Genomic DNA, 113,567 nt, shown 5'->3' with positions numbered 1-113,567 from the left:
TCTTAAATAGATCTTTAGGCTAGTTAAATAAGAGGAGAAGTGGGTGGGGGAGGAGAACAGGAATCGATCAGGCGGCGTCATCTCCAGGAACAAGTGGAGGGAAGCCTTGTCAATTTCCACCGCAAACATTCAAGTTTACAAAGTAGCAGATGAGAAGATCTATTTGCCTGTACAAGCAGCCCGGTGGAAGGCCTGCAAGTTCTGCTGGAATGCGGTTAGCTCCCCGAAATGACCCCTCATATTTTGCCTTCCTTCCTCCGTCTGCAACCACATCGGGGTGCAGGAAGAGAACGCTCCGGGAGCCTGGGGGGAGGGGGAGAGGCGATACTTTCATGGCCTCTCACACCCTCATGCCTCCTCCTCCCTCCCCACCCCATCACCAAAATGGAGGAACCGAGAGGATAGATGAAAGAGATTTCCCCAAATATGTGTTTGGAAAGAGTGGAATCATCTAAGTAACTTGAGAACACGGCTCACTCCTGTGCAGAACCGATCTGAATTATACAGTAGAACTCGCCCTCCAAGCATCCAGTTCTGCCCGCCTTTATCCCACAAACTTGAGACCCATCCAGAGGCGCTCATTGGACAGCCTTCCAACCAATGGAAAGTCACATTTCGAAGGAAACTTCAAAGGCGCCTGCGCCAACTCAACTTGGACTGTGACCGTTACCAAGGCTACGCTCTGTAAACAAGAGAGCGGGAAGGACCCAGCTCGGCGGAGGAGTGGAATCGGTGTTCTCTGCTCTTGTTGGGGTCTCGGTCGCTGAGGAAGCAACAAGTTCAGGCAGGAGTGCGGTACTTTTCCTTAGCCAAGATGGTAAGTGGGAGCCGGGGCTCGAAACGTGAAGCGCCCGGGTTTGAAAGCAGCCCCTGGACTCCCTCAGGTCCTCCCTCCTCTCCGCTTCCCCCGCCCCACCCCCGCCCCACCCGACCCTGTGACCCAGGAATCTCGCTTATATCTAACAGCGCCGAGAAAGTCTGGAGATCCGTCCCTCTCCATTCGGTTGGTGTGTAATTTATGCACTCTCAGGCTTCCGGGTCTTTTGCACTCTGGGCGGGAAAGGCTCTCAAAATAGATACAACCTCAGCCCGGGAAGACTGGCTTTGGCGGCACCTGCCCAGGGTGCCAAAGAACTGAGTTCAGGAAGAAAAGGAAAGCCTCATCCTCATTTCCTTGCAGACACTTGTCCCAGTCGGCTCTCCAAGTTCCCATTGATAATCCTTGCAGTGTTTTCCACGCTTTGCTCTTTTTTCTACCCTCCAGCTCGTTCTCTTCCTCCTTTTCTTTCCTCCCACCCTCCCTTGTCGCCCTCTTTTCTTACACTCCATTTAAAATGATGGAAAACGACACGAAAGCGCTTGTAACAGGATTTTAGATAATGATGATAATAATAGCCGACTTAGCACTTTACGATTTGTTGCTTTTTAAATAGACATCTTTGATCTCACAGTTTAGGTTTGATCATTGGACTTTTTTGGAAGAAATAAGGAAGCATAAATGATGTTATTTTTCATTGTAGGCTACCTCAGAAAAACGAAAGCTGGGTGTTGCAGAAAAACATCAAAAAACAGTGAATGAAAGCTCCGTCAAAAAAGTACAAATGGACGAGCAAGTAAAGGAGGGGGAGCAAGTGAGAATTCAGAGGGTCATGATGGCTAATGACGAATGGATCGAACGGAGAAGAATCCTACGACTGCTCCAGGACGAACAATTTGAATTAGATATGGAAGAGGCTATTCAAAAAGTAAGTTCCTCAGATTACTCCTTCCTTTCCTTTTCTACTGAGAGAAGCAATTAATATAACTAATGTGATTGAGTCTACTCAATATGAAACCAGATAATAACAGTAATAATAATTCAGACTTACAGAGGGATTTAAGGGTTACAAAATGCTCTCCTCAAATGATCTTATAAGGTGATTATTTAATGGAATGATTTAATTTTTAACTTAACTTCATTTTCCATAGTATGCCATTTAACTTTTATTTATCTCTATTTATGTTTTTTTTTTTTGTTTGTTTTTATTTTTGTTTTTAAAGATTTGCTTCAAGCGTTAGCATGTTGAAATAAGAAATTGAGTATTGGAAAATCTTAGTACAGAAGTCTGTGATCTCATTTCTGGGGGTCCATTGATTATTAAAGACTGATAGAAAAGCCTCCAGTAGTACTTTGGGGATAAGGCACGGGCAAAAATTGCACTGGATGAAGAGTTAGATTATGGTAGGATATGCCCAAGTTTATGAAATCAAAGATCCATTGAAATATTGAGGGGTGTTTGTGTGTGTGTGAGTGTGTCGGTGTGTGTGAATCTGTGTGTATGTCTGTGAGTGTATCTGTGTGTGTGTATGAGTGTCTGTGAGTGTGTATATGAGCGTATCTGTGTCTGTGTGTGTCTGTGAGTGTGTGTCTGTGTCTATGTGTGAGTGTGTCTGTGTCTATGTGTGAGTGTGTCTGTGTGTGTGAATCTGTGTGTGTGTCTGTATGTGTGTCTGTGGGTGTATCTGTGTGTGTGTATGAGCGTGTCTGTGTGTGTCTGTGAGTGTGTGTGAGTGTATCTGTGTGTGAGTGTGTCTGTGAGTGTGAGTGTGTCTGTGTGTGTCTGTGAGTGTATCTGTATGTGAGAGTGTGTCTGTGAGTGTGTCTGTGTCTATGTGTGAGTGTGTGTGTCTGTGTGTGTGTGTCTGTGAGTGTGTCTGTATGTGTGTCTGTGTCTGTGGGTGTATCTGTGTGTGTGTATGAGTGTGTCTGTGGGTGTATCTGTGTGTGTGTATGAGTGTGTCTGTGTGTGTCTGTGAGTGTGTGTGTGAGCGTATCTGTGTGTGAGTGTGTCTGTGAGTGTGAGTGTGTCTGTGTGTGTCTGTGTCTATGAGTGTAATCTGTGTGTGTGTATGAGTGTGTCTGTGTGTGTCTGAGTGTGTGTGTGAGCGTATCTGTGTAAGAGTGTGTCTGTGAGTGTGAGTGTGTCTGTGTGTGTCTGTGAGTGTATCTGTGTGTGAGTGTGTCTGTGAGTGTGTCTGTGAGTGTGTCTGTGTCTATGTGTGAGTGTGTCTGTGTGTGTCTGTGAGTGTATCTGTGTGTGAGAGTGTGTCTGTGAGTGTGTCTGTGTGTGTCTGTGAGTGTGTCTGTATGTGTGTCTGTGACTGTGAGTGTATCTGTGTGTGTGTATGAGTGTGTCTGTGTGTGTGTGAGCGTATCTGTGTGTGAGAGTGTGTCTGTGAGTGTGTCTGTGTGTGTCTGTGAGTGTATCTGTGTGTGAGTGTGTCTGTGAGTGTGTCTGTGTCTCTGTGTGAGTGTGTCTGTGTGTGTGTCTGTGAGTGTATCTCTGTGTGTGAGTGTCTGTGTGTATGAGAGAGTGTGTCTGTGTGTGTGTGTGTGTGTCTGTATGTGTGTGTAAGGCTCTATGTTAGGCACCTGGCATGTAAAAATGAAAAAAGTTTTATCCTTCTAGGGACAGAATTTATAATCTACTATGGTGATTGCACCGTGTACACAAAAAATAGTGCAAAGTGTAATACAGACAAAGGAGAGATCCAAGCAAAAATGCTCTGAAATTTGAGGAGAAAGAGAACATGTTGAGACCAGAAAAGAGTTTACAGAGAACATAGTAGCTGAGTATGGCTGCAGGAATTCTCTTTGGGAAAGAGACCTACATATTCTCTTCTCATTTCTGTGGTTCAGAGACTGTTGTGCTAACAAGAGTATTTAATTAGTTTACTTTATTAAACATCCACCTTATGCAGAGCATTCCATAATGTAGCCTTTAGGGAACTACCAAAAATAGAAGTTAATGTAGCACTTGCGTTTGAAGAATTTTAGTCTTATTCAATGAAATAAGATTCAAGACACTGTACTACGGTATGAAAAACTAAAAGGAAATACTCTCTGCCCTCAAGGAAAATATTACATTCTACTGAAATTGTAAAAAAAAATTAATAAACTGACTATTAATACAATTTCCTTTTCTTTAGAAATATAGTATTTTATTTTTCCAATTACATGTAAATAGTTTTCAACATTTTTTAAAATAAGATTTTTAGTTTCAAATTTTTCTCCCTCTTTCTCCTCCCAACTCAAGATAGCAAGCAATCTGATATAGGTAATCCATGCTCAATCATGGAAATATATGAAATATAATTTTACATTTATGGAGAAGGAAATTTAAAGATATTTTCTTTGGGCAGACAGAAGAAAACAAAAGGATGAAGGCGATGCAGCTGGAACAAGAACAAAAATTGGCTGCAGAACTGGCAAAACTAAAGAATGAAAGTCTAAAGGATGAAAAAATGAGGCAACAAATAAGAGAAAACAGGTATCTTTGTTTCTTTCATTTGTAAATCATGTATAAAATTTTATTTTGTATATTTCAACACTTAGTATTAATTTGTAACATAACTATTTTTATCAGAATCTTCTATAGAATTATAATTTAAGCCATTACATGTTGCAAATATTTATAAGCATTATAACAATCATTTCAAGGGAAGAGGAAATGTTTTAAACAACTATTTTTAGATGAATTTTATGCTGGTAGAAAACACTTTTTTACATTTAACATGAAATAAGGACATTTCTTCATATTTTTTCCTTAATGAAACTTGAAAATTATAAAATTACACAGAATAGTAGAAATACTTTGATTAAGACAATTCCAAGGGCCTCATGATGAAAAATGTTATCCACCTCCAGAGAAAGAACTGATGAAGTCTGAATATAGCTCAAAATACATTATCTCTTCTGTGTCTATATGTGGAGGTGGGTCTGTGTTTTCTTTCACAATATAATAGGAAAATATGTTTTGCATGAATGCACATGTATAACCTATATCAAATTGCTTACCATTTCAGGGAAGGGAGAATGAGAAAGAATTTGAATTCAAAAATTTAAAAAATGAATGTTTTTCTTTTTAATTAGAAAAAAATTAACTATTATTAAAGCTGGAAGAGAAGAAAAAAGAAATACCTTGATTAGCCCAGGTAATCAGAAAACTCAACTGGGATATTCTTCTCTTGCAATCCTGTAATTAAGCTAACGTCCAGGATATATCACATAATTAAAATGGAATATGTTCTTATCACAGTATTCATCCAGCCCAATCTCTAATACCTTCTTCAGAAACAGAACAAGAAGGCTACAGTGTTTAAACAAGGCAACTTTTCAGAAGTTCACTTGTTGGAACACATTTTGGCGTACATTTTTTCATTGAACTAATATTTACTAAGAGTCTTATACATATAAAACACTGTAAAAAGCTGTGGAGTGAGTATACAAAGATTTACAAAACATAGTTCCTGTATTCCAGGAATTTAGAATCTTATAGGGGAAAAAAAAACCCACAGGAGATTTATTAAACATCCAACTTTGATGCAAAGCAGTATATAAAAAGAACTACAATTGTGGCATACATAATACTGAACAGGCCTAAAAAAGGAACTGATCACTTTATATAAGCAATCAGGGAAGGCTTTGTAGGAAAAAGAGAAATAGAAAGTCCTTTAAGTAATGTTTGTTTCCATGCTAGCCCACAAAAACCTCCTTTATTGTATTTGAAATACTATCTATTGGCAATGTAAAAAATATAGTAGTAGAAAACAATAATGTTGCAGACATGGTACTTCAGCTACATCATGGGTTAAAACGGGCTTTTTAGTAGAAAAAGGCACTCATTTCCCCTCCTTTCCCCCCAACCACGCTCTATATTTTTAACCTCTATTCTCATTACTCTAGCCCCAAGAACATCTTAGAAAGAGAAGGGAACACTTCTATTCTGAGAATATATCTTTTCCTACCATGACTCAAGCACATTCATATTTATGGGATGTTCTGAAGTTCAGAATAATTTTGAAAATATAGTGAAAATTGAGAAGTTGGACTTGATTATTTCTAAGGTTCCTTCCAATTCAAAATAAATTTTAAATAATCTTCTCATAGAACAGATTTGACCATGAGGCCTATTCAAAAAACATGATTCCTATTTTCTCTCTAAGGGAAAATATATAATCCTCAACCTAGCATTTAGGGCCTTTTATAATTTGGCATAAAATTTTACCTTATACTGATCATGAGCTCTTCATCCAGCATCCAGCTGTTCCCCAAACTATACACTGCATCTTCTACCTTTATACACTCCAATATTATCTTCTTTGACTGGGATGTACTTCTTCCTTATCTTGGCTACTTAAAACCCTTAGCTTTCTTAAAAATTAATTTTCTGCCTTCTTCGTGAAGTGAGCCTTCTTGGATCTTCCCCACCTAGTGCTTTCTCTTCTCTTCCAGTTACCTTCTATTATACATGTGCTATATTCCAATAGAAAGTAAACTTCAAGGTGGAGAATATTTTTACTATTGTATCCCTATTACCTAGCATAGTGACTTGAACATAAGTATGTACTTAATATATTGTTATGGTGATATTAATTCTGTAATACTGCAGTTTTTAGAATAATTCAGAAGTGCTGCAGTTTATTTGGTCATTAAAATAAATCTAATCATATTTCATGTGATATTTTAATTGAGGCAGAAAAGTGTTTTCTGATTAACTGCTTAGTCCTCAAGCATTTTGGTTAAGATTTTATTAGTTATATTGTAATGTATTGTTTGTATTTATACATACTTTTTATGTAATTCAATAAATTTATATGAATCATATTTGTATTTAGTCACATTCTTTAGTAAATGCTATTTTAAAAAATTGGTTTTTACAAAAGTCTGTTTTTGAATTTTTAGAAAAGAATAAGGAAAAATTTTAAAATATAATTCAAATTTTGTGTTTAATATGTTATATATACTTAATCAAACAGATTCTTGAATAGTTTTTAAAGGAAATTATCTAATGTTTCTTATTGATTAAATCAAATTTTTAAAAACAGTTTTGAACTTCGAGAATTGGAGAAAAAATTGAAAGCAGCTTACATGAATAAAGAAAGAGCTGCACAAATTGCTGAAAAAAAGGCCATGAACTATGAGAGAATGGTAATACTTTTTTCTTAAGATATGTAATAATTTTGTTATATATGGAAAGATCTGACATAAACTGAACCTAAAGTCTTAATATTTTTTTGCCCTGATACATTTAGTTTTATCCCTTTACAAAATATTTAAACTGTTTAAATGTAATTTATTAAAGTTCCTGAGCCATCAATATAACCATAAAAATAAAACAAAAGAGATAAGAGTTAGGCAAAAACTAATTTGTATATGTGTGTGTGTGCATGTATGAGCACATGTCCACATTATGTTATGTGTACATACACACTCAGGTATTCAAAACTATCTGTGATCTTATTGATGTGGATATTTCTTCCAGTTTTGCAAATTGCAATCCATCAATATCTGCCCAGTACATTAACCAGAGGGAATCAACTGAATGTTCTACCGGGCTTGTTTATTTGCTTTGATGTGAGAATGCTAGGGAAATAAATAAATGGGTTGTCTATTGGTCATTTTTTGTCCTTGTGCTCAATATGTCAGCCCATCATCTTCTTCTTCTTCTTCTTTTTTTTTGGATAAGATATTTCTTTAAATGACCTTCTTTACATTAATTCTTCTTAATTCCTTATTTATGAGGTCTTATAGCCTGGTGCTCATCATATACTTCTGTATTGCCCTTTGAGTGATTTTTTAATTCTTTAGAAACTAGTGTTCCATGACTTAGACATACAACAACATTGGTATATATAGATATTAAAAAGATGGACCCTTCTTTCCAAGAGAAGTTTGGAGTATTTAAAGAGCTTTTTGGGTTTTTAAGGGCATTCCACCTTGTACTCCTTGTCCTGCTAGTCTTTGCCCAACTTATTATCCATTTATATTGTATTCAAAGACTTTATGCTGATGGAGCTCAAGAAATTGTCCATCTAACTGCATGTTATCATCTGAATAGGAGGCATATGTGTGTGAATACATGTAAGTATGTATGTATCTATGACATCTTTCAACTACCCTTATAATTGCTGAAGTTCATTATAATGGGTTTTTAGTCAGTAAATATCTTCTTAAATTCTTGTGACATATTAAAGAAATAATTTATATTTATATTTATATATATACACACACACAAACATTCTAGGTACCAAGGACAGTGCAGAATTTATTAAATAAGATGATCTCATCATTCTACTCTTGACGTCATGATTTTAGGGAGAATGAGGCATCTAAGGGTGAAGTTTAGCATCTTTCCTTGGGTGAAGATAGCATCTTTCCTTGCCCATAGGACGTTCCTATAGAATCCTTCTAAACAGCTAAGCAAATGATGACTGATTCTTTTTTTTTTTAATTTATAATTTTTTTTCACAGTATATATGCATGAGTAATTTTTTTATAATATTATCCCTTGTATTCATTTTTCCAAATTATCCCCTCCCTCCCTCTACTCCCTCCCCTTGATGACAGGCAATCCCATACATTTTACATGTGTTACAATATAACCTAGATACAATATATGTGTGTAAATACCATTTTCTTGTTGCACATTAAGTTTTAGATTCCGAAGGTATAAGTAACCTGGGTAGATAGAGAGTAGTGCTAACAATTTACATTCACTTCCCAGTGTTCCTTCTCTGGGTGTAGTTATTTTTGTCCATCATTGATCAACTGGAAGTGAGTTGGATGATGACTGATTCTTCCAATGTTTCTTTTCTGTTCTTCCCTTCCTGTTCTGTCTTGTCCCATTGTGGTATCATTGGATCAAAGAATATGTACAATTCAATTTTTTATTTGTTTGGGTTTTTTCCAGACATAGCTCCAAATTGCTTTATAAAATGGCTAGATTAATTCACAATTCCACCAAAAGTGCATTAGTCTGTTTGTCCTCCCAAAGCCTCTCCAAAAATAATCATTTTCTGCTTTTTTTAATATCATTATTTTCTTATCTAATGGGTATGAAATAGAATTTCAATATTGTTTAACTTTTCATTTCTCTTAATATTAGTAACTTAGATAATTTTTTCATATGGGTTTTGATATCTTTTATTCTTTTGCTAACTTGCATTTCTTAGTCATTTAACTATCAAAGGAATGACTCTTGTTCTTATAACATTTGATTCATTCCTTATATAGTTTGGATATCAGATCTTTAGTAGAGAAATTTGCTGCAAATATTTTTTCCAAGTTAAACTTTTTTCCTTTTCATTTTAATTGACCTTATTTGTGCATAAACTTTTCAACACCAGGTAATAAAAATTATATATTTTATCTTAAGTGAGCCTCTTTATTTTTTCTTAGGTCATAAACTCTTTACTTATCCAGAGTTGTTTATCGCTTAACTTGTTACTCTCACTTTCTTTATGATGTGATTTTTTTTTATATCTAGATCACATATCCCTTTTTTTCTTATTATTGGTATAAGGTCATCTTGGGTTATCTCAATGAAAGTGAAAAATGATATTCTTTAGGTGTTATTGAGATAGCATCAGTTCTTTCTTTGATGGCAGGTAGAATGTTTCATCATGAGTCATTTGGAATTATTTTAGCTCATTCATTGTACAATATTGATATTACTATATGCTGTATTTTCCTGGTTCTGCTCAGTTTATTTTGTATCAGTTCATGTAAGTCTTTTCAGGTTTTTCTGAAAAAATCTTGTCTGTCATTTCTTATAGCACAATATTATTCCATCAAAACTATATATTACAAGGGGCAGCTAGGTGGCGCAGTGGATAGAGCACCAGCCTTGAATTCAGGAGGACCTGAGTTCAAATGTGGTCTCAGACACTTAACACTTCCTAGCTGTGTGACCCTGGGCAAGTCACTTAACCCCAACCTCAGGGAAAAAAAATATGAGGGAAAAAAAAAAAAACTATATATTACAGCCTGTTCAGCCTTTCCTCAAGTGATGGGCATCCCTTGATTTCCAGTTCTTAGCCATCAGAAAAAGAGATGCTATAAATATTTTTGTATAAATAGATCCTCTCCCCTCCCCCCAACATTTTAAAAAATCTTTTTGAGATAGTGATTTAGCAGTGATATAAATATAGTTTCTAATAATTTCCTTTATTTTTTTTTCATTTGTTGTAATATTCTCCCTTTTCATTCTTGATACTAGAAGTCTAGAGGTCATAGGAAGGGAAAGAGTAAAATTTGAAATTATATAAGGATATGAAAGAGAAGACAAAGATGTGATCAGTGAGGAAGCTCAGAGGTCAAGATCACTGACCTTTTAAATTCTAAATTCACTATTAAAGCAAAACTTTCTCTATAGGAAAATAAACTTTTTGCTTTTACTTTCAAAATTCAAAGTTCACTTTAGAAACAGAGGCTTACTTTCCCTTGAGCTTTTTGAGATTTCTTATAAAAATTGTGAGTAGCCTTTGTATTTCTAGCCTTGGACAAGGTAAAAAAAGATTACTGTTTTACTTTTTTTTTTTTTTTTTAAGAGGGAAGAAAAGAAATTTCATTTCTGAATACTTAGTCTTTAGAGGCCAATTTGCTAGATGTACATATAATTTCATTTTTTGTATTTGCAAAAGTTTATTTATTTTCATTTATTTCTTTATTGCAAGGCTATTGGGGTGAAGTGAAAGTTAATGAGTGTTAAGTGTTAGAGGTTGCTTTGAGAATTTCTCCCCCTAAATCAAATTCAGCTTTTTTTTTAGTGAATCCTATTGGAGCTGAATGCAAACAACCAAAAAGATTCCCATAAAAACAAATCCTTAGTGAGAAAAAAAGAAACTTTTAGTAAGAATGGATTAAATGTAATCTCCCTTTAACACAGATATATAAAAGGAAATTGTAGCAATTACCAAGAAAACATCCTTCCTCTCGATGCAATTTTATCTTAAAGGGACTCCAGGGAAACTCAGACTACTTCTAAAAGTATCATTTAATCTTACGACATTGTTATACTCACCTAAAGGTAAAATGCAATTTAGTTTGCCTATAACTGAGAAAATATGACTTTAGTGTTTACTGAAATGCTGAAAAGCCAATTATTAGCTTAACTTACTTAATTGATTGCTATTCTGTTGGGAGTATGAACTCCCAATCCTTTAGATTTAAAAGAATAAAAATTAAAAGGGCTAAACTTTGCTAAGTTTATATTAAATGTGTTAGAATTTCTTAAAAATTGGGGAGAAGGGCAGCTAGGTGGCGCAGTGGATAGAGTGCCAGCCCTGAAGTCAGGAGGACCCAAGTTCAAATGCAACCTCAGACACTTAACACTTTCTAGCTGTGTGACCCTGAGCAAGTCATTTAACCCCAATTGCCTCACCAAAAAAAAAAGGGGGGGGGAGGAAAAGGGATGATTCTCATTAAATCCTTTATTTCCTGTAGTGTAAGAATCTTGACTTCCTAGTTTTGGAAAGTGGGAAGTATTGTATCTAATTTGTCAGCCATGAACTCCCTTCCATACTGTCATTCTCTGGCTATGAAGATCAGAATATCTTAGAAAAAGCTCTTAGGTATACAGTGGCCAATAGGGCCTGGAGTCATTTATCTTTAGGAAAATTTTGGCAGTGATTTGCTACAAATGATATTACCAATCCATGAATAAACCAGGACCAGTCAATCCTTAGTAAAACATGAGAAAGAGAGAGATTATGCTCATTCGTTTCCCCTCCCAACCAAAAGGGCTCTGTTCCACATCTTAAAGGCCTTAAAGTTGGGACTTTCTCTAATAATTCTTCCTAGTCTCCCTTTGGGGGGGATGTAATTCAGGTGCAGTTTGGACTTAGTTCAGTCATTGGCTCTGTTCTTACATGTGAAGGGTACTAGGGTTCTAACCAGCTCATTCTTCTGGGAAATCCTGGTGAGTCAGAGATTGTAGGGGGTTCTTGGGAGAGATTTAGGAGCATTCATAAAACTGAACTATACTTAATAGCTCCTGGGGAGGTCTTGTAATCTTCCATGCCACAGAGAATTTGTGAAATGTGAAACCCCTTTAGAACCTTCCATGTACATTTGGGTCCAATATAAGATCATACTCAGCAAGACCACGGAGATGGAATTCTTTTTATCTAAGCAAATCAAATCTAATGGAAAAAATCCCATGTGGAAATAAAAGATCAGCAAAAATCTCTTAGAAAAGACAGAGAGGGGAGGAGAAAGGACCTTAGATAACCCTCTCAGGCTCTTCTGCTCTGGTGGTTCCTATCCTCAGCTTAGGCTGGACAATGATATTGACCATCGCAGAGAGAGCCTAGTAGCTCTTAATCCTATTCGTACTGCTCTCTGTCCTCCACCCACGCCCCTGTAACCCCACACTGCAAGTATTTCATATCTTGATCAAATTTAAATGGGTCTTATCTCCATTTTCTTTGGTGCTTAAAATGGAAAACCTGTAATTCCTAAGATGCTCAACTTTCATTCAAAACAACTGTTTACTAAGCACTTACTTACTATGTGCTAAGCACTAGAGATATAAAAAAAAAAGAAAAAGTAAAAATAGTGCTACACTCTGTGTACTAATACTTGCATTCTAATTATTTCCTTGATCTGAGGTTGAGTTTTTTCTCTCTCCTATAATTAAATTCAATTTCTGTTTTAATGGATCATAAAGGAGGTGAATTTGAACACTCCAACCCTACTTATTCCTAGATTAGATGTGGAATCTTTGAAAAGTTCTGCCTCTCCCTATTAATAGAGACAGGCTATATAACCTTGAATGATTCCAGCATGATCCTTACATATGAAGATATTTACAATCCGGTTGAGCCTAGATTATAACCTAAAATCACTAGCTGTAAATAGTTACATTCATACTTTTCTAACTTATAATGTAAAAAAAAAAGACCTATTACACAAAGGTCTTTAATTTTTCTTCTTGAGAAATATGATTCTGGGCTGATAAAAGAAGACACCATGAAAAGAGCTGCTATATTTTTTGTACATCCAGTTCCTTTTCCTTTTTCTTTCATTTTTTTGGGATTACAGACCTAATTGTGACAAAGGTGTAAAGGCATCTTAAAAAAAAAACAAAAACTAAAAAACTAAAAAGCTCTCGTTTATTGATAATAAGAACAATTTTGAATGGTTTTGTTTTTCCCTATGTTGTTTCCCTAGTATTGAATTATTCTTTCATTCTTGGTATATATGCAAATTGATCATAGTGAACCACATTTTCATGATAAAATTATCACAATGTATATTTTCCCTTTATCTGTAAAAAAAAAAAAGTACTTCATTCTAGAGTTAAAATTTTAAAACACGGTACATTTTAAGATGATTATTCCTTTTGTTGGGTTTAAAGTAGAAAGCAACATAAAATAACACATTTTTTTCATGATAGAAACGGGAGTCTGAAATAGCCAAATGTATGAAGGAAGAACAGGAAAGATATACAAAAGAACAGAATGATATAGAAGCTAGACGTAATAAGGAAAAAATCCAGTACCATCGGGACTTAGAGCAACAGCTTGAATATCAAGAGAAGAAGAAGCAAGAAGCTTATGAAGAATTATTACGAGAGAAATTCATGATAGATGAAATTGTTAGAAAAATCTATGAAGAAGACAGAATGTGAGTTTAACTAACCTTGTACAAAATCCTGTATGTTTGTGATTGGCTCAAGATTTATCTGTTTTTATTGTATAATTGAGTTACTTCCTAAATTATCACCACCTTAATTTTGAGTCACTCAGAGAATTTTTTTGACAGCTAACCTTACTCTAGAGTTCAGTCAAGAAGGAATGATGCTTTACATTTTATGAAATGAGTATGACATGTCATGAGTAGATTTTGGAGGACATTTTTTTTTTTTTTTTTTTTTTACCAACGTCAAAATACTGACCTCCTACATTACACATGTGGAGATATTTGAGAAATCAAAGATCTTTTCCATTTCACTATTAAAAGTTAGAGAAACTTTTTAAAAACATTTTATTTAGCAATCATATTTATCACTTGAAATATAAACCTTTTGGGTATGTACTCTAGGGAAAGACAGCAACAATTAGAAAAAATTGCTACAACTCATAAATACAGAGAAGAGTTTAAAAAAGAGCAAGCTCTGTGGAGGATGAAGAAGCGTGAAGAAATGGAGGAAGAGAATAGGAAAATCTTAGAGTTTGCCTGTGCGCAGCAGCAGAGAGAAGAAGAGCGAATGGTGCAAGTGCAAAAGCTTCAAGAAAAGAAGCAGCAGTACAAGAATTTGGTATTTATATACTTGGCTTTAACAATTAGAAAATTTCTTTAAAATGTGTGTTGAGTCTTATAATAATGTTTTAAAATTTTTCTTTCATAGGTTGCCCAGCACTTGGAGAAAATACAACAGCAGCAAGACGATATGGAACAAGTGAGACTAGATTTATATGAGATAGAACAAGCTGAATTAGATAAAAAGAAAGTGAAGGTAAGTGTTAGAAATTGACAAATGAACAATACAGAATATAATGTTTTCTTGAGGTTTTGGTGGTTGTTCAGTCGCATCCAGCTTTTTGTGACCCCCATTTGGAGTTTTCTTGGCAAAGATACTGGAGTGATTCTCCAGGTACTTTTATAGATGAGGGAACTAAGGCAAACATAGTTAAGAGCTTGCCCAAATTCATACAGCTAGATCTGAACTCAGGAAAATGAGTGTCCTTGATTTCTTTCTTTTTTTTTTTTTTTTTTTTTTTTTTAATTTTTAAAAAAAAATTTTTTTTTATTATATATATATATATTTTATAATATTATCCCTTGTATTCATTTTTCCAAATTACCCCCCCTCCCTCTATTCCCTCCCCCCGATGACAGGCAATCCCATACATTTTACATGTGTTACAATATAGTCTAGGTACAATACATGTGTGTGAATATCATTTTCTTGTTACACAATAAACATTAGAATCCGAAGGTACATGAAACCTGGGCAGACAGATATTAGTGCTAACAATTTACATTCACTTCCCAGTGTTTCTTCTCTGGGTGTAGTTACCTCTGTCCATCATTGATCAACTGGAAGTGAGTTGGATCTTCTTTATGTTGAAGATTTCCACTTCCATCAGAATACATCCTCATACAGCATTGAAGTGTACAGCGATCTTCTGGTTCTGCTCATTTCACTCAGCATCAGTTGATTTAAGTCTCTCCAGGCCTCTCTGTATTCCTCCTGCTGGTCATTTCTTACAGAGCAATAATATTCCATAACCTTCATATACCACAATTTACCCAACCATTCTCCAACTGATGGACATCCATTCATCTTCCAGTTTCTAGCTACAACAAAAAGAGCTGCCACAAACATTTTGGCACATATATGACTCTTTCCGCTCTTTAGTATTTCTTTGGGATATAATCCCAGTAGTAGTGCTGCTGGGTCAAAGGGTATGCACAGTTTGATAACTTTTTGGGCATAATTCCAGATTGCTCTCCAGAATGGCTGGATTCTTTCGCAACTCCACCAGCAATGTATTAGTGTCCCAATTTCCCCACATCCCCTCCAACATTTATCATTATTTGTTCCTGTCATCTTAGCCAATCTGACAGGTGTGTAGTGGTATCTCAGAGTGGTCTTAATTTGCATTTCTCTGATCAGTAGTGATTTGGAACACAAAAATGAGTGTCCTTGATTTCAAGCCCAGCACTCCAGAAATAAAAATAGTTAATTTACATCCTTATTAAGCCGTGTTCTTTTATCATCAATCAGGATATACTATATAAATGGCCTATTGAACATTTCACTCACTTGGTCAAATAGCACCCATGAGAGAGATAGAAGTATGGGAAGAATTCTTGGAAACCTATGCCCCGCAAATTGAGAAGGTGCTAGAATTAAGCAAGAATTTGAACCCTTTGGTCAGGTAGATAAATGGAAAGAGAAGCATTATCCATAGTTTTCACATAGTTTTAAGTTAGAGAGTCTGAACCAAAAAAATACAATTAGTTTAAGGAGAGTACCCCAAATGAAGTAATGAATAGCTCACTTAGAACTAGTAGTGAAAACAGGAAAAAACCCAAAACAACTACCTGTCTTTTTCATGTAAGACACAGGCTCTACTTGAAAGAAAAAGAAAACCCAGTACCATGGTTAATGAACTATTTTCTGTTTCAAGAACCTGAAGAAAAACAAGAAAAGATCAGGAAAAAAGCATTTGAGAAGAGTAATGGAGAAAATTAGCATTTATCTAGTACTTACTAGGTGCCAGGCAGGCGCTCAGCACTGTTTATTTGTTTGACTTTCACCCACCTTGAGAGACGATCAGGACTTGACATGTTACCATATTTTTGTGACTTTCTGATCCAAAGGTTTGGTATCTGTAGACAACCTGATAAAGAAAGGACAGAAAGTCACAAAAATATGGTAACATGTCAAGTCCTGATCGTCTCTCAGTTATAATCCTTCTCTGGGAGGAGGTTTCTTTTCTCTGTGAATCTTTTTCTCTGTCCTCTTCACTTGTGAATCCACGGGCCTTCTTCTTGACCCAATCCAGAACTGACTTTCTAGACTCTAACTTCTTCTTTTATCCTCCCAGAGAATGGGCGTGGAATAACTCAGGGGCTTATGGGAGAAATACTTCAACCAATGAACTTGTTCCTCTTAAACATATAAGCTCCTCCCCAGAAGTTCAAAGGGGGTAAAACTCCCCCCAAAGGCCAGAACTAGAGAATTGTTAAGTACCGACTTAGCACTTAGTAAGAAGCTAATATCTCATTATCTCATTAGCACTTAGTAAGAACCTAACAAGAACCCATCCACTTCACTACCTGGCTGCCACGGGAAGAGTCTGAGTCCCTGAGAATAGGAAATCTCCTAGTGGGCTGCTTGACTTATGTTGCCTTCATCTGCCTAGTGGGTAACAGCAGAAAACAGAGACATTTGAAAAGAGAGTCCTTAAAAGAAATTTTGGCAAATTGTATATATTTGATCAATTGGTGATTATGTTGGGGGTGGTAGCCTCTTGATATTCCTTGTTTGATCTCCAACTTCCTTTGGGACTTGGACCTTTGATACAAGATGTGGTCAAACTAGTTTGGGCTATCTGAGCTGGCTGGGGTTTTACAGCCCCCATTCTAATCTGCTCAGATAGACCAAATGCCATCAGGAAATTCCTTTTCGGGAAGAGACTTCTGTCTGTCCCCAAAAGATAACAAGAGAATCCTTATCTTATTTACATCACTCTCCCAGAACCTCCTTACATCACTGCATCTGAATGATTGTGCTCTGGTATGAAACAGAGTCCTCAAAAATCTATTCTTTGCAAAATTGGCCTTGTACCATGCAGCCATTTTGCCCACCGGCTCTCCGGTGTTTCCATTCTAATCAATAAAGACTATGTTTCCATACAGCATTAAGTAGCAAATTCATTTGCTGCCGATCCCGCCCTTGGTTACTTTGGGGAAGGAAGGAGAGAGAGAAAAGGAACTGACCCATCTCGGTTTAGACCTCAGTTTACTCCTCATCAATTCTACAAAGATTTTTTTTTTTTTTTATGATTTAGTATTATTGAGAAGGAACTTTGCATTAGCTTGTCTAGTCATCTCATTTCACAAATGAGGAAATTGTGAATAGTTTGTTCAGTCACAAAATGATTGACTAGCAGAACTGAGGAATAAATGCAGGTCTTTTGATTCCCGTGTTTTTTTCCACTACTGCAGGTTTGTAATGCAATGTAATACTACACTGTTCAGAAATGTTTGATTAGTTGAGAAGCAGCATGCCCCTGGAATATGCTATCCAAGAGTAGGTTGTAATCCGTCACCTCACCCACAGAGCTGTGACTGAGTTCACAGCTAAATTTCTTAAGCAAAGTTGTTTTAAGTAGAATTAAGTAACTGAGAGTTCCATCTTGTGGTAAGAATGGATAAGTGTTCTGATCTCAGTTCAAAACCAGGAAGAAAGAGCTATATAACTTTGATAAGAATTTCACAGTTTGTGACTAGCCAGGAAAATTAGTTAGAACTTCATTGTTAGAACATTAAAAAAAAAAAAAGACTAATGAGAAAGCACAGATAACTTCTTTCCCAATCTGTCTCAACTTTATCCATATAATATTCTCTGTGCCTTTTGCAATTACCATAATCCTGTTCATGAACATACATCTACACAGTGAACAGGGGTGTAGACTTCAATATTGCACCAGTGTTAATCTAATAAGTTAAAAGAAATTGGTGTCCTTGTTCTAGGTTCTGCATTTTGCTTTCTTTTGCTCAATATAGAGTTTGAGAATCCCAATTTTAATAGGAAATTCCTAATCATTTATTTGCAAAGATATGCAGAGAGCTGCATTTTTAGTAACTTCATATTGAAGGAATTGCGCTGTCCCAGGCAGTCCTAAAAAATCATATTAAATCTTTTGCTCTATATGCAATATAATAATAGTAAAAATTTATATTTATATGAAATTTATGGTTACATTAATCCTGTGAAATAGGTAGTTGCTAGTAACATTTTCTTCACTTTACAAATGAGGAAATGGAGACCTAGAGATTGTGAGTTCCCTCTTTATCCAGGAATAATGTCTTTCCTGAGTTCCAGTGTGACATTACCTCCTTCCTGGAAGTGGACATTTTGAACTGGATGTCCCATAGACATCTTGAATTGAGCATGTCCATGCAGCTCATCTGTTGCAGCATCCTGTCAGCAGCAGCTTCTGCCCTCACTGAGTTCTCACTTTCCCTCCCTTCAGGTAGCCACTGGCTGCTCTTCTGTATCTCCCCAACACTTCTTGCCTCAATCTTCCTCCCCTTCTTTCTGGATCCAAAGATCACTTCCTATTGATTCTTCCACCTCCATCCCTCCTCCTTGCAGCTTCTGCCTTCTCCCTCCACTCAGGAGCACCAGTGGCTCCCTTCTATTTCCAGGATCCGATATAAATGATGGTCAGGGACGTAAAGCGCTTCACAATGTAACTTGTTCTTACTCTTCCAGCCTCATTTTACTCTGTGGTCCAGCTGTGCTAGCCTCCTTGTAATGCATGCAAGTTGTCTCCCCCATTAGAATTGCTCTTTGAGAATAATAACTATTTGATTTTTGTTTGTGTTTTAGTTCTTAGTGTAGTTTCTGGCACTATATAAGTCCACAATAAATACTTTTTGATTGATTTTTTTACCCAAAGTCACAGAGAATGAATTGAGGCGCCAGAATTCAAACCTGTAGACTTGTACTTTTCCCCCTCTTAGGGCAGCCATCACACCTCCATGAAACTATATGGAAACTGGGGAAAAAAAAAACAGTTCTCATTTTATCTGAAATCTTGTTATTTTTAATTAAGAGACAGTCTGTTATCAGAACATAAAGTTACACATCTAAGATTAAGTATTGAAGAATGGCACTTTTCAATCCAAAGTGCTAGATTATTTCCACTGTAAATTCCACAAAGATTTATTGAACAACTTTCAAGAAGTTTCCAGTATCTAAAAATTTATATAGACTATGAACACTGGCTATCTATATACAGATTAAATGGACAAAGTAGATAATTATACATGAAATGGTTAAATAACAGAATAAAGCAATACATGCACAAATCCCCAAATCACAGACATAAAAATTATTTCAGAAGACAGGAAGATCATTAATGTGGGCTAGAATTTTAGGAAAAAGAGTCATAGATTGCATTCAAAAGAATTTTGGAAGGATGAGCAGCAGTTGTTAGGTGAAAAGGAGTGGAAAGAACATTACAGGCAACAACTTGTGAGAAGTGTTGAGGAAGGAATTTAGCTTACCATGTTTGGCTATTAACAAGATTCTTTTGGCTAGAGCAAAGTCTGAAGTAGAGCGCTAGCCCTGGAGTTGGAGGATCTGAGTTCAAAACCAGCCTCAGACAATGTATTATCCTCAACAACCTGCTTAGCTTCTCTGTGGCTCATCTGTATAATGGGAAGAATAACACCTGACTCTTGAGGTGATTGTAAGCATGAAAGGACATATTTGTAAAGTGCTTTGTAAACTTTAAAGTGTCATCTAAATGCTAGCTATTATATTATTAGCAAGAGGCTCATGTTCAGGTATAGTGGGGGAAAAAAATTAAATAAAATAGGAGGTTCTTGAAATTTGCATGAAATCAATGTAGTTTATATGTTAGTTGTCTAGAAGTCTGCCCTTCATAGCCTCAGGACAAAGAAATAAAATTAGAACTTTTGAAAAAATACCAAGGAAATTAAAGAAAATATTTGTGTCCCCTCAGATAGGCCTGATATGCTGCAGTAAAAGATAATGTGTAGTGAACAGCCATGTATTTTTCCCCCAGTGTGCTTGATTTCAGCTTACTATTACTTATTGAGCTGAAAACTTCCATTTACAAGTTAAATTTTTTTAAGTTGTAGAATTAAGCTTTTAATGCTATTCTTATTGTGTTCTTTTAGGAAGAAATCGAAAACAAAATCAAAAAGCGTGTAGAGCTCCAAAGAAACTTTGAAGAACAAATGGCTTTCAAAGAATTGGTTCTTCAGGCTACTAGGGAAGAAGAAGAACACTTCAGACAAAACATGTTGGCTAAATTTGCTGAGGATGATCGAATTGAATTAATGAATGCTCAGAAGCAGAGACTAAAGCAGCATGAACACAGGAAGGCTGTAGAAAAACTTATTCAAGAACGTCACGAACAGTTCCTTGCTGACAAAGTAGGCATTCTGTTCTTTCTGATTTCAGTGTTTTGTCATCAATATTGAATAAGGGAAGAGGAGGCCATTTCCATTTCACTTATGATACATTTAAATGATAAAACAGATTAAGAGAAAAAGAAAAAATGATCTCAAATAACAAAATAGGCTACTACCATTTCCTATAATAGTTATATTATGATCTCACTCAACCCACACTGCTGTCTTTTTAGCTTAACCTTCCCTAACCTGTATCTTTGGTTGTGAGGGTTTATATGGTATCCAGGGAAATGAGAGGATTGTTAGAGGAGTTTTCTAACTCCTAAACTTTCCTCAAGATTGCTCAACTTTCCATCTATTTTCTTTTAATCCATGTTGAGAACACTCTACCAACCTTTGTAGTCCCAATTCGGATAAAGAAATGAAAAGAAAAAAACTCACAGTATTTTAAAAGTAATATTGGTATGGCTTTAGGAAGAATATTCTTGTATCAAGAAAAGGATTAAGATAGAAAGCAGAGGCTGGGGTAAATATTTGCTTATCTATATAGAGACAAGATAGTACCAAGCTCATTGATGGGAATGGTATAATTTAGCATTGGATACCTTTTTAAAAAAACATGCAGAATAAGCATCTTAAGCTTGCAGATGACCCTTAATCCTTGAAATACCAAACTAATGGTAATAAACTACAGTAAGCTTTCATGAGGCTACCTGATTGAACAGAAAAACAGCAATATGAGCTTAAATGAAGAGAAATGGGTAAGACTGGGGATGTTGTAGAAAGGATTTTGAGTGATTATCCTTGGGACTAGGTAGCCATTGAAATTCCCTCTAGTCTTAAAAATCTTTTATTAAATAGTACCAAAAACTACAAAAAAGAAGGGATCTGAAATTTCCCCAAGAAAGGGAGACAGGAATTATTACAGCTTCTTACCTAAGTGTATCATCTTACTGTTCTACTATAGTCAAAAAGGCCAAGTGGACACATTGCCTTTTCATTGTTGCAGACCTTACTTGCTGAACACAATCTCATTCTAGGACTTTGGACCCCAATTCTTCTTCTTGAGGAAATGGGCTCATAAAGACAGGTGGCCTCCATAGAGAATGTTGCCCACTTGTTTTGGTACCTTTGTGCTGCTGCTACTTTAACTGATATTTGCATGCTGTCACACTGGACTAGTTTTGCTGAACTGACTGCCTTTTTCTTTGAATTCTTTGTTATAAAGGACAGTTTAGTGGAACAGGAAGGGAGAAGGAGATATAAAACAAAACATATAAATAAATGTTTAAAAAAAATTATCCCAGAGGGCAGCTGGATAGTGCAGTGGATAGAGCACCAGCCCTGAAGTCAGACCTGAGTTCAAATGTGGCCTCAGGCACTTAACAGTTTCTAGTTGTGTGATTCTCGGCAAGTCACTTAACCACAATTGCCTCAGCAAAAAATAAAATTTAAATTTAAAATTAAAATTACAAAAAAAAAAAAAAAAAAAAACCCTACCCTAGAGAGCAGCTAGATAATATGGTGGCTAGAGCACCAGCTCAAGAGCCAGGAAGCCTGAATTCAAATTTGACCTCTCAGATAGTTGACACTATCTGAATGACCCTGGACAAGACACATAACCCCAATTGCACTGCCAAAAAAAAAAATTGTCTCATAGAAAATAATAAAAATTGATTGTATTTCCAGGAACGTGAACTTGAAGAAATGAGATTAAATCAACAAAGAGAAGGATATGTCAATGCAATTGTTGAAGAAGAACGACAAAAACTTCTCAGAGACCATGCTACAAATCTACTGGGCTATCTTCCCAAAGTAAGTGAAATTTGCTTAAAGATAAATGAAAGTGTCATTTTGGAGGCAGAGTGGTAGAGGAAAAAGAACACTGATCTGGGAGCCAGGGGGCCAGGTGCCCTTGGCAGAAGCCAGCATGGAACCAGGCCCTCAGTTTACTCATTTCTTTCTTTTTTTTTTTTTTTATTTATTTTTTATTTTTTTTTACTCATTTCTTAAATGAGAGAATCACAGCCTCTCAAATCATTTCTAGCTCTCAATTACATGATTATTGTCATGCTTCTCTTTCAACAGATTGCATCTCAACTGAAGCCACACTTGAGGCCCACATTACAATTCTGTATGTGCCAAAGAATTGGGTTATATATGTCCTTCTGGTACTTGTAATAATAAGTACCTAGATTGATTATGAAATAGATCTGCCTTATAGGGGAAAAAGATGAGCTCTAGGGGCAGCTAGGTGGCACAGTGGATAGAGCACCAGCCCTGAAGTCAGGAGGACCTGAGTTCAAATGTGACTCAGCCACTTTCCTGGCTGTGTGACCCTGGGCAAGTCCCTTAACCCCAACTGCCTCAGGAAAAAAAAATATGATGAGCTCTAGTGAGTGACGTTATACCGAAGGACCAACATAACCTTATTTTTATAAAGTTCTTTGATCAAATATGAGTGTGTATGGGTATACATGTGTATATATTATGACTATAAAGCAGTGAAATGGATTTTCATAAACCACACATAAAACCAGTTATATTATAACATGTAACAAGTACATAAAAATTACTTTTCAAAATTTAAAATTTGTCACATTGTCAGTTTTAAAGATTATTCAGCAAATGCTTATAGGTTGTATATAGTATGCTCAGCATTGTGTTTGGTACTGCCAGGGATACAGAAATATAAAACATGGCCTTTGCTTTTAAAGATGATTAGCAGTCTTAAGTGAGAAGAAAGTGATTAAAGTATATTAAACAATTACATTATAACTAAGTTTATGATTAAGTGATAAATTGTATGAAAATGAGAGTTTAAAAAAATTGGTGATGACTGTATTAATTCAATTCAATTATCCTTACTATTCACAAACTATTATGCTAGGTTTCAGGGATAATACAGAATTTAAATACGTTGGTTCTTGTTGTCCTGGAACTTAAAGGCTAGCTTTGAATATACACTGTAATATCTAATAAGTGCTTAAAAAGGGTACAGATGGAGAATGCTATGTGAACCCCAGGGGGGAAAAATCATTACTCACCAAGGGATTAAAGATTTCCTTTATGAAATGGCATATGAGTTGAGCTTTTAAAAGATTGATAGGAATTCAGCAGGCTGAGGTGGAAGGGGTAGAGTGAGCATTCTAAACATAGGAAATGGCATAAATAAAGACATAAAGGCAGAAAGATGCATTTTGGCTCGAAAAGTCTTTAAAGATTAAATTGAAAGATAAGCACATTTATTAAGCACAGGAGTGCTATGTCCAGATTTATCAACATTGGAGACTGGATGTGGTAGAGTTATTAAAATGAATTGGGATAGAGCAGGGAAAAGTTATTGAAAACTTAAGTCTAATGATAGTATGAGTTCTCTACCAGAAGGGTGGTTATGGGAATGGAGAGAAGGATTTGGATGTGAGAGAGGGCTAGAAAATGGCCCCCTTTTTACCTCAGCCACTTCTTTTTCTTCTTCCTTTTTTTTCTTCAGCCATTTGGTTTACTTTTATTTTTATCTTTTTTTCTGTAATATTTTATTTTTCCAAATACATGTAAAGATAATTTTCAGCATCCATTTTTGTAAGACTTTATGAGCCACATTTGTTTCCCTCTCTCCTTTCCCTCTCAGTTCCCTAGATTGATCTAAGTTAAATATGTTCTGCTTCCTGTTTTATAAAATGAGTTGGAGAAGGAACTGGCATTATTTTGAACAAAGAATCCCCAAATGAGCTAGAGAATAGTCAAAGAGAAGGAAAACACCAATAAGATTTAGAATTGAAAAAAGATATTAGGACTTGGAAATACGGTTTGGGAGTCATCTCTGGAGAGTTTGTGATGGACCCCAAGGAAGGAACTGAGTTCTCTAAATAGGAGAGAGAACAAAAGGCTATGAAGGAACCCTGGGAAACAAAAACATGGAAGGAGTAGCAGTGGTCAGAGGGCCAAGAAGTGGACCAATGGTGTCACAGGAAAGGGGGAAGAAGAGAAGGGAAGAGTGATCTTTGGCATCAAAGGCTAGATCACAGACCAGGAGCAGGCCAGGGGAAAAAGCCTTTGCACTTGGCCCTGGTGAGCATTAGGAGGATCCTTTCTGCAGATTGTGCATGTGGAAGTTGGTTTGCAAAGGACTGAGGAGCCGGGAGATGGAAGGGCAGTGGGCAAACTACTTTTTCCAAGATATTAATTGTGAAGGGGCAGAAGAGAAATATAGGGGAGCTAGAATGAGGGAAGAAAGTTTAAGTGAAATGTTTATTTTGTGTTGTTTTTTTTTAGGATTAGGGAGACCTGAGCAATTGTGTTTTTAAAGCAGATGGAAAGGAGCTGGAGAGAGAGAGAGAGAGAGAGAGAGAGAGAGAGAGAGAGAACACGTGCAACCTTGCTACCTAGAATGGCCTGGGGGAGGGAACTGGGAGAGTCAGGCACTGGGGAAGGGCATTAGCCTTAGCTATTCCCTGGAAAAGGAGCAGAGAATAGATTTGAGGTGGGAAAAGGGGATGGAGAGAACTCCTTTGGATGGACTTTATCTTCGCAGTCAAATTGGAGGCAGGTGGCTACAGTACATGGGGAGACAGCCGGGCTTTGAAAAAGGTTTTGAACAGTTTTTGGTGGGGGGGGAATGAAAGGAGAAATTTATGAGTAGAATAAAAAGTCTTGTCAATACAGCATAAGTTTTATATTAGATTTTTTTGTTATTTAGTCATTTTTTCATTTGCTTCTGACTTTATGATCCCATTTGGGATTCTATCGGTAAAGATGTCAAAATGATTTGCTACTTCTTCAACCCATTTTTACACAGGAGAAAACTTTAAGCAAATAGGGTTTAAGTGACTGGCCCAGGGTCCCCACAGTTAGCAAAAGTCTGAGGCCAGATTTGAACTCAGGAAGAGTGCCCTTCCCGACTTCAGTCCTGGCACTCTCCCTACTGTGCCATCTTGCTGCCCTGCACCTTCTAGCTTCATTTTTGCAGCTGTTTTAGCATCTATAAGTGGGCAGTCCATGCCTTAGACAGAGGAAGGTTACCCTGAGTTTAAGAATTAATGAGCAGTTGAAAAAATGGTAGGTAGGTGCGAAGAGATTAAGGATTTTCCATTAGTGAATTCCAAAATCAGTTTTTTATTTGTGTGTGTGTTTTGTTTTTTCTAAGGCAGTTTGGGGTTAGGTGACTTTCCCAGGATCACACAGCCAGGAAGTTTTAAGTGTCTGAGGCCAGATTTGAACTCAGGTTCTCCTGACTTCAGGGCTGGTACTCCATTCAGTTCTTAAAGATGATGCTTTTTCTACATCACAGTCACTTTCCAGCTACCCTTCCCCATGGCCTCATCCTCTGCAGCCAGAAAAAGTAATAACCAAGTGGGTGAAAACTAGAGTTAAGCTCTAGTTACAATCATCAAGAGGAGAATGAACCAGAAAGGGTCAGGAAGCCTTCCAGGGCAATTGGAGAAGGGCCCGAGGGTGTGGATGGAGAGGAAGGTTTTGGACCTCAGGGTGTTGGAGAGAATACCGAACACTTCTGGGAGGTGGGAAAACCCCCACAGAGTGACTGTGTGTGATGGACCGCTGGGGGAGTTGTGGGTGCTGGGGGGCAGAAGGGGAAACAGCAAGGCCAGGGAGTACAAGAGTTTGGAGCAAGAGAGAGAGGAGCAGAGCCATTAAATGGGCTCCTTGGGTTTTGGGGGACCACGGGCATGCGGTGGCTCTTCCTGGCTCCATAGGCCAGAGTGGCCTCTAGGAGAGAGGGCTGTGACTTTTGTTGAAGGGAGGTGCCAGGGGCCATTTGCTGCCATCCACAAATGGTTCAGAGGGCCTTATACAATCCAGCCCCTGATACAAGTGTGGTTTTTTTGTTTTGTTTTTAAAGAATATTCCAAAGGCAAAGTAGGATGGGTTTGGAAGAGTGCCCAGTAAGTTGAAGATGGATGTGGGGAGAAGCAGAGCTCATCAGAAAAAGTGACATGAGTTCTGAAGGACGTTAACTTTAAAACTGTGAAACTGTTACACTGGGATTGGAGAAGCAATTTCATGCCATGAATGGTACAGGGGAGAGGGATTACTCAGTCAACAGGCAGTAGAAACTTGTGGAATAAAGAATTTGTCCCTCCCCAATCCTTTATGAAAACTGAGGTAACTTGGACCAAAATAGAGGGATCAGTCTCCTTAGCCCCACTTCTTTACCTTTCCTAGAATCCTATCATTGCCCTTTAGTAGGGAAAGAGTACCAAAATCCTTGAAGCTTTCAAAGTTCAAATTGCCGTCCCTGGCCTCTTGTCAACATTCAGCATTTGACTTAGATCTCACTCTTACAGACCTAGGTGTGGTGGTAGAGGGAGTGGGGAAAAGGCCAGGAGAAGGGAGGAAAGCCATTTCTTGATTTGATTAATTCCTTCAGTTTTGCTGAATAGATTGCTTTGATGTTGGGCATTCTTTGGATAAGTCGCTTAACTCTTTGGACATTTCATCTATGAAATGAAGGGTGGGAGCTAAGTGTTATCTATGGGATTTCCAGTTCGGAAAGTCAGTTTTTGTCTGCCCTGTGCTCTTCTTGGCAAAAGGTATTCATAAATCTATATATTTTGTAAAACATCTTTGTGTCCAAAAATAACCTAAAGTGTTTTCCTTTCAGGGAGTAATTAAACATGAGCAAGATGTTGATATGCTTGGTGAAGCATTTAGAAAAGCTTATCTGAAAGATGATACACCATTAGGAAACAGCTAATGTCATCAAGAGTTGGATCACTCTGTATCACCACTAGATGTCAGCCTGACTACTATGTCAGTTTTGACAATCATTATTTTGGTAAGAATCCTTCAAACAATTGAATTTTTTAAAAACTATTATAGTATCTGACAATTCCTATACATCCATCTGTAAGAGACTGCAATTTGTCTTCTTTGCTAATAAATTATTGAAAAAAGCATTATACGGAACATCTTATTTTACTTAGTTTTTTATTTAATAATTAGCAAAATGCTTGCAAACAACATGTTTTTTTAAAAAATTCCCAAATAATTTCCAATGAAGAATAAATTATATAAACTAAGATATAGTCATATTCATGAGAGGAGGAATACATGTGCACAAAAAACAATACATTTACAAAGTGTTCTATTCAAAATAAAATTAAAATTATCATGTGATTTAAGTACTTTCTAGCAATTCAGTAGAGTTTTTCATAGAATATTTACTGATCATCATATGTAAAATCTTCTTAGTTAGTTTTAATGTTTTCCTGTTAAAACATTTCAGCAAAGTATCAGGTTGCCATCTTGCTTATCTGTATTTGATTATTATATTGCTATACAAAGGAACCTTATCTTAGTTATGAATGTGACCCTATATCTGCAGGTTGCAAACTCTGGCTACTACAGTCTACTAGGAACAAAACAATGTTTCTCTAGGATTACTTCCTTGAAGACTAGTGCATAAGTTAATAAGGAGGCAAATATACACTTAATTTGAGAATAGAAATCTATCTTATTCCGCAGGAAAGTAGAAGGAAAAGAATATAAAAAAGGGAGAGAGGTTAATAAAAGGGGAAGGCATACTGGGGAGGAGGTAGTCAGAAACAAAACACTTAAGAGGGACAGGATAAAAGGAGAGAGAAAATAGAATAAGCAGGGAAATACTGTTAGAAAAGTGATTGTGAAAACAATTTTAAAGTAAGTTTATAGGATGAAGGCCTCATTTCTTAAACATGTAGGGAAATGAATCAAATTTATAGAAATAAGAGCCATTCCTCTTTTGATAAATGATCAAAAGATATGAACCATTTTCAGATGAAGTAATCAAGTATAGCCATATGGAAAAATACTGTTAACACACTAATGACTGGAGAAATGCAAATTGAAACAATGCTGAGGTACTAACTCATACCTATTAGATTGACTAATAGGTCAGAAAAGGAAAATGACAAATGTTGGAAGGAATGTGGGAAAAATGAGAAATTAATGCACGGTTGGTGAAATTGTGAACTGATGCAACCATTCTGTAGAGCAATTTGGAACTATGCTCAAGGGCTATAAAAATCATGCATATCCTTTGACCTAACAATATCACTACTAGGCATGTATCCCAGAAGAAATTGAAAAAAAAGGAAGAGGACATATATGTTAAAAAAAAAAAAAAACATTTATAACATCTCCTTTCTTAGGGGAAAGAATTAGAAATTGAGGGGAAAATGGGAAGTGGCTAAATAAATTGTATGTAATTATGATGGAATACTAAGAAATTATGAGTAGAATGCTTCAGAAAAACCTAGAAAGACTTCTGCAAATTAAAATGTACTGTGTACAAAGTAACAGCAATGTTGTGGGATAATCCACTCTGAATGACTTTGCTATTCTCAGCAAGACAGTGATCCAAGATTACTCTGAAGGATTTATGATGAAAAATGCTACCCATACCCAGAGAAACAACTGATTGTATCTGAAGACAGATTGAAGCAAACTGTTTTTTTCATTTTATTTTTCTTGATGATTTTATGGGGATGGATGGGATATACGTTTTTTTTTTTTTTTTTTTCAATATGACTTTTATGGAAATGTTTAACATAACTTCACATGTGCCTTCTCAATGGAGGTTTAGTGGGGAGAGAGGAAGGGAGAGAATCTAGAATTAAAAACAAATGTTATAAAAAAGAGGAAAGGACCCACATGTGCCAAAATGTTTGTGGAAGCCCTTTTTCTAGTGGCAAGGAACTGGAAACTGATTGACTGCCCATCAGTTGGAAAATGGCTGCATAAGTTATGATTTTTGAATGTTATGGAATATGATTGTTCTGTTAAGAAATGACCAGCGGGATGATTTTAGAGAGGCCTGGAGAGACCTATGTGAAGTGGTGCTGAGTGAAGTAAGAAGAACCAGGAGATCATTGTACACGGCAACAAGATTATACAATGATCAGTTCTGATGGACGTGACTCTTTTCAACAGATGATTCAGATCAGTTCCAATTGTTCAGTGATGGAGAGCCATCTACACCCAGAGAGGACGGACTGTGGGGACTGAGTGTGAACCACAACATAGTATTTTCACCTTGTTGTTTGCTTGCTTTTTTTTCTTTCCTATTTTTTTCCTTTTTGATCTGATTTTTCTTGTGTAGCAAGATAATTGCAGAAATGTGTATAGAAGAATTGCACATGTTTAACCTATATTGGATTACTTGCTCTCTAGGGAAGGGAGGGAGGGGGAAAAGGAGAAAAATTTGGAACACGTTTTGCAGGGGTGAATGCTGAAAATTATCTTGGCATGTATTTTGAAAAAAAAAAAGCTATTAAAATTTTTAAATGTTGAAAATTGTTTTACATGTAATTGGTTAAAAATTAAGTATACAGAAATAATTGAGGCAAAGCATTGCTTCTGGCAATATCATAACCCATCTATAAAGTGCAATTAATACCTCAGGAGCTTGACCAAGGGATTATTTACCATTAAGGATGCTTTACAGGTGTCTCTTAATCATTTAAGGAATCACCACCACCCAACTTATTTTCAGCAACTCTGAATAAAAGGTAAACTGGTTCATCCACTCAGTAGCAACCAAGGTCAAGCAACTGTTTTTCAAAAGTGGAATAGTGAGCACTTTCATTGGGGATTTTACAACTCCAAAAACTTTAAAGTCATTTAATCTAGCAACTTTCTGATGCCTGAGGCTTGTAATACCTAGTCCTTCCTTCATAATGAAATAATGGTCAGGAATGGTCAGCAATGCACATCTTTATTCTTCTCCTGACAATCTCCTCAGTTCCAGATACTATATAACTTCTTCACTAGCCATATAAGAGGAACTTGTATAACAAGTATTCCAGTCTTCATCTCTTTTACTTTGAAATGTCTCTCCCCTTTCTAACCCAATATTGTTAGCTATTCAGAATGGTTCAGATACCTTCAAGAGCTTTTATTTACCCACAATAACCAGTGAGTAGCTACTGTAAGCCTCTGCACAGGAACTGATTCACAGTAAACATGTAGCCCTGAGCAGCTGCTCCCAGGATCCCACATCCAGCCCAATTCCTCCCAACTATACCTCTTGCTTTCCCCTTTCCAGCATTCTGACGATAATCAGCTCAAACATTTCCATGTGACTTCAGTCACTATCCCTGTGATTTCCCTGACCAAAACATTCTTCCTTAGCCACCAATCCCCTATATATGATGTTCCCCTATTAGAATATAAACCACTTCAGGGCAGGAATTATTATGCTTATATTTGTATCTCCAATGCTTAGCACAGATGTTCATATTATTTAACCATTTATCTTGGTCATATATTTTCTGTTTTTAAATGCAAAGGCTTCCCTTACAACCTCCAGTTGTACAGGTTTCCTTTCCTATATTGACTATATTGATTTTATTTTTGCAGGGTTTTAAATTTCATGTGTAATAACCCCTCTGGAGCTACTCCTCTAGCTCTGTTTGAAACAAGATGTTCTGGAAGAGAGTTCTGGGGCTAACACTGGGGCTAGGATTCCTAACACTGTTTTGTCTGAGCCTTCAAATGGTGTGCTTTGTATTTTCTATTAACCAGTAACCTCAATTAGCTTTTAGGAAAAACATTTTTACTAAGGTGATTTAGTAAAAACATTTGGTTCAAATTATCCTTCACAGATTTTTCATTTCAAAAAAATTTCTGGGGAGGGTTCAGTCTTGACCTACAAAAGTGACATAGGAATACATGTAACCAAAGAATAAACTTGTTACTAGAAGCTTTAGATAGCTCCCCATAGGGGTAACTGTTGGGATCATTCCCTTGGGGGCCTGTAATGTTTTCTTCTCTAAAATATTGTTCTCTTGGAGCAAATTTCTTGGGGAGCTTCTGGGGGGCAGCCTTCATTTCAGTTCAGTTTCAATAATCACTTTAAATGCAGCTAGGAGTTAAAGTCCATTCTACTTCCAAGTCTTGTCTCCTTCATTGGGCCCAGTTAGCTTTAATCAAGATGTCTCTTTCTCCTTGGTTCCCAAGAGCTCTTGTCCGAATGTCTCCAGCCAGCACAAAGGTGGAAGTTGGAATGAATCTTGACTCCTCCTCCCAGAGAGTGGGCTTATGGGTTTCTGTCAGCTTGTGGATCTCCTGGGAAGTCCAAGAACAGGCTTTTCCTCCCGTGAGCTTGTCAGCTTATTTATGCTTTCTTAAAGGTGTGAATTTTGTGAAAACTATAGTAGGTACTAAGTACATGTAAATTAGAGAATCATCTCATCAATTCCACTGAGTACCTTGTTTCAAGTTTCTGGTCCATAACATCTTGTAGGTTCAGATCATACTGATCCATGCTTAATTAGATAATTATATCCATTCCAGTGACTTAGCACCTTGTAAGAATCCTAACAGGGGCCGATCTGTTTGTCCTTGTCTGTTCTCTGTGTAGCTGTGCCATTTTGGATATGTCCCCTCTTACTGGTTAGGTCCCTTTCCAATAACAAAATCCACAGTGATGATTATGGGGTAAGGAGGGTGGTGTGTAACTCTCCTGGTGGGCTCTCCCCCACTCTGGGGGGCCCTCTGCTCTAGTAGAAATAAATTCTCTCTTTAAGGTACCTCTGGGCCCAGGGTCCCCCACTGCTTATTGAATTACCATTAGACTTGAAGTCTTTATAAACAGAATAAGGAGTATTTCTAATTCTCTCTGACAATCACAAGATGTTTTCCTATGTGGTACCATCTGCTTTCATACAGCAATCCAAACACAAATTTAAATGCCTCTATAACCTAAATAAGCACTCTAATTCTCTCAAATTCAGGGCATGTTTATATCTAGCCTACACTTTTAATTTGATGAGATACCTGGATTGATTGGGATTTATTCTTACACACAAAACCTAGAATTGTCTCATCTTTTATGTCCTCAGCTCATATTTGGTGAAAACTTTAGACGCAGTTATAACCAAATGAAGTTCCTTTTTTTTTTTTTTTTTTTTTTTTTTTTTTTTTTAACATATGCCCTTTCATATTTAGGTTACACATCCATTTAAAATGTATTATGTAGAAGAAAAGGCTGCTCTCTAAATGTCTTTAGTTCAAACTGCTTTCCAATTCTTTCAGGACTTCAGTCTTTCCTCTAAGTAGTTTATGCTTTTAGGATTATCAAACATGGGGCTAAAGAGTTTATTTCTGATCCTTATTTAGCCCATGTGTTTCATGGATCTACTTTGCTGTTAACCAGTAGCAAATTATGATTACTGATTTCTAATAAGTTTGAGGTCTTTTGCTTGACATGTATTATTTCCCCTTATTTTCATTATTTCTCTTTCAATTCTGTATGTTTTTTTCAAGATGAATTATATTTTGTGATTCTACCCTTACTAGACATACTGAATTTTGCAAATTAATTTAGTTTCATCAATTATATTACAGTCTAACTATGATCAATTAAAATTCTGATTATTCATATTTCTTTGTTTCTGTAAAGTGTTTTATAATTGCATTTGTCTTATGAGAGTTTTGGTAGATTAGCAGATATTTTATATATTTTGTAGGTTTGGGAAGATGGAATCTTATAGATGGTGGTTTTTGTTACTTCTATATACAAATTCATGAATTTATTTTATATCTCACCATCTTCATTCTTGAACCTATATTTTTGGTGGTAGTATTCTTACATTAATACCAATAAATATTTATGACATATTTGCTTTAAAAGCTCTCTTGCTGGATGATGTTTCAAATGGCAGTTTTTTAAAAGTTCATGATTTCATTAGATTTTCCTCCATTAATCTGCACTACCTGAATAATAGTAAACTGCATGAATGTTCCCTGTAACCGGGGGCCCCCGGAGGCTCTGGATTCACATGAAGAGTGTTGCATCTGGGGAAAACTAACTGCAGAGGCTTTACATGTTCCTTTTCCTTCTGACCCTATTTCAGAGCCAAACTTAGAAAATCCTCTAAAATGAAGCTTATTTGTAACTTAGGTTTAGGTCCCCCTAAGTCTCATCAGAGCTATTCAGAGTACGATACTGGTACAGGGTTTTAGGTAGCTTTTATTTCACCCAACACAGAGAATGCATGTGGCACAAAGTAGTCATAGGCACAGACACCAGAAACACAAAACATGAAAAAGTAAAAGAAATGTCAAACACTCAGTCCAAATCCTTTATACTCTCCTGTACTTTACAGAACAAATTTATCCCCTTCACCTCAGCCTGGCTCCAAGCAGGATTACAGAGTACTGGCAAGACCGTACTCTCTGGTTCTCCATCTGCAAGCGGGCTTCTTCTCTGCAGAGCGAGAACCATCAGGGAGATGTTCTTCAGGGTCCCGGGCTCATGAATTCTAGAGGCTGCATACAAAACTGTTGGACTGCTGTTGTCTACCTTCTCTAGATTGCTGCCCTCGGCAGGGGAAGGCAGGTTTTCTGGGACCTCCCTTCTCGGGCCTAGTGCAGCAAACCCACCTCCCTCTGAGAGACTGCCAGGGAGAGAAGAATTCTCTCTTCTATTCTGCTCTAGAAACCCAAGGGTAATTGCATGAAAAAGGGACTTGGGGTGGGTTCTCTCTTAAGAGAACATAGAAAGGCAATTCCTGTGAAAAAAGTCTATCTTCCTGAACCTTAGAGACTATGAAGAAGCAGCCCCAGTCAGTGGGAACCAATCAGTTAAAATTAAGCTAATGAGTGGCTGTTATCAGACTGATGAGAATTTCTCCCCATTATATAAACATAAGTAGTATGTATTTTTATTAAAATGTTCAAATAACTTAGAAATTCAAAAAAGTGCAGTAATTTCAGGAGACAATTAAAGGAGATATAGCTGAACTTTTTTGTAATTTATAACATATATTTAAGAATCAAGATATTGAAAAAAACTATCACAAGTACCTTTAATAGCTGAAAGTATCAAAATAAGTAAATATACCTATATCTCTGCATCTCTAAGCAATACCACATTGCATTTGCATTTTATATAGTGATATGTAGATTTTGTATAAAATAATCAAATTAACTTAAAATCTAACCGAACTTTGGAATTCTCTATATGTATCAGAAATTATCATTTTTTGCCTGTGAATTATGTAGCTTTTGCACAGTCTCCCCACAAAATCCACTAGATTACTGAAAAATATCTTAATACCCAAACCTGCAAATAAATTCGGATACTTCCAATTTATCAGGCACACAGAATTTTCTTGTAAGGAGGATTTCAGGGGAAAGTATTTGAGGTATATTAAATTTATTTATTTCCCCATTCAAGTGCCTTCATAAATTCTTCTTCAGTGAAAGACAGCATCTTAGCAGCTTCAATATGCATCTGTTAAATAAACATTGTTTAATTTAGTAGCAATTAGAAATGAGCAAGTCACAGAGTAATAAAAATAAACTATAAATACCATCCTAGAAAGCAATTTTGAATCATATTTTAAAAATTAACTATATCCATACTTTTTAACTGAGAGATCCCATTGCTAAAAATATTCACAAGAACAGAGGTCAAAGAAAGGAAGAAAAAATGAGCACACACACACACACACACACACACACACACACACACACACACACACACACACACAAAACTACTCCCTAGCCAAACTTTTTGTGGTAGTTAAGAAAAAAAGAATGCATTACTCAGGGAATGGATTTTTAGTATACAAATGCACAGAATAATACCATGCTGTAAGGAACAATAATACAGTGAATTCAGAGAAGCAGCACAAGAAAATATGAATTGAAGGGTGAAAGCACAGACATCCCAGCTTCTTAAACTCTGCATCACAACCCCACATGAGATCTTGCAAATGAATGTGGAAGTTGCAAAATTAGGATTTATCAGTAAACATTTGATTTGAATATCTATTTTATATACCTATATACCAGAATCATGTAAAAATTTCTCGGGCAAAAAAGGGTTGCAAGTGGAAAAAGTTTTAAGAAATTCAAAAAATTTTAGACAACAACCACAACAATATAAATGAAAAGAACACTGTATTACAATATAGCCAAGGTCAGCCTTGAAAAAGTGATGAAAAGACTCAAAAGACCGCTAGGTGGTACAGTGCAGAGAGCTCTAGACCTTCAGTCAGAGAGACATGAGTTCAAATCCAACTTCTGACCCTTTACTGTGGGTCCTGGGGGTCACTTAGACCCCTATTTGCCTGTTTCCTCATCAGTAAAAAAGGAAAGTAACCCTTTTCAGAGCTATGAGAATGAAATGTGATAATATTTGTAAAGCATTTTGCACAGTGACTGACAAATTAGCAGCTCCTTAATAAAAGCTTGTTTTCTTCTACCTTGCCCTCCATGTGTTTGCAGAAGTGAGGGACTCTGAGTGCAGAACATTGTTTACATTGTCGGATTTCATTTATTGTTGTCCAATGTGCTGATTTGCTTTTTTCTCTTCTCTTTTTACTTTATAATACTTTCTCTTTCTCTTTTTACTTTCTCTTTCTCTTTTTACTTTATAATAATAAAGTAAAAGAGACATATTTGATATAAGGTTTATGTAAAAATAAAAGATATCAACAAAACCCAAAAATTATAAATAAAACCAAAAAGTGACTGCTGCTCTGGGGTTGTTATCCACTCACAATTCTTTGTGACCCTATGTGGGATTTTCTCCGCAGAGACATCACAGTGATTTGCCATTTCCAGATCATTTTACAGATGAGGAAAATGAGGCAAATGGGAATAAGTGACTTGTCTAGGATCACACAGCTTGTAAGCATCTGAACTCAGGTCTATCCTGACTGCTGTATCCACTGGGCCATCTTGTTGTCCTAAAAATGACTTGAAATTTTAAAAATTAGTGAGATTAAAAAATATTCCCTGCCTCTCACCTGAGACTGGCATTGATGAAGGAATTTAGCTTTTCTTACTCAGAACCACATTATCTTAATTTCCTCTTAGAAAAAAAATTAGGGATCATAGAAAAACTACAATAGCTCCAACTGGTGAGGAAAAGGGTCCCTAACTGTATGACTTAAGTTATGCTTCTTATTTCTTGCCACTTTTAACAATTAATTATTTACTCAAGTATAAAAGAAAGAAAATTCATACCACCAATTCCTAGGCTTATTATTTTACATTCTAAACTAACTTTTAATTTAACTTTAGAACATTAGGGTGGAAAGAATTACAAAAGACATTTTTAAGCCTCATTTTTAAATCACAGAGTCCTGACTCATCAAAAGTAAAATATTAAAATGTAAAATAAAATTTTTTCTGATATACCAAGAAAATCTTATTGCTTACTGAGATGGGAATGGGGAAGGAAGGGGAAAGCCACTATATTTACTTTTTCTAATAGCTGACAAGAAACTTGATCTAGTGAACATATCAATGTATTAAGAAGACGACCTGGCTTCAAATTCCACTTTTATCACATATGTCCTTGGAAGTCATTATCCTTTCAGATTCTTTTTTTTTTCCCCCCCTGAGGCTGGGGTTAAGTGACTTGCCCAGGGTCACACAGTTAGGAAGTATTAAGTGTCTAAGACCAAATTTGAACTCGGGTCCTCCTGAATTCAAGGCTGGTGCTCTATCCACTGCACCACTTAGCTACCCCTCCTTTTAGATTCTTGTTTCCTGATCTGAAAAATGATGGCATTACTTGTAATCTCCACGGCTCCTTCCAATTTTGATATACCCTATAGCACTGATTTCTCCTTTTTGTATTTAGTTATTAACATCTAATATTTTACACAGTAAAGTATAAAAGTAAGCCAAAAATGTCACAAAAGTTAGTCGGCTGTACTGAGATTCTGGAGAAATCTCTAAACACAACCATATAACATCTACATTCTCTGGTCTAGCCACATAAATCTATGTGATATACCTTAAGATTCTCTTTGATTTCCACTTAATGCTTTCTTAATATTTTTCTTCCAAAAGGCTTCCCTGATAAACCAAGGTGTCAGTATTATTTCTGCATTGTTCCATTTTATTAAAATTTAAATTGAAGTATTGATGCATTTAAAATATAATTTCCATATGTTTCTGACTTTTCTCCCTTCTTTAAAATCTTACTCTAAAGCCTCCTGATGGGATGAAGATGACCATGGATTTTCAAAGGATTTGCCAGGGAAATACAAATTTTCGAAGGTCCTACAAAACCTTAGGCTTAAAATACCAGTCATTTGATAGACTGAATATCTGCTAAGCAAGGACCAGCCTAGGAATTTTTCTTGGAGAATCTTGTCCTCAGGCTGGCATCTTGGGGGTTAATTACTCAAGTCAGAAATTCTCACAAATCATTACCAAGCCTTGCAAGTATTGTGATTTTCATAGGTACAGGGAGTATCCACAATGAAAAAAGTTAAAGATCCCTAAACTATTGAAATATCAGATCACCTTTAAAAAATGACTAACTAAAACTATGAAAATCCTTTTTATCTACTCTGTGTACATTAGTATTACCCAATTAAAGGTGTAGAATTAGAAGGGATCTTTGGGCATCTAGTCTGATTTCATCCTGGAGGGTCAAAGGAGCGAAGTGATATCTCTGCTTGGCCACACAGAGCAAGGATTCAAACGCAAAGCCTCTGAATCCAAAGTCAAGCTCTTTCCCCTATACTCTATAGTTCTGCCACTGAGAATGAAGAGGGAGGAGGTCAAGAATATTAAATGTGAAAAAGTGGATGTAAAAGTTGCCTATTCTATCACTTCTGTGAGGTTACTATTCATGATACTATTTTTTAAAAAAGAAAGTTATTGCTTAATGGCCAAACAATTAAATGAAGGAAGAACAGAGATTAGAAACACATTAGGATAATACATTTATTCTCTTTTTTTGTATAAGTGTGTGAAGCAATTGGGGTTACGTGACAAAGTCACACAGTTAGTAAATATTAAGTGTCTGAGGATAAATTTAAACTCAGGACCTCATGACTTCAAGGTCAGTGTTCTATTCACTGTACTATCTAGCTGCCTCAAAGCATTTGTTCTCAAATTAGTCAACAAATATTTGAGTGCTATGGATGTATTAGATGCTATAAAATTAAAAGAACTTAATTTTGCTATATAATGCAGCAGGATTTAATAAATACATTTTGATTCAGAAAAAAACTGATTTTGTCCTTCCTGAATTCTTAGTGTTTTGATATATATGAAGGAATTAGCTGTTTGTACATCTTAAACGGTGAACAATCAGATCAAATCCAAAAGTACAAAAACACTTTGCTGACTTGGGAAAAGAGTCAATTTTTCAAATGGACTATTTTCACTAAGCAAATTATTATATAGAGAATCTCTTTAATAAACAGATGAGAATGATTTGCCATTCGAAATACCAGATCAAACAGAGCTAACTTGTGGTTACAAAGGAGATATGTCAAGAATTGTCTCTGACCAATGGTTTGTACTGCTTTTTGTTTAAAAAAATATTTCTCCATATATAGTAAATTTTAGCCCAATTCACTTGTAAATTACCATCTATTTAAAATTAATAAAGTGCAAATTAAAGTTACATAAAAAACTTGGTTCAAATGCAATAATAAGTTGCTTTCTAAATGTCCTGTTGTATAGAAGGTTCTTTGCAATAGAAGCAACTTTGTTTTTTGTCTCATGTCCTCCTCAGCCTTTTGATCATGCTTGTGATGCACTCCCTTCTCAGAACCTGCTAACATTCTTTACCTCCTCCATCATGAAGCTTTCCCTGATCCTAACTCCAAGCTCCAACTTTCTGGAACATACTGTGCCTTAATTCTTTCCTTTCTCCTTTCACATACTTCCTTGTCTCATGTTTCTTTGTGCACATCACATATCTCCCCAGTAGATTGCATTTAGCACAGAGGCTATTATTATTTCTCAACTTTATATCCCTAGTACATATCAGGTGCCATATGACAAATAATCGATAATTTTTTTCCTGCTTTTTTTTGCATCCAAGTCTGTGATTTCATCAGCTTGTAGAAATTCTCCTCCACTTAACAAATAGCAGCTCATCTTTATCTTCTTGTTTTAGAAATTTGCCTTGGGACAATTAGACCATAATTGATTTGTCCACATTCATACTGTTGCTGTGCCAGAGGCAGAAATTAGAAAAAAAGTCTCCAGAAATGGCCTTCTCTCCAATATGCTGCTCACAAGAATGTTTCTGAGTTGAGGAGTCTTCATACTACATTTTCTACCCTCATCTTCAGTATAATCTAGTTAAATTTAATGCATATACCAAGGTATTCAGAGGCAACCAGTAACAATAGTGGAAAATGTGTAGTCCTAAGTATTTTGTCTCAATTTCCTTAACTGTAAAATGGGGATAACAACATATTGCAAGGTTGCCATAAGGATCAAATGAACTATTTGTAAACAAGCTAAGCACAGTTCCTAGTACATCAAAGATTCTATATAAATGCTTATTCCCTCCTTCCCTATATGATGATGATGATAACAAATAACTAACTTTATGAAATTTGGTATGTGAAAATTACATCAAAAGAATTATAAACAGGTATCTAAAAAGCAAAAAATTCTTTAGTAATAAAATCATACACACAATTATATTATCCATGACTTAATTTTTCAGAATAAGTTTACCTTTTGTCTTTTTAAAATATCAATTAATTTCAGCTGTTTTTTGAAACCTGTCATTAACTCTCCTTTTTGTTTTTCCAGCTTCCTGTTTTCTGTTTTTAATTCTTCAATTTTCTTGTATTCTTCATTTGCTAAGTCCTATAAAAGAGCATAAAAAATTAGCACTCTGACTTACTGATCTAAGTGTAAGGAAACAAGCATTTATTAAAAGTTCCTACTATGTACCAGTCAGCTAAGGCTTATTGGATCATATTTGATACTTATCAAAATTCTGATAGATATTTATAATTAATTATTCCCATTTATAGTTGAGACTGAGGTAGACAGATTAAATAACTTGTGTAGAGTCAAACAGTGAGGAAGTTTCCAAGGCCACATTTGAACTCAAGTATTTCTGACTCTGTGCCCAACACTATCCATGCATAACCTAACTATCCTCTACTTGGCAAAGTACTTGAATAAAAAAAAATTTGAAAGACCATGACTGTATCAGAAACTAAAAGTAAGAGTTTTAAAACTGTCCATTTGATCTTTAAGAATATGATTCTCTCCTTTTTTGAATTTTATATTTTATATAAGGATTTCATTCCAAAAAAAATCTTTTACTGAGCCATTGTAAAACATGAATTATAGAATCAAGAGACATGTAAGTGATCTCAAATAGCCCTTTAATCTAGCTTAAAGAAAAATTTCTAAAAATTTATCAGATATATACAGATATTACTGGATGGCTTCAATATTACAAAGCTTTTCTAACCTAACTATTCAAAGTGAGAATCTTAAACTAGGACACATGGATAGATTTCAGAGGATTCATGAATTTGGATGGGAAAAGAAATTACATCATTTTCATGAAATTTTAAACTAAAATTTAGTGTTTCCTTTAATCATTTAAAAATATTAGAATTCTGAAAAAGCTTTCATTGGCTTCAACTAGACAGCTAAAGAGGCCCACAATTCAAAAAAGATTAAGAACCTCATAACTAAACTAAATTTATCTTAGAAGATTCTGTGCTACTTCTTCTGATCTTACTGAAGATAAGTTTGCCCTTAGTCTTTCTAATCTCCTTTTATCCTATGAATTATGGGTCACTTGTCTGGACTAAATTCATGGAAGCTCAGCTCCAGGTTGAGTACAGGGTAATGAATTTTTAAATCATAATTATTCTGTAAACTTATCTAATAAACAAGGGAATTACAATGTTGTACCCTCGTAGAGAGCTTACTCGCAAAAAATAACAGATCTTTGAAGCATACCAAACTGACATTCTGAAACCCTGTTTCCTAGGAATATTTTTTCAAATCTTTGATATATAAGTACAGAGGTAAATTTGTCCAATAATTTCTGCATATCAACATCAAGTAAGGCATATAATAGGCAGCCTGCTTGTCCATGGTGCTTACAAAGATCTTCTATGCTAAGTTTTAATGAAAGAGGACTTCCTTCTAGATAGCGAAGCAGTTTTATCTGAACTCAGGCGCTACTCCTCTCTTCAGGCAGCATAATGCTGACTAGAAAGCCTACAGCAGTCCCAGCATTTCTCCCCAAGATAAGCCCATGGTGACCCAAGAGGGAGGAAGAGCATCCCGTTGTCTAGACTGAGACGTGCCCTTGGATACCCCCTTCTCTCCCCCTCCTAGTCCATGTCGCCTCTCTGCTGATCTCCCATTTCCAGCCGCCTCTCAGGCCATTTACACTGGACATGTCCAAACTCAATCCGTTATCTTTCTGCCAAAACTTCCTCACTCAGGTACCTTTCATGCCATCCTGCACAACTTTCATAGATCCACTTCTTGCCCCACACAGCCTCCCCATTGCCAAGACCTACGTTCTGCCTGTGTCCCCTCTAACTGCCTCCCCTCCGGACCACTGCAGAGCCAGCTGATGGGGTTCCTGCTCGAGCATCTTCCCACTCCAATCTGTCTTCCATGAAGCCACCCAAAGTGATTTTCATAAAGTGAAGGGCTGAACAGATCACTCCTTCCTCGAATCCAGGGGCTCCCTATCAGCTCCAGATTCAAATACAAAATATTCCCTTTGGCATTCAAAGCCCAGTGACCTAGACCCTCCCACTTTTCTAGCCTCTGTATACTTAATGTACTTCCACCTCCTGACTGTTCCAGAAATAAGACATTCCCTCTCTTGACTGTAGGAATTTCCTGTCCCCCATGACTAGAATGCTCTCCCCTCCTCATATCTACCTATTGATTTCCTGGCTTTCTTTAAATTCCAACTAAAACCATATCTTCTACAGGAATCTTTTCTGAACATCTCATTTCTAGTGCCTTTCATCTCTGAGAGAAAAAAGAGAAAGGAGAGAAAGGAGAGAGAGAGAGAGAGAGAGAGAGAGAGAGAGAGAGAGAGAGAGAGAGAGAGAGAGAGAGAGAAAGAGAGAGAGAGAGAGAATGAGAGAGAGAGAGAGAATGAGAGAGAGAGAATGAGAGAGAGAGAGAGAATGAGAGAGAGAGAATGAGAGAGAGACATGGTAATCTAGCTACATTTCATTATCTGGACAAGAGGCAAAACCAATTTAGAGACTCAGTCCAAGCCACTCATTTTCAAATTAGGAAACAAGTGAAATGATTTGCTAAAGTCACTTACATAGTAACATAGTTCAAGCCAGGGCTAGAACAAGGTCTTCTGTTACCAGATTCCTGAAGCTCTTTGCTCAGCACCCAAAGAAGCTTCCTCTACCTGTTTTTAACTTTGTGGTACATTAAATGCTCTCTTGTGGGTAAGTTATGGCCTTCACTGACCAAGCCCCGAAGTACTCTGGGAAGAATGTGAGATTGGCATAGTGTCACTTTGACCACCTGGAGAGCCTCATCACGTAACAGCAAATCTTTCTTTCTGAACTTTGGATTAGACATTTCCATGACAATGGCAAACCTCCTTGATGAGCATATGTCACACTCCTTTCCCCTTCATTTGATAATGATAATGAGGAGCCTTGAACAAAATTATCTTGGTGGTTGCACTTGTCAAACAATCTCCCATGATCTTGACACATGACTAATGTCTAGTTGGAAGACTTTCAAAGCTGCCTCTTACTCTACTGGTTGAATCTATTATACTACAAGATTTTATATTCTCTACCTAATCTCTCTATGTGGAGTTATTGTCAATTATATATATATATATATATATATATATATATATATTTGTAATTGTTTGGTGCCTACTATATCCAACATCTTTTGACTCTCTTCTTGAAGAAAACTTTCTTCTTACATAAGGGACACTTCCAAATATTCTACAAATGCTTGGTTTTTTGTATTCCTTAATCCCAGACTATAGTTTCCAATATATTTTTCGTCATCCTTCCTTTTGCGACAAGTCAGCAAGTAAGCATCAAAATGTATACTGATATGATCAATGAATGATACAATATAAGAGAATCTGATTTTTGTTGAATTTCTCTATATCTAAGTTATTCCATAGATTTTGATGTATAAAATGCAGTTATCTTGCTCACAGTCTTTTATGCTTATTTTATCATGACACTCATGAGAGACTTGTCTTGAAGTATACAAAACAAATTATATAAAATAATATTGCACTGACTTTATTTTTAATTAGCTTTTTATGTTTATGTGTTGTTACCCTAAAAGAATGTAAACTCTTCGAGGGCAGGATTTGTTTCATTTCCACCTCTGTGTCCTCTCTATTTAATATAATGTCTGGCATATAGTAGATGCTTAATTCAAATGAATCTTAATGCTGAATAAAGTCCCCTAATGTTGTACTAATTAGATTCCATACCATAGGAATTAATTTTACACCTATAAATGCTACATTTTCACAATCCCAGCCTAAACATAATACTAGGTTTTAAAAATAGCACCTTATTTTTGGTTTAAATTAACTTGCTGGTCCACCATGATTCTTGTCTTTTTCCCCCCTGTGATTGTCTATCTATCATTTCATACCAGTTAACCATAACTACTCTAACTTCTCTATAAATTCATCTTCTAAGAAATATGGAATTACAACTTGCCTTTTTGGAAAAACATACAGACTGATAAAATAACAGATTACTGAAGATTCAGTTATATCTGACAGTTAAAGAAGTCCAATTGTTTTGGGTACCCAAATATAGATGTAGGTATGGGCTAAACCACTGATCAAAGATGGCTTTTGAGAATGAGAAATGTCTGGAAAAAGATAACACATAAAATGTGTCTGAGGAATTCTGCTATATACGGAAATCTACTTTTTCATAATTAAGTACATATGCTTAAGATATTAAATATCTTTCAGGAACATAATTTTGGGCCAGTTATTAAGGTCACTTTCAATTTGAGTTCTATTTTCCAAAATGTTACAAATTAAATCCAATTCTTTATTAACTGCAAATATAATCAAACTATTCTAGGTTCTATCATCTGGCAAACTATTAAACTTGAGGAGGGCAAATATATAGCAGACTCTGGGTTTTTCTCTCCAATTGAACATAAGAGATATAAATCTCTATTTAGGAGATATAATCCTCTGAATTACGGGGTAGACAGACATCAAACTATGACACAATTCAAGATATATACTTCTGATTTTTCTTTGATGTTTTGAAATATACAGGGATTTCATCAATGTGAATACTTCCTCCACTAGTGCAGATTACTCTTTAGTATGAATAGCTCTTAGCCAGATTTTCCCATAAATCTTCCATATGGCAGTCATTCAATATGCCAAAGGCTATCCTCTTTTCCTCAATACCTCTTAATAACTAATAAGCAATTTAGATTGTTGTCTCTCTTGCCATGGATAGAGTACACGAATGTTTTTTGTTTATAAACTGCCTTCAGAAGTACACATTACCAATAACATGCTTAACACAGCTTAAACTTATTATCATGTGTCTTCACTAACCTCTGTTATTTGTTTCACTTGTAGATTATTGTTTTTAAAACAATGCATACATTTGTTATGTAGAAAACAAAGCATTTTTCTTTAAACTTAAATTTTCTAAGAATATATTTTGTCTTTCTGTTAGAATTCATGGGAGGTGTTAAAATACACTTGCCAGTGGCTTCTTGGAGATCCAACCCAGACCTGCAGAATGGATCTCCTTGTGTGAGAGGATGACACAAGGAGACTGAGAGGCAGTTGCTGTTCTCTAACCTCTTTTCTCTTCTTTCTGCCTCCAATTTATCTCATTCCCAGTCTGCACACCTATGTCAGCAAAAGCTGCCCTGCAACTTCTTCAGATGCTGTGATCCACAGTTGCAGAAGCTCTAGGGAATTAACTTGCCCCTTAACACTTTTCCATTCTACTTTTTTGGGGGAGGCAAGGCAATCAAGTTAAGTGACTTGTCCAGATTTACACAGCTAATTAAGCTAAATTTGAGGCCAAATTTGAACTCAGTTCCTCCTGACTCCAGGGCCAGTGCTCTACCCACTGCACCACCGAGCTCTCTGTATATTCTACAGAAAAGATAACAATGTTAATGAAGGCAATTATTTCCAAAATATTATCCCACATTTTTACTGTACCTTATTATTCTGCTTTATTTTATTTAACTCAAGCTTATATTTTTCTACATCTTCAAGAGCTCTATTCAAGCGGACTTCTATGGCACTTTGGCTGGATGAAGCCTGTTTTTGTAGTTTCTTTCTGTTGTCTAATTCCTGTAGTATAAACCAAAAAAGGAGAGAATATTAATAACAAACATGATATGTAATATGCTCTTTCAATTATCTAATTCATTTTATATTTTCTCATTTCCTTTTCTTGTCCATTTTTTCCCCCATTCTTTACCTTAGAAAAAATGTAGATGACTTTTTATATAAAAGTTCTGGCAATAAAGAAGTAGGAAGTAGTCAAAAAATCAATACATGAACATAGTTAATGAAATATATATTAAGATATGTCAATATATGATAATAAAATAATCTGTCTATAACCTTTTATTGAGACAACTCGTGTCTTTTAGTATACAAACATTTAAAAATATTTATATGACATCACACATCATCTTTGCTTTCTAAAAGCAGCAATTTTTTTGGTCCGGTGAGGAAGCTAATGACAAATTAGAAACAAACAAAAAATATCAGAACAAAACATACATAAAACCTCACCAGAAAACCACAGAAGCATTGTGCAAAGTGTGTTATTTGCAAAGTTTCCAGGAAATATAGTGCTTTCTCTATTAACACAGTTTCCAATTCTAAATGGAAAACACCAACTTACACAGCATTGTGTCTGAACCTAAAGTTCATAATTGGCTGCTTAGTGTTGGTGTTGATTAAATATTTCCACTCAAGCTATTAGGCCCCCCCCCCCCCCAAAAAAAAAAGTACTACTATGGCATGCAACTGGATAGGTCTCATTCTCCTGTACTTTAGTCAGGTAATAAAAGACACAAAAAAAAGAAAAAAAGGTTAGAGTTATAGTTCTTGATGGTTTGCTTCTTAGATATATTTATTTTAGAGTTATTTGGAGGGATGTTCTGTTTTAATTTAAATGACTTGTGTAATACATTTTGAGGTGGAATTTGATAGATTTTTTCCCTAATGAATTAGAGGAATTTGATTATATGATACAGATTTGATTTATTGATTTTTCTTTGACAAAGACTAAGCTTTTGCTTCTAATGAATCCAAATGGCAGCATCTCATTTGATTACTTTATTTTTATACTTATATTTTTCAGGAAAAATACTGTAAATTGTAAATAATACATAACTATAATATGCTGATCTGTGATGGTTGGCAATGTTAATCTAAGATGAACAGAAAAAAATAAAGTTTTATTTATTGTGGGGAAAAAAAAAAGTATGAAGTCAGGAGGACCTGAGTTCAAATCTGATTTCAAACACATAATACTTCCTAACTGTGTGACCCTGGGAAAGTCACTTAACCCCAAATGCCTTAGCAAAAAAAAATGTATGACACTTCTTTGTTAGCAGGAGATGTAGAGGTTAAGTAATTCAGACAAATATCAATGAGGTGCCCTCAGAATTAAAGTTTCTCCTTGTCATAAAGAAAAATTAAAAAATAAATAAAATTTGACCACGAATGCAACTTTGTCTTTGTGTTTCCCACCTTTCTGCTGAGAAGGAAAATATTTTTAATAATCTTTTCTGCCGAGTCATTATTGGTTTATCAATTTCCTGGAGTATATAGCTTTCCTTAATTATCTTTTCATTTATATTATCTAAAGTCATGCAAATTGGTCTTCTGGTTCTAAGTAATGTGGGTGTTACAGAGGGGGCACCAAAGTGATTTTCCAATAGGTCTTCGAACTTTAAAACACTCACAACTAGAATGGTTTCTATTCTATATACCAGTGGTCCTCAAACTTTTTAAATAGGGGGCCAGTTCACTGTCCCTCAGACTGTGGGAGGGCCAGACTATAGTAAAAACAAAACCTCATACTCTGAGTCCTCCCCTCAGCCCATTTGCCATAACTGGAGGGCTCTCTGGCCTGAGAACTGTAGTTTGAGAACCCCTGCTATAGACTCTATATATTCTATAGAATGTGACTATAAAGTTCAGCATAACAGAAAAGAGTATTTAACATGGACCCAGAGGACCTTAAGGTACTTCAAGTGTCTGGCTTCAGGATCCTTATCCTTGGACAATATCATAATAGCCATAAATAATCACATAATCATAAATTTTTAGAGTTGGAAGGAATCTCAATGGGCATCTATTATAACATACTCCACAAGTAGTTATTTAGTGTCTGCTGAAAGCCTCCAAATTAGGATGTCCCATCACCTTCTGAGTCAGTTCATTTTACTTTTGGATAGCCTCTAAGTATAGACATCAAAACTGAAGTTTACCTTTTTGTAACTTCTTCATAATTATGTCCTCTAGGTTTAGAATAAAATAGGTCTGATCTTCCATATGTCAGCCCTTCAAATAGCAAATTTCCCTTGAGCCTTTATTTTTCTAAGATAAACATCCCCAGGTCCTTAAGTCACACACACACACACACGTGCGCACACACTCATGCACATGGATTCAAGGGCCTTTTTGGATACTGTACTTTAGATGCTTTTTATTTTCTTCTGAAAATATGGCAGCCAGAACTAAACATGATACTTCATATGTAATCTCTCCAGTGCAGAGTATAAAAGGATTATATCTCCAGCCTGTTCCTCAAATTATAACTCTTTAAATGCTGTCCAACATCACATTGGCTGTTTTGGCTGCAGACTTATATTGAGCTTATACAAACCCCAGATCTTTAACAAACAAATTTTTCTAATTATGCCTCTCCTATCCCATACTTGTGAAGTTTATTTTTATCCCTTTAAAATTATACCATTGAAATTCAAATCCTATTTTTAAATAATATTTTATTTTCCTGAAATTATATGTAAAAAAATTTAAACTTTTTTTTTTTAGTTTTTGAGTTCCAAATTACACCTCCTCTTTCCTGTTCCCTCTCTGAGACAGTAAGCAATCTGATATATATTAGAGATGTATGATGAAATAAAACATTTCTATATTAATGTCATTTTATAGAAAAAACAAAAAGGAAGGAAGGGAAGAAAGGAGGAGGAAATGAAGGAAGGAAAAAAGGAAGAAAATGCAGAAGGGAGGAAGGAAGGGAAGAAGAAGAGATGGAAGGAAGAAGGGAAGGAAGGAAGGAAAGAAGAGGAGGAGGGAGGAAGAAGGAAGTGAAGAAGGGAAGGAAGTAAGGAAAGAAAAAAGGAAAGAAGGAAGAAAGGAAAGAGAGAGAGAGAGTAATTAGAATTAGTATGCTTTGGTTTTGTAGTATTCAGATGCCATCAGTCATTTTTCTGAAGGCAGATACCATTTTTTCGTATTGAGTCCATTGAAATTGTTTTGGATCCTTGTATTGCAGAGAATAGCTAAATCATTCACAATTGATTAGCACACAGTACTTCTGTTACTAAGTATAATGTTCTCCTGGGTCTCCCCACTTCACTGCATCACTTCCAGGTTTTTCTGAAATCATCCTGCTTATCATTTTTATAGCACAATAATATTCCATTAAAATTATATACCACTGAAGTACATCCTATTAAAGACAGTCCAAAGTTGTCAATTAATGAGTAAACATTTCCTATGTGTAGTCAACTTGCTATGTTGTGAGATACACCATAAAGCCTCAAAGAGCTTACATTGTATTTTATCAAGACAATCCACATGTATATATAAGATGATACATTATGTATGCACAGGTATTCAAATACAATTCACATTTGTGTGTGTGTGTGTTCAAATATAATTCACGTGTGTGTGTATGTGTGTGTGTGTGTGTGTGTGTGTGTGTGTGTGTGTGTGTGTGTGTGTGTGTTAAGGACAGGGTTACTAAGGACACTGGCAGCCAGAGGATCAGGAAAGGTCTCATGGAGAAGGAAGAGTTGAGCTGAGCTTTGAGGAGAAGCCAGGAACCCTAAGAAGCAGAAGGGAATGAATTTTAGGTTTGTATCAAGGAAGAATGGTGGGAGATGGGATGTCATATTTAAGGAAGTGTAAGAAAGCCAATCCAGCTGTAGATGGATTGTAGAGATTTATAGAGAGTGTGAAAGAAAATAATATATAAGAAACTGGAAAGTTGGGCTGGAGCATGGCTGTGAAGGAATTTTTATTTATTTATTTACTTATTTATTTTTTTGAGGCTGGAGTTAAGTGACTTGCCCAAGGTCACACAGCTAGGAAGTGCTAAGTGTCTGAGGCCAAATTTGAACTCGGGTCCTCCTGAATTCAAGGCTGATGCTCTATCCACTGTACCACCTAGCTGCCCCTGTGAAGGAATTTAAATGTCAACTAGGGAAGTCTGTATTTGTGATAGGGAGCTAAAGGAGATTAGTTAGCAGGAGAGTGACATGGTAAGACACTTACCTTACAAATGTCACTTTGTCAGCTGTACAGAGAATGGAGAAGAGAGTAAAGATGGTAGGCAGAGAGATCAGTTAGGAGATTGTCAAAATAGCCCAGTTACATGTGAGAAATGATGAGGGCCTGAACTGCAGTGGTGACTGTGAATAAAGAGAGAAGGACATACATAGAAGTTAGTGATGTTGCAGAGAAAGAATTGAAAAGGCCCGGCAAATGAGGAGGTATATTGAGTAGTGTAAGGATGCGGTTTCTGCAAAACAAGAGAAGGGAATTGTAAAGGCCCTTTAAATGGGCGGCGCCACAGTGCAATGGGAGATTGAGGCCTGGAAGTATTCTCTGTGGATATTAGTTAGGACTTCCCTGTGGGTGGGATCTTGGCCACATTGAGATAGCTTCGTAATGCGTGACTCTCTTGCTGGTTGGCTGTGTGTGTGACCTCACAGGCCCTATATAAGCCCACTGCAGACAGCAGTCGCTCTCTTTAACCTGGCGCTCTTTAACCTAGCTCCCTGAGCCAAGCGAATAGATAGCCCAGAGAGGTAAGGATTTTGGTAGTGAACACGTGGGTCTTCTGACCAGGTGTTCACTCGGGAACCAACAAGTCAGGGCATCAAGTCAGGGCATTATGTGAGTAGCTATAATAAAGGCTTTTAAGATTACATGTGGCTGTTCTTGAGCGTGCTACTGGTTATTAAACTATAGATTCAAGAGATCGTAGCCAGAGACCTTTGAAGGCCTCAGAGGAGGCGAGCCAGATAGAGTTGAAACTGCAAAGATCAGTGGTCAAAGATACTCTGTTGGGCCTAGGACAAATTAGTAATTGTAGGGCATGTTACAGAGTAGAAGAGTGAGGAGTCAAAGATGACACTGAAGTTTTGTACATGGGTAAATGAGAACATGATGGTACCTTGGGCAAAAATGGGGACATTCAGAAGAGGATTTGATTTTAAGGGATAGGTTGTTTCAGAGATGCTGACTTTTACATATCTACAGAATATTTTATAAGTATCTGGTGATGAGGAGCTGGAACTCAGCAGAGAAACTAGCATTATATATACATATAATCTATGAGTTATTTGTAAAGATAAGTGAACTGTGGGAGCTGTTAATATCACCATGAAAGAGAATTACATGTTATTTAGAGAGACTGGATACTCTACTTATATTCTCCAATGTCTATGATTATACCTCAAAATTCTTTCATATTATAGCAAATGTAGATGTCTGAGCAAAATTGCCTGAGCAATATTGAAATGGAAAAAATAGGGAAAAGAATAACAATACTACTAAGAGAGTAAGAGAAGAGTAGCATGAGATACCTGATGATAAAGGGACACTTCTAAGTGGAGGAAAGGGTATAATGAATAAAGCATTTCAATAAGCAGAGATATTAGGAGAGACAGTTCCAGAAATGACAGAAATATCAAGAGGCAAGAGCAAGAAGAATGAGACTGAAGAATAGCAAATAATTCAGTATGCCAGAAGAGATTGTATGAAAAGAAAAATTATGAAAAAGGCAGATGAGAGACAAACTTTTTATTTCATTTATTTGGTAACAGAAAGCCATAGATTTTTGATCAAGAGAATAATATAATCAGAACTATGTTTTAGAAAGTTGATTTTGATAGCAATGTAAAGGATGAACTGCAGAGGGAGAAAAATTGCTAAGTACAAACAAGAGATGACAGCACGAGTATGGAGAAGGAGATAAAATGTGAGATATATCAGAGAAGAAATCAATATGGATTGTAAACTAACTAAATATATTGGAAAAAGAGAGAAGAAAAAAAATTAAAGAGGAGCCTAAAAATTTTTGAAACTTGGGTCACTGTAAAAAAGTGGGCAATGCCCATAAACAGAAAACTTAAAAATAAATGATAATGGGTTCAGTTTTGAGCATGTTTTTTTGATGTATTACTGGGATATATGTAGGGGGGAAAATTTTCCCAGAGGCAGTTGAAAATGCAGAATTAGAACTCAATGGAGAAAATATTATATATTTGAGAGTCATAATAATATAAAAACTCAGTCATCTTTATATAGTGTTTCAAGGTTTTTACCATACACCACATTTTTATATATATATATATGTATGTATACATACACACACATATATATATGTATATATGTGTGTGTGTAGATAGATAGATAGACAGATATAGATATAGATATAGATATAGATATAGATATAGATATAGATATAGATATAGATATAGATAGATATAGATATGTTGCAAATGCAGAAACAGAGGTTCAAAGAGGTTAAGGGACTTGCCCAGGAACACAATCTAGTTAAGTGTTTTGAGGTGGGATCTGAAGCCAAGTCTTCTTGACTTCAAGTCTACTACTATGTTTTGCTACTTCCTATTTACAGAGAACCAGGAAGCAACATCTCTGTGGGAGAAAGTACAAAGAGATGAGGATGAAGACAGGGCCTCAAGGGATGCCCACAATTAGAGCCATTTACTTTATCTTACTGAGGTATTCCAAGTGGTTTCCCTTTGTTAATTTTAGACCAATAAAGACCACTTCTTTTCCTCAGGGACTTTCTCTTTAACTGCTACTGCTGCTGCTGCTACTCAAGGACACACACACTATATCTTATCACGGTGAGTCCTAAGCTAAGAGTGAAATAGAGGAGGTATGTTCCATGAGGGCAGGTAATCAAAAGCTGATTTGTATTCTTCAGTATATATTTTCTCCTGGCTGTATTACTGTTTTATTTGAAAACTAATCTTTCTAGTTCTGAGTAATTAAAAGAAAAAAACACATGCTGTTCTGTATGTGGTCCCAAACAAATCAAACTGTGTATGTATACCATCTGCTATCACCAGCCTCCTTCACAGCTTTGTGGGTGGTAGCTACACTAAGCACAAACCTAATTTATTTGACTGCTCAAACTAAAAAGATAACTATTCCCTACTGGCTATAAAGTCCACAGTTCCTTCGATCTCATTTCAGCTCCTTTTTACACTAATCCTTAAGTTCTCTTTGCTCCAACATCTTGCTAATGACTTTATAACCCTCACTTAAACCTTACTTCAAAAGATCTATGATTTCATAATTATCATTGTTAACATTTAAATGACACTTTAAGTTTTGCAAACTGTTTTATGTATATTATTAATTTGATCTTCCCAACAGCTGTGTAAGGTAGGTGCTGGAAATATCATTATCCCATCTTACAGATATGGAAACTAAAGCTTAGATTAAGTGACTTTCTAGTCAAACAGGCCACATCAGAAGTAGAAAGTGAATGTCCTACATTAATCTTTCAAATTACAACTCTTTCCACTACACCTCAAAGAGAATATTTGAAAGGATAAATATAACTAAAGTCCTAACAGTCTCAAAACTTTGGGGGCTGGTCTTTTTGCCAGTGCTCTTTATACAAAAGACAATTATCTCATATCCTCAGGGTATTTGTAGCAACTAGAAGAGGAACACCAATAAAGTGCATATAACTTTGAAAAGACAGATTTAAAATAGTAAGTGATTTGCTCTGCTTTGGGTATAAAGATTATGAAAGTACCCTGGATACTTAATTTAGAGATTCCATACTTCTTCCAATGTTGGCAGTCTAAATATATGCTTCCCTGAGGCACTGATAGCTCAGTATCACACTTTAGATCAATAAAGGAGGGAATGAATGAAATGTTAAAAAAAAAAAAAAAAAAAGGAATTATTACATCACCAACAAAATCCAACAGCAAGAGATACAAAGAGAAATTCCATTCAAAATAACTGTCAATAGCATAAGATACTTGGGAATCTATCTCCCAAAGGAAAGTCAGGAATTATATGAGCAAAATTACAAAACACTTTCCACACAAATAAAGTCAAATTTAAATAATTGGGAAAATATTAAGTGCTCTTGGATAGGCCAAGCAAATATAATAAAGATGACAATACTCCCTAAACTAATCTATTTATTTAGTGCTATACCAATTAGACTCTCAAAAAACTAGCTTAATGACCTAGAAAAAATAATAACAAAATTCATATGGAAAAACCAAATGTCAAAAATTTCAAGGGAATTAATGAAAAAAAAATCAAATGAAGATGGCCTAGCTGTACCTGATCTAAAACTATATTATAAAGCAGCAGTTACCAAAACCATTTGGTATTGGCTAAGAAATTAATTAATTGATCAATGGAATAGGTTAGGTTCACAAGACATTATTACATGTTAATTTTTACCTCCTGAATTCAATTCTTCCTGTGCAACAAGAGAACTGTTCAGTTCTGCATACATATACTGTATCTAGGATATACTATAGCATAATTAACATGTAATAAGATGGCTTGCCATCTAAGGGCTGGGGTGAAGGGAGGGAAGGAAAAAGTCGGAACAGAAGTGAGTGCAAGGGATAATGTTGTAAAAAATTACCCAGGCATATGTTCTGTCAATAAAAAGTTATAATAAAAAAAGGAATTATTTCTCATTCAGGTTTGGACCTGCTATTTGGGCCTGCAAAGATTACATAAGATTGCAAAGATTCATAATGATTATATTAATGGTCTGAGAATTTGAAAACTGCAGTGGACTAGGGCAATGTGTTAAACTTAAATAAAAACTATGACCAATAAGCTATATTTAAAGATCCCGGCAGGTATATGTTGACTTAGAAAATCACATCTTAGTTCACACCTGAATTTCACTGTATTTTTAAAATTTTGCTAAATATTTTTCAATTACATTTTAATCTGGCTCAGGCTACATTCAAGAGTATTATAGACTGCATATATTCTCCAGGCTTTATGTTTGGCACTTCTGGGCTAGGCTTTCCAATTAAAAAAAAGATAAGATGATAAAAGCATTGCTAGGTTAAAGACCTGATATGGTTACACTAAAGCAAACAGAAAAATGTTAATCAGCCATCATTTTTTTGGTACCCAGACCTATGATTTCATTGATATAGAAAATTGATACAGAAAAAATAGAAAGGAAATTTTCTATATCAGTGAAGATCAGCACCAGCTCTATAAGTTGTAGTCTGAGTTACAAGGGGCACTAAAAGATTAAGTGACTTACAGTGACTCAGGGTCAGGATGTTTCAGAGGATGGAGTTAAATCCAGTTATTTCTGACCAAGGCTAGTTCTCTTATCCACTGTCCTGCTGCTTTACTAAGAATAATATTAAAAGTTTTAAAGTGTTTTTAGATTTGCAAAATGCCTTTCAAATATTTAATTTTATCTTTATAATATCTCTGAGAGGGAGGTACTATTATTATTCTTCATTTTACAGATAAGGAAATTAAGGAAAAAAGAAGTTAAATTAAACTTGTCTAGGATCATAGTTAGTGAGAGGTAGGGGTACAATCTGAACACAGGTCTTCCTGATCCCAGATCCACTCCATTCATGGTATCATCTCGCTGTCTCTAAAAAATAATAATAGTTGGGATTTACATAATACTTTAAGTTTTGCAAAGCTTCATATTTTTATCCCACTAATTGTAAATGGATCAAAATTTTTGCTATGAGAAGGCATTGCATTTAGTTGTCAGAAAATTACCATTTAGAAAATTACCTTGGAATCTAAGGCCTTGAGACAGATCTTAAGAATCACTATAGCTTGGTAAAAAATGTGCTTATTAATTTGGAAATATGCCAAATGGGCTATCAAACCATGCATATCCTTTGATATAGCAGTGTTCTACTGGATCTGAATCCCAAAAAGATCATAAAGAAGGGAAAGGGACCCTTCATAAATGTTTGTGGTAACTCTTTTTGTAGTGGCAAGAAACTGGAAACTGAGTGGATGCCCATCAGCTGGAGAATGGCTGAATAAATTATGGTATATGAATAATATGGAATATTATTGTTCTGTAAGAAATGACCAACAGGATGATTTCAGAAAGGCCTGGAGAGACTTACATGAACTGATACTAAGTGAAATGAGCAGAACCAGGAGATCATTTTACAGGAATAGCAAGATTACACAATGATCAATTCTGACATATGTGGCTCTTTTCAACAATAAGATGATTCAGGCCATTTCCAATGCCATGTGCATCCAGAGAGAGGACTGGGGGAACTGAGTTTGGATTATAACATAGCATTTTTACCTTTATTGTTGTTGTCATTGTTTGTTTGCTTAGTTGTTTTTTTTTTTCCACTTTTGATCTGATTTTTTATAGTATGGTATAGAAATATGTTTAGGAAAATTACATATGTTTAACCTATATTAGATTGCTTGCTATCTTAGGGAGGGGGGAAAGAAGGAAAGGAGGAGAAAAATTTGGCATACAAGGTTTTGCAAAGGTGAATGATGAAAATTATCTTTGCAGGTATTTGGAAAAAATACTATGATAATAAAAAATAAACAGAATTTTTAAAAAATGTGCTTCTTTCATTCTGCCAGTGGCTAAAAATATTTTTTTATTTTAAGTTTTTGTAATGTTTAGTGATGGGACATGGGTAATTAGAGATGTTAATGCAATGAGTATAAATATAAGTGGATCCTAGAAATACATAGTTCAGTTTGAAGACATTGTCTTATACTCTAATTTCATAGAGAATAAATAACTTATCTAAAAGAGTTTATACACTCAAATGCATCTACAAAACCTATGATATGAACTGGATACTATGCACCAAGATATACAAATTTATGTAATTCTTCACAAGCACACATGATCTTACTACTAGTATGATTACTCCCTCTGCACTTTAAAAGGGAAGTCTTCATGAATCCTTATAGTCAAAAAAAATTATCACCTAGTGACCAACCCTCCCATGGTGTGTTGGAAAGGCCTTGATGCCAGAGTCAGAGGACTTGGGTTCAAATTTAACCACTGACATCCTGTCTGAACCTTGGGCTTTAATCTACTTAAACTCCTCAAGATTCAGTTTCCTTGTTTGTGAAATGAGAATGATGGAAGGCCCTTCCAGCTCTTAATCAATAACAATGTGAACCTACAAAGTTATGTAAACTGGTTATCAACCAAAAGACATACATTCTGTCATAAGTTCATTTTCCAATTTAATAAGATCTTGCTTGAACTTTTACTCTATTAGCTAAGAATATGAGATCCTAAGATCATCTTTACACTACTAGGAGGCATCAGAGTAGGGCTTTTAGAGGGAACAGAATACAAAAAATAAATAAAACACCACCTCTGCCCACAGGCAACTTGCAATTTTCCAGAAGAGATAAAACACAAACAAATATGATAGAAAGTAGATTGTGTTCAGTGCAAAAGTACCTCATCTTCAAGATGAGGGCAATCAAAGAAAGCTAACATGGAGGAGGAGGAAGCATTAATTCTATGGGAGGAAGCATTCCAGTCATTGATAATGGAGATAAGGAGGCAGGATGAGTGTTTGGAAATGGCAAAATATTTGGTTTGGCCAAAGGAAAAGGCAAAGGAGCAATAAGATGGAAAGCTATAAGGACTTCAGCCCATCCAGCCTTCATGTTGCAGAGAGGAGGTGAAAGTTTCAATGATTTGCCCATGGCAATATATGAACCCAAGTGTTCTGACTCCAAATCTAGGGCTCTTTCTACTATGTAATATCCGCAGGGGGACTTGAATGTTAGGTCATTTAGACTTTTATCTGATTAAAAGAAATCACTAAAAGCTTTTAAACTTGTAAATGCTACTATTTAGCTTTTGAATGCTACCGTTGAGCTTTTAGAATATTATTCTTTTTATGGTGAATGACATAAGATTTGAAAAGAAATATTGAAAGCAGGGAGACCAGTTAGATGACTTATGGAATAAACTTATGGTACTGGAATTTTTTAAAAAGACAGGTTTTGAGGCTATATAAGTGAAAAGCAGATATAATTAAAATTGGTTGTAAAGTATATTATAAAAATGTCAACATATCAAGGACACATGACTTCAATAGTGTAGGAACTCTCACCATTAACACAGACAACTTCTTTAGAACTTAAGCTTCTGTCAAAGAAGTTAAGTGATTTTCCCATTGTCATAGAGCTAGTCATTGTCAGGCAAAATTTGAATCCAGGTCTTAACTAAATCTAGCATTCCATCCATTATTCCATGCTACCTCTTCTAATATCATTTAGTCAAAAAACATTTATTCAAGGCCTACTATGTGCTAAGGTCCTGTGCTAAATGATGAAGATACAAAAAAGAGACAAAAAACAGTTCCCTGACCTCCAAGAGCTTACAAACTAACAGGGAAAACAACAAGCAGCAAACAGATATGTATAAAGAAGAAGCTACATACAAAAGAAATAGGAAATAATTAACAGGAAAGCCAATAGAATTATGAGGATTGGGAAAGGCTTTCTGAAGAAGACAGGATTTCAGTTGGGACTTAAAAGAAGCCAAGGCAGCCAGTAGTGAAAAGATGAGGAGAGAGAACATTCCAAACATGGAATACAGTCAGTGAAAATGCCCACTGCTGAGAAATAGAAATTTAATAACATTCTTTGCATTTTCAGGTCTTTGCTAAGCTGTCTTGATGATATATGAACTGTCTTATTAAATTTTACTAAAAAGGTAAAAACTAATTATGTAAGATTAGGACAGTTAAAGAAAATATTGCTCAAGAAGAAAATAAATATTGTTTAAGCACACCAAAAGTTAGTATAAAGAAGGTAACATGACACCTAATACAATACAATCTAGATTATGTTTACTATGAACTTTAGATGCTATGTATAACTAACTGCTAGATATCCTAAATTTGTGGCATATCTCATCTGGGTTTTTTTAATTACTTTCATGTTAATATTAAAAGTTTTAAGAAAATTATTTTTAACACTTACCATTCTCATGAGCCACCCTAGCATAGTAACCCTTCTATTTCTTACCTATCTTTTGCCACCATATGGAAGAGTCCTAAGTAAATATTGAGTGAACAAATAACTATACAACAAAACCTGCTGTCTATAAAAGTATGAATATTTAATGATTTTAGACTATCTTTGACCTTAAACAAAGAATGCAAAATTATTACCTTTTCTACTGCAGTCAGCTGTTGCTGAAATCCATCACATTTTTTGTTTGCTTCCTCTGAAAGAGTTTTATATTTTTCAATCTGAGACTGTTGAATATTGATTGTTCGCTCCATTCTAACACGATCTTCATTAATATCTTTAAGAGAAGCTTTTAAATTTCTTACTTCATCCTCCTATAGTTCAATAACTATATATTAGTGTACATGAAAAAACACACATTATTTCAAAAGAAATTTAATATACTATTTATATAAAAGAACTTCATGTAATACTCTGTGATATTTATAACTATTTCCTAAAAAATAGAAAGTTATCAATATTTATATTTTAAAACTTTTGTCAATAATGGGCATATGACTTTAATTTAATTTAAATTTAATCTGAGTTACCAAACTAGAAAAATGCTTTACTTCTATGAAATGACACTAAAAATCTCATAACGAAATATTTTGAATATATTCAAATTTAACCTAAACTTGCAATCTTGTATAATATTAATCCCAAAATTTAATTATAGTTTAAGGACTAGAAAATGTATAAAAATAAACTTGATAAATATTTAAAGAAAGTATGTTTTCACATACATGGACACAATAATTTACATATAATTATCCTCTTCAAGAGTCTACAAATGCTTACCTTTTTATTGCAATCATATACAAGACTATCCAATTCTTCCTGCATAACACGGAGTTTTGCCTTTAGAAATCTAATCTGAGCCTCTGTGAATTTAAATAGTGATATTTAATACTTTTAAACCATTGGGACTTCCTACCATATAACCATTTTCTCACTAGACAGTCCACTTTCCTTACCTTAAATTTTTTCATTATAGCAAACCTCTGAGGTTTGTAAGTTACATGCCTTTGAAAGTAATATTTTATTTATATGTTATACCAAAAGCAAACCAACCTAGAAGCCTAGTGTTTGATGAACCCAAAGATCTCATCAATATGAGTAAGAACTCTCACTATCTGATAAAAACTACTGGGAAAACTGAACAGCAGACTGGCAGAAATTAGGTTTAGACCAAAATCTCATACTATATGCCAAAATAAAATTCAAATAGGTATGTGACCTAGATACAAAAAGTCACATCCTAAATAAATTAGAGGAACACAGAAGAAATTACTTTTAGATCTATGGATGTAAAGATAATTCATGCCTAATAGATAAAAGATGATCATAGACATGGAAATAAAAATTTATTACATACAACTGTTTTAATTTTTTTTGCATTTAAAAAATGCAGCTAAAATTAGAAGGGAAACAAATAAATGGTTGTACAAAAAAGTATTTGCAGCAAGTTTTTCTGATGAGAATCTTGTTTCCAAGATAATTAGAGAACAAATTCAAAATTATAAGACCAAGAGTCATTTGCCAAATAATAAATGTTTAAAGAACAGGCAATTTTCTAAGAAAGCCAAACTCTTGATACAGCCATATGAAAAAATGCTCCAAATCCTAATTAAGAGGAAAGCAAATCAAAGCAACTTTGAGGTTTTACCTCATTTCCATCAGGTTGGCAAAATTGACAAAAGAGAAAAAATGAAAATTATTAGAAGAAAACAGGCACATCAATACATTGTTGGTGAAGTTCTAAATTGGAACAGCCCTTCTGAAAAGCAATTTGGAACTATAACCAAAAAGTTATTAAACTGTGCATATTCTTTGACCCTGTGATTCCACTAATAGGCATATATATATATCCCAAAGAAGTCAAAGAGATAAAAGTCTGTTACCAACAAAAATATTTATAGCAGCTATTTTTGTATTGACAAAGAATAAGAAATTAAGGGAGAGTCCATCAATTAATGAATAGCTAAATAAATTATGACATATAAATGTAATAGAATACTATTGGGCTGTAAGAAGTGAAGAAAAACCTTGTTTTTTAAGAAATATGGGAAAATTTGTATAAAAAGTGAAATGATCCCTATCCAAGCTGGTCCTGGGCAGGATGGTTTCTGCAAACAAAGGTGGAGGAAAAAAAGGAGGAATATCCTGCCATCAATAAGGTGGTGACCAGAGAGTAAACCATCACTATTCATCACAATCAGATTCATGGAGTAGGCTTCAAAAAGCGAGCTTCTCAAGCTCTGAAGGAAATCTACAAATTTGCCATGAAAGAAATGGGACCTCCAGATGGAAGAACTGACACCTGTCTCGGCCAAAGGAACAATCAATGTCTCATACTGCATCCAAGTGCATTTGTCCAGAAAAAGCAATGAAGAGGAAGATACACCAAAAAAGCTGCATACATTGATTACTTATGCCTATTATCACTTTCAAAAGTTTACAGACAGTCAATGTGGATAAAAACTAAACTGAACTTCGTTTGTATAAAATGTTGTCTGTTAAAAACACTAAAACAGTGAAATGACCTCACCAGAATAAGTTATATTGTATCAACATTGTAAAAAAATTTTTTTGAAGATTAACTGATCAATGAAATGACTAACCATCATTCAAAGGAACATAACAAAAGACAAAAGAGATGATGGACTAATATGCAGAATGAAAACACATTTTTAGATATGGCCAATATAGGGATTTGTTTAGTAAGCTTGTGTAAATTTGTTACAAAATTTTTCTTTTTCTTTTCCCAGAGAAGCGGAAGGAATAAAGGGAAGTAAGGAAGAAAATGTAAAAGCTTGATAATTAAAAATTTTAATTCAAAGAATAAAATAAATACAAACTGAAACCTGAACTCAGAATGCCATTTTAATTCAAGATATCTTAAGCAAACACCATAGATTATCTCTTAGAATAATGAATATTATTTTTAAATTAGCTAAAATTAATATTAGTGCTTAATGATTTACCAAGATGATTATTATTACACAAATAGTAGAAATTTAAATCAGTACATTATCCAACAATAATATGCCAATAGTCCCAAATTAGGTATTTTATGTAAGATAAGGAATAATCACACAATTAATGTATTTACCATGAGAAAATAAAGTCAAAGGATAAAATTTTTTTTAAATGGTTACTTTAAATGTATTTTAACTATTTTATTACACTTTAACATCTTTTTAAAGAAACATCAATCAATCAAGAAATATTTATTAAGTACCTACGAAGTACCAAATAAATACAATATAACATTTTAAAAATTCAAGAAAATTGATTCTCTCCAAAGATTTATTCAACATTGTAGTTGTAACACGAATAGACATACATACACACCCTAAAATCTACACTAATGAAAGTCTACCTGTTCCAATGTCTTCACTGAGACCAGGAAAAATCTCATCGTCTATGCCATCAGATAAATCTCCTTCATCTAATTTTCCTTCAATTTTATTAATTGTGTTTGTAAGTGAAAAGTCTTTGAAGTCCTCTGGGACAGCAACATCATTGGCAATTTGAATATTAGCACGTTTCAATTTTACACTAAAATAAAAAGCATAAAAGGTTATTGTTTCTCTTAGCTGTATGACATCAAAGGTTAAAATACTGAAAAATCAAAAATATATAATATGAAGTATGATTATTCCCCCTTTCTTTTGATTTAGAACATAGAGTGGTCATGACCTTGAAACATAAATCCCTCAATATGGGAGGTATTACACATAATTACATAAATTACATAAACACATAGTAACATAACACATGCTAGAAGTGATGTAACAAATCACATGATCAAATAATCATAAATTGAGAATTTATAATGTCCATAAGTCCATTATCTATTAATTCATGTGCCAGAAATCCAGTAATTCCTGCAAGTTTTAAAGCCCTACAATAGGTCTTCATCAACAATTTTTCATCTCAAGGAAACCAATGATCTCTGCTGGTTTTCAAGTCCTTTAACAGTCTCCTTATCAGCCATGCTCTTTCACTGTCAGATGTTTCTTAGATTTTCTCCTTTGTTTTGAGGTTTGTCTCTCTGTCTCTCTCCAGGTGCTTCTTGCCACCCATCTGTTTCCTTCTGTCTGTTAAAATATAAGCAAACCCTCTCTCCCAGGCAGTTAACCCATCTAATTTCCTTCTATTTACCACTTTCTAAATCTCTTCTCATCATCTGGCAATTACATTGGAGCTGTTTGCACTGGACACTGCCCTGTTAGTTTAAAAGGCCTGTATTCTTTCCAAGTGTAATCCATTTCTGCTATCTGATTGCTTTTTGGCTGACTTATCAGGTAAACCCGTTCTGCCATGTGATTGCTTTTCTGCTGATCAAATCACAGTCCTAACCTTCTAAAGGCTCTTTGGGTATAACCTCAGTTGCCATCATGCCCCACCTATCTTTTGATTGATATCTTGGAGCTGGGTTCCATTTCTCATTTCCCTGGGTCAATCTGCATTCCGAGGCCCAGTGGAAAACATTGTGACATTTTGGACATGGGTTTTTAGGTCTTCTCTCATCCTGTCTTCTCACTCTATCTCCATAATTACACTGAGCTCTTAGATGTCTCCAACTTTTCCACATTGAAAACATTGTCCAGTTTCTCTATAAGTCCCTTGCCAGGAGGGACCCTGTCTTTCCATGTTCATCATAGGCTGGGTGTAAAAAGTATTTGTTCCCACTGTAGCACAGTGTCTTATGATCTCCTCTAAAGGAGCATCTTGTCTAGTCCCCATATAATTCTCTTGCAAACCTCATTGGCATTTTCCATATCAAATGTCTAGTCATTATTTCTGTAGCTGCATTTTCTCCAATAGTTCTTTTGACAGCAGTCTGCAGACGTCCCACAAAATCTACAAAAGGTTCATTGGGACCTTGTTCTATTTTTGTGAAAACTTCCCCTCGATCTTTCTGTCCAAGGAGGGAACCCCAAGCTTTTATTGCAGCCTGAGAAATTTGCTCATACACTGTTATGGGATAATCAATCTGTTCTGAATTCTCTCCATACTGACCTTCACCTGCTAGTTGGTCAGAAGTGAATTATGCGTTAACTCCTGTTTCCATATTGCGTCTGATTTGAATCCTACATAATTCATGAAACTCCGAAAGCCACAGCAAGTTTTGTCCAGGTTCTAAATATGTCCTAACTATGGATTTCCAATCATTCGGGGTTAGGATTTCATAAGACAAACCATCTAGTAACATTTTAACATAAGCTGATGTAGCCCCATAAAGGGTACAACCTTTTTTCAAATTCTTAATTTTATCTTCTCTTTTTTTGACCTAAAAAGTCAATCTCTTCAATCACAGGATATGCAAGTATAAAATCACTTACATCCTGTCCTCCTCTCTTAGCTTTAACCAATGCTTTTTCTAATCTTGTCATAGACTGCTTCACAGGCGATTCCGTTTGTGTTTCTGCCTCTTCCCCTCCTCCTTCTTCCTCCACTCCTGAAGAGTTAATTGAGGTAGGAGATGGGAAATGCTCCTGTTGTTCAGAATTGTACTTAACTCCATTGTTATCTGATTTATCCTTTTCACCTCGTTTAGTTGGCACCTCCCCCTCTTGCTCCTTCTTTTTCTTTATTCTATAACTTATATAATTTCCTAAAGCCAATTGAATTATATTGTATGTTTGTAAGTGTCTTTGGAAATTGAGTTAGGTCCATTTTTGTTGTAGTATTGACAAAATTCCTCTCCTACTAATTTCCATTTCTCTAAATCCAATTCTTTTTCCAGAAGAAAACAAGGACATATGACCTGCACAGTTTTTAAAAATTCAGTAATCTCCTCCAAAATTATAATCAATCCTTGGCTTTTCATAACCTTGACAATGCTCTCTAAACATTTTCCTAGAACAGAAACAGAAGGCTGTTTTCTAAAAATTTGCCCCATTTCACTGAAATTCTACTTTAACTCTTTAACAAAGTTTCCTTGTTACTCACACTTATTTCTGGGTCAGAGAGACTTTTCTACTGGAATCAGGATCTTGTCTGTCCCTGTTCAGGCGCCAAAATGTCAGGTCCGGGCTAGCTCCTCTAAAGGGCTCAGAATAAGTCCTTGCCCCATGTTGGACACCAAATTGTAGTGTCCTGTTGTCTCTCAATTATAATCCTTCTCTGGGAGGAGGTTTCTTTTCTGTAAATCCTTTTTTCTGTGAGCAGGTTTCTTGGGAGGCTTCTGGAGCCTCCAGCCAGAGCAAAGATAGAATCTGGAATCCTCCTCTTCCTGAATCCTGGCTCTGAATCTCCTCCAGCTTCCCTGAAGTTCTCTTGGGAAGTTTTGTCTTTGACCCAATCCAGACTTTCTCCTTCCACACGGCCTTCTTCCAGACTCAATGTTGCTTCCTTTTATCCTCCCAGAGAATGGGCTTGTGGGTACTCCTATAGCCAATGGACTAACTCCTTTTAAAGCTGTGTAAATTCCTTTTCAGAACTCCTTTTTAAAGGTGTGAACTAAAGGTGTGAACCCTGAGTTAGAGAATTGTTAAGTACTGACTTAGCACCTAGTAAGAACCTAACAGATTATTTCTAGAAATACTTCCATATACAAGTTATGTAATGTAACAAAATGTCTTAGTTGTTTTAGTTTATGAATCACAGGACTTTGAACTAATCCTTAGCAAGCTAGGTAATGGCTCTGCTTCTAAACATGTAGGCCTCTACATTAGAAGCAGAGAGCCTTGAATTCAATGTTCTAAATTTAACCCATTACTTTTCATCTTACTTGGCTCTAGAAAAGTGCTATAGGCACTTATGTTGCCTGCACCATACTTTACAGAACCAAATAAGTAACTCCACTTTGTGAGTTTCTGTGTCAAAGAATCTTTTGAAGAACTGTGGAAGAGATATAAACATTACTTAATTTAATCTTGAAATAGTTTTTTGGTGAAATTTTTTGTTCCAATTTTTAAAAATCATATCCCCTTATAACTCAAGCTAAAGAAGTCTAAAAAATTAAATTTTATCTGAAAACTCAGAAAAAGTAGAAATATTTCAATGAAAAAGCATTCATAGGATCATAGCATAAGAACTAGAAGAGATCTCACTGGTTATCTAATCCAACACTCTCATTTTACAGTTGAGAAAAATTGAGACCAAAAGAGATTAAATTACCTGCCCAAGGTCACACAAAAAAACAATCATCAGAAGTAGCATTTGAACCCAGTTCCTCTGACTAAAATAATTCCCAGTTCCTCTGGCTAAAATAATAGAACAATTTTTAAATACCAAAGGAACTTTCAAATAAATCACTTTTCTAGAATTGTAACTATTATAAATTATAAAGTAAAATTTTAAAACTGTTAACTCTTTAATTGGAAAAAGGAAATTGACAAGGAACTTTTCAATTCATAAAGGACATGATGAGGTGCAGTCAAAATCTCCCTGTACAGGGCCACAAAATGATAAAGAGTACAGGGGTACAAATATATTTTAAAATATATTGAGAACTCTCCCCATACAGGACAATCAAATTATGGGGTATGAGAGTTTGATCCCAGAAATATACTGGTTCCCAGCTGGTATCTCAAAATGCCTCAAAAAAGAATTAGTAGAGGGAAGCTAGGTGGCATAGAGGACCTGACTTCAAATCTGGTCTCAGACACTTAACATTTCCTAGCTGTGTGACCCTGGACAAGTCATTTAACCCCCATTGCCTCAAAAAAAAAAAAAAAAGAATTAGTAGGCTTAAACCATCTTCAAATCAATAGGCAAATATTTTATTATACACCAGTCATGACTGAAGTTCCAATAAGGAGTTTTGGCCATTAACAAGCATTAACAAGCCATTAACCTTAGAAGCCAGTGTGACAGTGGAGATCCTGTGGCCATAAGGCAGGTGGTTCCTAAAGAACCCACAAAGAAGTTTCATAGGAGAAAAAATAGCCTGGGGGTTGACGTTACATTGTTGGCCTTCTGACTGGATACAGTAAGTGTGGAGGTCTTGACAATCGTGTCAATGCTAGGAATTCCACAAGGAACAATAGGCCTATTTAAGAACAAGGCAAACCTGGCTGGGTCTCCAGGGTGTAGGGTGTGTTCAGGGAAGCCCAGCACCTGAGGGCTTTCAGGGCAGCTTTCCATCCTTGGGGTCCACCTGCTCCATCTAACTCTCACCTGTGGCTACTAGAAGCAGAGCAGGCACAACTGCCACTTCCTGGGCAGATGAGCCAAACCAGGATGAGGGAACTAAAGGGTCTCAGACAACTATGGTGAGTTAGCATGTGAAGATCTCCCCTAAGGGGATGAGTGGATGAGAACAGTTTGTTTCAAAGTCCACAAGGGCAGGTGAAGCAGGCACTGTGAAGCACTTAAGAGCTTGGTCAGCATTCACCACAGCTTGAGTCTTGGCCTTCCTAGTTACCGGGGACCAAGGACGCCATCATTCAGAAGAACACCGAAGGTTTTATTTTCTTTTGTTCTTAGGGAAAACTGACAAGAAAACCAGACAAATGTCACCAACCCTTCCCAGCTTCTTCAAGTCTTCCCAGGTGAAGTTACTATGGTGATTTGCATGGCCATGGGCAGAATGGGAGTTGAAAGCCATTTTTTCCACCGTTGCTCAAAAAAATAAACAATTCCTGTAAGAGCAACTGAGGTAGGGGAGGAAAATAACACTACAAATAGGAGAAGCCTAAGAGCTCCTCAGGCTGGCTGGATGCCTGTGGACCTGAGTCCAAAAAAGATGAGCTGAAAGACCCGAGTTGGATGTCTAAAAGCTTCAATTCAACAGAGAAGCAGCAGGTGTTGGAGGCTGAGAAGAGGAGCTTATCTGAAACAGCAACAGATGGCAGGGAAGCAGAGAAAAAAGAGCAGCTGAGGATCCCAGTGGTTTGCAATGAGAAAAAGTGATTCTGTTCCCATCCTCCTGTTCCTAAAACTATCCCCAACACACACACACACACACACACATAGAAAAGGGGGAGAGGAACCAGGGTAGGGGGAGGACAGGGAGAGGGGGGGAGAGAGAGAGACAGAGAAGCAGAGGGAGGGAGATGGAGGGAGAGAGAGAGAAAGAGAAGGAGAGAGAGGGGGGAAAGAGAGGGGGAGAGAGAGGAGGAAGAGAAGGGAGGAAGGGAGAGAGAGGAGGGAGAGAAGAGAGGAAGGGAGAGAGAGGAGGGAGAGAAGGGAGGAAGGGAGAGAGAGAGAGAGAGAGAGAGAGAGAAGAGAGAGAGAGAGAGAGAGAGAGAGAGAGAGAGAGAGAGAGAGAGAGAGAGAGAGAGAGAGAGAGAGAGGAGGGAGAGAAGGGAGAGAGAGAGGGGGGAGAGGGGGAGGAGAGGTTAATGGGTGAGGTTTGGGGAAAAAGGAAAAGGTGTGGATGAGATTTTGAGAAGTGTGACTAGGACTTAATGAACCGAATAAAAGGGTAAGTAAGTATAAGGTGATGAGGCTCCCTGGAGGAGGAGAGCAGGGCTTTGTAGTGGATCCACCCAACGCAGTTTAACTCCCTCCAACGGTGGATCAGCAGTGGTAAAGGTACCCATGGTGGAGCAGGAGAATGAGGAGAAGGAACAAGCCAAACTCGAGAGTACAGGGCAAGGTCTCATTGGCTAGTGATATCATCAAGACTATGAAGAAGGGGGATCATGAGGAGCTGGGAGAGCATGGAGGGATAGGAGGGAGCTGAGGTGTCCTTGAGGACAAAGGGTAGGCTCAGAAGACATGGGACAGCAGGTTAAAGGAAAAGATAGGAAATGATGATCACAAAGGGAATTTTGAATTTGAAGATCTTGGAGGGGGAAGACTGGGAAGATGACAAGCTCTCAGGTATGAAGATCCCTTGAAGAGTAAACATATAAAATTTATGTATAGCATTATATAATATAGCCTATGACCCAAATTTTATAATAAGGTACTGTAAACATCTCATAAAAGAAAAAAAACTGAGAAGACTACTACTTTGGTATGAAGAGAGGACCAAAAAAATTTACATAGATTTTCTAGATCTAGAAAACATCAAAGGGGCACCATGCTCCTAACCCTCAACAATGTGGAAAGGATAACAATACAGTGGGGAAAAGATTCGGTGAAAATGAATTAAAGAAATTTGTTGAGTGATTATTGTGTGTGAGGCAGTATGCTAAAAGGTAGGGTCAAGGACTTGTTCTAATTCCAGTTCTAAGAAGCCAATTTTACCTTAACACTTATGACCACAATAATCCTATCACTCCAATGTTTTAAATGTATGAAAATGAATATAATACACATGTAAAATTACATATAAAAGTAAGAGTAGTGCAGAAGGAGGAAGCAAGGTGGCTCAGTAGATAAGAGCACTGGGCCTGGATTCAAGAAAACCTGACTTCAAATCTAGCTTCAAATAAATATTTACTGGGTGACCCTGAATATATCACTTTACTTCAATTTGCCTTAATCCAGTAGAGAAGGAAATGGCAAATCATTTCATTGTCTAAAAAGAAAAACCAATGTCATATGAAATCATATACAACTAAACAAAACAAGATAAGAAGTTCAGTAAGTTCAATTATTCACAGTGATAATATTGCTAAGTTTTGAAAATTAGAAAATGAAAGTAATATTTCAAAATATATGTACCTTGAAGTTTTTTTCTTTCCTTTATTCCCAGACTGTGGCTTGTTTTGAATTTCATTCACACAATCAGATTTATTGATTCTTGGTTGCTAGAGGGAAAAATAAACTAGCAATTAATTAGCATTCAATCATTTCCCAAATGATACATTTATAGCATGTTGGCTTTCTGTCTACCTATGTAGAAGAATTACCAGGTTTTATGTTTTGTATTATTCAATAAATATCAATAGTGGAAAGGAGATTCTAAAGGTAAAAGAATCAGAATTTTAAGGCTGCATGTGACCTTAGAAATCATCTCTCAATTCTCTCATTTTAAAAATGAGTATGGCTGAACCCAGAAAAGTTAAATGATGTGCCATAAACTTCTAAATAGCAAAGTTATGACTAGAGCTCATGTTTCACAATTTACAATCCAAATGGATATTAAGGGTTTTAAACAGTTACTAAGCCTTCCTCACTAACAAACATCTACTCACTGGAACAAGTGCATTTCAATTATTGAAGGTCTTTCTCTTAACTTCAAAATGTAAATTTTTTTTAGTCTGGGATTTTATTTGCAGCAGGAGGACCAAGACTTTAAATCTTTCTGTATCATTAGATCTGTTACTTAATTGAATTTTTGCTTCTAGAAAAGGAAATTTTTTTTCCTCTAAAGGAAATGCATTAGATTGTATGCTCAGTCCACAATGATTTTATTTTTACTCCAATGGAAGGCATCTCTAATTTTTGTTAGAGAATTCAAGAGTGAAAAGGAATCAATGAACAGAAGTTCACTTTGTAGGTAATTCTTTAAAAACACATAAGAACTTGCTATAAATGCCCTTTATAAAAATAGGGACCTGTGATTTCATTGATATAGAAAGGACTTCTTAAAACTTTTTCCCACCTATGACTCCTTTTCATCCAAGAAATTTTTACCTGGGGATATATAGGTACATAAAATAGATATATAAATCAATTACTGATAATAAATCATAATTTCACAACCTCCACATTCTGGTACAAGATACCATATGGGGTTGTGACCCACAGTTTAAGAAGATAGGATACAGAGAACTCCTTTGTGAGATAATTCCTTCTACCAAAGACAGTAGATGCCTTCTCTGCAATTTATCATCTTCAATAGAGGTCAAGAGCATGGTAGGATGCACTGCCTCACACAGGGTCAGATGCTGTGTCTATCAAGTGCCCAACTCCAAAGCCTTTTTCATTATACCACAATGCCTCTTCTACCTGCTACATACAAATATATTTATCCAGGTGTGAAAATACATTTGTCATTCTACAGGACATATGTACATTCAAAGAAAATTTCATTTTAGTACCTTATTTGAAGGTATGAAAAGTGCTCCTTCAGAAGACAAGTGACCTCTAGAAAGCAAAAAATATATATAAATTAACCATTGGTCATTATAAACTAACACTAATATTTAATAGTACAACTTGAAAAAGGAAAATGTACAACTACCAAATAAGCTTAAAACCTAAAAACCCTAAAATTCTAAACTATCTAAACATTGTCAAAATGATAGTGATACAAAAGAAGAACACATTAATTATATAAATTTCCCTTAGTGCTTAGTAAATAGGACATAGTAAATGCTCAATATTTTTGTAAAATTCAATTTCCAAATTAGATTAAGCAATTGAATTTGACTTGAGTTTAATTTAAATGAAGATTACAGGTGGCACCAGCACTTTACAAAAATCCAATACAAGAAAATCTGAATAGAATATATGGAAAGATGATTATCTGTAATACAAAGAGAATTATTTCACAAGATTAGCCTCTTCTAAATTTAAAGCCATGTATAGTTATATGAAAAAAATACTCTGAATTATTGTTTAGAAAAATGCAAATTAAAACAACTCTGAGATACTACCTCACACCTATCAGATTAGTTAAGATGATAAGGAAAAATAATGATGAATAAGAAGGGGATGTGGGAAAACTGGAACACCAATGCATTGTTGGTGGAGTTGTGAACTAATTTAGCTATTCTAGCAAGCAATTTGGAACTATGCCCAAAGGTTTATAAAACCGTGCATACCCTTTGATTTAGCAGTGTCACAACTGGGCTTATATCCTAAGAGATCATAAAAGAGGAGAAACGACCCACATGTGCAAAAATGGTTGTGGCAGCCCTTTTTGTAACAGCAAGAAACTGCAAACTGAGTGGATGTCCATCAGTTGGGGAATGGCTGAATAAGTTATGGTATCTGAAGGTAAATGGAATATTATTGTTCTCTAAGAAATGGTGAACAGGCCAATTTCAGAAAAGCCTGGAAAGAACTAATGCTGAGTGACAAGAGAACACTGTACACGGTATCAGCAAGATTATGTGAAGATCAATGATAGACTTAGCTCTAATCAGCAATGCAGTAATCCTAAAATAATTTCAATAAATTTGGGAGGGAAAATGCCATCTGCATCCATAAAGAGAACTATGAAGATTGAATGCAGAACAAAGCATTCTTTTTTTGGCTTTTGTTTTCCCTTTCTGACTTTTCTCTAATGACATGACTAATATGGAAATATGTTTAAAATGATTGTACATGTATAACCTATATCAGATTGCTTGCTGTCTTGGGAAGGAGGGAGTAATGGAAAAAATATTTGGAACTCAAAATCTTCCAAAAATCAATGTTGAAAACTATCTTTACATGCAATTGGAAAAATAAAATATTACTGAAAAGTTAAAAAAAGATTAGCCTCTATGATACTCTAAGATGTCTAAAGTTATTTTATTAATGAAACTTCTCATGTTTGAAGCATCAGCACATGGTATGGTACAGTACAAGAAACACTAGTTCTCACCATAATAAAAACTACATGTTATCCTGGTGAACCAGAAAACCATTTGCTCAACAGGACAATATGTAGCCTTCACTCTGCCACCACTGCCCTCCCCCAATTACCTGTGTGTCCTTGAACAAGGACAATCTTTTGTAACTTAATGTTAGGATTACTAGGTGAGAACTCAGGTTGTCTGGATAGTGACAAGGTGAGAACTCAGGTTGACTTGATAGAAGGAGCAAGCTCATTGGCTGAAGTGGTTCTTCCCAGAAGCCCTTGCATTATCCCACGCCCATTCTCTGGGAGAATAAAAGAGAGGACACCCAGAGATAGAAGAAGACTCTGCATTGCATCAGGCTTGACGGGGCTCTCTGCAGGAAGGGAAGTCACTTCTCTGGACAAGAGTTAACAGCAACTGCCTGGAAACAACGGTTCGTTACAGGAAGAAGAATCTGTCGGAGAGATTTGAGTAGAAGACACAGCAGATCTCTTCCCAGAGAGTGATCCGGCAGCTTCTAGAGACGACAGCTCGCTACAACTTAAACCCTCTGGACTTTAGTATCTTCATCTGTAAAATGAGGCAACTGGGCTTCCTTTATAGAAGATGCTTTGATCTTTCTAGCCCTATCAATTTATGTTAAATGAGATGTGTGGTAAGCATGTGAAACAGTAAAACATTTTTAAAGTTTAATTATTAACATAAAAACCTCAGAAAAACTGTCAAGTAGATGACTGGTTATCCATTCTTTAGATGAAAAAGTAATAGAAGTTCAACTCTTTTCTTCAAGTATATCTGTTGAGGACATGAAAGTTCAATTCAAATCACTGTATATTAAGCAAGCACCTATTATATGCAAAACACTGAGCTAGGATCTAGGAATATAAATATAAAAATAAATACATCTTTCTCAACTTGTCTGCTACATAATGACAATATTATTCGTTCTCTGCTTCTGAATATTCTCTACTTTGGGTTTTTTTTGTGAAATTGTTGTCTCCCAGCTTTCTTATCTGGCTCCCTTTTCAATATCCTTTGTTGGCTGATCATGCATCATATCAATTAAATTCAACACCTTGACTGTGGTTGTTCCTGAAAGGTCCTTCGTGGATCATCTTCTCTTCTTTCTCTATATTCTCTGCCAGAGGTTTAAATATCATCTCCATGATGCCCAAATCTATGTATCCAGTCCTATGCTTTCTCCTGACTTTCACTCCCATATCACCATCTTCTCTTAGATATTTCAAAATGGATTTCTAACAGACAATTCACACTCACTAAGTCCAAAAGTACTTTTCTATTTTTGTGGAAGGCACCATCACATTTCCAATCTCCCAGATCCATGACCCCAGAGTTATCCTGACCTTCACCCAAGATATTTTGCTGTTGCTCTCTTCACACCCCTGCTCTTGTCATCTAGCACCACCTTGGTCAGGACCTTCCTCTCTCTCTCATCTAGATGACTGTAACAGATGCTTCCTTGGTCTCCCAGACTCAAGGCTCTGCCCACTTCGGTCCATCACCAACCAACTGCCAAAGTGACTTTCAGTGCATATCCAGTCACCAGGGTCTCTAAGACCTCTAGGTTCAAAGACTAATTTTCTCTGTTCATTTTTAGAAGGCCTTCCCTGGCTGGCCCCCACCCACCTCACTGGATGTCCATCCTCCTGTCCCTTGTGAGATGGCCAAACCAGCCTTCTCTCTATTAACTGCAGCATTACCACCCTCCTCCCCTCACCGCTGCCCTGGTTGTCCCCCACCCCATTCTGGGATGTGTACCTTTCTCGTCAGAGCTCTCCCTCAAAGATGCAGCTTTCTGGTCACTTGCCTGTTTGTAGCCACCTTTCCAAATCACATACTGTGCATGCATTTTGCTTCTCTGTATTTATTCTATATAGATTTATATATGTATTTATGTTCTTCCTCATGGTTGTTTTTGATAAAGTGATAGTTTCATTCTTTGTATTTGTATTACTATTATTTAATCCACTTAAAAAGTTTAATTGATTATTGAACTCAGCTTTTTACATAACTACAAGCTACACATACGTAAAGGAAATAAGTTCTGGTTAACATACTACTTAGCAGAGTAACAATAGGTGTAAAAAAAGCTACTGTACTATATATTGATAGTGAAAATTAATTTTATTTTATAAAATAGATTTAAATTCAACAAAAATTCCCTGAGCACCTACAATATAAAAAAGTAGTATTGTTTTGAGTTGAAAAGGATATTCGGCACGCCAAATTATTTATTTTGTATCTGAAATAATTTCCAATATCCAAGTATCATGTTTCATTTGGTAAAATGTATCTGTATGAAAACAGTGCAGTTTTTTAAAAAAACTATTTTGTATAGGTAAGCAGAAGATTCAGGTCCAATTTACACTTCAAGGAAATTTAGCATAAGAAAACAAAGCATCTATTTTTATTCTTTAGAATAACATTTATTTTTATACTTGTGAAATGAGTCTCTCACTTCATTTCACAGAAACAACAGACAACTAGTTAACCTTCTTTAGTTTTTTAGTCTATCATTAGAAGTTATGCTTAAGTCATTATATCACTGATAGAGAAGTATTTGTAGCAATGGCAACAATACTCACTAACAGTTTATTTAGAATTATATTTTAAAATATTATTTTCAAGCTGAAACTTTCAGGAATTGTATGGTTTGAAAATTTTGGTGGGGCAGCTAGGTGGCGAAGTGGATAGAGCACCAGCCTTGAATTCAGGAGGAGTTCAAATTTGGTCTCAGACACTTAACACTTCCTAGCTGTGTGACCCTAGGCAAGTCACTTAACCCTAGCCTCAGGGCGGGGGGTGGGAATTAGTTCAGAAATTTCTGTGTGCTGTGAAGAGAACAAATGTATTAGATACAGTAATTATTTTTTTTTTATTTTTAAATATTAAGCAAACATTTAACAGTACACATCACATGGTGAACACAAATAATTCAGTAATGTTATTTTAAATACTTTTGTGATTTTCTGCATATAAAATAGTGAAGGTCTGACTACATTTGAAAAAAAAGCTGACTTAGGGCTAATCATCCTCTGTACCTCGTTTTTATTTCAATTTTTGCTGTAATACTCTAACTTCTCACATGGAAAACAAAGACTATAACACTTTGAGTTTTGTTACCTTTTAATTTCAGACTATCATTTTAATCTATGAGAAAAAAAGATTATGTCAGCACTTCTAAGTACTTAGATATAATTGTTATTATTGAAGGTGGCGTCCAATAGAATGTTCCCTTCACCAAAAAGTGATTGTGAATCACAGTGCATTCTCCATCACAAGGCATTTCTAAGTGGAGTTGTAAAAGGTGGGGAGGGAATCTTAAATATTCTATAAGTTCAAGGGATTGTCATGTAACATGAAGGTGAATTATATGAAGGAAATGGAGAATCCTATAGTAAAATTCAGAAAACAGATCTGTGAAGAGCTGGCGTGCTTTAAACATAATAAATCTGTTAAGAGCTGGAGTGCTTTAAACATAGAAAGAAGTAGCCTGGGACAGAAACAATCTAGGCTATAAATGTGAGACATCAGCAGTTAGTTTATTATTCTTGCTATAAATTTGATTTAGTTACTTTTACAATATCAGAATTATTTTCTGATATTCTGACATTGTCACTTAGTCCCATAAGAAAAGTGAAAAATCAAAAAACAATCTCCATGTCGAAATCCCATCTATGAGTCCTATAAGAGAAGATTTAAGGAAGACAAGTAGAATAAAAAAGGGTAGACTGAAGACTAAAGAAAGCTAAAGAGCAAGAACCTGAAAAGGAAGACTCAAGAAAAATACAGTTGGCAAAGTAAGGAAAAGTAAACAAAACAAACTTCAGTATATATCAAATTAACAGACTTGACTGGTAGATGTGGCAAGTTGATTAAATAGCTAGGAAGCTGGTACAACAAGGAGAGAGGTCAATTATTAAAATTAGAAAAGAAACCTGGGAGAAGCTGTTTCTCAAATTATTAAAACAGTAAGAAAAATGGCTGTAAAGATAACTAGGAACTTAGAAGTAAACTTAAATACCAACAAATATTTGTTTTTGGTTTTTGTTTTTTTTTTTCAAAAGATTATAAATCTCAAACATAATGAATATCAGAGATGATATTGAAGTAATTTGCATTGAGTGTGCAATGTCTGTATTTCTATCATAAGCAAATATAATATACTGAAGACATAAAAGATTATTTACCAAGACTATTACCAATTTTTAGTGATTCATATGGTCACAGATGATAGTGCAAAAAGAAACATAAAAAGATCTTTAAAGCTTCTAGTCAAGGGCTATTTAATATATTATTTATTTATTTATTTTTTTTTTTTTGGATATCTTCAGAGAACACTATAGTGCTTGACATATAGTAGTGACAAGGGGAGCCCCAAAACTCACTCACTCTCTCTCTCTCTCTCTCTCTCTCTCTCTCTAGGGCTTTGGGAGGGAAAGCTTGAGAAATTCCCTCAGAGAAGCTCTTCCCTGAGAGACCCACCCCAAGGAATCAAGATAAAATGATTTCATTCTGTTATCTGGGTGGGACTAGTTGAGTCCAGGACCATTCCTACTTAGCCCAAGCTGGAGATCAAGATTTCTATTCAACTCTATTGAGTTGGAGATTAGTCCAGGGACACTCATTCAATTGGAAGATTCTCTTTTCTGATTTCAACTCAAAATGCTCCCAGCCTCCAACAAGAGCTGCCCATATAATAAGCTTCCTCTAGCTCAATCCCTTGCAGAAGATCTAAAAGCAGGAATCATGCTAGACCAAAGGACCTCCTTCAGCATAGTTACCTGTGAGGGACTCTCTGCCAGCTGAAAGACATTCTCTTTTTCAGCGTTAACCTCTCATTGTCTTTCTCACACATTTCTCTAACAGCACTATACCTCTCTTTACCTCTCTGTCAGGACTTCTCTGCTAAACCTTTATCTCTCTGCCGGGACCTTGCCACTTGGAAGTCAGTCTTCCTAGCAAAGGCTAACTCAATGCCAAGTGCCAATAAACTTCTTTTTGCCAGTCTAACTTTTCGGGTTCGTAAATTCATTTATGAAGGACCCATGCTGACCAAAAGGGGTTCTCACAACTCTCTGCCCTGGGAACCTCATCATTTTTGGCTCCCTGACCAGGAATCAAGGGGAGCTGAACCTTATCAGTAGACGCTTAATAAATGTCACTTAAACTTTCTGGAATGTCACACCAGATAGGACTACAGTCCTGGATAAGTATTCAAAAGAAAGGGAATAGGTAAAATGAGGGGAAAAGGTAAAAATGTACATTAAGAAAGTCTAGCTCTATGAGGAAATGTAGGTATCATAGGAGGGAACCATGGTATTTGAGTGAAATTGAAATGACTATTATCAAAGTATACTAGAAACTACCTGGACCAGAAGAACAACTAGATGAGGAGTCTGGGGAACAGATCATAAGCCTAGTACAGAGGCATGATATTGTAGTGACGAAGACCTTCACTTATTTATATATCCACAGGGATTTTCTCTACCAAACATAACAGTGTAATATGCTGTTGTCTCTAGAAGCTGCTGATTGCTCTCTGGGAGGAGATCTGCTGTGTCAACTCAAATCTCTCAGACAGATTCTTCTTCCTGTAGAGAGCCGTTGTCTCCAGATAGTTGCCATCAACTCTGGTCCAGAGTAGTGATTTCCCTTCCTGCAGAGAGCCGCCTCAAGTCTGGTCCAGACAAGATTCTCTATCTCTCGAGTGCTGCTCTCTTTTATCCTCCCAGAGAATGGGCGTGGGATAACACAAGGGCTTCTGGGAAACATTACTTCAACCAATGAACTTGCTCCTCCTAAGCATGCAAGCTCCTCCCCAGGAGTCCAAAGGGGTAAAACTCTCCTAAAGGCCGGAACTAGAGAATTGTTAAGTACCGACTTAGCACTTAGTAAGAACCTAACATAACAGCTATTAACCTTTTGACTTGCTTTAATGGTCTCATTCTTCCAAAGGTGGAAGGAGCAACAAAAAGAAATTCCATGGTGGATTTGATTTTCATTAAAAAGGAAGAACTATTTACTAGGTAGAAATAGGTTAAAGGATGGAAATGATAGGTACAATGGAAGGTGGCAATTACTCCCTTTCAGAGCTTATGACAAAAAAGAAGCAAAGTTAGGTGTAGTGTAATATGCCCCACAGATCTGGGAAAAACATATGTTAAAAGGATCCAAAAAGGATCCAATGCAAGAATAAGTAGTGTTTTAGGGACAAAAGTCATCAAGAGAAGTCAATGCAAGGAGTATGGAAACAAAGAACCAAATTCTGAAAATAAAGGGAAGCAGTTACAATGAGGCAATTTCAAAGAGACCAATGTCCCTTTAGGGATGCAAAAGGAATGACAAACCACCTTAGATTTTTAACCAATATGCACAGAAGGTAAATACAAAGGGCAGATAAACAGAGGATAAACACAAGAGTCAGGAGCTAAAGCTCAGAAAAAGCTAAAGTGGGTAAAGCAAGTTAAGGATAACAAAAAAGTGTTTTAAAACATCAAAGGAAAAAGGTCCTAGATAGGTTTAGATGATTCCTTAGGGTAGAAAGGCAAATGATAGCTAACAATAAGAAATTGGAAAGCTGCTCAATCCTTCTTTTGCTCCTGTTTTCTCTTCAAGAAGAGTAACTTTAAACTGAAAATGCCAGAACAAAAAGAAACTAACAAAGTAAATTAAGGACATTGAAAAATTCCCCCTTCGAAACAATAAACAGGGAAAACATTTTACAGTCAAAGATTCTGACAAAGGCCTCATTTCCAAAATATATAGAGACTTGATTCTTATTTATAAGAAATCAAGCCATTCTCCAATTAATAAATGGTCAAAGGATATGAACAGACAATTTTCAGATGAAGAAATTGAAACTATTTCTAGCCATATGAAAAGATGCTCAAGTCATTATCAATCAGAGAAATGCAAATTAAAACAACTCTGAGATACCACTACACACCTTTCAGATTGGCTAGGATGACAGGAAAAGATAATGGTGAATGTTGGAGGGGATGTGGGAAAACTGGGACACTGATGCATTGTTGGTAGAATTGTGAATATATCCAGCCATTCTGGAGAGCAATTTGGAACTATGCTCAAAAAGTTATCAAACTGTGTATACCCTTTGATCCAGCAGTGTTACTACTGGGCTTATATCCCAAGGAAATCTTAAAGAAGGGAAAGAGACTTATAAGTGCAAAAATGTTTGTGGCAGCCCTCTTTGTAGTGGCTAGAAACTACAAACTGAATGGATGGCCATCAATTGGAGAATGGCTGAATAAATTGTGGTATATGAATATTATGGAATATTATTGTTCTGTAAGAAATGACAAACAGGATGATTTCAGAAAGGCCTGGAGAGACTTACATGAACTGATCTTGAGTGAAATGAGCAGGACCAGGAGATCATTATACACTTCAACAACAATACTATATGAGAATCAATTCTGATGGACATGGCTCTCTTCAACAATGAGATGATCCAAATCAGTTCCATTTGTTCAATAATGAATAGAATCAGCTACACTCAGCAAAAGAACTCTGGGAAATGAGTGTGAGCCATTACATAGCATTTCTAATCCCTCTGTTTTTGTCTGCTTGCATTTTTGATTTTCTTCACAGGTTAATTGTACATTATTTCAAAATAAAATTCTTCCTGTGCAGCAAATAACTGTATGGATATGTATACATATATTGTATTTAACATATACTTTAACATATTTAACATGCATTGGTCTACCTGCCACCTGGGGGAGGGGGAGAGGAAAGAAGGGGAAAAATTGGGACATTAGTTTTTGCAAGGGTCAATGCTGAAAAATTACCCATGCATATATCTTGTAAATAAAAAGCTATAATAAAAAAAGAAAGAAAAATGCCCCCTTCTTACCCTTGACAAATTCAAGTCACTTGGCAACATTGCAAAACACTGAAAGAATCGACAAACTTCACTGCTAAGCCACTGTTAATGATATTATAAAGACCAGAAAATTCACAGGTGCTACAGAAGAATGACTATCCTACCACTTAAAAAAAAAAACCAATAACATTAGGAAACTATAGGTTAATGAATTTAATTTCACTTCCGGGGGAAATTTTAGAATGACACATTAAAAATTATTTAGAAAAAGAAGCAATAATTACAAAAAGTGACCTTGGATTCATCAAGAACTGATCAGATCAAACTAACTGCATTTCTCTTTTTAGATAGGCTACTAAACTAGAATTTTAAGAGAAAGCTATTGTAATAATTTACCTAAAAAGCACTTGATAAAGTATCTCTATTGTCATAGAGAAGATGAAAGATATGAACTAGATAATATAATTAGATTTATTCAGAAGTGATTGAGTGGACATAGTGAAAGAATTGCAGTGGTTGGTCAAATTGGAAGGTCTCCAATGGAGTACCTCAGGAATCAGTGCAGTTAAATTTTTTATCAGTAGTTTAGGTAAAGATACAGATGATATATCCATCAAATGTACAGATAACTAAATGTAAATTTTCTGACCTTTTAATGATAGAGAGCAAATTAATAAAATAGATGACAGAATCAGGATCCAAAAAAACTCAATAAACTAGATTACTGGGATGAATCTAGTAAGATAAGCTTCATAGGATAAATGCGAAGTCTTATACTTGGGTTCAATTTATTTCACAGGTACAGGTTGGAAGAGAGATGGTTGGGCAGTAGTTTTCCTGAAAAACATTTGGGGGTCTTAATGAGCTGAAATCTCAGTATGGGTGAACAGAGTCACAGGATGACTAAAAAAGGCCAAAAAAATTCAAGATGGCCTCACTAGAGGCATAACAGAATAAGGAAGTAATAGGGAAATTGTAGTCTGTCCTAGTTAAAACACATCTGGAATACTGTGTTCAGTTCCAGATGCCACAATTGAAGAATGATATCGCTAAGATAGGGAGAATCCAGAAGAAGGCAATAAGAATGTTGGAAGGACCTTGAATCCATATTAAACATGCATAGGTTAGGGGAAAAATCTTTGTAATAATGAACAGGCCCTCTTCAAAAGAAGAAAGGCAAGTTATCAATAATCACATAAAAATTTTTCCAACTCACTAATAAGATAAATGCAAATTAAAAGTTCTGAGACTCTATACATATCAACTTAACAAAGATGGCAGAAAGGAAAATGACTGTTATCGATGAGAATATGGGAGGACAGGCAGACTGGTGCATTCTTGGTGCTGTGAAATGATCTAATCATCCTGGAAAGTATTTTGGAACTATACTCCCAAAATTATTAAAATGTATATACCCTTTGTCTCAGTGTTACCACTACAAAGACTATATCCAAAAAAGATCAAAGAAACTTAGAAAAAGACTTGTATGAACAAAAATATTTATAGCATAACTTTTTTTGTGGCAAAGAATTAGAAACAAAGTGGATATCAATTGGGGAATGGCAGAACACATTATGGCAAACGAATATAATGGAATATTATTGTGCCACTGGAAAGAATAAAAGGGATGGATTCAGAGAAAAGTAATGATTTGCATTAATTAATTAAAAATGAAGTGAAAATAACCAGGAGAACAATTTATATAATGATTATAATATTATAAAAGAAGTCAAAGATTTAAGATCTATGGTATTGACAACTATGAAAGAGAATGGATTAGAGACACAAAATGGGACATATTCAAAACAACCAATGTGTGGATTTGAATGCTTTCATTGTATGTATGTTACAAGGAAGATTTTCCTGGTGGGAAGGAATACTATTGTTAGGGAGTACTGGAAAGTTGTGATAGTGACAGCAAAAAAAGGAGAAAGATAGGGAAGAAGGAAATTTCAGTGAAACATTAGAAAATAGCAAGGAGAGATTCAAAGATTCAAGGGAGGATATGGACAAGCAGGACAATGGTGGAATTTGTTTGATGAAGCTGATATATTTTTTTTAATAGATGCAAACCATGCACAGTAAAAATTTATAGTGTCATGCTACTCAGTGCTCTTTTACCATTAATCTTTATGTAGAATGTTGATATTTAAATGATGTGGGTTGAGGTCCCTTTAAGATTCCTTTCTGATTCCCAACCCCCCTCCCCTCACCTCTCCTCTCCTCTTCCCACCCTCACCCCCCCAACCATGGCTGAAGAAACTAGGATCAAAAACACCCTTTTGAATTCTAATGATATTGGGCTTTCCCAGCCCCCACCAGATCTGAGCTAACTTGGGCTTTCCCATCCCCCCACTATCTGCTCAAGTTTCCCCAAGCCCCACAAACAGTTTCTTCCTTATCTAAAAACCCATTGAATTCTATTCAATGCTAACCCTGGCCGAAACCAGCCAGGAGTCTGGGACTTCACCCACCTTCAAGATCACCATTATAAAAAGGTTGGAGTCCATTCTTTGCAGGAGCCCTAAAACATGGTATCCTTCCAGCCATGTAAGGGTTCCTGTCTGCCCAGTGACCAGCCCTAGCCCTGGCGTCAGAAATTTCTACCTTTACCCTTACTTCCAAACCCCTACAATAAATCTTTTTTATCAATCTAGGTTTTCGGGCCTGTAAATTCCTTTACAGGGGACTCTGCACTGTCACTAGACTGCATTTAAGTATGTATCTTTGCGCTGAACCAAAAGAGGTTCCCCCTTTCCTAACTCTCATCATAATGATCTTTGTCAAATTTTTCATATAAAACAGAAGAATAAGCTTTAATACTAAATAGATGTAGTTTGATACACACACACACATCCCATCTGAATGGCATCAAGTGAAGAGTTCTCAAAAAAAAAAAAATCAATGAGATGGAGTAAATCAGAGCTTAGACTTAAGTTTCAGGAAGTCACATAATCCCTTTTCTCAGGACTGTAGGGCAAAAAAAGTCAAAACCTAGGTCTATGCTTCAGGAAGTCCTGTGACCCCACAGGAAGTAAACAACGTTGCTAACCGTTGGTCAATGGTTATTTCCTTTTCAGTCTATCCAATGAATTTAAAGATCAACAGGAAAGTGAGCAGTGCTCTGATATTCCCTGTTTCCATAGTGGCTCTTTATGGTCAGAGCTTTTTGCTTTTTTGCTCACCTTTTAAAGTTGAGCTCTGCTCCTAAAACACAGGGGAGACTGTCCTAAGTTCCTTTTGCAGGCATAAGGAGGTCTCTCACTGTCTTTCCAGCGCTGGGTTGGTCTGGCCTAGTCCCACCTGTTTTGTTAGGCTTTGTGGGCTCATGATTTGCCTTCTGCACTTGGTTTGGAAGTCTCACAGCTGGCCTAAGGCTGAGATAGGACTAGAAGGGCCTCCATTACTGGTCTGCGCTGGATCTAAGAGTCTCTAGATTCCTCACCTTGTGCCAGTGTTGGGCCAAGCTCCCTTTTTACCCAAGACAGACTTTTCCTGAAGTCCTTCCAAGATATCTTAAGCTGGAAAACTGTTTTACTCTGAGTTTTTGTGGATTCTGCCACTGAAGAATCCATTTAGAGGCTCGATTTAGGATTGTTTCCAAGGGAAAGTGGAGAAAGCCAAGGCAACTTCCTGGTTTCTACCTGCCATCTTGGCTCTGTCCCATACCTTATGGCTTTAAATATCCATCTATCAATTCTGAAAAAACACCCTCAAATCTTTTGTTCTATTTCCCTCTTTTCTTTTATAGTCTAACTCCTGAAACCAACACACTTTACCCACAATAGTCATTCTCTCATCTTTGGATCCTAAATTCCTCTCTAAGAAATCTAATGTTATCAGTAATTTTCTTTTATTTTCCCCCAAAAAAGAGACAAATTTAATTTTAAAAATATAATTGCTTACAAGATAAAGAGGCAAATTAAATCACTGAAAAAAATTCCTGAATTATGACTCTTATATTAATTGGTAGGTTTAGTAACAAATCTAAGATGTTATGCCAGTTAGATCAGGATTTATCTGGAAAAAAAATGCATTTTAGGAATGGACAGTTCCTTGATTATTTCTAAAAATCATAAATATTCTAAATATCATGGGCTGTTTTTTTAAATACCAGCTTTTCTCACAGAGGTTACTGTCTAAAGTCTTCAATTTTCCCCATAGGATAGTCTTTGTTTCAATCAACTTTCAATGGAGAGTCTATTAATACAACCTCATGGTCTTGGACAAACAGCATTGGATTGTTCCTCTTGGTTGATTAAAAATATCTTCATAAATTTTTTGATAATTTTCTGCAGTTGCCACAGTCTCTTCTAGCTCTCTCAGAATCATGTTTAAATATTGATCATAAGCTTGTAATCCTCTTCATAGTTCTGGATCACTTCTTGTTTTCTAGTCATTTCTCATTTTTACATAAATTCATTTATCTACATTAAGTCTGATGAGATATAGAAACTCATCTACTATGTTGGTATCTATTGTTAATCCATATTGTTCACCATGTTTCAAATCAATAACTTGTTTTCTAACCAAATGCAGTTATTACTGAATTTTCCTTGACTTTTCACAGTCAAGAAATACTGTTAATTTTCTCATTTAAATTCTCTCCTTCCTTCATTTTACCACAATGTCCTTTCTGTTTGCCCTAACTCTAAATGCACTTTTTCCTTTTTTTTCCTTTTTCTGAGGCTGGGGTTAAGTGACTTGCCCAGGGTCACACAGCTAGGAAGTGTTAAGTGTCTGAGACCAGATTTGAACTCGGGTCCTCCTGAATCCAAGGCTGGTGCTCTATCCACTGCACCACCTAGCTGCCCCCTCTTTTTTTCTTTTTTCTCTTCACATCTCCTAATCCTGTGTATTAAAAATATTATTCTCATTTTTTAGGTAAGTAAAATGAGGCTCAGAGAGATTAAAAGAATTTTTCATGTTCACAGAGACTGTTAGACCCAAGATTTGAGCCCACATCTCCTGACCAAAGCCCTAGTGCTCTTTTATCATACTTCTCCTCCCATTTCCACAAATATTAACATTCTCTAAAACTCTTACTTGGTTCTTCTGAGAACTGGATTTATACAGGGTATGTTGTTCAGTCATTTCAGTCATGTCTAACTCTTTGTGACCCATCTGAGATTTTCTTAACAAAGATACTAGAGTGTTTTGTATATCTTTCTCCAACTCATTTTACAGATGAGGAAACTGAGGCAAGTAGGGTTAAATAACCTTCCCAGTGTTAGTAAGTGCCAGAGTACTTCCAGGCCCTGCACTCTATTCACTGAGTCATCTAGCTGACTTAATCCTAATATTCTAAGTTTATATATTCTTAAGGATGATTACTGACTTCTAAATAGCATTGTTAATAAAATAAAAATGCATTGGTATTTTAATTCATATTATTCAAATTACACCAAAACAACACATTAATCTTTCCTTGAAAGTTGAGACTTTGCAATTTTTATACCAATTGTATCAGTGTTCAAATGAAAGTAGGTAGTAAATATATTTCCTTTAATAAGTTTTTTAAATACACTGATTAAATAATTACTCTTCAAAACAAAGGGTTCATAAGAGTTCATATTTAAAGATAATTCTGTGTTATCATTCCTGTCCAAAAGGCACCGTGGCATAATGGATAGAAAACCAACCTGGGTGCCAGAAAGAGCTGGGTCTAAGACCTGCCTCTGACACATCCTGATCATGGAATCTTGGGCTAATCATTTAACCTCTCAGTGCCTTGGGCAGCCATCCAACACTAATTGTAGATGTCAATCAGCATTGAAATCACAGATCTATTCCAAAGTTGACTGGATACAGTGGATAAAATGCTGAGCCAACCTGAGCACAAATCCAGCTTCAGACACTTCCTAGTTGCGTCCCTTTGGCCAAGAATCCCATTTGCCTCAACTTCATCTGTAACATGGAGATAATAACAGCATCTATCTCCCACTGTTGTCATGAGGATCAAATTAGATAATAACTGTAAAGCAGTTAGCACAGTCTCTGTCACACAGCAGATGCTATATGCTATATGTTCAGTTATTTTCAGTTGTATCCGACTCTTTATGACTCCATTTGGAGTTTTCTTGGCAAAGGTACTGGAGTAGTGGGCAATGTCCTTTTCCAGCTCATTTTACAAATGAAGAAATTGAAGCAAACGGAGTTAAGTGACTCTCCCAGGGTCAGAAAGCTAGTAAGTGTCTGAGGCCAGATTTCTACTTAGGAAGTGCCTAGGAGGGACACTGCAGTCACTTAGCTGGCCAGAAGAGCTATGTAAATGCTAGGAATGGTTGCTTTTAAATTCATCCAACACATTTATATTTATGTTGCTGAGGCAAATGGGGTTAAGTGACTTGCCCAGGGTCACATGGCTAGGATGGGTGAAGTGTCTGAAACCATTCAGATCCTCCTGACTTCAGGGCTGGGGCTCTATCCACTTCACCACCTAGCTGTTCCCATCCCACACATTTATAAAAATTATCAGTAATAAAGATATAATGTGCTTACTTTGTATTATCATCTTCTTTTTCCTCATATGACTTAACTGGAGATGAAACTACTTTGGACAGTATCTCATTTTGATCTCTCTAAGAAACAAAACAAGAATAAACATATTGTATGGTGAAAGTATGCCAGCTAATTCTAATATAATACTAATCCAAATTACCAGTTTGACCTGGTAGGCAATCAGGAGTCAATTAATGACAGCCATTAATCACTCAAAAGAAAAAGATTAATTGGAGTGTGATAAGGTGGTTCCCCCTACCTGTTGTACCCAGAGACAAAAAATGCTTCTTAGTAGCTCTCTATCAAACACCTCTACAGAAATGACCAAATCCTCCATCATAACAGCAAAGGTGTAGAATACAAAATAAGATAGGAAATTTGGCCATTCAAACTTTGTCAGAAGTGGCTACAGCTGTTCCAACCATGTGGCTGTTACTACAATTACACTTTACTTTCAATTTTGTTTTAGTGAATTCATTTAGGCCTTGTGATAAGTGAGTAAATTATTTGGAGTAATGGAAAATAATTTGGAATAATGGAGTAAATTATTTTGGAATAATAAAGAAAGGCAAGCATGTGGCTCCTGGTAGATATAGATAATACAAACCAAAGATAGTTATAAGGTTTCAAGGGAATGAATGTACACTCCTAAGGAGACATAGAATCCTGAGGGACTAGGAAATGTATATAATATTGGAAAGTTAGCTGTTCATGCTCAATTTGCATTGAGGTAGAATATCTCAAGTTTCAAAGGCCACCTGTGATTTACTTATATATATATATATATATATATATGTATATATATATATATATATATATAAAATCATACAGCACCTAATTCACCAAATAAGCCATTCATCTAATAAAGAAATAATTGTCCAAGAATGTTATCCATATTCAAAAGGAAAGGGGATGTAAAAAGAAAGAGAGAGACAAATGTTTTATAATATTAAAAACACTGTTCTAAGCCCAAATTAGTATTTTGTACCACTCAGGCTAATTATAATATTTACTTACTATTGCTTCTTCTGCTTGACGAACAAGTTCAGCTGTTTTTGCTTCAAGTTCTTCATTTAAACGTCTAAAATGTACAAAAATGCTATTTAAATTAGGATTTACTAAAGCATCTAATGGAAATTAAAATTATATGAAAATATAAAATTAGATTATCTTATGATGTCAACAATGGAAGAGACGATCATACCAAAATTTAATCATTTCAAAAAATTCTAAATTATTTTGAAACTCCATAAAGAAGTCATTACTGCCAATTTGTCAGAAATAAACGAAGGTGCCAAGAATTTGTATTTTATATATATTTGTGTGTATATTTGCAAGGCATCTATAATTAAGTGATTTGCCCAGGGTCACACAGCTAATTGCTGAGTCTAAATTCAAATTTGAACTCAGGTCTGCTTTACTCCAAGACTGGTGTTCTATTCATTGCACCATCTAGCAGCCTCACAAGAAGTTATTAAACACTTACTATATTCCAAGCACTGTGCTATGAACTGATACAAATAAAGGCCAAAAAACCCAAACCAAACAAAACAAAGCCAACTCCAAACCCAAAAACCTAGTCCCTCTTTTCAAAGAGTTCACAGTATGGGGCGGAGCCAAGATGGCGGAGAGGAAACACACGACTCAGTGAACGTCCTCACTCCCTCACAACCAATTAGATAAATTAAGTCTCAAAATTAGCTCAGGACTGATAGATACCACAAGGACTGGAAGCACGACTTACCAGCTGAAGAGAATCTGGAGTTTCAACAGGAAGGGTCAGTTCTCAGGGGAGGAATAAGAAAGACCAGCACAGACGGTGGGGTAGGGGCACACTGCGCCCATTGCGCTGGGAGGGGCTCTGGGATCGGAGAAGCCACTGAGGTAAAGGAATCTGGCACAGGCTGTTAGCTCTTCTCTGCTAATTATTTAGCAGTTCAGAAGAGAAAGCCAAAATATTTTAAAACTCAGATTAGATTTTCCCCGGACCCTGGGGGTGACTCAGGCACCAGGGGGTGTGGCCTCAGCTACCTCCTGAGAATAGTTAAGAGACTGACAAGTGGGTGGATACGGCCCAAGGCAACACACACTGCCTAGCTTAGCTGGAGGGAGTGGAACTCAGCTCCAGGAAGTCCCAGAGAAGCGGAACCTTTGAACTAGGGACCGCGGTTTCTGGAAGACACTTCCAGTTTGAGCGCAGGGGCTTCTCACGTCACCTGCTGCAGACGTCCACTCCCCACCCGGACACATAGGCTGAGCTTCTTGCTGTCTTCACTATTCTACGCCCTCGAAGCACAGCAGTGCTAATCACCTCTGAGGCGCTTCCAGGGAGGGGGTGGGGAACTCTCTCCCAGAGCTCTCTCTTAGCGCGGGCGCAGGGGCCGCTGCATCCATCCGGTCTGGGAGGAAGCTGGTAAAGAAGTAAATAATTTCCTACCCCAGGGACAGACCCCAAAACATTTTTTAAGTATGAGCAAAAAAGCTAGAAAAACTATAGATTCCTTCTATACAGAGAAAGAGCGGGTATCCAACCCCGAGGAAGTTAACAGCAAAGATTCAGAAGATAACAACCTAAAGGGGAACGATTCCTGCCCCCCATCACATAACTCTCTCCTAGAAGAAGCTCTTAAGAAATTGAGGGAGATCGAAGAAAAATGGGGCAAGGAAAGGGAAGTTATGATAGAGAATAACAACGTCCTGAAATTGGAGTTGGAAAAAATAAAGAATTCACAGGAGATGCAGGGAAACAAAATTAGTGAATTAGAAAAGGTTAAAAAAACACAGGAAAGTAGGATTTCTGAATTGGAAAAGATAAAAAAGTCTCAAGAAAATAGAATTTCTGAATTGGAAAAAGAAAATAATTCTCAAAAAAAAAAAATTAGGGAAATGGAAAAAAATTCAATAGAGCAAAATAATTCATTTAAAAATGAAATTGGGCATTTACAAAAAGAACTAAAAACTGTGAAAGAAGAAAATAACTCCTTAAAAGTCAGGATGGAACAAATAGAAATGAATGATTCACAGAGAACCCAAGAATCAGTCAAACAAAACAAAAAAAATGAGAAGCTGGAGAACAACGTCAAATACTTACTGGGAAAATCTATAGACCTGGAAAATAGATCTAGGAGAGATAATCTGCGGATTATTGGACTTCCAGAAAACTATGACCAAAAAAAGAGCCTAGATTCTATTTTACAGGAAATTATCAAAGAGAACTGTCCAGAGATAATAGAAACAGAAGGGAAAGTAGATGTGGAAAGAATTCATCGAACTCCTTCTGAAATAGACCCTAAAAAAACAACACCACGGAATATTGTGGCTAAGCTGCAGAATTACCACACAAAGGAGAAAATCCTGCAAGCAGCTAGAAAAAAACAATTTAAATACCAAGGTGCCACAATAAGGGTCACCCAAGATCTGGCTGCCTCCACATTAAAAGATAGAAGGGCCTGGAACCTGATATTCCGTAAGGCAAAAGATCAAGGACTGCAACCAAGAATGAACTACCCAGCTAAGTTTAGCATCTTTTTCCATGGAAGAAGATGGTCATTCAATGAAACAGAGGAATTCTATATGTTTCTAAGAAAAAAACCAGACTTAAACAAAAAATTTGATCTACATCCACAAGACTGAAGAGAAACAGAAAAAGGTACACAGAACCCTTGAGAACTGTAACTTTGTTGTGGGTATATAAAAAAATACTCAAGGATAATTTGATTTTACTGATATAAAAGAAAAAAAGGGGGGTGTGGTAAAGGGAAGGAGGTCGGTTCAGAAAAAGGGGAAGGAGTGATAAAAAGAGGGAAACTACATCCCAGGAAGAGACATAGAAAATACACCATATCTGAGGGAACTTAGTGAGGGGGAGAATCATTGTGTGAATCTTACTCTCATCAGAAGAGGCTCAAAGAGTAAATAATTAACATATTTGTTTTTCAGAGAATTTTCTCTCACCTCATTAAAAGGGGGGAGAGGAAAAGGGGAAAGGAAAAGGAGAATAAGTGAAGGGACTTGGAGGGAGGGGGGAGGGATCCTAAAAAAAAAAAAAAAAAAAAAAGAGGGAGGGTTGCGCGTCACAAGGGGGGTTTGTAAATTAAATATCGGGGAGGGGGATCAGGGGGGTCAAGGGAAAAAAGTATAATCTGGGGATAATACGATGGCAGGAAATACAGAATTAGTAATTTTAACTGTAAATGTAAATGGGATGAACGATCCCATCAAACGGAGACGGATAGCAGATTGGATCAAAAAGCAGAACCCTACAATATGTTGTCTACAGGAAACACACTTAAAGCAGGGAGATACATACAGAGTAAAGGTAAAAGGTTGGAACAGAGCTTATTATGCTTCAGGTAAAGCCAAAAAAGCAGGGGTAGCTATCCTTATCTCAGATCAAGCAAAAGCAGAAGTAGATCTCGTTAAAAAAGATAAGGAAGGAAACTATATCCTGCTGAAAGGTAGCATAAATAATGAAGCCATATCAATACTAAACATATATGCACCAAGTGGTATAGCATCTAACTTTCTAAAGGAAAAGTTAAGAGAACTGCAAGAAGAAATAGACAGTAAAACTATAATAGTGGGAGATCTCAACCTAGCACTCTCAGATTTAGACAAATCAAACCACAAAACAAACAAGAAAGAAATTAAAAAAGTAAATAGAACATTAGAAAAACTAGGTATGATAGACCTTTGGAGAAAACTGAATGGCAATAGGAAGGAATATACTTTCTTCTCAGCAGTTCATGGATCCTATACAAAAATTGACCATATATTAGGACATAAAGATCTCAAAATTAAATGTAGGAAGGCAGAAATAATAAATGCCTTCTTCTCAGATCACAATGCAATAAAAGCTACATTCAGTAAAAAGTTAGGGGTAAATAGACCAAAAAGTAATTGGAAACTGAATAATCTCATCTTAAAGAATGACTGGGTGAAAGAGCAAATTATAGAAACAATTAACAATTTCACCCAAGATAATGATAATGATGAGACATCATATCAAAATCTTTGGGATGCAGCTAAAGCAGTAATAAGGGGAAATTTTATATCTTTAGAGGCTTATTTGAAGAAAATTGAGAAAGAGAAGATTAACGAATTGGGCTTACAACTTAAAAGGCTAGAAAAAGACCAAATTATAAACCCCCAACCAAAAATTAAACTCGAAATACAAAAATTAAAAGGAGAAATCAATAAAATTGAAAGTAAAAAAACTATTGAATTAATAAATAAAACCAAGAGTTGGTTTTATGAAAAAGCCAATAAAATAGATAAACCTTTGGTAAATTTGATCAAAAAAAAGAAAGAGGAAAATCAAATTGATAGTCTTACAAATGAAAAGGGGGATCTTTCCACCAATGAAGAGGAAATTAGAGAAATAATAAGGAGTTACTTTGCCCAACTTTATGCCAATAAATTTGATAACTTAAGTGAAATGGATGACTTTCTCCAAAAATATAGGCTCCCTAGATTAACAGAGGAGGAGATAAATTGCTTAAATAGTCCCATTTCAGAAAAAGAAATAGAACAAGCTATTAATCAACTCCCCAGGAAAAAATCCCCAGGGCCAGATGGATTCACATGTGAATTCTACCAAACATTTAAAGAACAATTAGCCCCAATGTTATATAAATTATTTGAAAAAATAGGGGATGAAGGAGTCCTACCAAACTCCTTTTATGACACAGACATGGTACTGATACCTAAACCTGGTAGATCGAAAACTGAGAAAGAAAATTATAGACCAATCTCCTTAATGAATATTGATGCTAAAATCTTAAATAAGATATTAGCAAAAAGACTTCAGAAAATCATCTCCAAGATAATACACTATGATCAAGTAGGATTTATTCCAGGAATGCAGGGCTGGTTTAATATTAGGAAAACTATTAATATAATTGACCATATTAATAATCAAATTAATAAGAACCATATGATCATCTCAATAGATGCAGAAAAAGCATTTGACAAAATCCAACATCCATTCCTACTAAAAACTCTTGAGAGTATAGGAATAAATGGATTATTCCTTAGAATAATCAGGAGTATATATTTAAGACCGTCAGTAAGCATAATATGCAATAGAAATAAACTGCAACCTTTCCCAGTAAGATCAGGAGTGAAACAAGGTTGCCCACTATCACCATTACTATTCAATATAGTACTAGAAAGGCTAGCCTCGGCAATAAGAGCCGAGAAAGAGATTCAAGGAATTAGAGTAGGAAATGAGGAAATCAAACTATCACTTTTTGCAGATGACATGATGGTATACTTAGAGAACCCCAAAGACTCTGCTAAAAAACTACTAGAAATAATTCAAAATTTCAGCAAAGTGGCAGGATACAAAATAAATCCACATAAATCCTCGGCATTTTTATATATCACTAACAAAATGCAACAGCAAGAGATACAAAGAGAAATTCCATTCCAAACAAATGTTGAGAGTATAAAATATTTGGGAATCCATCTACCAAAGAAAAGTCAGGAATTATATGAGAAAAATTACAAAACACTTGCCACAAAAATAAAATCAGATTTAAATAATTGGAAAGACATTCAGTGCTCTTGGATAGGCCGAGCGAATATAATAAAGATGACAATACTCCCCAAACTAATCTATTTATTTAGTGCTATACCAATCAGACTCCCAAGAAACTATTTTAATGACCTAGAAAAAATAACAACAAAATTCATATGGAAGAATAAAAGGTCAAGAATTGCAAGGGAACTAATGAAAAAAAACTCAGAGGAAGGTGGTCTAAGTGTACCTGATCTAAAGCTATATTATATAGCAGCAGTCACCAAAACCATTTGGTATTGGCTACGAAATAGACCGGTAGATCAGTGGAACAGATTAGATACAAAGGACAAAAAAGGGTACATCTATAGCAATCTAATCTTTGACAAACCCAAAGATTCCAACATTAGGGATAAAAATTCATTATTCGGAAAAAACTGTTGGGAAAACTGGAAATTAGTATGGCAGAAATTAGATATGGATCCACACTTAACACCATATACCAAGATAAGATCAAAATGGGTACATGATTTAGGCATAAAGAGGGAGATAATAAATAGATTAGAGGAACAGAGGATAATCTACCTCTCAGACTTGTGGAGGAGGAAGGAATTTATGACCAGAGGAGAACTAGAGATCATTATTGATCACAAAATAGAAGATTTTGATTACATCAAACTAAAAAGTTTCTGTACAAATAATACTAATGCAAACAAGATTAGAAGGGAAGTAACAAATTGGGAAAATATTTTTAAAAACAAAGGTTCTGACAAAGGTCTCATTTCCAAAATATATAGAGAACTGACCCAAATTTATAAGAAACCGAACCATTCTCCAATTGATAAATGGTCAAAGGATATGAACAGACAATTCTCAGAGGAAGAAATTGAAACTATATCCACTCACATGAAAGAGTGTTCCAAATCACTACTGATCAGAGAAATGCAAATTAAGACCACTCTGAGATACCACTACACACCTGTCAGATTGGCTAAGATGACAGGAACAAATAATGACAAATGTTGGAGGGGATGTGGGGAAACTGGGACACTAATACATTGCTGGTGGAGTTGTGAAAGAATCCAGCCATTCTGGAGAGCAATTTGGAATTATGCCCAAAAAGTTATCAAACTGTGCATACCCTTTGACCCAGCAGCGCTACTACTGGGATTATATCCCAAAGAAATACTAAAGAGCGGAAAGAGACATATATGTGCCAAAATGTTTGTGGCAGCTCTTTTTGTTGTAGCTAGAAACTGGAGGATGAATGGATGTCCATCAGTTGGAGAATGGTTGGGTAAATTGTGGTATATGAAGGTTATGGAATATTATTGCTCGGTAAGAAATGACCAGCAGGAGGAATATAGAGAGGCCTGGAGAGACTTAAATCAACTGATGCTGAGTGAAATGAGCAGAACCAGAAGATCACTGTATACTTCAACAACGATACTGTATGAGGATGTATTCTGATGGAAGTGGAAATCTTCAACATAAAGAAGATCCAACTCACTTCCAGTTGATCAATGATGGACAGAGGTAGCTGCACCCAGAGAAGAAACACTGGGAGGGGAATGAAAATTGTTAGCACTAATATCTGTCTGCCCAGGTTGCATGTACCTTCGGATTCTAATGTTTATTGTGCAACAAGAAAGTGATATTCGCACACATGTATTGTACCTAGACTATATTGTAACACATGTAAAATGTATGGTATTGCCTGTCGTCGGGGGGAGGGAATAGAGGGAGGGGGGGTAAATTGGAAAAATGAATACAAGGGATAATATTATAAAATATATATATATATATATATATATATATATATATATATATATATATATAATAAAAAAAAAAAAAAAAAAGAGTTCACAGTATAACAGAGTTAACATGAAGATAACATTGTACAAAATAATGAGGAAGGATTGGAAAAGGCTTCTTTTCCAAGATTGAATTTTAATTGGGATTTGAAGGAACCCAGTGAATGAAGATGAAAAAGTTAAGACCTCTAGACATGTAGCTAATAAAAATACAGGGAGCTGGGAGAAGGAATAGTTTATGCAAAGAACAACAAAGAGTTCCTGAACTGCTTTTTTACCCCCTCTTTTGTTTTTAATTCACTGTTATAAGAGGTGGACTGCTGGTTAGAAGAGGAAGGAGAAATAACTTAAGAAATGAAAGAATTATGAATACAAAAGAAATCAACATATTTTAAAATTGGCTGTTGTAATAGCTATAACTGAAAGTCTTCCATACTCGAATGGATTTGTGATCTCAGAGATTTACAGGGTCCCTCCAATGCTGCAGATGACAATCCAAGGTTCCATGGACAAAGTAAACAGAAGAGAACCACATTATCAGGAAGAAATAAAGGCCCTAATTATGTAGGCTTCTGTCAACCTAGAGTCCCAGTGGTCCTCAAACTTTTTAAATAGGGGGCCAGTTCACTGTCCCTCAGACTGTGGGAGGGCCTGACTATAGTCAAAACAAAAATTCACAGTCTCTGCCCCTCAGCCCATTTGCCATAACCCAGAGGGGCCACGTAAACGTCCTCGGTGGGCCGCATCTGGCCCTCCGCCCGTAGTTTGAGAACCCCTGATTCCTAGACCATTTATTGTGGGCAGAGTTGAGAATCATTGTAGCTTGATGAATGTACTAGCTATCAAACAAGCATTAACTAAGTGGCTGTTATGTCAGGCAACCTAGCATTGATGTGTTCTGTCCACAAATGATTAATAAATGGTTGTTGGATTAATGAAAAGATTGCACAATTATGTCAGGCTTGTGCATTAGTAAAGATCTTAAGGATAACCCTCTAAGGATACGGTGATGTTACACTGGGAGTCTGCCACAAGAATTCCCTTGTACTTTGCAGGAGGCCCTGAACGGGGGACCTGAAAAGTTGTTGAAGCAATAGTGTCATGGAATTGACTAATCCAAGTCTTCAAAACTAGCGTTGAAATGATTCAGAATTCAGTCTGCACAGCTCATCATTCAGCATCAACTTTCCTTTTTGAGGTTTTATTTTCACAACACATGCATAGTTTTCAATATTCACCTTTGCAAAACCTTGTGTTCCAATTTTTTCTCCTTCCCTCCCCCCCTCCCGCAAGTAATATATGTTAACATGTGTGATTCCTCTATACATATTTCCACAATTATCACATCAATTTTCAAAGAAACCACAGGTAGGGGTGATAAAAATTACAAGGTCAAGTATTCCCTAACACCTCCAGGATCAAATGTAAAACCACCTGGCGACCATAACCTGCCCCGACCCAACCCTTTCTTTCCAGCCTTCTTGCCCAGTGGGTAACAGTGGCTTCTTCAGCTTAGAGAACACTGCAGGATCTGGGCATTTCTCCTGCAGTCCCCCAGCCTGAGAGGCTCTCCCTCCTCCCTCTCCTCCTCGCCCCCTCCCCCTCGTTTCCCTGGCTTCTTTCAAGTCCCAGCTAAACTCTGCTTTGTACGTGAAGCCTTTTTTCCATATCCTCCTTACTTCCAGTGCCTTCCCTCTGCGACTCTCCTCACTTTATCCCATATCTTGTTTGCCCTCTATCTTGCACCAGCATGCTCCTTCCTGCTCCCTCACATCAGCTTAAGTCCCACGAGGCGCAGGAGCACAGGTTCTCCCCCTCCCCCCCCACCCCGCATCAAGACTGCCTTTAAGGGCAGCGGCTGCCCTTTGCCGTTCTTGGCAACTCCCGCGGTTTAAGTACGGCTCCTGACATACAGAAGGCGATTAATAAATGTTTAATGACGAAGGCTTTCGACCGTGAAAGAGACTGACTGGGGGAAGGCGGATGGATTGGGCGAGGGGAAGAGAAAGTTAAAGAACATAAGCCATTTGATCGCAAGAAAGCGGGAAAAACAAAACACAACGGCTTGCCCTGCCGCCCCCAATCGGTGGGCGCTCTTTACGTACAGATACTCCTCCTCTTTGATCCGGAGGTCTCTCAGCGGCTTCGAGGTCCCGGCCGAGTCCCACAACTGAAACAAGACAACCGCCCCTCAGATGAGATTTTGCGGGATTTTCCCCAAGTGCCCTCACCCCCACCCTTTTCTTGGGGGCAGCCCCGGGGTACCCAGGAGTCCGAAGTGGCAGAAGCGGCAGAAGCGCCAAGCGGCTGGTCCACCTTCCAGATCTCCATCTTTCAGGAAAGCGTCTCAGTTACCACGACGACCGATTATTTTCTCGCGAGAGTTCCTCCCGCTTACCCAGGCAGTCTCCTTCCCGCTTCCCCGCCCCCACCTCTCTTCGCCTTTCTGGATTCTCTGCTAGCGTGACTAGATCGGAAGTAGTGGAGTCTCGCTCGGGTTGGACTTCTAGCTAAGGAGCGCTTCCCCAGGAATTTCTCGATATCAGTCACACGTGCACGGCGCGAATGCGCTACAAACCTATTACACTCAGCCGTTTAAAGCACAATCTCACAATACCCTGTGATTTGTTACTTTTATGTTAATAACAGCCGAGGGAGGGAGGAAGAATTCGATGGTCGAAGTTATTTCTTTCTCGAGCACCAGGATGCCCCCCCTGCCCCCCATGGACCTTTCACTGTAACCTCAAAGAGGCGATGTACGCATGTGCAAACTCCCTTCTGTCCTACGTGCCCCTCACTGCTTCACGAGGAGCTGGGGGAGAGAGGAAGGGAGGATGAAAGTTTAATTTGCATTGAAGTTTTAATCTGCGTTATTAACATTTCCCTCGTCACTTTCCTAAGTTTAGACAATCAACAAAACAGCAAATCAGTCCCCCGTTTGTAGCATTTGTCAATTAATAAAGTCTAAATGCTCACGAGGAAACACAAGACCAGTAGAAGAGTTCCAGCACGCCACACAGAAGATGGGGACGATTTAGGACCACTCGGTTGGACCTGAAGATAAAAGCCAGAGAACTTCAGGGAAGGGTGGGATGAATGTTAGCTAGAGACGTCCGAGGGATGTTAAGGGAGGTTGTCCGGACTTCCGCCCGCTTCTGAGAGAGAGATTTGGATGGTGGAGGGGGTGGGGGACCAAGGAGGAGATCCAGCGGGGAGCATGAATGAGCTTGTTGGCGCAAGAGACGGTGGTAACCTGTTTGACAGGGGCGGAGTTTGCTGGGAAATAAAGAAAAACAAGGCTAGAGTGGTAGGGAGAGGCAAAATGCTGGGAGACCTGGAGAGCTACTAGAGGAGTTTGGGCTTGATACTGTCAGGGAGGGAAGAGACATTTATGTTGTTCTTCTTCTTTTTAATAGTTTTTATTTACCAGATATATGATGGATAATTTTACAACATTGATAATGGCCATACCTTTTGTTCTAATTTTTCCCCTCCTTCCCCTCCCCCCAGATGGCAGGTTGACCAGTACATGGTACATATATCAAAGTATAAATTAAATACAATATATGTCTACAGAGACATTTATGTTCCTGAGCAGGCTGGGGAGACAGCTTAGATTGAAGGCCCAGGTCATGTAATTCAACTTCCCAATCAGTATAGTAATCCCTTCAATAAAATCTCTGGCAAGTGGTTATTCATCCTAGGCAAGAATAGTAAAAAAAAAAAAAAAAAAAAAAAAAAAAAGCTAAAGATAATGGGCTTTTCACGTTGTGCTTTGGTGGGGGAGGCAAATAGAAATGAAAAAAGTATATGTTTACAATTCATAGAGCAAAAAAACCCCACAAAAATACCCTTAATCTTGTTTTGCATCCATGTTTCCTATCTTCAGACTGAAAATTAAAAAGCAAAAATGATTACGGAAGATGACTGAGATAAATGAGGAAAGATCATGAAGCAGCGCTAACTAAATTTAATCTAAATCTAATCTAAATCATTTAATCTAAATCAAAACAGCTATCTGCACAGATGCAGATCACAGAATCTTACATTTGGAAGAAAATTCATGGGTCATCTCTAGTCCAGTCAACCTGAACAAGCATGTGTCCTGCAACAGTGGTTCTCAAATTTCTGTTCTCAATATGTTTTACTATTAAAAATTATTGAAGATATGTGCAAAGAGTTACTCTTTACATGAGTTATATTTACAAATATTTACCTTATTAGAAATAAAAACTAATTTTGAATTTATAGACCTTCTGAAAGGATTTCAGAGACTCACTCCCCTGGAGTCTCTGGATCATAGTTTGAGAACCATTATTTACAATATAACCAACAGATAGTCAACTAGCCCTGGAGGAAGTCTCAACTCCCAAAAGACAGCCCATTCCCTTTCAGATAACTCTTAAGTTATTTCTTCAAGCCTAATTGACCTCTTTGCAACTTCTCATTGTATCTAATCTAATCTTTCTTATACATATTTGAAGACCGAGAGTTAAGTCGTATTTCTGTAGTCTTGACAATAACACTTTAGGGAATTCTTAAATGGCTTGCTCTCCAGGTCTTTCCCGAGCAGCTAAGTGGTGCAATAGATAAGAGTACTTGGCCTGGTATTAGGAAGACTTATCTTTCCTGAGTTGTCTGATCCGAGACACTTCTATGAAGCAAGTCACTTCACCCTGTATATCTCAATTTTCTCCTGTGCAAAGGAGATAAAGGAAAATAAGGAAACAGCAAACCAAGCTAGTATCTTTGTCAAGAAAACTCCCAAAGAGATCTCAGTCAGACACAATTCATCAGGAAACAAAATTTTTTTTATGTAAATAGTATTTTATTTTTCCAATTACATGTAAAGATAGTTTTCAAAATTGATTTTTATAAGATTTTGGATTCCAAATTTTTCTCCCTCCTTCCCCTCCTCCTTCTCCAAGATGGTAAGCAATTTAATATAGATTATACATGTTCAATCATGTTAAAATTTCCACATCAGTCATGTTGTGAAAGAAGAAACAGAATGAAAGGGAAAAACCATGAGAAAAAACAAAGAAAGTGAAAATAATATGCATTGATTTGCATTTGGATTAGATCAGTTCTTTCTGTGAATGTGGATAACATTTACCATCATGACTCCTTTATAATTGTCTTGAATCTTTGTATTGTTGAAAACAGTTGTCTATCACAGTTGATCATCCCTTAGCCAGTACCAAATAATTTTGAGGATTGTTGCCTTATAATACAGTTTTAGACCTGGTACAGCTAAGCCACCTTCCTCATTTTTTATTCATTTTTATTTTTTTTCATTTTTATTTTCATTTTTCATTCATATTTCATTTTTATTTTTCATATTTATATATATTCATATTCATATTTCATTTTAATTTTTATTCATTTTTGATTTTTTTGACCTTTGATTCTTAAAAATGAATTTTGTTATTGTTTTTTCTCATTCTATAAAATAATTTTTTTGGTACTTTAGTTGGTATTGATGGTACTCCAACAAAAGATCATGTCTCAGGTTCCAGTGATGAGCAAACTGATCCTGTAGAATTATTTTGTACTGACAAAATTATCTTCTATCCTGTACCTATGTCCACGTTACACATTATACGAGGGGTGGGGACCGTCCTGCCTGAAATAATTTGCTAAGGTAACCTCAGGTGATAATGAGCTGAAAGAAATCTCTTACTGCTTAAGTTCTATAAATTGATAATTTTGTATGACCCATGAATGCTGAATGCTGATATAAATATCCAAATGACCCTTGGCAGAAAAAAGTTTCCCCACTCCTGCCTTACACAACTCGGGAGTTAAGCTATAGACATAAACTCTCTTGGCTATCTTGTGAAAATAGGACTACCACACTCACCAGTTGACTTACTGACACACACAATGAGCAAAATTAGAAAACATTGTTTTGGATCCTTTCTCATAAAAGGTCCCATCTCTTCCCTCATTAACTGAGAGTTATTAGGAGCTTTGTCTGATTGCTAAGCTTTACAATAAAGTCTTGCCCGTTAACCTGTCATCTGTAAATTTGATAAGCTTGCCATTTATGCCTTTAAGTAATTAATAAATATGTTAAACAGCACAGGTTGAAGGACACTTTCCTGGGTCACTCTAATAAAGGGTTTTCAATTTAATAGTTATTACTGAATACTTCCTGTATCTGACTACTCAAATAGTTTTAATCTGCTTAAATATTCTATTAGTTAGTTTTCATCTGTTCTTCCTATCCACAAGAATAGTATAAGCCAATCCTTACTCTTTTATTTTATATATATATGTATATATAGATAGATATAGATATAGATATTTTATTTGCTGAAAGGGGCAAAAAGAAGGAAATTCATGTGAGAAAAGCAGCTTGAGACAGTTTTGAAGACCTTCACAGGAAACCACTTCTCAAAACATCAATTTGAAAGTATCAAAAAATACAAGCACTGACTAAAGGTGGAAATGGTTGTGGAGTCTGAGAGCTGCTGCCCCAGCCCCAGTAACCTGGTCACTTTCTGACCAGATGATGGCCCTCATCAGAGCAAAAAGGCCTTTTATCTTTTACCATGTATACCTTATCTGAGATTGTCCAAATATGGAAAATCTCCTCTGAGGTCATCCAATTTTCCTGCTCTACCTATTCCTCCAGGTATTCCCCCCCTTCCCTTCTCTGTATAAACCCTTGCCTCACTTTACTGGGTTGCCTTTCTCCCTTAAAGAGGAAGCCCCCAGAATTTGTCATCCCTTACCCCAAGTAAATGCCTTAATAAATGATGCCTTAATAAATGCCCTTACTTTATTTGGAAATGATTTGAGCCTGGATTCTTTTAGGACCCTTTTTAGTTTATTCCAACATTTCCAAGGCATTATTGTCTAAATTTCTTATTATGTGACTTTTCACATTTTGAAGGTATGGCTGAGAAACTATTAATCACAGAGTTGTTTTGAGATTGGGAAAAATTGCATATATTGTTTTTATTATATCTGGTTAATCCATAGTTTCTTTTTTAAGTCAGGTTAGAAATTGTTCATTATTTGTAAGGAGATCCTGATTTGAGACGTCAGAAGCTACAGAAAACACAAGAGAAGCTGTTTTCAGAAGACAAAATTCAGAATCTTACAAGAGCTGAGCCACCTGACAAGTGAGATCTGGTAGAGAGAGACAGAGACAGAACAGCTAATCCTAATTGTTCAGTTAGTTGTCCTTCAGTCATGTCTTATTCTCCATGCCCCATTTGGGGTTTCTTGGCAAAGATACTAAAGTGGTTTGCCCTTTCCTTCTCCAGCTAGGAAGTTGAATACGAACTCAGATCTTCCAGAATCTAGATCCAGTCTTCTATCCACATACAGCTGCCACAGAGGGTACACTATCAAACAGTAATTAAGTCCAGCAATTAAGCAGTTGAGACAGTCCCTGTCCTCAAGGAGCTTTCATTATAATGAAGGAAGACACTACAAAAAGAGGAATTAGAAAGGTGGGTTGGTATCCAGAGTGTAGAGATAGTTGGAAAATTACTTGAAACCAATAGTTCAAAACGAAATAAAGTGACAGACTATGGATTATAGCTGGAGAACACAAGGCAGAGCCTAAATTTAAAGAGTGGTTGAAGAGCATGATGGAGATTGGATTTGATGATTGGATATAGGAAATTGTTTGATTGGAGATTATGGTTGCTGGAAATTTATTAAAGGAATAGCATATTCCTTATGGGCATTTTGAGATTTGATAGTCTAGTCTTAAAAAAATGTAGGCAATTTTTTCCATACCTTCTCACTCTTTGCGATTCTTGTCCATGACAGGGATCATAGAGAAAGAAGGGGCCTTAGAAGTCAAATAATTTAACTGTCAGTTTCATGATGACTCCTATACATACTTCCACAAAACCCCAAAAAGTATCCACCCAGTATGCTGGCAGCCTTCAAAGTTCTTTTCCAGTGCAACAATGGGGTTGTTATTCCTTGCTCTCACTACACAGAATACCTTCTTTTTTAACTTTACAAACATTATCTCATTTTATTTTCATAACAGCTCTGACAGGTAAGACTTTATATATATATGTAATTTTATTAAAGCTTTTTATTTAAAAAACATAGGCATGAGTAATTTTTCAATATTGACCCTTGCAAAACCTTCTGTTCCAAATTTTCCCTTCCTTCCCCCACCCTCTCCCCTAGATGACAGGTAGTCCCATACATGTTAAATATGTTAAAGTATATGTTAAATCCAATATATGTCTACATATTTATACAATTATAATGCTGCACAAGAAACATCGGATCAAGAAGGAAAAAAAGCCTGAGAAAGAAAACAAAATGCAAGCAAATAACAGAAAGAGTAAGACTGCTATGTTGTGGTCTATACTCAGTTCCCATAATTCTCTCTCTGGCGTTTTCATTACTGAACAAGTAGAACTGGTATGAAACATCTCATTGTTGAAGAGAGCCACATCCATCAGAATTGATCATCATATAGTCTTGTTATTGCCGTGTATAATGATCTCCTGGTTCTGCTCATTCCACATAGCAACAGTTCATGTAAGTCTCTCCAGGCCTTTCTGAAATCATCCTGTTGGTCATTTCTTACAGAACAATAATATTCCATAATATTCATATACACAACTTATTCAGCCATTCTCCAATTGATGGACATCCACTCAGTTTCCAGTTTCTTGCCATTACAAAGAGGGCTGCCACAAACATTTTTGCACGTGTGGATCCCTTTCCCTCCTTTACAATCTCTTTAGGGTATAAGCCCAGTAGAAACCTTCTGGATCAAAGGGTATGATAAATTTTTGAGTATAGTTCCAAATTGCTTTCCAGAATGGCTATATCTGTTCACAATTCCACCAACAATATATCAGTGAGCCAGTTTTCCCATATCCCCTCCAATATACAGAACATCTTCTTTTCCAGTCATATGTGTGCTTAATGATTTCTTTTGCAAAATTTCCTTTATTCAAGTCATTTTTGGTAATGTGATTTACCTACTTATATCTACCATAAAATTAGCAATGATTTCATCCTTCAAAAGATGAAGAAAGTAATAAGAGGAAATGCTGTTCTGGACCTGATTCTGATATCCACAAGGAAGAACTGATTGTATAAGTAGAAGTAATAGAAACATTTGGGAGAAGTAACCAATCTCTGTTTGAATTTATGAAAAACTACAAAGGAAAAGGCTGACATGTGCCCTATGTTTAGAAACAGCGTATTCGATAGGGATAAAGGAAAGTATAAGTATAGAACCAGGCTCATTTTTCAGACTCAGTAGCTAATTTCAACAAGTCCAATTAGAGCTATTAAAATTAAACATAGACTCTCCTCATTTGGAACCTTTTAATCAGAATTAAAAGGTAGTGAGAAATAGTGAGAAGAGAGCTGAATCTGAAAAAAGGGAAGTGAAGTTTGAATGTAATATCTCCAGGCAAACATGCCTACCACCTAGATATGTCATTGACAATTAGTTGGGTAGTCTCAGAAAGAATTCTTCATATATTAGGCCTTTACCACCATGATTATAACATTAGCTAATTTTGCAAAAATAATTCCTTTAGTAGCCTCTCTCAGGGCCATAATCTAGATTATGGGAAAGTCCAAACCAATATTATAATTTCCAATACAGATGTAGTTCCCTAATAAGAAGTTAATGTGGTTTCAGCATGATGTATTTTGCCCTGCCTTCTTCATATCACTGCTTGTCTCTATAAATGTCATTTGTACAAAAAGTCATGTGATCTAGTGAATAGAGAATTGGCTCTAGTGCAGGAAGACATAAGTAAAAGTCTTGCTTCTGACATTGACTGACTCTGGGAAGGTCATTTAATGTCTGAATTCCCCATGCAGAGAAGGTATATATATATGTATATGTATATATATATATATGTATATGTATATATATATGTATATATATATATGTATGTATGTTTTATATATATGCATATATAAGTACATATAGCAAAAATACATAGGAGCTAGCTTATACTGACTGTTGAAAGCTGATAAATTTTTAATGTGAATATATACACCTTAGAAATTAGCCAATACTACAAATAAAGCCTTAATTTGTTGTTTTGTATATTTCTAAACTTTAAGAAAGTGATAGAGAAAATGTTAATAATTCAGGTTAAACTTAAACTGTGTGTCATGTTGTTTTTCCTTCTATAGAACCACTTGTAAACATTTACCACTGCAAATGAGTATATGTATAATACATGTATATTCACATATACATATGCTTAGCTTCTATCTTTCCCTAACCTAGTGATAAACTAATCAAATAATATTAACAAAACAAAACTGTGAAATACACTTGGCTTGCCACCCCAAACTCTCACCTAAATAAAATCCAGTAATGGACTATTCAATTATATGCCTTAAGGATGGTGTTTAGCACAGTACTTGGCATATAATAGTTACTTAATCAATGGTAGTGGTGTTCTGTAATTCATTTTTTTATAAAACAAAACAAAAATATCAGGACCACTCACATTCAGGTGCTCCATAGACTTCTACAGGCAATTGTTAATAAATGTCCCTTTACTTGGTTTTTGACCAGGTCTGTCATACATGGCCAAACAAAAGTTCATCACTTTCTAATCCTTAAATGTTAATTCCAGATTGCACATGACCATATGGGATATGTCATTTCACAGATGATGAAAAGGATCATGTTCAGATCTTAAGATGATAATTTATGCATTCACTTTATAAGAAGTAGGGTTTTCTTTGGCAAGGCAAGAAAGGTAGTCAGGTCCTCTAGTCTACTACAGTAATAATCCCCTCAACTTGTTCATCTTTCATACATTCTCATCCATAATGGCTAATAGTTTGACTGTCCTGGGACAAAGCCCAATGAGGGAGGGACTCCTAACCAATAATATGGTGTCCATATATACACTTACAAGGTGAATGCCCTTAAAGGGGAGTAAGGTCGGTATAGGAATAAAAGATGTTACAGCTGAAAAAAGATCTTACAGATCATATAGCCCAACCTTCTCATTTTATAGATGAGGTAGCATATTCCTGACCAGCAGCTCCAGATCGCATTATGTAGGACATCCCTGGTGCAGAATGTCATTTCAGTTCCACAGCTATTCCAATCACAAATGGGTTTTTGATATTCTGAACTTGAGATTTTGTTTCAGAAGTGGTAATCTCAAAATATAAGGTTTTCTTAAGGGCCTAGAGAAGCCTCCAAATGGCTCTTCCTTCATTAGAAAAGTCCTACCCTTGTGCTTTCTCTATCCTTGTGTTATAAATTAAAATGTTTGTGTTTTGAGATCACATTCAGACTTGGTATTAAAGAAATTATCAGATACCATACTACTGTTAAATAGGGACCCATGTGATCCTTTGAACTTTTTGCACATAAGGTATAAGAATATACATTATGTTCTTATAATTCACTTATATATTTTAAATGCAAGTTTTTGAGATCTAAAATAATTGAATTCTTTTCTACCAGAAAATTCTCTGTTTATTAATCTGGCAAATCCTAATTTGGCTCCAGAGTTGTAAGCTTTAATCCTATTTATTCATCATGCAGAAAAACTGAAACAATCAATTAAAATTGCCCCCTACAGCATTTGGACAGATGGCGAAATCATTTTTAATTAAACATGTATATCAGATTGATGGAGGGGATGCATTTAGCATGGTAGATAGTCTCTGATTATCAAGGTTTCTTAAATCTTGGCATAAAGCCAATTACGTTTGATATCCATTTCTATTGATTGCTAACATGGCTTCTAGGATAACTCTTTAAAAATTTTTTGAGGGGTTTATGCTGTTAACCACTTAAAAACTGTTCTCTACACTGTAAGTATAGATAATTGATTATGCCCAGGGAACATATAAAAAGAAATTATGAAATACCATCAGAACCTGATTGAAAAACTGTAGGAACCAAGGGGCTAATGGCTAGGGCTATCCAACAGTTTCAATGAATTGCTAGAAAAAGCAGAAGAGTCCATTAGATGTCAAGCAGGGATAAAGTCAAAATATGAAAATTAAGTGGTCAGGTACAAGTCATAAACAATTACAAACAGAATGAATAAGAAAAAAGTTTAAATGAAAGAGAGGAAGAACACAGAACCATGAAAAATGAAACAGAGAAGCTAGAATCAAAATTAGTAGCTAAAGGAAAGTACATAAAGCAAGGTCACTGAGGAGACAAGTTGTCCAGGTCTGTAGAGCCCACAGTTCCTTTCTGACTGACGCCAAGTCATTTCAACCACATGCAACCTTCTATCTTAAAGGAGGAACAATAAAGAAAAACTGAGGTTGCAGCAGGTGCCATAGGAATTAATGTCAATGCTAAACATAAATGTACCAAATGACGGGCATCTAACTACTCGAAGGAAAATTTAAATGAGTCACAAAGAGAAATGGACAATAATAATAGTTGGGGACTTCAATATAATCCCTTTCAGACCAAGACAAATCTAACAAAAATAAACAAGTTGAGGAATAGAATTGCAGAAAAGTTAGATATGATAGGTAATTACTGAATGGGAATAAAAAGGAGTATATATATATATATATATATATATATATATATATATATATATATATATATATATATACACACACACACACATATATATACATAAATACATATATATATATATATATCTTAAGTTATTTGTGTGTGGCACCTTTACAAAAATTGATAACTTTACAAATTCAGAAAATCAGAAATATTAAAACACTTTCTTTACTGATCACAAAAGTTATATTCAACAAAGGAATGCAGCTATGACTGAATTTTCTTTTAGGTTATAAGTTATAAGTATATAGAGTTCCTGGTAAAGGAACTCCATCTATCAGCACAAATCAGCAAATTTTTGTAACTTAGAGTCTTAAAGAGTTGTCTGAGCTATTGAGGTAGTAAATGCTTTATCCAGGATCCTATAGATTGCATGTGTTGGAAGCAGAACTTGAACACAGATTTTCCAGACTCTAAGCCTAGCTCTTTAACCTCTATGTTAAATTGTCTCTCACTGAGAAATTAAAGCCTAAGGGAGAGACAAGAAGCAGCATAAAAAGGGTGCAACAAACCACTGAATTCCACCACTTCAACCACGTCCTCCTTTGAGATCTCAGAGGAGAGAGCACAGGACCCTGAAGTTAAGAGTTCTGGGAAAAGCTACATCCAATAAAGACTCAGAAATGAATCTTTATACCACTGAAGTCCTTGGCAGAGTAAAATGACTCAACATCAATAATAGAAATGATTTTATGAAAGGAAATGATATTAAAGAAGATACATTGCTTCCAGGACACTAATACATTGTTGGTGGAGTTGTGAACTGATCCAACCCTTCTGTAGGGTAATTTGGAACTATCCCAGAGGGTTATAATTGTGAATACCCTTTGATCCAGCAGTATTTCTATTGGTATTATATCCCAAAGAGATCTATAAGGAGGGAAAGGGTCCCACATGTGGAAAATGTTTGTGGCAGCCCTTTTTGTAGTGGCCAGAAACTGGAAACTGAGTAGATGCCCATCAGTTGGAGATGGCTGAATAAGTTATGATATATGAATGTTATGGAATACTATTTTTTTCTGTAAGAAATCATCAGCAAGATGATTTCACAGAGGCCTGGAAAGACTTATATGAACTGATGCTAAGTGGAATAAAACCAAAAGAACATTATACACAATAACAAGATTATGTGATGATCTACAGAGAGCCATCTGCACTCAAAGAGGGGACTATGGGTATTGAAGGTGGATCACAGCATAGTATTTTCACCTTTGATATTATTGTTTTCTTGTTTGTTTTTTTCTCATTTCCCCCCTTTTTTGTCTGACTTTTCTTGTGCAGCATAATAAATATGGAAATATGTTTACAAGAGTTATACATGTTTAAGCTATATTGGATGGTTTGCTATCTAGGAGGGGGACAGATGGGGAAGGAGGGAGAAAAAACTGGAACACAAGTTTTACATGGATGAACTATGAAAACCATTTTTGCACATATTTTGAAAAATAAAACGCCATTTTTTTAAAAAAAGAGAATACATTACTGTTGAACCCAAGGATCATTGGGCCTTTTCCACTGCACTTGCACCTGAAACCTCCTAAATGTGTTGTTTCTCCTTATTAGAATATAAATTCCATGAAAGCAGGGATTGTAACTTTTTTACTTGTGTACCCAGCACTTAGCATAGTAAGCACATGAGAATGTTTTTATTCATTGATTCCTTGATTCCTCCGATATATGTTAGGATCTTTGTTCCTTAAACGAATGTTTACAAAATTAATGTTAATGGACAAAAGAAGCATAGTACTAAAACTAAAGCTCTTTTATATCTTTAAAATGATTGTACTACATTTTGGCATAGGATATACACTGTTGTACTTTTAAAATACATATATGTGTACACACATAGAAAATAAGATAGGAAACCCCATACATTTGGAATGTCTAAAAGTGTTGAGCCAAGATTTTATGCTATTCAATATTCCCTAACATGCTTTTTCTCCAAATGCTTCTTTTTGTTGGAGTTTAAAACATAATTCAGTCAATATCTTTTATTTTTTTATCTCCATCTCCTACAATATCCATTTTATATTTCTTACTCAGAGTTTAGCTCTTATAACAAAGAAACCATGTTTCCTTGTGAAAATTTGCACTTTGGAAATGAGCAAAGAGCAGCTAGGTGGTGCAGTGGTTAGACTGCCAGGCCTGAAATCAGGAAAATTCATCTTCATGAATTCAAATATGACCTCAGAAACTTATTAGCTGTGTGACCATGAGCCAGTCATTTAACTCTGATTGCATCAGTTCCTCAGCTGTAAAATGAGCTGGAGAAGAAAATGGGAAACCGCTCCAGTAATTTTGCCAAGAAAACTTCAAATGGGGTCATGAAGTTTTAGACATGACTAAAATGACTAAACAAGAACAAAGAATAAATATTACTATTTAGGACTTGATTTATGATTTAGTGGTTTATCTATACTTAAAGCAAAGAAGAAAATGTTAATAATATAAATAAAACTTTAAAATGTGCCATGCATATATGTATATATGCATGTAGATATATATACTCATTCATATATATATATATATATATACATATGTATGTATTTGCACATATTACACACAAAAAATATATGTTTGATCCTAACCTGTGTTTTTATCCATATGGAAGCTCCCAGTGTAGAAATTCCCATTACTGATAAAGATTAATAACTTTTCTATGACTGTAATTTATATTCTTTGACAGTAGGCATTAAGATGTTAAGCAATTCACTAATAGTCACAGACCTATTATATAGTCAGAGACAGAAATCAAACCCAGTTCTTCCTGACTTCAAGATTGGCTCCCTAAGTTACATTGCATAATATGTAGTTTTAGATATAGTTATACTTACGGCACTTGTCATGTGTGGCCTTGTAGCATAATGTTTTCTGTGCGTGTTTTAGCTTCTCCATGTGCAGTTCTCTCAGCCCCACCTACAGGTGCAGAAGTAGCCCAAGGCAACAACCTTAATCACACCATGAAGGGAGTTCTGATGCTAACAAGTAAGTCTAAGCTATCTGTAGCAAAAGCAGCTCTGGTTGTAAGAAAGCAGCAGGAGTCAATGGAAAGTTAAACTAAGTCAACAGGTCTCTTATCACTCTGGTGGCAAGCCAGTAGGGACCACAGGTAGGAGTAACCAAGATCTGGAAATACAGGTTAGCTGTGTGCAAGAGTATAAGGATCCAGCTAAGGGCAGCTACATGGGGCAGTGGATAGAGCCCCAGCTCTGAAGTCAGGAGAACCTGGGTTCAAATCTGACCTCAGACACTTAACACTTCCTAGCTGTGTGACCCTGGGCAAGTCACTTAACCCCAATTGCCTCAGGAAAAAAAAAAGTATAAGGATCCAAAATAGATAAGTATAGACGAAGATTAGGTTTTGTTGACCTTCACCTCTTCCTAGGCTTGCACGACATAGCTCTGTTTTGGTCCTTCTATCTGTCCAACTGTTCCTTCCCTGTCTTCTTTGCTGGATGAATCTTTCTCTTTCCAGCCTAATGTGGATATTCCTCAACACCATGTACTGAGCTCACTATTCTTTTCCCTTACTAGACTTCCTCCCTTCGAGTTCTCTTCAACTACTGTCCTGTCCCTCATTCAATACTAATTCTGTCTAGGTAACCATTCTCTTTGGGGTGTGCTGAAGTCAGCTGTGGGAGAGCTAATTGTTAAGTTTTCAGTGTGAGCATTTGTATCTCAGAAATAGAAAAAAAAACCCTACAAATCAGGGTGTGGTTTATTGTAGTGTTGATTATTTAGACTTAAGAAAGTGTTCATAATTCATATTAAACTTAAAGATGTGCTATGTTTCCTCCCCCATCACCAAGAGAGGGTTGTTAAATATTTACCAACACACTTCATTTAATCACACCATTCATAACTTTGAAGTCATATAGAGTTCAAGACATCAACTCCCCAAATATATTTTGAAGTTTTATTTTATGCTACTTCAATGGGCCTGAAGTATTTCTCTATTGTGGGAATGATAAATTCTGATTAATATATTGACATACTGAGAAGGAAATTATTCAATAATTTCAGAAAGTCCCAAATGGTTATGAAACACTAGAAAATGACTCCATATCACATATCAGTGAAATGTTATGAAATATATCTAAGGATTGGGAATAAGCATGCTTCAATAGTCTGAGAAACTTGCCTGACTGGAATTTATGGACTCTAATCAGAAAAATACACCATTTGTCAAGGGTCACCTTAGAATCCAAAATGATAATAGTTTCATAAAGAAGAATTAAGGAATGTGTCAAAAGCTTCTGATCCCAGTAAAGAATCGTGTAAGACAAGTTGTGTCATTTCAGTAGTGTCCAACTCTTTGTGACACTATTTAGGGTTTTATTGGCAATGAAACTAATGGAGTTTGTCATTTCCTTTTTCAGGTCATTTTACAGATGAGAAACTGAGGTGGAATAAAATGACTTGCCTTGGGTTGTCCAGCTGGGAAGTGTCTAAAGCTGGATCTGAACTCAGGAAGGTGAGCCTTCATTATTCTAAGACTGCCCCTCTGTCCACCGCATCATTTACCTGTCCTATAAAGCAAGTGACTGCAGACAAATACTACATATTACATGTTTATAAAGATTGGAAAAGTTGTGCCATTTGTTGTATGTCAGTAAATTAAATTATTTACACTGTCATAATCATTCAAGAGCACAGCTCAAATGCTTTCACACGAACCATTAATTTCCTGAGCCCTCCCTAAAAGGTACTCTCCCTCTTGTAACTATGTTGTATTACTTAATCTATACTTTGTATTTTCTTACCTGTTGCATCCTCCTGGTTTAATGTAAGTTCTTTCTGTCAACCAGTCAATCAAAGTGTTAGGCATTGAGAAAATAAAAACAAAGAAACCATTTGTACCCTATTCAAAGCTTACATTCTTGTTGGAGGAGAAAGTATGCATCCATGCATACAAAATAAATACTCGAGAATTTGGGGGAGGAAATCCTTAACATTAGGAGCACCCAGCAAAGTCTTCATGTAGCCTGTGAAAGAAACTGAGTTTTCAAGGAAACTAGAGATTTTTAGAGATATAATGAGAAGGGAATGCTTTGATTGCCTGTGCTGACACTGCAGAAGAAGCTCAGCAGGGGCAAAGCAACAAGGATGCTTCCATTCTTCATTACAGAGACCAATCCATTTTTGTCTTTTCATCCCTAGCTCTAAGTACAGAGACTTACCCCCAGCAGGTACTAAATAAATGTTTGTTCAATTAAATTGAATAGAAAAAAACCACCAGATATCCAACAGTTTTTTGGCTCAACCAGAAATGATTTTTTAAAAATTTAGTGACAGCATAATGACCATGTCAAAACCTTTCTGAATTTCCCTAAAGTTTACCTCAAAATTCATTTCCTCTTGAGTTTCTTCCTCCCCCATGCCTCTCCGTCAGTCCCCTGTCTTTAATTTGCTGTTGCACCCAATCATTCTTTAAGATGAGATTATTTAGTTTCCAATTACTTTTTGGTCTATTTACCCATAACTTCTTGTTGAATGTAGTTTTTATTGCATCATGATCTGAAAAGAAAGCATTTACTATTTCTGCCTTCCTGCATTTAATTTTGAGATCTTTATGTCCTAATATATGGTCAATTTTTGTATAGGTTCCATGAACTTCTGAGCAGAAAGTATACTGCTTTCTGTCACCATTCAGTTTTCTCCAAAGATCTATCATACCTAAATTTCCTAATATTCTATTTACCTCTTTAATTTCTTTCTTATTTGTTTCATGATTTGATTTATCTAATTCTGAGAGTACAAGGTTGAGATCTCCCATTATTATAGTTTTGTTGTCTATTTCTTCTTGCAACTCTCTTAACTTCTCCTTTTGGAAGTTAGCTGCTATGCCACTTGGTGCACATATATTTAGTATTGATATTGCTTCATTATCTATGCTATCCTTTAGCAAGATATAGTTTCCTTCCTTATCTCTTTTAATTAGATCAATTTTTTTCTTTTGCTTGATCTGAGATAAGGATGGCTACCCCTGCTTTTTTTACTTCACTTGAAGCATAATAGATTCTGCTCCAGCCTTTTACCTTTACTCTGTATGTATCTCCCTGCTTTAAATGTGTTTCCTGTAAACAACATATTGTAGGGTTCTGTCAGTTCCTCTGTCTTGATCTACATGGATCTCAGATTCAGACAGCAAAGGTAGAAAACATTTTCACACTGAATATATCTGGGTCCACAGAAGCTGACACTATTAGATTGCAAATTTCCTATTTCTTGTATTGTGCACCTATCACATACAGTACTTTACATATAGAAATTTAGTTAATATTTGTTAGATGATGAAAGAACAAATACATAGTGGAAAGAGCACTAGATTTAGAAGGTGTAAGAACTTGGGAGGTTCAATCTCTGGCTCTGCTATTGATGATCTTTATAAACTTGGATAAACCCTCACTAGTTCTCAGTTTCTCCATCTGGAAAAAAATTAATGATGATCTCTC

At 36.0% G+C, this 113,567-nt stretch overlaps 2 protein-coding genes and 1 pseudogene across 5 annotated transcripts; 2 read left to right on the top strand and 1 right to left on the bottom strand.

The window, feature by feature from the left end:
* The first annotated feature begins 671 nt into the window (after positions 1-671).
* On the top strand, positions 672-27,375 carry MNS1 (meiosis specific nuclear structural 1). The gene is made up of 10 exons (XM_074294599.1): positions 672-817; positions 1,521-1,745; positions 4,183-4,310; positions 6,868-6,970; positions 13,221-13,450; positions 13,868-14,084; positions 14,175-14,282; positions 20,216-20,473; positions 22,142-22,267; positions 27,075-27,375. Exons 1-10 carry the CDS (start codon positions 815-817, stop codon positions 27,165-27,167), a joined length of 1,491 nt encoding a protein of 496 aa, XP_074150700.1. The 5' UTR covers positions 672-814; the 3' UTR covers positions 27,168-27,375.
* A 6,032-nt stretch (positions 27,376-33,407) lies between these two features.
* TEX9 (testis expressed 9) lies at positions 33,408-96,935 on the bottom strand. 4 transcript variants are annotated; one of them, XM_074294600.1, is made up of 12 exons: positions 96,840-96,935; positions 96,680-96,744; positions 87,258-87,321; positions 86,241-86,320; positions 70,403-70,448; positions 69,081-69,166; positions 61,891-62,069; positions 59,307-59,389; positions 58,667-58,840; positions 45,402-45,536; positions 39,911-40,045; positions 33,408-34,691 (listed from the first exon to the last, which is right to left on the bottom strand). In XM_074294600.1, exons 1-12 carry the CDS (start codon positions 96,903-96,905, stop codon positions 34,614-34,616), a joined length of 1,191 nt encoding a protein of 396 aa, XP_074150701.1. In that variant the 5' UTR covers positions 96,906-96,935; the 3' UTR covers positions 33,408-34,613. The 4 variants fall into 4 exon arrangements, with proteins under 4 accessions (XP_074150701.1, XP_074150703.1, XP_074150704.1 ...); XM_074294601.1 differs by lacking the exons at positions 33,408-34,691; positions 39,911-40,045 and adding an exon at positions 42,491-42,680; XM_074294602.1 differs by lacking the exons at positions 86,241-86,320; positions 96,840-96,935 and having other exon boundaries at positions 96,680-96,745.
* LOC141558026 (large ribosomal subunit protein eL31-like) lies at positions 60,628-60,993 on the top strand (annotated as a pseudogene).
* Positions 96,936-113,567: the final 16,632 nt, after the last annotated feature.

This window comes from Sminthopsis crassicaudata, chromosome 2 (genome assembly GCF_048593235.1).
Source record: "Sminthopsis crassicaudata isolate SCR6 chromosome 2, ASM4859323v1, whole genome shotgun sequence".
Taxonomy (NCBI): Eukaryota; Metazoa; Chordata; class Mammalia; order Dasyuromorphia; family Dasyuridae; genus Sminthopsis; species Sminthopsis crassicaudata.
The sequence above is the reverse complement of the archived record's forward strand: the minus strand, read 5'-3'. Positions and strand labels throughout refer to the sequence as shown.

What these genes read in the sequence shown, in the direction of transcription:
- MNS1 (XM_074294599.1), top strand. An exon ending in CAACAAATAAGAGAAAACAG is followed by an intron (nt 4,311 to 6,867) that starts GTATCTTTGTTT and finishes TTTTAAAAACAG; the next exon opens with TTTTGAACTTCGAGAATTGG. An exon ending in TACTGGGCTATCTTCCCAAA is followed by an intron (nt 22,268 to 27,074) that starts GTAAGTGAAATT and finishes TTTTCCTTTCAG; the next exon opens with GGAGTAATTAAACATGAGCA.
- TEX9 (XM_074294600.1), bottom strand. Translation starts at nt 96,905, where the DNA reads ATGGAGATCTGGAAGGTGGACCAGCCGCTTGGCGCTTCTGCCGCTTCT. An exon ending in AAAGAAGATGATAATACAAA is followed by an intron (nt 70,449 to 86,240) that starts GTAAGCACATTA and finishes TTTGCTTTCTAG; the next exon opens with AGGTCACTTGTCTTCTGAAG. An exon ending in GGAAAGAAAAAAACTTCAAG is followed by an intron (nt 62,070 to 69,080) that starts GTACATATATTT and finishes TTTTTATTTTAG; the next exon opens with TGTAAAATTGAAACGTGCTA.